This window comes from Paramisgurnus dabryanus, chromosome 18 (genome assembly GCF_030506205.2).
Source record: "Paramisgurnus dabryanus chromosome 18, PD_genome_1.1, whole genome shotgun sequence".
NCBI lineage: Eukaryota > Metazoa > Chordata > Actinopteri > Cypriniformes > Cobitidae > Paramisgurnus > Paramisgurnus dabryanus.
The window spans coordinates 6,191,130-6,335,308 of NC_133354.1; the positions used below are offsets into that span (position 1 = coordinate 6,191,130).

Below are 144,179 nucleotides of genomic sequence, written 5' to 3' on the forward strand. Positions count from 1 at the left end.
TTCATTATTTTTTGGCCTGCAGTTCTCTGTTCTCTGATTGGCTGCAGGTATGTTGCTCGAGCTGCCTGCTTCTGTAGTGAATGAGATGCTACAGGATGAAGCCCTGCTGAATAAAGCAACAGAGAGAGCTCTGAATGCTCTGACGTCATCGGACAACAGGTACACACACTCACACTCACACACATATTTATATATACTTGTACTATTTTTGCACTAAGTATGTACTCTAAATAGGATACTATATAGGTAGTATGCTAGTATACATTTATAAAAACAGCATATGTTTGATCTGTATTTTTTTTCCCAGTGAAGGTGTGTCTCAGACTGATGATGGAGCATCTGTGTCCTCAGATTCTTTGGGAGAACAGCTGTATGACCTCATTGACCTTCTCAACACAGGAAACACACAGAAAATTACAGGTAAATCTGTCTGTCCTACCATCAAAGCATGTAACAAGTGAATTTAAAGTATGCAGTAATATTGTTACTATAACATCTGTGCAGGTATGCTATTAGAGCAGAAAAAGGATGCGGTGCTTCGGCTCCTGTCGAATCAGACGCTCCTCGAGGAACAAGTCAAGATTGCTTTGAAAACTTTAAAAGAGTAGGTGTGATATTAAGCAGCAGGTTTTATAACACTTTTAGACAAGCAGAACTATCATGCATGTTGTTTTCTGGTGTAGGCAGGGTGAAGAGGTGACGGACGTGAGTGACAGCTCTGAACCAGAGGAAGTGGAAAACATCGGTGAGGCGCTTTTCAGTGTAGTGCAGCAGTTAGACCCCGCCCACTGTGCTGACATCACAGGTGAGTTGAGTTACATCATTTGGCTGTAAGTATGCTGCGTTCCAGGCAACCGGTAACCCGTAACTCACGAGTTCAAAACCACGACTCACGACTCTGAACTGGGAGTACATCGATCTAGTACGAGTTCACGGGTGGGAAGTCACGGGTTTGACTGCCGTTCCAGTGCACTTTCACCGGTAGAAGGTTGTAAAAACACGAGTTACAGGCTCCCTGGAACGCATAGGGTCGTGAGTCGTGGTTTTGAAGTCGTAACTCACGGGTTTAAAAGCCTGCCTGGAACGCAGCAGTAGTTTGGCGTATACTGTGAGATACAGTTTGTGTTAGTATGTAAAGCTTTTTGTGTGTAGGGATGCTACTGGAAATGGATTCTGGAACGCTGCAACAGATTCTGGCCAACCGGACCATGCTGGAGGTTGCGGTTAAAAAAGCAAAAAGTGCACTGGTACATTACATCAAACTTTTCTTTATTAAGACTGTTATCTCAATAGTGTGCATCTCATTTTGAAATCCCAACACTGCCAGTACGAAAACATACATGTGTATCAGAGGTTTGTGAATTGGAAATCACCAAGCAGCTATTGACACACATTCAGAGCTGTTGGTGAAAAAGTTGGACTGTTTTAAGCAAAGTTAAAAATATATAGTTGTGTTCTGTGTTCACAGGAGAGTGCTGCAAGCCAAAGACCATTAGAAATGTCAAAATGAGGCTTTGCATCTCTACAAACCATGTGGCCTAGAGGACTGCACATACAGGATAGTCAGAGAAACTTGACTTTGGACTCTTGGGCCCAAACTGCTGTATGATTTATTTGCACAACTAAAGACGCTGTTTACGTGACCGTATATGCATAGAGAATAAACAAAACAATTTGCTTGCAAATTCAACATAGATAGATTGAAACCTGCATCTCTTGCATGAACATTCCCTGGGCTTTTGCACCTTTCAAATGGCAATTAGCTCCATTCTTGTCTGTCTTTATAGATTTTAGTATTTTTTTTTTCTGTTAATAAAGGATCCAGAATTGCAGGATACAATTCAAGACAACATGGGTCTTATTATTATGTCACCTTTGTCATTTTGAATTAGATTATTGTAAATCTGTTTCAGCCATGAAAGATTCACCATGAAATAGTTTAAAGCACTTCATTTTCTTTACCTATACAAGCATATATGCAGCTTTAAAGGGATAGTTCACCATTGTCAGTCCATTGACTTCTATAGTAGGAAAAAATATTTTGGAAGTATTGAAATGATAAGTATTGCACATAGTTGACCGTACCCATTTAATTCCATCTTATTTTTTTATTCCTACTATAGAAGTCAATGGACACTATATGCTGTGTGTTTGCCACCATTTCTCAAAATATCTTCTTTTGTGTTCAGCAGAAAAAAGACATTCATACAGGTTCAGAATAACATGAGGATGAGTAAATGATGACAGAATTTTCATTTTTGGGTAAACTATGCCTTTAATCCTAATCCTATTTGAAGTCAATTATAAGAAGCCAGTTTGGCATGTTTAGAAATAAACAGGGATATGCATGTAAAAACATATTACAGATCTCAAACATATCTTTATTTTAACTTTATCGAGAACTGACTGTGCTTTAATTTCTAAACGCAATGGAAAAGTGCAAGCTTCCTTTAAACAAAGCTGTGACCATGAGAACAAGAATTCTAGTTTGGTCAATAATTCATGAAAATACAGTTCATTCAAACATTGTTTTAGCCCTTATAAACATTTACCATAGTTCCTCAACTGTATGATGGTAAAGCTATTGCCGCACTGTAAAAAAATGGTTAGGGGTGTCAATTCGACCTACTATTTTAAGTTTTTGACTAGTGATGAGTTTACATAATAAAAACAAGTTGTTTAGATTCATTTCTTTTTAAAGTGGACATTCACAAGACTTTATTAAGATGTCAATTGAAATTTGTTGTCCCCGGAGTACGTATGTGAAGTTTAAGCTCAAAATACCCCATAGATAATTTATTATAATGTTAAAATTCCCACTTTGTAGGTGTGAGCAAAAATGTGCAGTTTTTGTTTGTGTCCTTTTACACTGCAAAAAATTATTAAGAAAAAAAATTCTAGTATTTTTGTCTTGTTTTCAGTACAAATATCTAAAACTTCTTAAATTAAGATGCTTTTTCTTGATGAGCAAAACGACCCAAGACAATAAGTCTAGTTTTTAGTCCAAAAATATCTAATTTAAGTGATTTTGTGCATAAAACAAGCAAAAAAAATCTGCCAATGGGGTAAGCAAAAAAATCTTGAACATTTTCCTTAAACACTTAATTAAAAAAAATTAGCTTACCCCATTGGCACATGGATAGTGCAGATTAAAGGGCAGTATTACTATAATACTTTCCCTTTCTGACATCACAAGGGGAGCAAAATTTCAATGACAATTTTTTCACATTTTTGGTAAACCATTCTCTGCAAGCATAAGTAAATAATGCACTGCAAAAAAATGACTTTCTTACTTAGTATTTTTGTCTTGTTTTCAGTACAAATATCTAAAAATTCATAAATCAAGATGTTTTTCTTGATGAGCAAAATGACCCAAGAAAATAAATCTAGTTTTTAGACCAAAAATATGAAATATAAGTAATTTTGTGCATAAAACAAGCAAAAAAATCTGCCAATGGGGTAAGCAAAAAATCTTGAACATTTTTCTTAAACACTAAATTCAATTTTTGCTTGTTTTATGCACAAAATCACTTAAATTTGATATTTTTGGTCTAAAAACTAGACGTATTTTCTTGGGTCGTTTTGCTCATCAAGAAAAAGCATCTTAATTTAATTTTTCTTGAAAATCATTTTTTTGCAGTGTAAGGCCTAAAACAGATTTATAACACAGTTATTGGATGAGTCACATTCAGAGTCATTACTGAATATCCAAAACTAGCAAACCTAACATCCACTAAACTCCAATTATAATTTCAGAGGGTTTATAAACTGCAAAAAATTACTTCTTTAGTATTTTTGTCTTGTTTTACGCTCAAATATCTAAAAATTTTCAAGTCAAGATGCATTTTCTTGATGAGCAAAATGACCTAAGACCTAAGTCAGTTTTAAGACAAAAAAATATCAAATTTAAAGGAATTTGTGGATTAAACAAGCAAACCCCATTTGCAGATTTTTTTGCTCGTTTCATCCACAAATTCACTTAAATTTGATACATTTTGTCTAAAAACTAGACTTATTTTCTCGGGTCATTTTGCTCATCAAAAAAACAAACATCTTTATTTAAGAATTTTTAGATATTTCTACTGAAAACAAGACAAAAATACAAAGGGAGTCATTTTTGCAGTGAACATGTAAAAACCACAACCTGTAAGTGTTAAAGAGCTCAAAAATATCTTTATTATCACTTTATCAAGAATTGTACAGTCAATTTCTAAACACATTGGAAAAGTCCAAGCTTCCTTCAAACAGAGCTGTCCTTTGGAATTACAAAATCCCGCTGTTATCATGGGAACAAGAACCCAAAACCAGCAAGGAAAGATTTTGATGATTACGAGACACGAAACGAAATCAGAGTGAGATGAAGTCGAGAAAGCAATAATAATATTTTAATGAGCAAAATCGGCGACACGCAAACGATCAAATCATATAAATGTATGATTTCTTTTTGCTATTGGCAAAATCAAAGCGACCACAAGTCAGTAAAAGAGATCGGTTTGCACATAATGGCTACGCTTAAACTCATTCTGATATACAGATCTTGTCTGTGACAGTAGGTCTGTTTCGACTTTTCATTTTGATAGGAAACACAATAAATATCTAAAACATTCTGGTATGCTGCGCTGTTCCCATGACAACAGATCAGATCGCCCCTGACATGCACTGGCCGCCATCCATTCACACCATACGCACACACACAAGCACACGTTCATACACACCCTGCTGAAATGAGCACACTACACACTATGAGAATAAAACTACACAGGGTACGATCGCGATATTGCACTTGTGATCACAACGCTCACATTAAGGAAATGTGAACAGTTTTAATATAAGCCTCGTGAGAGGGCACAGGTACGGCAGGAGAAGCGGAAATCCGCTCTTCCGCATGATGTCTGGGAATCAAAGGCTGAGTCTATTTGGATCAAATCCATTCGCTCAAAGTTCAGAACAGATGTAAAAATTATGACAATTACGATGATTACGATGGCAGGACAACGTTTTCAAGAGATGCCGGTGCTTCCAGGGCTTGCAGAATCCAAGCAGGAACCAAACGTTAGTCCGATTTGGTACAGGACCGCAATTAGATCTAGAACTACAAGCAATATATCGTTACTTCACTGTTGGGTATCCTCTCTGTCCCAGCCGACCGGGTCGAGCGTGGCTTGGGGGAAGAGACTGAAAAAGAGAAAAACATAAGATATCAATTAGATGGTGAACAAAACCGAAATCAAAAATACGACGTCGGTGAAGTCATACCTGTGCAAACTGGGAGGGGTTATAGAATGTCACGGCCCCTGTGGGTGGAGCTCCTTGCGCTGGTGGCTGAGCAGGAACCTAAGAGAACACAGCTGTGGTTACTATGGGAACAACAGACGGGCAGCATCACCACCATCTCCATGGATACACAGACAGCCATGCCTAATGAAAGTCACGATTAGCATGCAGCACACTGGTTATCGTGTTCATGCAGCAAGAAGTGGCGAAGCCGCAGTCATCAAGAGCCCTTCCTATTGGCTGAGAAATATGAGGTGTCGTGCTGGAGGTGTGGCTTTAGGCCATCAGTTGTAATGTTAAAATCATGCAAATGTGCGTAGTAAGCGTGCTTGTGTGTCCTGACTGTGGCTATTGGAAATGACTGTGTGTGTGTTTCAGATAATAACCAGCTGAAGGTACCTGATTTAAGTGCTGACTCACTTCTCGAGACAGCGAACTCATTGAGCTAGAACGTGACAGCTAGAACAGCGGGAATAAATACAACAAACAAACAAAAAAAAACACCACAAACCCCAGTTAATCCCATGCAGTGCATCTCAAGTCTCTGTCAATCATTATAATACCATTACATCACATTAGTAGTCTCCATGGCGATCAGAGTGGATTGCATCACACACACCAGAGTCAGAAATTAACCAGGGCTCAGGTTTTTGTTAACCAGCCACCTGACATGACAATGTGACCCAGTCGGTAAATTTTTTGGTGATTTACTATTTTTTTTACATAAAATCATCCAACATAATATCAAAATTATTTTTAACATATGTCCCATTCCAGCATCTCAAAAACAGGTATTATAATATAAAGGGGCAATGATTTTATTTATTAGCGCCAACCTTGGTGCAAGTGTAAATTTACTATTTTGTGCAAAAAACTATGACTTCATCAAAGTCCCTGAATATAACCCCTGGTTTTAATAAAGTTAATAACTGACACTGGCTCACAGTCATGCACTTTATAGCCCAAGATGTGAGATTATAATCACAGCCCATAATAACTGATGACAGTCAAAAATGCAAGATCAAGAGAGATAAAGAGTTTGCTTTAGAAAGAGTAAGGGTGTATGCAAGCATGTGTCATTATAAGTGTATTAGCAGGATATTAAATGATGCGATCTTAAAGGAAACATATGAAATATTTCAAGAAAGATCTGACCTCTCCTGACTGGCTTCCCTCTGGACCAGGAGGCAAAGCATTTGGATTAAACATCTAGATAGAAAAACATGCTCATTAGTGCATTAAAACAATGTACACATGTATTAAGTACTTTTTATCATTACATACAAAAACAAAGTAATTTATTAAGTACTTTTTATATTTGTAAAAAGTACAAATATAAACAACAAAATAAAAATGGATTTCTGCATTTTCGTAGTCTGTATATGCTGGCTGGGTGCATCACAAATATTAAAGGACAATTCACCTAAACAATAGCTTGAAAAAAATAAAATTCTAAATCAAGAGTTTTGGACCACACTGCAAAAATGCCTTTTTTTCTTAGGTCATTTTGCTCAAACACATCTTAAATTTTTAAATATTTGTACTGAAAACTAGTGATGCACCGAAAGGAAAATTCTTGACCAAAGAAAAAAAATTAAAAACTCAACCAAAGGCCGAATACAGAACAACCAATTTTTTTCACTTTCCTAATTATTTTGCCAATTTTCTCACCATTGCACAAGTAACATTTTCAGAATGTCCCTTTTACTATATTTATTTTACATTATTTACCGCCACCGTGTCTTTCTCATATGCTGCATGGTGTCCCTGTCTTGATTTTAAATCATAAATGAAACTTGTTGTGCTTTATGTTTTCGTGTCTTTCTCTTGACAGTTTAAAATGCTTTCACCAACATGTTTGCTGCATTTGCGCGTTTCTCACTCTCCGCTAGTTGTTATTTGATTGCGTCATCAAAGACCTCATTATTCAGTAAAATGTATTCAGCCTTTTCACTTTTTCGGCAAAACACCGAAAACTTGTTTTTTGCTATTTTTGGCGGATAATTTCGGACTAATAATTTCGGTTGCCGAAAATTCGGTGCATCCCTACTGAAAACAAAGCAAAAAAAAGTTGTTTTTAGAAATTTTTATTTTTATTTTATAAAAGTGAATTTGTGTTTATAACAAGCATAAAAATCTGCCAATGGAGTAAGAAAAAAAATCTCGAACCGTTTTCTTAAACACCTAATTTAAGAAATATTCAAGACGAATGTTCTTACCTAATTGGCAGATTATTTTGCTTGTTTAAAACACAAATTCACTTTAATGGTAAATTTTTGTCAAAAATCTAGCCGTACACTGCAAAAAATTATTTTTAAGAAAAAAAATTCTTAGTATTTTTGTCTTGTTTTCAGTAAAAATATTTAAAAATTCTTAAATTAAGATGCTTTTTCTTGATAGGCAAAACAACCCAAGAAAAGAAGTCTATTTTTTAAACAAAAAATATAAAATTTAAGTGATTTTGTGAATAAAACAAGCAAAAACATCTGCCGTGAGGTAAGCAAATTTTTCTTGAATTTAGTGTTTAATAAAAATGCTCAAGATTTTTTTGCTAACCACATTGGCAGATTTTTTTGCTTGTTTTATGCACAAAATCACTTAAATTTGATATCTTGGTCTAAAAACTAGACTTATTTTCTTGGGTCGTTTTGCTCATCAAGAAAAAGCATCTTAATTTAAGAATTTTTAGATCTTTTTACTGAAAACACAACAAAAATACTAAGAATTTTTTTTCTTGAAAATCATTGTTTGCAGTGTAAGGTCAACTTGCTCATCAAGAAAAAACATCTTAATTTAAGAATTTTTAGATATTTGTACTGAAAACACGACAAAAATACTAAGAAAATAAGTCTAGTTTTTAGACAAAAAAAAAATCTGCCAATGGGCTAACAAACAAAATCTTTTTTTGAAACCCTTAGTTCAAGAAATATTCAAGAAAAATTATCTTACCCAATTGGCAGATTTTTTTTGCTTGTTTAAAAACTACTAATGTCTAGACTTGCTCATCAAGAAAATACATCTTGATTTAAAATGTTTTAGATATTTGTACTGAAACAAGACAAAAATACAAAGTAAGAAAGTCATTTTTTGCAGTGCATGTCTGTGTATGTTTGTGTGTTTACCTGTGGTACCGTGGCATTCGTCTGCTCCGTTTGTTCTCCACCGGCATCTGGAACGCTTCCCTCCATCGGCTGCTCATCCGGGCCTGAACAGCGGATAGTTAGACACCATGCAAAACACACTGACGCTCACAAACTCAGTGATGTGCACACACAGACACATACCTGTCGCTGGGGTGAAGAGAGTGGTGGGCATGGTCATGGGCGCGAGTGGGGCGAACAGGTCGGCAGGTGGTGGTACTGCAGCAGCGGGTTTTGAACCTCCACGACCAGGATTCAACACATCTACATAACGACTCTTAGTGCCTGTAACACACATACATGCGAGTTGTACATTTAATATTAATGATGTATTCACAGTCTTGTTGTTGACATCAAATGAGTCAAGGATGCTGCGTGTGTGCAAAAGGGCAACATACCTGCTCTCCTGGAGAACATATTCACAGGTGGCCCCGCCCCTGGACCACCTGCGACTGGTGGCCCTGCCCCTGGACCGCCCATTGGGACTTTGGGAAAACTGGTTGGTGGAGGAGGAGGTGGCTTGTTCTGAAACACACAAACAGGTTATTTGATATAATACAAACATAACGTGGATACAATGTCTACTCATTATTACGCAGTACCTCTTCCTCTGGCTCATCCAGATTAATCCACTTCTTCATCTTTTCATCCCAAACAATCTGGAAAACAAATGTGAGATATTAAATCTCATGAAGAGGAATGAGCAGAATTCAGCTATGGTGATGAAGTACAAATGTCTCACAGATTTGTTCTTGTCATCTGGGAGATGTGCCTCATTCTTGCGCTTTGGATACAGCCAGGTGAGCCATCCGCCACCGCCAGCCTGACAGAGAAGAGAAAGATTAGAAATTCAATTTGCATTAATATTTTGAACTGTGCTCATAAACAAAAAGTATCTTAATTTAAGAATTTTTAGATATTTTTACTGAAAACAAGACAAAAAAATATGTAGACTGCAAAAAAATATTTTCTTAGTATTTTTGTCTTGTTTTCAGTAAAAATATCTAAAAATTCTTAAATTATTAAAATATAAATTTATGCGAATTTGTGCTTAAAACAAGCAAAAAATCTGCCAATGGAATAAGAAAAAAATTCTTGAATTAAGTGTAAAAATGGTAACTTATTTCAAGAAAACTTTTCTTATTCAATTGGAAGATTTTTTTTTTGCTTGTTTTAAGCACTAATTTATTTAAAGTAATTATTTTGTCTAAAAACTAGACTTATTTTCCTAGGTCATTTTGCTCATCAAGAAAATATATCTTAATTTAAGAATTTTTAGATATTTTTACTAAAAACAAGACAAAATACTAAGTAAGAAATTCATTTTTTACAGTGTAATTATTCCCAAATTGTTTTCCCAAAATGGTTGTCTGGCCCGCATCTTGTTTAATTTCAATAACTGTTGTGTATTTTAAGTGTACTGACTTTTTTAGGAGAATCTTTCCTAATCTTCTTGGGTTCTTCCTGGGGCGGAGACTCTGGGATGGGAGGGGGAGGTGGAGAGCACTGACTGACTATGGAGCTGCTGCGCTCTCGTCCTGAATGATTCGACGACTCGGACACGGTGCGAGAACGACGGCCTGGAGCCTGAAACACAAAATTAGATATAAGGTTCAATAGTGTGAGGAGAAAAGCAGAAAAGATAAAGGAACAGCAGATGGACCGTACCATTTGCACTGATGATGATTGTGAAGTGGTTCTAGATCTTCTGCCCGCACCCTTTAAAGAAAACAACAAGAACCACCACTTAAAACTTTGTTGAAACATTTCAGAAAAGCACTCCGAAAAGTTGTTGCCAGTGTTGAGTAACATCTATTACGTTAACAGATTATGTTTTGTAAAGTCGTGTTATTTTTAAATTTACAACATTATACCCAAGTGACTTTTTAAGTAATTATGGACAAAGTCATTATGATAATAGTAAATATAGGTGGTGGCAAAAAAATTGCGTCAAAAAACCTCAAAAAAAAAATTTTATTTACCATGCGAGCCATCTCATCATAGAAGTCCTTTCCCTGAAGAGGAGGTGGGACACTGAATGTTGGAGACGACTGGGGGAACTGCTGAGGAGAAGACTGCCCAGAACCAGATTCTGCCCTATGCCTTGGTGGGGGCATCTGACCAGACATTGGCGGAGGCATCTGACCAGGCATTGGCGGGGGCATCTGACCAGGCATTTGTGTCTGCATCTGACCAGGCATTTGTGTCTGCATCTGACCAGGCATTTGTGTCTGCATCTGACCAGGCATTTGTGTCTGCATCTGACCAGGCATTTGTGTCTGCATCTGACCAGGCATTGGTGGGGGCATCTGACCAGGCATTGGTGGGGGCATCTGACCAGGCATCTGTGTCGGCATCTGACCAGGCATTGTTTGAGACATATAAGGTGGCATCTGTGTGGGCGGTTGTTGGGGTGGAACGGGCATATATTGCTCTTGAGTTTCAGGTTGGTACGGTGCCACGTAGTTTGGCTGTGGTGGCCCTGGGTAGAACGGAACGCTTTCGGTAGGAGGCGGAGCCTGTTGCTGTGGGACTGTTCCATCCTGAAGAATAGTGGGAGGAGCTATAGGACACAAAGTACATGGTAACTCCAAAGAGAAACATTTTTTACGAAATTTAAAGCTTACATTACACATGAAACGCACCTGGTGGCATGAGTTGAACGCCTGCTGGTGGCATGAGGGAGGTCATGAGTGGATTGTGGGGATCAGAGGTTAAAGTTGAGTGATCTGGTGGGCTGTTGTGGTCTTCTATACTGGGAGAACTGCAGGGGTACAGCTGTGGTGTGGAGCGGTCCGGGCGATAAGTTATCACACCATCCTGAACAAGGCAATAATACGCATACAACCAATTTATTTGTATTGATTAGTGTTGATGAATATTTCTTTATAAACCTTCCATCGGGTGGTAGTGAAATAAAACAGACACACACCTTTATCTGTCCATCCAGTTGTCGGAGATGCTGTAACCAGTCAGGCTCTATGAACAGCTCCTGCTCAGGTCTCTCTTTCAATTGAGGATCAAAGAACCTCAATCTCACAGACATCTGGAACAGGAAAAGAACATGAAACATCACAAAATTGTGAATTTAGTCAGAGACTGAAGTATTGTGTTGTGCGTGTGTACCTGAATGAGTTGACTGATGAACACAGGTGAGTAGTACTCAGGTAAACTCAACAGAGTGCGAGAGATGACCTCACAGTAATGGAAAGCTTGCGCACAAAGTCCCGACTCTGCCAGGCGACACGTGTAGATGAACTTGAACACCTGTATGGGTCAAAGGATAAAGATCGTGACCTCTCTAGATCTGCGTTGCTTGACCGCTGAGGTCTGTGTATGCATCTTTCTAACCTGGAAATTTGGAAGTATGAGAGGCTGAGAGCCGAGGGACTGAGCATACTCGTACGATTCGGTCCGCTGGATTGCCTCTGTTGAGCAGAACTTTAAAAACGGCAAACTGAGAAAGCGAGAGAAAAATGAGAAAAATTAGTACATATGTGAAGTTTTCGCTCAAAATACTATATAGATAATTTATTGTAACATTAAAATTTACACTAGGTGTGAGCAAAAATGTGCCGTTTTTCGGTGTGTCCTTTAAAATGCAAATGAGCTGATGATAATGCAAACACTGATCGCCATAATGGTGGAATAATTGTTGAAATTGAAACTCAATTGTTCTGTCAATTATTCTCTCTCTCCTAAATGGCAGTGCTGTGGTTGGATAGTGCAGTTAAAGGGGCGGTATTATCCCCTTCTGACATCACAAGGGGAGCCAAATTTCAATGACCTACTTTTTCACATGCTTGCAGAGAATGGTTTAGCAAAACTAAGTTACTGAGTTAATCTTTTTCACATTTTCTAGTTTGATAGAAGCACTGGGGACCCAATTATAGCACTTAAACATGAAAAGAGTCAGATTTACATGATATGTCCTCCTTAATCACTGCAAAAAATGACTTTCTTAGTTAGTATTTTTGTCTTGTTTTAAGCACAAATATCTAAAAATTCTTAAAAATCAAGATGTTTTTTCTTGATGAGCAAAATAACCTAAGAAAATAAGTCTAGTTTTAAGACAAAAAATATAAAATTTAAGTGAATTTGTGGATTAAAAAAGCAAAAATTCTGCCAATGGGGGTAAGCAAAAAATCTTGAACTTTTTTCTGAACGCTTAATTCAATAAATTGTTTTGCTTGTTTTATCCACAAATTCACTTCAATTTAATACATTTTGTCATTTTGCTCATCAAGAAAAAACATCTTGATTTAACAATTTTTAGATATTTGTTCTGAAAACAAGACAAAAATACTAAGTAAGAAAGTCATTTTTCCAGTGATGTTAGTGCACTGCAAAAAATGATTTTCAAGAAAACAAATTCTTAGTATTTTTGTCTTGTTTTCAGTACAATTATCTAAAAATTTAATTAAAAATGCTTTTTCTTGATGAGCAAAACGATGAAAATTTTCAGACCAAAAATCCCCATTGGCAGATTTTTTGCTCGTTTTATCCACAAATTCCCTTAAATTTGATACATTTTGTCTAAAAACTAGACTTATTTTATTAGGTCATTTTGCTCATCAAGAAAAAACTTCTTGATTTAAGAATTTTTTTTATTTTTGTTCTGAAAACAAGACAAAAATACTAAGTAAGAAAGTCATTTTTTGCAGTGATGTTAGTGCTATATGTGTTCTTGTATTGTGTGTGGTTGTGAGTTGGAGATCAATTTAATAATGTTACAAATGTAACATTCTTCAGTTGTGTGACTGTGTGGCCTTGTTACAAAGTTTCAGTATAGTTTGTTACATTTTTTGTTTTCCTTTATTTCCAAAACAGCAACTTGACAGTTATGCTGCGTATGCACCAAATTAGAGATCGACCGATATATCTGTTTTCCGATATTTTCCCCGATATTTGAGCATTTTCCGATGATCGGATATCGGTTTTGTAATATCGGATTGACCAATAAACAAGAGAATTGAGAATTGCGCGCCGGACGCATCTGAGGAGAGGAGCTCACAGCAGCAGAAGCAGCGTGCACAGCAAATATGACGGCGGAGTGACGCGACTTCATTAAAAAGACTTTGAGTATACTTACTTTGCATACGAGGCATTTATAACACATCTTATTTGTGCATTAATGTGTGTTATGTTAAATAAGTTGATATATTAAAAGCAATGTATGCAGCTTGTCTAAGAATAGAGACGAACTCACAGAGTCACGCTGGCTGATCCATTTAATCCGGTCCCAATAACGACGTAGCTTTGCATGAATAAAACAGCCATGAATTAATGCTTTGTGGAATTAAAAACGCTAAATAAAATTCGTTTTTCTGTTATTTATGCTTATCATTAGCATCGTAAAATCACGTTCATATTGCTGTTCACTTACCGGGGTTGAAGGCTAAAGCACAGCCACATTTTTTAACAAGATTTACCCTAAGTTATATTAACATTTCCCAGATAGACATTATTTTGCTAAAATATCTAAATAAATGTCTGTGGATATTAATTAATTATTTATTACCTTCGCAAGCGGTCACAGTTTGATACAGTTAATGCGTGAGTAAACCCACTGCGCAAAGTGACGTCGGAATTACGTCTTTTTCATGTAATTTTTGGATGTCAGAATCCGGTCCATAAAAGGGGTTGTTTTGTAAAGCCAGGCGACATCTTTTTTTCGACGTGTTCTGCACGTTAATACTGCAAATTAATATTATTCTTCACTCTTTCAGACCCCTCTATTTATGACTTTGTATGCAAAGAGGAAGTGATTGTGATGATGATTATTATTATAAGGGTTTGTTCAGTTCAGTAGTTTTGTAGTAATTATGTCAAAAACAGAAGTATAACAGTAAATAAAAATCGGTCCAGCATATTGGTTATCGGGCACATAAGCATCCAAATAATTGTTATCTGCATCGGTTTAAAAAAAGGAGTATCGGTCGATCTCTACACCAAATGCGAAACATTGCGTTCCTCGGTCTAGATTACTCGCGGGATTTAACTTCGTCTGATGCTAATTTTTCACTTGAGTTGAATATTTTCAACTTATACCATGGTCTGTTTAAATACTCGATTCTGATTGGCTGGAAGGTGTGCATTAAAACGGTTTAACGCACAGATAGTTCCAGTCAGTTTGATTAAAGTTAGAAATTAATCCGCTACTATAAACATTGGTAACCATAGTAACACAGTTACACTTGCAGAGAGAGCGAGAGAGGGGCGAGAGAGCGAGAGCGAGAGAGGGGCGAGAGAGCGAGAGCGAGAGAGGGGCGAGAGAGCGAGAGCGAGAGAGGGGCAAGAGAGCGAGAGCGAGAGAGGGGCGAGAGAGCGAGAGCGAGAGAGGGGCGAGAGAGCGAGAGCGAGAGAGGGGCGAGAGAGAGAGAGCGAGAGAGGGGCGAGAGAGAGAGAGCGAGAGAGGGGCGAGAGAGAGAGAGCGAGAGAGGGGCGAGAGAGAGAGAGCGAGAGAGGGGCGAGAGAGAGAGAGCGAGAGAGGGGCGAGAGAGAGAGAGCGAGAGAGGGGCGAGAGAGAGAGAGCAAGAGAGGGGCGAGAGAGAGAGAGCGAGAGAGCGTCTCTCTTTACAGTGAGTCTCTCTCTCGTCCTTCTCTTTCAGTTCTCTGTCTATCTCTTTTAAAACATCGCTTTGAAATTTCCAACTGTTTGATTTTTGTTTTCATTTAATTTAATCCATTTCAATAAATGTAATGTGTCCTTATGTAGTAATCTTGGTTATAGACGCCGGTTTTTTTTCACACTTTACATAATTCATTTAAATAAATGATTAGTTCAAATAAAGATTGCCTTGTCACTGTCAGTGTTGGCTGTCATTCATAAATTAATTTAATAAATCAATTAAAGAATCATTAAGTTAGCTATATGCTTAAGCAACGAGAGGATAGACTTTAAAGAAGAAACACACACAGCCATAGGTTACTCGCGCACGCATCTCTCTCTCTCTCTCTCTCGTTCTTCTCTTTCAGTTCTCTGTCTCTCTCTTTAAATAATGAATTTAAATAAATGTGATAATTCATTTAAATAAAAGCAATACAATGGCACTACTTTATTTAAAAAGGACGGAGTGCGAGCCTTAACTTAAGAAGATGACCGTCATTTTTACCTGTCTGTTAAAAATTACTGCTACGCGTCGGGTGGTTCTTCGCCTCTACGTCGTGCATTAAAACCCTTTAATGCATGGCTAGCCGTGGATTATCCCTTACTTGCACGAAAGATGTGTTTGAAGCAAATAGCGAGTGTTTGTGGCAATCACGCTGCCTAATTCTGTGTCTATTCGTGTCTTTGCATTGACTGTGTATGTAATTTACTTGCGCAAATAGTTAAATTCGCTTGATGCGAATTAAACCCTCCAAGTAATCTCGAGCTAGGATCTTGAAGCTTCACGTTTGGTGTGTACGCAGCATAAAAGATGTGTAGCTCGTAAATGATCTGATCCTCTGCATGTCTTAATACACACCTGTGGTTGGAGCCGATGAGGACCATTTTGGTGCTTTTCTTGGTGAAAACGCCAAAGCCCACCTGAGCCATCAGATAACAGAAATGTGCTGCGTCCACCAGACCTTTAGAAGCTGTAACACAAAACATAACGTCAAAAAAGCTATAGCATCTACGACACGCATATATTAGCAAAAATTTAAAGTTGCCACATGAAATAAATACTTGCATGTGTATTTATGTACCTAATGTGTCACCCATGGTGGAAATGGTGCGCGTGTCGAGATCCAGAGTGTGCGTGAGGTTGGACAACACCATGGCTAGATGTGGCCGCCAATCGCCCCATTTCTCATCACCACAACACTGCGAAAGAAACGTATATGAGCATAGGTGTATTAACACTATTAACCAACACACACAATCTGCTGTCTTACAGTAGCAGCGGCTGGCATTCGTCCTGACATGAGCTGGTAAACCGTCTGGAGGGGATCATTAATAGGCAGGCTGTTTGCAAACCTGAAGACAAAGCATGATGTTAGCATTATTCATGGCTTTAAAAATCCCCACTTGTGCAGATGGGGGTAAAGATGTACAGCTTACCTGGTCATGACACGAGCATGGGTTCTGTTGTCCATCTTGCTGGCCAGTAGCAAAGCGTGACCCCACAGTCCATTCTTCATAGCCGACTCCAAAGCATCCTAACACACGCATACAAACATTTCTCAGTTTTGATTACTTCATAAATGATTAGGATTTATATATGACCCAATATGAAGGTGTAAGTGTGTTGTCGTACCTTCTTGCGTCCGAACAGTAGTAGTTCTCTGAAGCGTTCCGTTTCCTTGCCGACATTCTCAGGAACGCCCATGTAAGTGTCTGATAGGAGAGATATTGGCCCCGCCTCGTCTTGCTCTGCATGCTCGATTGCCTCATTGTTGAAGTCAATGAGATTCGCCTCATTGGGGGATTTACCCGGCAACCAGACCGAGCGATGCTCCTTCAGCAACAGGTCAGCGATATCTGTACCCACTACCGTCTGAAAACACCAAAAAGATTAAATTCGATGATGGTGAAGGCAGGTTGAGTTTTTTTTTTAAATGGGTATTCATAAAAAAACTTTTAATAACCATTCTGTCTGAACAAACCCTCAAGTAAACTAACCTTTGAAATAACTTTATTGTAAATATACAGTACATGCTCTTTACACCCAAACTCACCCCGTTCTGGCGACATAGCAGCACGATGAACTCCCAGATGAGGTAGGCGGAGTCTTTATCCATGAGGTTATCATTTCTTAAACACTCTTGGGCCTTGTTCTGAGCAAACTTTATAACATCCACCTTATGCGTCTCCTCCCTAAAAACAAACAAGATGATGACTGGATTCATGTGTACAAATTTAACAACGTTTCAGTTCAGAGGTCACGTCATGTGTGCGACAAATGCTAGCAAATCTGTTACTGAAATATTTGGATATTCGCTCACTTAAGATGACAACAACAACCCTCCTTTTGAAAGGACGCAGTACAGCATTAAATGGCAAAAATTGTATACATTTTTCTTTAAAAAAAAAAAAAACCCAACAGATCACTTTTTATAGTATATCCAAAATGCCCTTATTTGGGCAGGAGCAAAAACGTGCCGTTTTCATGGGTGTACCTTTAAAGGCGGGGTGCATGATTTTTAAAAAAAACTTTGGAAAAGGGAGTCGGACCCGAGGGGCAACCTTCCGATCTTTCTGATGAAGCAAATTTGGAAGTGATTTAAACTGCAATTCATCGACTGGCCACTAGAGGCTCAAAAAGGGAGTCAATTCCCATAAACCCCCATGTGAAAATGGCCAACTTTTACAAAGTGTTTTTGGTCTATATAGCTAATTTTGCGCTTCATGACAACTGTGAGGGGGGTGAATTTTTTGTAACCCCTCCGTTTAAATTAGGGATGCACCGATAGGATTTTTTTGGGCCATTACCGATACCGATTTAAACAGGCAACTTCTGGCCGATACCAATGCCGATATTAAACACTTGTGTACAATACTATTCAGTTGGTCTATTAGCTAGTTTATTTCTGCATCAAATTATTTTTACTGAACATGGATTGGATCTAATTAACATTCAACTGACCATATAAATATTGCTACTTCACAAAAAGGTTGGACTTCTTTTCCCCCACTAAAGTGCAGTTTGTTTCTTTTATTGTCCAAGACATTTGAGCCAGCTCAACAAAGGTATTCCGTCAGTGCTTACGTATAGTGCACACCAGAACATTAAATAATTTTAATTGAACAACAGACATGCAACTCATTGCCTTTATGAGGTTAATTAATAAACAATCGGTATCGGCCTTTCTCGTGCTATTGCCGATATGCAGATGGTTTCAAATTCATCAAAAATAGGCCGATAAATATCGGCGGCCGATACATCGGTGCATCATTAGTTTAAATTATATTAAGCCTTAAAGTTCTGCATAATTAAGGGGCGTGGCCACTTGAGTGATGGCTGAACTGCCACTGCTGTCACTAGAGTCAAGCTAGGCGGGCGTGGTTTCAGCAACCAGCCACCTCAGCTTCACCCATGTCCTGCCTCTTTACCCATTTTCGGATATCGGCGAGTGATGCGCGGTGACGCAGGGCCAAGATGGCGATGGCAGGCAACGCCTACTTTAAGCTTCAAAAACGATCTTCAGAAACTAATGGGTGATATCACGGACACTACGTCCATCTTTTTTACAGTCTATGGTCAGACCGAGTACCAAAACACACTTGTAGCAAATCAGCTAGAAGGGGCGTGTCTACTAACTGACATCATTGCCTGGGTTGCATATGTGTGGGGTGGGTCTATCAAAAGTAGGTCCAGATTCTGTTGGGGTAGGGGCGTGTTCGTTTAGGTGATTTTTAAATGTCAACATTGGCTTTCAGAGCTCATGCACCCCACCTTTAAACGCAAATGAGCTACAGCTCCTCCCTCCATTACAAACAATGAGCACTTTTGGTTAAAAACAGATCTGATTCCTGTGAATATTATTTGAGACAACAGTATTTTTAGCTGCATTAGCATGCTAACAAACACATTTTTGGGTAACAAAAAACTTTTGGGTAGAATTTACCAGTCAGTGGCCATGGGCGGGGCTTTATCAGTGTGATGTCACATTAACATGAGAACAAAACAGCATGTCTAATGAGACTGCTTTGGTTTAATGGGGATTAAACCAAATCGATTGTGAATTTTTTATTGTAGGGTTGTTGTGTTCACATTGCCAACACACATTTATGTCCAAACACCTTGTACAAGTGGATTTTGCATAATAGTTGGCCTTTAAGCAGAGAAACTCAACTTACTTGGCAAGTGGGCCAGGGAAGGAACGCAGTTCAGCCTGCTCTGAAGAGTCCTGAAGAATCGTCTGCAATGACATCATAGCCAAAACATCAGACACGATTTATTTGACGGAGTCTGACTATTTATCAATACAGCAGTGTACCAATCTCTTCGTGACAACTAAGAATATTTTTCACCTCTATGCTGTGGATCTCCACAAGTGTGGGCTGACCAGCAGAAGGCAGATTTGGTTGAACAAGGATCAGCTGACCGGCCGGACCAAACCGAGCGCAACGATGAGGAATCGAGTACTTCTCAGGCGTTAACGGCCTTGGGGGAGCTGAGAGAGAGAGAAACACAGAAAGTGAATGTACATTTTTGTACAAATTTGTACTTTATGGAATGAGAAACCTTTTTTTACCCATGTTCTTTTTATATGTAAAAAACATTCGCAATTACATCAAAACAATAGAAAATATATCATTAGCAGTTTTCCCAAGGTGTTGGTCCTAAACTGGGGGGCGCAGAATGGTGCCAGGGTCTCAAAATCAAATTCTGGTATGTGTGCCATACCTATAACATTTGTGTGTTTGTGTGCAATATTTACGTTGCTCTGGTGCCGTCCAGGTGGTGTCGGCTGGGTTATAAGGTATCTGACTGGCGTCTGAAGGATCTGGATACTGACTATAGGTGTAATCGACAGGAAGAGTCGTTCCTGTGGGATCATAGGCCAAGTCTGTCTGGCTCCTGTACACCTGACTCTGCATTATAATCCAAAAACACAATGTCACACAATACCAAGATACACAAACATACACACAAAAAAAAACACACATGAACTGACCTGCTGTGACCGTGAACTAAAACTGCTGCGTCGACTGTGTGTCGAATGCACGCTGTGTGCCGATTGCTCACTGTGCACCGAACGCCGGTCAAAGTCGTCAGCATACGGCTCACGCCGACGGTAATCATCATCAAAGCTGGTGTCATAACCAGGGTAGTACCGCCACGGATCGTCATACCCCTCTTTTCCCCTAGCAGCACTTAGCATGGAAACAGTCAGGCAATTGGTTAGGGAGATGGGATGTGAATGATTTAATGTCTGTTTTTTGTGAGAGTGTATGTACCTGTTATATTGTTGGTTGTAGCTTCTGTAAGCATCGAGGTCATAGTTGTACCAGCCATATAGCTGGTCATAGTAGGCTCTGTAGCGTGGATCATATGCAGCATTTGGATCATACCACCTGCTCCTATCTAAATGCAAACAGAAAGTTAAAACCTTACTGAAAGCATAGAGAGAGCCAACCGTTATGCAGAACAGCTTTTACCTCCATAGGCTTCATATTGTCTCTTGTAGTAGTTTGCATAGTATTCATCATAGGCACTACGGTTGGTTCTAGAGTAGTCTTCTGGATACCCCTGCCTTAAAATGAAAATTAAAGAGTAACATTATAATTTATAGGGACGGTTTCCTGGACAGGGTTTACATTAAAGGTGACATAGAATGATTGAACAGAGCATTTATCCTTGTTCTGTGATGTGAAATGTAGACAAACATTTTTTTTTGGGGTCTATAATGCCTTAGAAGCTTCCTAAAAACCTCTCTCAGATAGCTCTATTAGGGTGGGGGATTTTAAACAAGTGGTTTTGCACCTATTTGGCTCCCCCTACTGGCTTAACTTGCAATCTCATTACTGATTGGCTGACTTTGCTGCCACTCAAAAAATGTAGCCAATTATTTTAAAGTGGAGGGGCAGTTAGATGCCTGTGATGTCATAAGCATCAGTTTTTCAGATTGGGCCGTTTTCTGGCTGACATTTCTAAAAGAGGAATTTCTACGAGACTGAGATATTTAGCATGTCTAGCACTTTTTGTAAATTTGTGAATGTGGGTAGACTACCATTATTCAACAAAGACAAGGTAAAAATGATTTTTCATTCTTTGTCCCCTTTAATCCAGGACAAGGCTTTACTTATATTAGGACATTTAGATCGTTTTTACAAACATATCTTACAAAAATAAATTCAAAACAATGGAACTGATATATGTTAAGATATGTCGGTACAAGGTGTTTTTAAATTAAGGCAGCTCAAACATGCATTTTAGTCTTGGACTAGGATAAAGCCTGTCTAGGGAAACCGCCCCAACACTGTAATCTATGGAACAAACCAGAGTTTAATTTCTAAGAATGGTACTTTAAAGGTGCAGTGTGTAGATTTTAGCGACATCTAGCATTAAGATTGTGAATAGCAACCAACGTCTCAGTCCACTGTTCAACGAAATGCATAGAGAAGCTACGGTAGCCACCACAGGGCAAACATGTTGTCTACGGCAAAAGACATTAGTGACAAAATGCGCTCTGTAGAGCAGTTTGTCTGTTTAGGGCAACTGGAGAAACATGATGGCACAAAATGGCGACTTCCACGTAAGGGGACCCGCAGTGTAGAAAAAACGTCTCATTCTAAGGTAATAAACACAAGACAGTTTGTAAGGTCTTTATACACCACTGATAATATAGTTATGTAGATTATATTGAATTTGTCAAAAGATAATTCTAAAAGTTCCACACTGCACCTTTTAACACTTAATTCAAGAAAAATCTTCTTACCCCATTGGCAGATTTTTTACTCGTTTTCAGCACAAATTATTATTATTATTTTTCTAAAAACTAGACTTGTTTTCCTAGGTCATTTTATTAATCAAGAAAATACATCTTGATTTAAGGATTTTTAGATATTTGTACTGAAAACAAGACAAAAATACAAATGTAAGAATTTTTTTGCAGTGTAGGTACTGTACACAGTAGAACCCCCCCCCAAAAGTGAGCCATATCCAGCTTTATTATGCAGTGGAAAAACGCCATTATAGACAAAGCATATTAACCAAGTGAAAAAACAACATCAATGTGTCAACGTAAATGTGGAACATGAACTTCATTGTTTACTCCCTAACCTGGAGTTGGGTCTGTCAGAGTACTGGCTAGTCCTTGAACTTGGCCTCTCTGGTTGACGCTCAGCTTCTCTATAACTGGAATTTTGAGCATCATACCGGCCATATCGAGGATCTGCTCTACGGTAGAAATCTTCTTGCTAAATTCAAACAAACAAACAAAAAATAATCAAAACAAAAACCAAAGACATCAAGAACAGTCTTTGCTGTTAGAAAGTGCAATTACATCATTCAGAATTTATCTTGATATTTGTGACCCTGTCTGTGAGATCCAGGCTAAAGTCTCAATCGTATTATGAGATTGGGAGAATCAAAGTTTAATTTAAATTGTTAACTTCACATCGATTTCAGTCTTTGACGTGGTCTTAGTCAATATTAAAGATCAAGGTTATAATTTCACAGAATGTACTTTATGTAGGACAGGGTCACATTTGGTTTTTCTTTATGCACCCAGAAGTTTCCTTAAAGGGAAAATACATCCAACATTAGATTACTGCACCTGAGGGTAGCTCTGAGCTCTTGGGTCCACAGGGTACTGGGGTGGATATGGTAGTCTTCCATCCTGGTACTCCGGGTAGGCACCTGGGTAGTAGCCGGGATAGCCGGGACCAGGAGGCACTGCGGGGGTAAGACCGTAACCAGGCAGACTGTTTAAAGCAGAAGGAGGTCGCTGGGGTTCTTGAGGTGGCTGGGGAGCAGAGCTTACAGACTGGGGTGGGTAAGAAGAGGGCGGGACAGATCCAGCTCCGGTCGGGGGGGCTCCAGGGTGAATGGGTGGAACCTGTGGAAGAGGTTGGTACTGAGGTGGGTGGGAGGGGCGAACAGGCTCACTGCTGGGTTGATTGCTTGAGGGCCTTGGAGGGTTCAAGATCTGTTGAAGGGGCTGAGCCTCGCTGTCAGGCTGCCCACTCTGCTGGGCATCTTTGGTGACCTGCAGGTAAAAGCCAGGTGTGTTATTTGCAGGGGCCAGCGGCTGGACTGACTGAGACACGGCCGGGCCTGATACCTGATTTGTGGACTGATGCATAGAAAAATCAAGCAGTTCATAATTTGAAGGTTGATTGTGATTAGTGGCAGCAGATGAAGGCGGAGCTAGAGAAACGGGAGGTGGAAGAGTCTGGCAATCACCTTTAATAGACTCAGCTCGAGAGAGTGCAGGTCGGGCTGCTTGAACAGAGAACGGATCATCTTTTACCTCTCGTGCTAAATTTAAAACGCCTTGAGTAGCAGAAGGATTTAGAATTACTGGTGTATGAGAGAAAAGAGACTGCGGATGATTGGCTGGAGGAGAACTCTGAGGAATTTGATTGGTCGCAGAAGACTGAGATGGCGGGTGAGCAGGCGGGGCTGTCTCTTGAGGACTTATCTGATTGGATGGTTGTAAAGAATTTTGAGATGAAACCAAATTGTAATTAGAGGAAGGTGGGGCAATCAACACAGGTTGGTTTAGGGACTCCACAGGGGGTGTGGCCACTAGCAAGGAGGCGTATCCCAAACCTGCCTGAGAGTTGGAGTCTGGTGGGTTCTCCAAGTTTTCAGAGGAAGGTTGTGGGTTTGGCTTAGCTGGATGTAAATCAAGAGGGCCATCCTCTGGTGGTTGGATGACTTCACCTGGATGAGCCGGGATGAACGATGCAGCCAGTGAGGGTGCTGCAGGAGCTAAAAGGATGTTAGCACTGAGATTGGCAGGGTCGTTTTGAGCCCAAAGCGTAGTAGCAGGGCTCTCACTGGGGCGTTGCGCTACATGAGCTCGAGATGAAGGTCGACGTTCCGCTAAGTAAATAGTTTCCAAGTTGTCTGGGGGTTGTTCCAGGTTGCCAGGATGCATTACATGTCCACTCTTTTCCACAACCATACGTGCACGATCGACCTCAGCAGGTCGAACTCCTACACTATGCGAGCGAACAGGCTCGAAAGAGGAGTTTGCACTTGCTTGGAACACACCAACTGGTTTTGGAGGGCTAGGAGTTGGAAAAGTAGGACTTGCCTCTGCAGCTGGGTTTGAGTCTATCTGTTCAAAGTAGCCACCTGTGGAGGGGTGCGAGGGAGGATGATCTGGTGGCCGAGGACTCTCCTGTTGGATAAACGTTCCCACTACACCTTGTTGTCGCCGAGGGGCATGGCCGCCACTGTGAGGACCATGTCCACTGCTGTGACTGACATTGCTGTAGCTGGAAGACACGCTGGCAGAGCGGGCTGGACGTGGAGCAGTCTCCGGTGTCTCCAAGTTAGGCCCTGCCTCGAAGGCGTGGCCTGGTGGTGCTTCACTAGGCAGCACTTCCTGGTTTGGTACACATTCCAAATTCTCCACCGAATCGCAAGGTCCTGTCCCAGCTCGAATGTTACCACTGTCATTTAAATATGGACCAGACGACTCTACTGATGAATGGGAAGGGTGTGTAACCCCGTTTACACGTCCCTCCCCTGAAAGGGTCTCCTCGTTTTCCACATCATTACCTCCAAAGAACATTGAAAGGGTTCCAGGGTCACTGGGGGCTTCAGGGTAGGGCAGAGGGTAGGCATGCTGAGATGGGTTCTGACTGAACCATGGCTCTGAGGGTCCAACAGACTGACTGAAATAACTCTGAGCTGGGACGAGGGAGTTCTGTTGCTGAGTTGAAGTCGGCCAAGTCGTATTTGGTGGAGCTGGCAGACCTTGATTCGGAGGTTGTGTCAAAGGTGGAGCCGTGTGTGGAGAGGGTGCAGAGGGTGGAGCCTGAGGATGAAAAGGCTGAGATGGCAGATCATTGGTTGGCTGAAAGTAATTCTGAACCGAAGGTGGCCGGCTTCCGTGAACAGGTGGTGTGGGCTGGGACTGGAATGGAGTTGCGGTTTGAACCGGGGGTGTTGGGGCTGTGGAAGGAGGATGTGATGGGTTAAAATTTAAATGAGGGGATGGGTTAGGCAACTGTGCAATGTAGGGCATAGGTTCTTGGGAATTAAAGTATCCTGGTTCTGTAGAGGGAGGGTTGGCCCCCGATGGTGGACCTGGGGGGAAAGGTTGCGGGGTAAAAATTCTTGGTGGGGGCCCCGGTGAGGCTGCCTGTGCTCCTGGTTGTGGCCCTTGTGGTGGAGCAGTTGAGTTGAACCCTGCCATAGGCGGGGCTTGCATAGGAAGTGGGTTGCTGTTTGTGTATGGAGTTTGGCTGCCCCCAGCCATTGAAGACCAGCCGAAGGCAAGAGGATCAGCCAATGGCTGGGTGGGTGGGGTAGCAGCTGCAGCCCCATGCTTGTGGGGTCTATTTCTTCTAAAGGCATTAGCCCCACTGGAGGAAGGTGGAGGTCCAACAGCTCCAGGCGGGGTGGTTCGAGGAGGAGGCTGCATCTTAGGTGACTCTCACAAGCCTTCAAAGCTTCTACACTTATTGGAGATCTCCCTATAAAGATGAACAAGACAAATTTATGCATATTTTTGTTTTTTTGCGTTACCTTTATTAGGTCAACACCACTCACTTTTGTCTGTCGCTTTAGATAAAAACAGGTTTTGGCTAAATGGGATACAGCTACAGCCTAAATCCTGTGAAATGTTTGATTAAGGATTACGTTTGGGGCAGGATTAAAATAAAAACAGCACTCACTCGGCGAGATTTCAAAGATTTTAGCAGTTCCTGTATCCCATCTACCCACAACCATAAAGGCCCCATTCAGACCGCCGGAGATCAGCAATAGTAGAACAACGTTACCTCAATCATTTCAATGGAAGTTTGGCGATTTCTGGTGACACGAGCGAAAGTGACCATTGTAGACCGGACGGGCGTGTCCAGCGATGCGAGTAAGTTTAACTTTTAACTATGCAAATGATGAGCAATTTTCGGGAGTGACTGCCAATTGGAGCGAAGCAGTGGAGTTAACATCATCCTTCTCTTGACAGTTACTGGAGTGGACAATACTCATTTGGTTATAATTACCAGATTTAGAAACGCCTCATTGAAAGAGACGGGCAAAACGAAGTGAGAAAGTCACTGGAGGTCTGAATGAGGGGGAAAGTGGGACAACAATACAGATTTGACAGCTACAGGCCACTAGCATGGGTCTCCAATGTTGTTCCTGGAGGGCACGTGTCCTGCATATTTAAGTTTCAACCCTACTCCAACACACCTGCCTCTGATTTTAGGTAGCCATGAACTACTTGATTAGCAAGTTTAGGTGTGTTTGATTGGGGTTGGAACTAAAATATGTGGCCTCCAGTAACAAGGTCCATGCTATATGGTGCCTGCAATTGCCTGAATGCATAATGCCATTTTTGGGTGTGTCCTTTTAAATGGAAATGAGCTGATGAAAAAAAAAACACTGATTGCCATAATGGTGGTTTGTTGAAATTGAAACTAAATTGTGCTGTCAATTATTTTCTCTCTCTGCACTAAATGTCAGCGCCGTGGTTGGATAGTGCAAATTAAGGGGCGGTATTACTAATAAGATCTTCTTCTGACATCACCAGGAGAGGCAAATTTCAATTACCTATTTTTTCACATGCTTACAGACAATGGTTTACCAAAACTAAGTTACCTGGTTGATCTTTTTCACATTTTCTATGTTGATAGAAGCACTGGGGACCCAATTATAGCACTTAAACATGGAAAAAGTCAGATTATCATGATATGTCCCCTTTAAAATATCACTTTGGCACCTCTATAAAACTACACAAAACAAACACACAAAAGTGTCACCAATACAAACAAATAAGCATAGAGTGGTCTGTTTAGGGATAACAGATCTGAAATCCGGCTATTATTATTACAACAATCACAGGTTCAATAGCACATAGTTTATGCCAGGTTATATGGTGAGTTACCATTAAATCCATCTCCCAGTTTTCAAGCAATTATTCAAGTACCCCTAACAGAGCAATAATGCCGACTGTACATGAAAGTTTAGAGACAGACCGCAAATTAGTAACACACAATCTTAGCATTCATATGGCTTATAAGGAGCAGGCAGCAGTAGGTACTATCTTGACATATAAACAGTCACCCTAATCTGAAACATGATAAGTAGATTGCAGGTCGGGTGTAAGGGAGAAACTTGCTTTAGGTTACATTGAACTTTGAAACCTGTCTGTCATTCATTTTTTTAAAACAGGGGTATTCACTTCTTCAGGTGTCTGTAAGACCCATCTACACTAAAGGTGATGGATACAGTTTCTGTTTGACAAATGTATCCTAGTGAGAAAACCTCTGTATTTAAAGTGTGCACATTGGCTATTAAAACTGTTATTTCGTCATCTTCTTTAAAGTAAATAGTCCCTAATTGAACCATCTTTAATTTGATGATGTACAGCTTTAGACATTTCTGTCTTAGTTATGTTATATTCTTGTGATGCAAATTACTTAAACAAAGCTGTAATCGTGTTGTTGTTTTTTTATGTAGACCACTCTTTTCTTTTGGTAAACCAATATTGCCCCACTGGGATAAAAAGCTTGATGATATCCGGCTCAAAGGCGGACCTCACAGCGCTGGACTGCCACGCGATCTGATGTCACGTCCTGCTCTTTAATTCCCGTTTATTGTCTCCATCAATAAACGTGTACTTTATAAAACACTGACGTTAACAAAACACACAACAGTACTGACAACATAATAATACGATTGGTGCTTAAAATCAAGAGACAAAACTGTCAAAACAAAACACAGGGGATCTTGCAGCAATGCAAACCAAACAGACAAGAGACAAAAATCAACCCTCCAACCAAAATAAAGTCTTTAACCACACATTAACCCTTCTAATACAACTACACAACAGGGCAAGTAATGTCATGAGGATAAATATAAGAAAATAACCTGTATATAGATGTAAATATAAGATGCAGATAACAGCTGACTGGGCCATTAGCTGTTAGCATGCTAACCCTTACAGTTAATCCCCTGAACCAGAGATCTTTCTGACCATAAATATACTAAGCAACGGGATTCTCTTACCCGTAGTCTCCCGATCGAGGTGTGCCGACACTAACAAAACTTGATACAAGCGCGTCTGGGGATGAGTTTTCAGAAAAATGCAGGATACCGCGACTGACACTTGTCCGCCATATTGGCCGATCGCGTCCTGCTTGACGACGTGTACATGTGACGACACCGATCATTCCCGCTTAGCTCCGCCCCCATGATGTAATAAGATTAACATGTAAATATTACATAACCGACATAATTTGCGCAGGGTCGGGTGTAAATTTTATTAAAAAGATAATATTTTCATGATAATATAGTAATTACGACATTGTTAAAGTGTAAAGACAAATGAATTCCTGTCAGATTGGTCTGCAGCTAAATGCGCCCCCTTGTGATACAAGTGTGTAATTAAATTAGTCTAATATCTTAAAGGGACAGTTCACCCAAAAATTAAAATTCTGTCATCATTTTCTTATCCTCCTATTTGAGTTTCTTTATTATGATGAACACAAAATAAGATATTTTAATAAATGATGGTAGGCTGATTGTAACCACTGAATTCCATCTTATTTGTTTTTCCTACTATGGAAGTCAATGGTTATAATCAGCTTACTATCATTTAAAATATCTTCTGCTGTGTTCATCAGTGAAAAGTATGAGTATGCGGAAATTATGACAAAAACTATTTCTTTAAGACAGGGTTTTTCAAACTTTATAATGGCAAGGACCCCCAAATATAATGAACCTTTTGTGAGTGACCCCTTCCAAAAATATCTATATCTGACATAACAATTTACATATTTTATTTATAACAAATATATTTATTTGGACTGCAGCAACTTTCACAAACAAATCTTGTTTCATAGCAGCTTTACAGTCAATTCTGCCGTACGAACTCCAGTAAGATAAAGGAAACTAATAAGAAAAATAGTACAAAGAAAATATAAATTATTCTGGAATGTATTTAGCAAGAAATGAGAGATAAATACCTTATAAATTAAAAAAAAATTCTTTTATTTTATGGGGACCCCAAATAGAAATATCCGTCTTTAGTTACAAAACATAAATTATTATTTATTAAAACACTACTTTCTGAGGGCTTTTGCTAATTCCTTGACATGTAGAATATATATCAATATATTGAACATGATTATTTCTATTTTTCTTCATGCTTTTTTCTAATTTTTCTAACTTACACAAACAAGCCAGATTTTTATTTACATTTTAAAAATGTGTGAAGTTATGTTCCATTTACTATCCCAATTTAAAAACTGAAAGTCACAAAACCTTGTGTAAGTGATGCTTTTTTGAGTACTATGTTTATATTATTTTTAAATATAAATAATTTGCTACTGAGGTCTAACTTAACCCAAGATATACTGAATACATTGCATATACTTTATATATTAACAAAGAGCAATGTTTAAAAAGGTAGGAGGAAGAAATTTTACACCTCATGTAGTACAAAAACAGTAAACATATATGCTTGAAAGACATTTTATTCATTTTTGTATCAACAGTTTCTTGCAAAAAGAAAAGAAACACATTGCATGAAACACCCACAAAAATATTACAGTATAGGTAAAATCAGAATCAAGTTTCGTATATTTGCATTTACATTATTAATGGAAATGTTTATAAAATGTATGAAACTAACAAAGGGTGAAGCAAACTAAAATTGCACAAACAAAACACACAAGTAAACAAACAAATAGTTCTTAAACTATAATAAATAGTGAAACATCAATGGAGGAATCGGTGAAGGGTTTTGCATTTGTTTTTGCATAAAGAAACACTCCTGAATTCTAGAGGATTTTGAAATAACCAGCACACTTACATACAGTCTGAGAATGTCTGTTCATTTGGTCCAGAAATAACCTGTTATTGAATATTGAGCAGATGCAGTATTTACAGTAGTGTGTACCAGATTTTCTGCTTTGTGTGTTTGGTCACTGCACTGCACTTGATTTTAAATGTATGTCTATGTGTGCGTCTACACGCATTTAATCTATATCCAGATCGCTGTCTGAGTCGTTGCCGTGAGTGACGGCTGCATTTCTAATAGACGAGTGCGTGCTTGACTGTGTGCATTTCTCCGGCAGCAGGCCGTATTCCTGCAGGAGCGCTTCGACGTCTGTGGCGTAGAAATCATCTCCGAGCTGATCCGACACACGAACCAGATTCCCAACCAGTTCTCCCCCTCGGTACAACAACAGAGCGGGCAAAGCTGAAGTGCGAAAGAGAGCGCTCGTACCCACGGCCGAACCCTTGACTTTACAGAATTTCACCTGTGGGTCACAGAGAGAGAAAGAGATATCAATAACTCATATTTCATTCATCTTATACTAACATGAAGACACAATCTTTTTAGTTACCATTGGGTACTGCACTGCCAGGCACAGCAGACTGCCCTCCATTGCCTGGCAGGCGGGCACTTCCGGCTCGTAGATGTGGACCACGACCAGAGTGCTCTTGCCCTCTTCGTCAACAGCACGCAGGAACTCCTCCCCTGACGAGATGTCAATCACCTTTTCAAAGCGCCGACCACCACACAGCTGTCGCCTCATTTCCTCCATGCGCTGCAGGCGGTACTGCTGCAGAAAGTCTTCGTCATCATCATCCTCCTCCTCCTCTTCATCAACACGAATTGTCATCTGAAAAAAGACAGAATCATTTATCGACATTATATATACATAAATGTAAGAGACTTTATTAATCACAGTGTCCAGCACATTTATGTTACTCCAAATTTTAACCGTAATTTAAAACATGAATAAATGCTACCAAGAACGCTGAACAAAATAGCATTTGTTATCTGCTGTTGCTTTTTATCTCTATATTTTACCATATAAAGCATAAAATCCTTCAGTTACCTATTTATTTTGCATTTTGTGTGACTCCATAACTTATCTTTGCTTTAAATATTTTATTTTATCAAAAATATTATAATATTTTAGATAAAATAGACATTTTAGTCATGTCTCCAGGTTTTAATATATATATAAATGTGCTTTAAGATTTTGGATTTTGCGTGTTTCTCACTTTTCCTGCGATCTTATCCTGCAGCTCTTTCTGTTTCTGTTCGTCGGCCTCCTCTTCCAAATGTGACTTGCACGTCATGCTAAGTTTCTTGATCAGTCGCTCCATCTCTTTCTGCTGCTCCACGCGCTGCTCGTTCTCCAGCTGCTTATATTTACGCCAGTCATTAATGACACCCTTCGGTCCTGCAGGAGACACAGACCTCAGATCAGGGAAAAGTCTCATACATATGAGGTAGATGCAGAAGATGCAGACACTTGCATATACACAAACACACACAACCGAATAATGTATGTTATCCAATGAGAGGCTTTATGAGGAGGCAGTGTTCCTATGGCAAACGTACCAGTATTGACAGAACTGCCATCTGCACTGTAGTCAATTTCTACCTCCTGCACTTCCTGATCCCGGATGGTTTTTGAAGGGTTCTCCTCATCCTCGTGGTCGCTCTCTTCATCCTCACTGCTGCTGTAGTAATACTGCAGCTTCTCGCCAAGAAGCTTATCGTCCAATGTGGTCATGACTTCCCACTGACACAAAAACAATTGTTGGGGTGTTAGTACAACAGCCACATGTATCACAATCACATTGAGATGTGTAATTTTTTATTTATTTGGAATTTCTCATATAAAGACACTATGACAAACACAGAAAATGTAATGTAATCAGAAATGTAAAATTTACATATTTAAATATCACTGGCTATTTAAAATATAATTACGACCTTTAGGTACACAGACATGTCTGTTTAACTACCAATGACGTCATAGCGGTCTGTCAAAATAAACAGTTTATGTCAGATGGGAATAAAACCTTCTGGCTTTCTAGATCTTTTATTAACAATTTTACCAAAACCACTGGCACTTTTTGCTTGTTGACTCATTTTGCGTTTAATAAAACCAAAACCTGGTTAAAAAAAAGAGAACAATGAACTGAAAAATCCCTCGTGCACCCTGAAGCAGATTTCCAGAATTTATGACTAATGTCTTGTTCAACAAAAAACATTTAAATACATTATAGCTTTAATACACCCTCATAATATGTCACAAACCGTCATTAAAAAACCTTTTAAGCAGCAAAGGGATTAACTGTTAAACATGACCTACATTTATAAATCAGAGAGTATTTGATAATATCTTTATATCTACATAACGAAATAAATAATCAATAACTTACACTTACAAGGCATCAATGAGTAACCGACATAAAATTATAGTAACATTTTGTAATTGTGTGTTTACTACGTTAGCATATACCTTAGCATGCTAGTGTACTTGCTAGGTGATATGCGTGAACATTATCATTAATAAAATATATTATAAACGCTTGTCTATTTATTATAAAAGTTAAGATGAGTTATATGATAACAACAGTATTTACATTCAGGAAGGAGCGAATCTTACCAATATAAGACTCCTTTACAGCAAAAGCTAAACGCTGACACAGCCGCTACCGATGCTAGCCTACTGTATGCGATCTGCCGCAAGCACACGCACTGACCAATCGCCGGGCAGAACACGTGACTGACATCAGAAAGAGCCAATAAGAGCTTGAACATGTTGAAAGAGGGCTAAACAACAAAACGATAAAAAAATTATAAAATTTACTGGTTATTCGGAAGTCACTCCCCCACATGCTCCAAATTCACTCCAAATAGTCTCAATCGTTTATGCTCCGTTTGTGCCATAAAATGAGTTTGTGCTTTGGATTTTAAATATTAAAATAATATTTATTGGTATGCATTTATTATTATTATTATTATATATTTATTCCAGGGGTGGGCATTCCTGGTCCTGGAGGGCCACTGTCCTGCAAAGTTCAGCTCCAAGCCTAATCAAACACATCCAAAAAAATCTAATCAAAGGTTGCAGGATGACCAGGAAATGATTTTTTACGCTATTAATAAGAGTACAATATTGAATATTAATATTTTACATAGAATTTCAGGACATGTGTTACAAACACTATTTAGGTTGCACATTTCAATTTAGGAGAACAAAAATGACTTCCGTCACTTAGCAGAAGTCAACTTTTAGTCATCTATATTTACAAAAAATATATAGTTATAATTTTGCAATAAGAGTAGTGCAAACACTTCCCCTGTTGCAGGATTACAATCACATGATACTTCTGTCGTATAGAGAAGTAATCTTTTATCACTTTCAAGATTGTACAGAATATTTTTTTTCTGAGATGGATGTAACACATTTATCACTGTCATTTATTTAAGTTTATTTGCATTTTCTTATTAAAGCCCTTTATTGTCTGCAGCATGGCAAGATTCAGAGGTCAGTAAAGCTTAAATTTCTCAACATCATTTTCTTTTTTTTGAGAAGGTGAATGTCCTTCAGTGTCATTGCAGTCTTTGTTTTGGACTGGATACAAAATAGTAGTCTATTAGAGTGACAAAAAATATTTTTTCATCTTTGCAGGACACGAGGATGTACCTGACATGAGTAAGTTAAAATCTTAAAAGTTAATGTTGTTGTGCCTCCCTGAATCCTACATTATTTATTTTATGTATTTCGTTAAACATAAAAACAAAACAAACAAAAAACAGCATAAAATAAATGAATGTAGGCACAAAACATTTCTAACCTTAGCTGATTTTCAGTAAATCTGATTCTGACTAGTTACTGTTATGAAATAAATGATTAACTATTACATTTACATATGCTTCTGTATCTGTCTTGTCTTACAGAACCGCTTCTACTGAATCGTAAGTGACACTACAACCACATTTACAGATTTACTGAGCTACCAGGTCAAATGAGACACTAATGTTGTTAATTGCGTTAACAAGGATTACAGCTTTATTATTTACTGTATAGTTAGACAATGAAAGATAATTGGAAGTTTAAAAATGTGGAATGCTCTATAATCTATTTCAGAGTTAGCAAAGACATCATGGTGAGTTTTTTAATCACATGCTCACATGATAGATCATCTCAATCTGCTTTCATTTCCTGTATTTAATTTGATGGTTCTTCACAAACTGTTGCAATAAAGTTGAGAGCAGATAAACCTTTATGAATGTTATGTACACTCAAAAAAATGCTGGGGTATTTTTTGGTCAGAAAGGGGTGAGCCCAGCCATTGAGTTAAAACAACTTAAATTTTTGGGTTGAAACAACCCAACATAGGTTAAATTACAACTCAAGGGGCTGGGCTTTTTTGACCCAATACTGGATTGAAAATAATCCAGCATTTTTTAGAGCAATAGAATTAAGATTTATGCTCATATAATTTGAATAGCCAAACCCGTTTATTACATGTCCACAGAAAGGTTAGTTTTTAAACACATGGCTTAAAAAACTTTTCATTTTAAGTATAAATGGTTTTGATAATGATAAAAATATTTTTATGTAATCATGATTGTCTACAATGTTATGACACAAATACATAAAATTCTGGGTCTGGAAATTTAAAACAACATAGTAAATTAAGTAACACCATTTAACTCTCTAAAATAAGGTAAAGTCTATAGGAATTTTCTATTTCACTGAATACTGTCACCAATAATATATTACATCATATGTCAGGCATAATTGTGACTTGTTTGTAAATATTTGTAATTACAGGTGAAGATGAGAACACAGATTGCCGTAAGTAATAGGATAATTGTTTCCTTGTTCCTCCTCTTTGCTTTATAAATGGAACTTTTGGAAATCACACACAATAGCTTCATCCAAATGGCAGACATTAATAATTTAAAATCAAGAGCATTCTATTGTCAATCATTATTAAAACTAAGTTATTTTGTTCTTCTTTTGGTCCATGTATTATCTGACCTGATTTATGCTTCTTTTTAACAGATGAAACAGTCTCACATAAAGCAACACAATCCAGAGACAACATTAAATCATTTAGATTTATGGTGCTTGGATGTGATGATGATCTTATGAATGAAGCTTGTGCTGACATCCTTAGGTTACCACAAGAAGAGAATGACAGAAATATTTCAGCATGTGTGGTTAAGGAGGGTGAGGTTGGTGGACGACAGATCTCTGTGGTAAAAACTCCATCCTATTGGCTGGAACACTTGAGGTCAAAAGTGTTTTTCAGAAATGGAGTCAAATCTATTAGAAATGACATGGAGTTTTGTGAATCTCTGCACTTTCCTGGACCTCATGCTTTTCTTCTGGTGCTTGGTGACGTCAAAAACTCTGGTAAAGAGCATCTGCTTTTACAAGCTCTGAGTAATGTCTATGGAGAGGATGCTTTAGACTACACTATGGTGATATTTATGCGTAATAATGAGAGATGTGACATTCTAAAGAGCCGCTGTGTCAAGAGGTGCAGGGGGAGATATCACATTTTAGAGGACAATGAAAACAGTGTTTTAAATCTATTGGCAGAGATTGAGGTAATGACACAATGGAAACAAAATAGCTATTTCACAAAACATTTAGAGTTACTGCAAAAAGCAAAAAAATACTTTCAGAAAGAATGTGAACCGTGTGAACAATGGAAAGGAGAATTAGAGCGCATCAATTTAACAGTGAAAGAGAAAAGCAATGAAATTACAGAATTACAGAAAAAACACAGTGATGATCTACATAAAGTAATACGTGAATTCAAAGTCAGTGAGAATCAGCTTAGAAAAGATTTGAATCAGCTTGTAAAAGATTTGAAAGATTCACAAGTTAGAGAGAATCAGTTAAGAAAAGATTTGGATGATTCAAACTTCAGAGAGAATCAGCTTAGAAAAGATTTGGATGATTCAAATGCCAGAGAGAATCAGGTAAGAAAGGATTTGGATGATTCAAAAGTCAGAGAAAATCAGCTTGGAAAAGATTTGGATGATTTAAAAGTCAGAGAGAATCAGTTAAGAAACTATTTGGATTATTCAAACTTCAGAGAGAATCAGTTAAGAAAAGATTTGGATGATTCAAAAGTCAGACAGAATCAGCTAAAGGCTGACAATAAGAAACTTAAAAGAGAAATAGAGTTACTCAAAGAAAAAGAAATGTGTGAGAGACAAAGAGATGTGGATAAAAGAAAGACTGAACTGGAGATGAGAGAGAAAGAATCTGCCCCGTCCAGTGAATCAGAACCTGAGCGGTACAGCAGCACAGCAGTTCCTCCTCCTGCTGGTAAATATTTTCACCACTTATCTTTACTTTTTACAATTAAATCTATATATGATGTCTGTCTGGAAAGTATGCCGCCAATTGTTAATAATGAGAATGGTTTGCGTGACATTTATATAACTTGGCAGTTAGTAAGAGTGGACTGGAAGGTGCCTACTTTGAAGGGGATTGAGGCATTCATTGGCTATGTCCAAAATATCCCCCTATACCATATTTCTTACATTAGTTCACTAATATAGTCCACTTATGAGTGAATTCGCACACTATCTGCCAGAAGCGTTGCCGGGGGCTATCTTGTGTGGAGAGGAATTCATTTGGCACGCTCCTCACCGTGAAGGGGTAACAGCTAGCCGTTGAGTGTACGTCGGTGCATTGTGAGATTGAATAAGTGCACTAAAGAATGTCCACTATAATTTAGGACACCACTACAAAATGCCAGCCCCTTCAAATAATGCACTATTTATGGGTATAGGGAGCTATTTTGGACAGCCATTTTCCTTATGTTTCTATTTTTTAACATGGCTGGATAATTTCCAGTCAGCCCTCATATATTTGTTTAGGCCTACCAGTGTTGCCAGGTTTTCGGTTTTCCCGCACAATTGGGCTATTTTGAAAATACAGTTGCGGGAAAAATTTCGGAGACGCGGGTTGCGGTTTTTTGGGCTAGTTTTATAATGTGCGGCGGCCACAAAAATATTTATCTGTAGACTTATAAAACGAATGTTCTTTATTTTCCTAATGTGCATTAATCCCATAAGAAATACCTGTCAACCCAAGGACAGCTGCAGCGTCTGGAAGTCAGTGGAAAAGTGAGTGGAGGGGCACGTTTTGCTCTTAATATCACATTAGAAACAAGAAATTACCTTACGTAAGAAGTTACGTCTATACTGAGAGGATATTTACACACTATGTGAACCCATCTTTGTATGATATTTTCAAGTTAAATAGAACATTTTAAATACATAGATAGTATGTTAAAAGCGCAGAGTTCATACTGTCTCAAAATGGCCCGATTGGGTACATTTAACATTAAGATAATCTTAAGAAGTACTAAAGTAGAATTTTTTTGTTTAGAACAGAATAGTGTGTGAAAATAGAGCACTTTATGTGCATTAAGAAAATGTTCATCTGCATGGAAAGTACATTGAAAGCAATAGTAAGAGTTTATTTTAGAGCCTTTGTTGTAATCCCAGAGTTTTCAACTGTGATTGGACAAATGTAAAAATTGGGCTAGTTTTCATTCCTTTTGGGCGGGTTTTAAGTTGTCATTGGGCTGGAAATTTTTCTTGGACCTGGCAACCCTGAGGCCTACCTACAGAGGATTTTACATTTAAATGCCCAGTGTTCTTGCTATAAGAAACACTATAGATTACATTTTGATATGTTTTATGATGTCTAGACAAGACCAGACCTGCAGATGAAGGAGACAGCGCAGAAGGCAGAGATGAAGCTTCACAAGCCTCAGGATCAGATGTGACCAAAGGATTAAAACCTGTGAAACGAAACAGCATGCCATATGAGCAACCAAATAGTAAGAAATCTATTATAGATTACTGAAAGAAATATAGTATTTAAGTATAATATAGTATAAAAGTATATAGTATAAAATATAGTAAATAAGTATTTTAAATTAAACCACGGGTCTGTTGAATGCTTTATTCTGAGAAATGTTTCATGGGTATTGATTATTTTTCAATAACCGCACACCTATCTTTAAAATGTCTTAAAAATAGGCACCAGAGCAATGTTTGTATATAAGAGGAATAACTGACTCCGGTCCTTTGAATTATTTGAAAATAATGCGCACCCCGCTTCGCGTCGTGCCGCATAACCACCTTGGGTGTGCATTATTTTTGTATAATTCAATGGCCCCTTGTCAATTATTCATTTCCTGTATTATTCCTCCTGCTTTCCTTGAAAGATAAATATTTGTTTGATTTTTCAACAGTGTCTGAAAGTGAACATGGACCTCTACATAATTTGTAAACAAGCTGAGCACTGAGGTGAGTTTAGGATTGCAAGGGTATTGTAATAATTCTGCTCTAAACTTAAATAAAAAACATCATGCTTATTTTTTATAATGTTTTTTGTTAAATATTTTAACAAAGTTGCTTGTGCACACTTACGCAGGACAAATTCAGTTTATACCTGGAGGCTTTATAAAAGATGAACATGTGACAGACAGAAGTGTGACTGACAGAAACCGGGTGGTGTTGCATACTTTGTTCATGTTAAGTATTTTACAGATTAATAATGGTTGATATGTAAAGATCAAATGGTGCAGGACCTCTCTGACTACCGGGAGTCAAACAGTATTCTTCAGTCTCATCTGACTGCTGGCAAACAGAGGGTTAATATAAATTTTGTTCTAATGAAGAACAGCAGACTTAAAAATGTCTGTAATGTAACTACAACAACAAGTGTTATTAGCTCTATACAATGTGAATATTTCTGTGAAATAGAAGAAGTGTTTTACTGATCACATGTTGATCACAACAGTGTGCTTCACATTGAAGTTTTACACCCCCATGGAATCAGTTTGTGGTTCAAAGAAGATTTATCATTGAGCATGAGATGCACTGACACACAACTGTTCATTTTGTATAGACACACTGCAAAAAATGATTTTCAAGATGAGCAAAACCACCCAAGAAAATAAGTCTAGTTTTTAGACCAAAAATATCAAATTTAAGTGATTTTGTGCATAAAACAAGCAAAAAATCTGCCAATGGGGTAAGCAAAAAAAAATCTTAAACATTTTTCTTAAACACTAAATTAAAGAAAAATTTGCTTACCCCATTGGCAGATTTTTTTGCTTGTTTTATGCACAAAATCACTTAAATTTGATATTTTTGGTCTAAAGACTTATTTCTTTTGGTCATTTTGCTCATCAACAAAAGCACCTTAATTTAAGAATTTTTAGATATTTTTACTGAAAACAACACAAAAATACTAAGAATATTTTTTCTTGAAAATCATTTTTTGCAGACAGTACAGAAACTCATTATTCAAATTCCGTTCATCAAATGTTTTTGCAAATTGTTCAGTACTGTATATCTTAGTATTTTAATACATTGTTAATACAAATATGTACATAAGCTGTAAAATAAAGCAAATAAATGTAAGAGGGCATTTCTTTTGTAGTTTACTTTAAAAACTGAACTCAACTGATTAACACTGCAATAAGATCAACATTATTTTTACAGTTGAACTACACCAGAAATTAAAGATTTAATCACTATGCCAAAAATGTTTTTATACACAATGTACAAAGCTGTCACTGGGGCAGTTCCCTTTAAAAGGTCCCATTATGTACCATTTGGGTATACTTATGTACATTACATTTGTTGTACCCTTTTCAGTTACATTTGTTGAGCCTAATCAGTTAATGAATGGATGCAACAGGAGAAAGATGCTTTTACCCCAATAATGGTGTAGTTACATCATCTACCAGTTGAGGCCACTGCAGCCATAATCTGCCAAACCATGAGCCCTTAAAATACAGCTCTCTAGCTAGTGGCAAAAAATTAGGTACAGACACCCGAGAAGATGTGAAGATGTTGTCTTTTAAAAGATTTTCACATGCAAAAACAGTCTTGATGACTGAATGAGTCCAACAATATATCACCAAAACACAAAGACAGATGATAAAGTTGTTTAGTTGTAATGGTAAATCACACTCAACAGAATCAAATGACAGAGTCACGCTTAACACACAACTAACCAAACATTTACTGCAATCATTCAGGTTATAAATCATCCTGTCATGTAGAAACTATTTGTCACATTTCTATCTACTTACAATTTTTTGATAATACAAACATATATATATATATATATATATATATATATATATATATATATATATATATATATATATATATATATATATATATATATATATACATATATACATACATATATCAATCGTTTTATGTCACCATGCACTTAAGTTAATTTACAGATGGTCTAGATGAATCCAGTTACGTGTTTGTCTCCTGTTGTATCATGGGTAAATATGAGTGAGCAAGTGTACATCGAATGTACCCTCAAAGTCAGAGTGCATTGTGGGAAAATAGTAGTGAATGAAGGTAAGGAATTAAATTGTTCACTTATTTAGGTTTCGGAAATCACTACAAAATGGCCAAATATAGTCCACTATGGGAGCGGTTTCGGACACAGCCAAGATTTTTTAATATTTGGGGGGCACTTCAAATGTGGTCACCCTAGAGCAGGGATGGGCAACTTCGGTCCTGGAGGGCCGGTGTCCTGCAGAGTTTAGCTCCAACTTGCCTCAGCACACCTGCCTAAAAGTTTCTAGTATGCCTAGTTAGACCTTAATTGGCTGCTTCAGGTGTGTTTAATTATGGTTGGAGCTAAACTCTGCAGGACACTGGCCCTCCAGGACCGAAGTTGGCCATCCCTGCCCTAGAGCCTGGCCTTAAGTTCATGACAAAGTCTGCCTGAACATTGAAACACAAACTTATTTAATAAACACTGTTCATTTTTTATTCTGTCATCATTTCTTTTTGTCTCCTGAATGCGGGTTTTCCTTTCATCTTTGTATCTGCCTCATGCAAGTGTTCACTCACAACAAAAATTACTATCTTCGACAATGTTTTATTTTATTTTCAAAAAACTAAACCTTGGATGATGAAATTATATCAGCAAAATACTAACAGGCAGCGTAAACAGATCAACAGTACAGAAGATAACTGAAATAGACAACTTAACACTGAAATACAGTTAATATCATCATTTGAATATTTTTGGTCTTTCTATTAAAACTTTTAGTCAACCTATATTTACAAAAAGTATATAATTATAATTTTGCACTAGTGGATAGTGAAGAAACTTTCCCATCTTATGTGGGATTACAATCACATGATACTCCTGTTATAGAGAAGTAATTCTCTTTCACTTCTGGGATTTTACAAATTGTTTTTTAGGGGTTGTTATGTAACACATTTCTCACTGTAATTTATTTAAGTTTATTTGCATTTTCTTATTATTTCTCTTTATTGTCTGAAGCATGGCAGAATTTAAAGGTCAGTAGCTTAAATTTCTTAATATCATTTTCTTTTTTTATAAGATCGTGAATGTCCTTCAGTGTCATTGTAGTTACTGTTACATTCGCATTGGTTTTGTTGTTATTGACTGGATACAAAATAATAGTTTATTATAAAGAGTGACAAAAATATTTTTGCATCGAAAGTAAAATAACTAAGTTAACATCTTTAAAGTTATTTAAGTCATTGCTTCACAAGACAAATCAATAAACATTTTGTTGTGCCTCCCTGAACCCTATATTATTTATTTTATTAAACTAAAACTTAATAAAATAAATTCATTGAGGCACAAAACATTTCTAACATTATCTGATTTTCAGTAAATGTGATTGTAAAAAGTTATGATATGAAACAGAGAGCCACTGTCACAGAACAGTAAGTGACACAAACAGTGAGCTAGATCAAATACAGTGAGACATTAATGTTGTTAATTGTGTCACGAGCAGTTTAATGATCACGGTTTTACTGTATTTATTTGGACAATGACTGATAATTGGAAGTACAAAAATGTGGAATGCTCTATAATCTATTTCAGAGTTAGCAAAGACATCATATTCTAATCACGTGCTCACATGATAGATCATCTCAATCTGCTTTCATTTCCTGTATTTAATTTGATGGTTCTTCACAAACTGTTGCAACAAAGTTGAGAGTTGATAAATCTTTATAATGTTACTGTATAGCATTAAGATTTATGCTCATATAGATGATTTGAATAGCCAAACCGGTTTATTAAAATTGTGTGTTCACATAAGTCTCCTTCTTTTTACTATTCCTTATGTGACACATCAAAAAGAAAGATCAGTTTTTAAACAGATGGAAAAAAGTTTTTCATTTTAAGTATACATGTTTCTTGTTAATGATAAAAATATTTTGATTCAATGATTGTCAGTGAGGCTACAATGCAACATAACATAACATAGCATAGCATAGCATAACATAACATAACATAAGATAACATAATAAATTAAGTATCACCTTACACTCATTTTATGTGACTTGATTGTAATTATTTGTAATTACAGGTGAAGATGAGAACACATATGACCGTAAGTGATAAGATAATAGTTTCCTTGTTCTTCTTCTTTGCTTTATAAATGGGAGTTGTCTGCTTGCATAGAAACCGAAAATCACACAAAACAATTGTCAATCATTGAAAGTTAAGTATTTTGTTCTTGTTTTGGTCAATTTATTATCTGACCTGATTTATGCTCATTTTAACAGATGAAACAGTTTCACATGAAGAAAGACAAACCAGAGACAACAATAAAACGTTTAGATTTATGGTCCTTGGATGTGATGATGCTCTTATGAATAAAGCTTGTGCTGCCATCCTTGGATTGCCACAAGATGAGAATGACAGAAATATTTCAGCATGTGTGGTTAAGGAGGGTGAGATTAGTGGACGACAGATCTCTGTGTTAAAAACTCCATCATATTGGCTGGAAAACTTGAAGTCAAACATGTTTTTCAGCAATGGAGTCAAATCTATTAGAAATGAGATGGAGTTTTGTGAATCTACACTTTTTCCTGGACCTCATGCTTTTCTGCTGGTGCTTGGTGACGTCCAAAACTCTGATAAAGAGCATCTGCTTTTACAAGCTCTGAGTAATGTCTATGGAGAGGATGCTTTAGACTACGCTATGGTGTTATTTATGCGTAATAACGAGAGACGTGACATTCTAAAGAACCGCTGTGTCAAGAGGTGCAGGGAGAGATATTACGTTTTAGAGGACAATGAAGACAGTGTTTTAAATCTGTTGGAAGACATCGAGGCAATGACACAATGGAAACAAAATAGCTATTTCACAAAACATTTTGAGTTACTGGAAAGAGCTAAAAAATACTTTCAGAAAGAATGTGAATCATGTGAACAATGGAAAGGAGAATTAGAGCGAATGAAATTGACAGTGAAGGAGAAAAGCAATGAAATTACAGAATTACAGAAAAAACACAGTGATGATCTACATAAAGTAATACGTGAATTCAAAGTCAGTGAGAATCAGCTTAGAAAAGATTTGAATCAGCTTGGAAAAGATTTGGATGATTCAAACTTCAGAGAGAATCAGTTAAGAAAAGATTTGGATGATTCAAAAGTCAGAGAGAATCAGCTTGGAAAAGATTTGGATTATTCAAATTTCAGAGAGAATCAGCTTAGAAAAGATTTGGATGATTTAAAAGTAAGAGACAATTATCTTAGAAAGGATTTGGAAGATTTAAAAGTCAGAGAGAATCAGTTTAGAAACTATTTGGATTATTCAAACTTTAGAGAGAATCAGCTTAGAAAAGATTTGGATGATTCAAAAGTCAGAGAGAATCAGTTAAGACAAGATTTGGATGATTCAAAAGTCAGAGAGAATCAGCTAAGAAAAGATTTGGATGATTCAAAAGTCAGAGAGAATCAGCTAAGAAAAGATTTGGATGATTCAAAAGTCAGAGAGAATCAGCTAAAGGCTGACAATAAGAAACTTAAAAGAGAAATAGAGTTACTCAAAGAAAAAGAAATGTGTGAAAGACACAGAGATGTGGATAAAAGAAAGACTGAACTGGAGACGAGAGAGAAAGAATCTGCCCCGTCCAGTGAATCAGAACCTGAACAGTACATCAGCACAGCAGTTCCTCCTCCTGCTGGTAAATATTTTCACCCCTTATCTTTACTTTTTACAATTAAATTTATAATGTCTGTCTGGAAAGTATGCAGCCAATTGTTAATATAATGAGAATTATTTGAAATTACCATTTTTGTATGTTAGATGAACCTTATCCACAACGATATCCATTACAATGACTTGAAAAATATTGGGGCCTAGCATGTCCCTCCACTTCTTATTCAGCAGCCACGATTTCGGGCTTCCGAAAAGAAGCTATGACCGCTAATTATATCCATATCGTCGTGCATGCAGAGTTGCATCGCCGTGATACATTTCAGTTGCTTCTTTAACTTGGTCCTCCATAAGTGCGACCAAAGGAGAAACAACAATGACAATAGGGTTTCCATGTCCCGTCTTCATAGCGACCATCTGAGCTAGCTGATGAATGAAACTTTTGCCGAATCCAGTAGGAAGGACGGCAAAACCATCTTTCTGGTCAACAAATGCCTTGTTCGCTTTTCTCTGTTCCTCTTTAAAAATCAATGCTCCGTTGATATCTTTAAGAACAGACTCAATGTCAGAATCCACACATCTGAACTCTACAGCGGCAGCCATTTCGTTGTAAACAGATTCAACACACGCGCTCTTTGGTGACATGGTTCATTACGTTTCTGTTGATCATCTGTCCATCATCGTATAAAGCCCGCCCTGACAATTTGATTGGTTCGACCAGCTTTGGGTCTAGCCAGAGCCATAGAAGGAGAGAGTTACGTCAAGTCCGTTGACTCCAATGGAACGGTTTTTTTACAGCAATGGCGGACCACGGAGTCTCTCCAGAGTTCCCGGAAGTCACAGTCAGCTCCATAAGAGTTGCATTAGAAAGATTGAATGTGTTGAACTTAATACAAGATTTAAGACTTAATACGCTTTACAAATAAGATTGTATGTTAGCAATACATATGAATCGAATGACTTTATGCGTCAGTGTGTTTGTAGTGCATTATTTCTCATTTAATAAGTACATTTAGGGGGTGTTAGTAGAAAACGGGTCAGGCTAGGACAAGCTGTGGATAACTTTAGCAACACACAACAAACCACGAACAGCCTTTTATTGGTAAATTTTGTTTTCTTAATGCAGATTCATCCATTATTGTAAATATTGTGTAATTAGAGAGGCTATTAAATAAAGTGATGGTGGTATAAAGTGCATATTTATGCATCAAACGTGGGTGGAGTGTTTTTGACACTGTGGTTTTGCTGGTTAATAAATAAAATAAAATAAATTAATTTATTAATAACTTGTCAAATGTATACTTACATAGTTAAGAGATTAGTAATCATTTAAAGTAATGATGATGTTATTTCCCATCAGATGTTTATATTAACAACAAAAAGAAAACTACACTAAGCCAGAAATATTATTATAATTTATAATAAATTAAACAAAGTGCTTTGTAAGTCTTTTTTATGTTGTGCTTTGTATATTAATAAATTAAACCAGTATTAGTTACATACACAGCACATTCACTTTGTATATTATTAACAGGCATAAACTCATTAGTACACAGTGTGATGCATTTTAAAGCTTTAAAGTTACTAAAGGCAGCGTAAAACATGTTAACAAGGGACATACCAGCAGATGACCATACAAATCTTCCTATATTGGTGAATTTAATTTGTCAAAAAACATTGTTTATATAACTACATAACAATACTACCTTTACATTTTGATGTGATATATAAATATTGTAAAAAAATACGTTTCTTGACTATAAATTAAGAAAAATCACAGCTCTTTGCCTCTAACTCAATGTATTTCAATGGCTCACTATGGGCTTCTAGGAACTAACTGAAATCTCCGTGAATCACGTGACGGGCGAGCTTCTGGACTTCCGGTGGCACAACTCTGTTTTTCTATGGCTCTGGGTCTAGCATAGTAGCTCCTCAACGGAGAAACCCCAGACCGATCTTCCCGTTCTCAAAATCTTGTGGGCGGGGCTAAGATCGGCTGGCACCCAGGCTAAGAGTGGACTGGAAGGTGCCTACACAGCAAAATCACCAGTGTTAAATTTTCAGGGATGGTGTTAAATACACAGTGTTGATGTTGTTTTAACACTATCGGGTAATAAAATAACACTGCCATTGCGAGGCCAGTGTTATATCCACACCAGTGTCAGTGTTAAACAAGGGTGTTATCAGATTTCACTCTGAGCGGTGTAAATCAAGCCACGCCTCCACTAAACATATCCTCTCAGGGATTTTACCGCCATTTTCTTTCACAGGAGGACTGAAGAGATCAGGTAAATCAGTCTCATAATATTCACATGGTTTAGCTAAATTAAACTGTTATTTCTCTGTCTGACTCTACGCAGCCATATGCCAAAAAACCCAAATAAGGTATTTTTCCCATTTTATTTCCCCTTTATTCGTTATTTGGTTCAGTTTAATCAGAGCTAACGTTACCTTGTGTTATGTTGTTCCCTTGTTAGTTTAGTAAGTTAAACTGCTAGCTAAAAGTTTTAACCAAGAAGGATAATATTAACAGGAGATATGAACGTATTGAACCATGATAAAACGCGACATGCACTACAAATTGAAGGTATGAAATTAAGTTAAATGAAAGCTCGTTTATTCACTATATGATGCTCGTTATGAGGTAATCATATAGGCTAGATACCGTGAGTTAACGAGGTCGTTTACATGCACGTGAGTGCACGGATATCGGTTAATTATTCAAATTACTGAAAAACACGGAGAAAACCGCAACCGCATTGTCATATGTTTTTCTAAGATGTATGCAAACAGGGGAAATATCGCCAAACCAACAATTAATTTTACCAAAACCTCACTAGATATCATCATTTGTATGCACAGATTGGATGCATTGTGTGTTGTAAGCTTTTCGTGGTGCTAGATGTCAGACAGATGCAAATGGTAAATACATACGAAAGTGTAAAACGTGCATGGCGAACATTTGTTTTTCTGTCATTATAGATGCTAGTTTGGTGAAAGTACACACTGAGTGCTTCAAATCATTCAGAAGAGATGCTGTTTTTAGGGCAGTTTATTAAAGAAGACCTGACATGGATGACTTCCAATGAGAAACGACTGCTAATACTTATATAAATTCATTACAGAAGGTAAGTTTATATATTTATACATATAAATCATTTTATTTGACATAACTGAACAGTTAACCAATCTTTTTAGTATATGTAGTTTTGTACATATTATTATTATTATTATTATTATTATTATTAATCTGGAAAGAAACTCACATGACCTGCTGCCAACTTTAATAAAAATATTATCTTCTCATACATCGTTTTGCTATTGATATCATATTAAATAGCAATCAAATTGATTACTATTTTGAAAATGTATGAAGATTCATATTTTGTCTTGAGTGCGTTTTTTAATATAAAAAGAATGTTGAGTTTTCAGAATCTTTATTGTAATTTTTTTGTGATAGGACCCTACCAGACTATATTTATATACGGCATACCCATGAATTCTGGAACTGTTATTCCTTAACCCAGTTTGGAGGATAAGAGCATACCAACTAGTTATGTGAGTACACACAGTACATTAGTACTGTACACTGTCTCTAACATGATTTATTATACTGAGATTATTTTGATTCAAATAACGTTTCAAACTGCACCCTTTTTAGTATTTTCTTGACTTTTTTTTGTCTTTGAAAATCTGCAGAAATATGCTGAGGCGATGTATTGCAAAATGGTCAACATACAACAATTAAAGGATAATTGCAGACTACATCCTGATGAAGATACGGGTGACCCTCTGTCTGGTCAACAGGAGTTTAAATATGGTAAGTGTACACGGGTTTGCTACTTTTACGGTTTTAAAGTTTAACTGTATACTCATGGTGTTTAAATTCTGTTTTGCTAGGACGGGACAGTGATGTGGCAGCTCTTCCCTGGCTCATTCACCTCTTGCCTTCATTTGTGAAAGGAAGAAAGACTGGAGCGGGTCGATGTGCAACTGAAGCTACTGATTGTGCTGTGTAAGTTTTTTGGTATTTTGTTCTAGTTATTTATTCAGCAGTTAGTTTGCTTGCATTGTTCACCCCATGTAAATGCATACAATTTCATAAATACACATCAAATACATTCATCAAATACACTATTTTAAAACACTAAGGTGATGAGAATCAATCCATGCTTTGAGGTGGATGGATCAGCACAGCCCTGCCTGCTCTGTGTTGGGAACAGAAGTTGCATCCAGAATTTTTGCATCATTCTGGACCAAAAAGCCATTCCCTCCATGATGAAGACCACTGATGCAGCCTTCCACTACATCATGAGTAAAACAACTACAGAACTAAATACCAGGTTGGAACGTATTTAAGAAAAATGAAAGGTCTTTTGAATTGAAATGTCTGTTTTGTTATGGATAAATCTTTAGTATTGTGAAGGATAAGCATTTCTGCCTGCCAGTAAGGTAATTGCAGTGTATTTTAATGTTCAAGTTTTGAGTAGGGTGGCTAATTTTTTTTTACTCATTTAATATATTAAAGACCTTATAATAAGTGGTTTTCATGTCACTGCGCTGTGGTATAAGATAACTTTCATTATTCCATACTGTATTCTGTTTCTAATTGTAGCTGAGGTATTTAAATAAGCAGTGTTAAATGCAAAGTGCTGTGTGTATCAATGTAAATATTAAATGTGATGTACTTTAATAAAAAGAGGTTTTGCAATATTTCTTGTCATTTGTCTTATATATAAACAATCCATTAGCAACAAAAGTGTGGCTATTAATCAGTATTTTAACACTTAACATTGTTGAATTGACATTACACTGGTGTTGACCTTAAATTAGGAGTGTTAATTTTTAACACTGTATTTCTGTGCCAACACCAGTGTAGTGTGGAAACAACAATGAATAGTGTTGAACAAAGTGTAAAATTTAACAATATTGAGTGTTAAATTAACATATAATGGGTGTTGTTAAATTAACACTACACTTTTGACTAAATTAACACAGTGTAGTGTGGACACATATACACACTTTGCCAGTGTTAAATTTGACACTGTGGGTGTTATTTTAACACCAGTGATTTTGCTGTGTACTTTGAAGGGGATTGAGGCATTCATTGGCTATGTCAAAAATAGCCCACTATACCCTAATTCACCATTCCCTACATTAGATCACTAATATAGTCCACTTGTGAGTGAGTGAAAATGAATGAGTGAATTCGCACACCTTCTGCTAGAAGCGTTGCCGGGGGCTACCTATCTTGTGTTGAGAGGAATTCATTTGGCACGCTTCTCACCGTGAAGGGGTAGCAGCTAGCCGTTGAGTGTATGTCGTGTATTGTGAGATTGAATAAGTGCACTCAAGAATGTCCACTATAATTTTGGACAACACTACAAAATGCCAGCCCCTTCAAATAATGCACTATTTATGGGAGCTATTTTGGACAGCCATTTTCCTTATGTTTCTATTTTTTTACATGGCTAGATACTTTCCAGTCAGCCCTCATATATTTGTGTAGGCCAACCTACAGAGGATTTTACATTTAAAATGCCCAGTGTTCTTGCTATAAGAAAGCAATATAGATTACATTTTGATTTGTTTTATGATGTCTAAAGACAAGACCAGACCTACAGATGAAGGAGACAGAGCAGAAGGCAGAGATGAAGCATCACAAGCCTCAGGATCAGATGTGACCGTAGGATTGAAACGTGTGAGACGACACAGTCTGCCATATGGCCCACCAAATAGTAAGAAATCTATTATAGATTACTGAAAGAAATATATAAAGTATTTTAAATTATACCACGGGTCTGTTGAATGCTTTATTCTGAGAAATGTTTCATGGATGTTGATTATTTTCCAATAACCGCACACCTATCATTTAAAATGTCTTAAAAATAGGCACCAGAGCAATAGTAACTGTGATATAAGAGCAATAATTGACTCCGGTCCTTTGAATTATTTAAAAACAATGCGCTTCGCGTCGTGCCACATAACCACCTTGGGTGTGCATTATTTTCGTATAATTCAATGGCCCGTCGTCAATGATTCCTTGCCTATATATAGCAAAGCTTTCCTTAAAAGATAAATAGTAAATGTATGTTTGTTTGTTTCTTCAACAGTGTCTGAAAGTGAACATGGACCTCTACATAATTTGAAAAAAAAGCAGAGCACTGAGGTGAGTTTAGGATTACAAGGGTATTGTAATAATTCTGCTCTTAACTTAAATAAAAAACATCATGCTTATTTTTTATAATGTTTTTTTAAATATTCTAACAAAGTTGCTTGTGCACACTTACGCAGGACAAATTCAGTTTATATCTGGAGGCTTTATAAAGATGAACATGTGACCCTGACAGACAGAAGTGTGACTGACAGAAACCAGGTGGTGTTGCATACTTTGTTCATGTTAAGTATTTTACAGATGAATACTGGTTAATATGTAAAGATCAAATGGTGCAGGACCTCTCTGACTACTGGGAGTCAAACAGTATTCTTCAGTCTCATCTGACTGCTGGCAAACAGAGGGTTAATATAAATTTTGTTCTAATGAAGAACAGCAGCCATAAAAGTTCTTGGTCATTTAAACCAGACTTAAAAATGTCTGTTATGTAACTACAACATATCAAAACAAGTGTTATTAGCTCTATACAATGTGAATATTTCTGTGAAATAGAAGAAGTGTTTTACTGATCACATGTTGATCACAACAGTGTGCTTCACATTGAAGTTTTACACCCTCATGGAATCAATTTGTGGTTCAAAGAAGATTTATCATTGATTCAGTCTGTTAGTATATGAAAGTGATGTAATGTAATGTCCAATGTATTCTTACCCATACTTGGAATGTGACATCTGTATTTAACCCATCCAAGAGTAGGCCTAGTGAACACACACACACACACACACACACACACACACACACACACACACACACACACACACACACACACACACACACACACACACACACACACACACACACACACACACACACACACACACACACACACACACACCTGACTATCACTGCAGGGCCCAGGGAGCAATGGGACACAGGTGGTTTGCTCAAGAGCACCTCAGTTGCAATCTGGCAATCTGGTGTTAAAAGCCTGACTACAATACCAAAAAAGATCTACTGACTCTGTAAAACACTAAAGGAAAAGATAGCTCAGGTTCTTGCTCATCTGTGTGAATATACCATAGGTCTGCTGCAGGTAGATAAGAGAACAGCAGATGTGGCAAAAGAAATCAACTGCAATGTCCATCTACTGTGAGACGTCTAATACAGCTGATTGTCTCCTAAGACATGATTGAGAACTTACAAATGCCTTAGTGGATGAGTTGACTAACATGACACAGCAAGAACTGACAAAACTGGTGCAGTCCATGAGCATGAGATGCACTGACACACAACTGTTCATTTTGCATAGACAGGAACTCATTATTAAATTTCTGTTCATCAATTGTTTTTGCAAATTGTTCAGTACTTTATATGTCTTAGTTATTAAACCTTTTTTGTTAATACAAATATGTACATAAGCTATTTGCTGTAAAATAAAGCAGATGAATGTGAGAGGGCGTTCTTTTATAGCCATCTTCAAAAAAACTGAACGAGATTAACACTGCAATAAGATCACCATTATTTTTTACAGTTGAACTACACCAGAAATTAAAGGTTCAATCACTATGCCAAAAATGTTTTTGTACACAATGTACAAAAGCTGTCACTGGGGCAGTTCCCTTTAAAAAGGTCCCATTATGTATCATTCGGGTATAGCTTCGAAGTACCATATGTATATTTGAGGTACTAATATGCACTCTTTAGGTATAAATGTCTATATCAATATAGGTACAGCGCCAGTGATAGCATTGTTGTACCCTTTTCCTTAGATTTTACGGTATAAAAGGGTAAAACAAGCTGTGTTTAGTTGGTGTAGAAAGTTAAGGTTCATTGATAAGTTCTTCCACTTTGTCTCACTGGTTGTATTTCCTCAGAAAATTACTTCTCTGTTACTCAAAGACATCTTACAATTTATTAACTGATATTTAAAAAAATATTTCCATAACCCCAGATAAAAATCTGTCTGCAGCGTTTTAAACAATTTGAAGCCTTATTCCAGACAGCATACAGAGAATTACAGCAATGAGATACAACAAAAAAATTTAATAAGTTTAATTGCAATATAAAAATTATTGTCAATATGATATTATCTTAATTATGAAAGTCAATTATTATTATTTTTTTTAAAGTTTTGACTTTAACTTGATAAAGTTGACATAACTTAGGAAAAGAAGTTGAAATTGTTTAACTTAATTTCTTAAGTAAAAGTAACATAATATATGTTCATATGACATCTTTTATACAGTGTAGATACATGTGGATGGGCCTAATCAGTTTATGAATGGATGCCACAGGAGAAAGATGCTTTTACGACAATAATTGTGTAGTAACATCATCTACCAGCAGAGGCCACTGCAGCCATGATCATCTGCCAAACCATGAGCCCTTAAAATACAGCTCTCTAGCTAGTGGCAAAAATTAGGTACAGTCACTCTTATGAAGATGTTGCCTTTTAAAAGATTTCAGATGCAAAAACAATCCTGATGACTGAATGAGTCCAACAATATATCAACAAAACACAAAGACAGATGATAAAGTTGTTTAGTTGTTATGGTAAATGACACTCAACAGAATCAAATGACAGAGTCACGCTTAACACACAACTAACCAAACATTTACTGCAATCATTCAGGTTATAAATCATCCTGTCATGTAGAAACTATTTGTCACATGTCTATTTACTTACGAATTTTTTATGATAATACAAACATATATACACATATAGAAATCTGCTGGGAATTTTAAGCAGTTGAATGTGAAAGGTTGGCTGATTTATTTTTTGCTGAGTTGCCTGCATTATTTTTTACTATCATCTAATAAAAATGTTCCTAGAAAACCTTTACAATAAAATACAGTCAGCGTATTCAAAATACATTCTTGATTCTTACAAGTAAATCTTATTCAGAGAGTATAAATATACAGCATGTATAAAACTTCCCATCAAAGTGCTGAGCTCATCTCTGAGAACCGGACACTGACTCGCTCATGTGAAAGTAACGATTACAAAATACTTGAATTGAAATGACTTTACAACATAGAGTCAGATCAGAAGTATGCAGGGGGCTAGTTGTCACACAAGGAAGTCACGTGGGCTAAAAATAACATTTTTATTTAAACATAAAATCTAAATAAAATGCTTGTTTTCTCTATAGCAGTGGTTTCATGTGTTGTTTTTTCAAACAGTATAAAAACCCCAAGACATGAGAATATTTACCATAAAGTCTTCCTGGAGGACAAACATAAACAAAATACATCACAACACACAAAAACATAAATTATAACACTATTCAAATGAATGTGGAAATTCCTGCACACCTAAACGAGTCTCTCCCAGATAAAGATGGGAAACCCAGAGATCTGTTAATGGAAATCCATTCATCATATCCAAAATATTCCACCTACATAACATCCAGAATGACACATGTGCCTTACACCAAATTGAAATGAGGTGATGTGTTATGTTTTCACCACAAGCAAATAAACAAAATTCCCTGATGTTATTTACTGTCACGAGACTCTCAATCAAAACTATAAATATTAATATTGCAATAAGTTAAAACTACAATATAACAAAGATATACAGATTCATTTTTACTCACTAGTGCTAATTGTTGTACTTATTGAATTTCTAGTCCAAAAATGAAAACTCTATAGGCCTATTTAATGTTTTCATATTAATAATTCTTTCCTTCTTTACTGTGAAATGCATTAAGAGATGTTTCAGATGGTGATCATGCATCAAAAAATAAATCTTGTTTGGTTCCTCATACACCTGTCATATTTACAGTATGTCTTTAAACCCTACTGAAAATCCAGCTAAGACCAGGATAAGCTGGTAGCTGGTTTTAGCTGGTTTAAGCTGGTCCTCCCATCCTGGCAAAGCTGGTGGGTCAGCTGATCTTCCAACCTGACCAGCTAAGTCCAGCTACCAACTTAAAAAGTGAAAAAAACACAGCTAGACAGGGAGACCAACTAAACCAGTTTATGCTGGTTTTAGCTGTTTTTTTCAGTAGGGAATAATTTTGACACTAAAGATAAGGATGAAATTGCTTCCTTCATAGTAAATATGACAATTTTATATTTGGGTGAATTATCAACTTTAGACTACAGTATGGACTTCACATCTGAATCAGGCTCATTTTTTTGTGTCACTGTACTGAATGGAGCAAGGAAAAGTGATACTATTTTCCTGTTAAATATCTTTTGGTCAAAATGAAACTATTTGATTTTGTAAAGCACCCAAAGCAAACAAACGAGGAAGAAAAACTAAAGTCATGATCCAAAACTGAGGACTCTCTTAGGACAAAGCATTCAAAACTACAAATATAAAACATATTTTGTGTAAGATCCACTATCATATCAAAAATACAGTATTAATAAGAAGTAACCCTGCTGGCAAACGTCAACAAACTTATTTCAACGTTTCATGAATAAATTCCCCGTTTTCATCCCATTTAGTTTGAAATAATGACAGACGACACGAGATAAAATCTCAAAGATGTCATTGTGTTTTCCTGACAAGATTTACTGGAGTCTGATGATTTCAAGTCCAGTAAGGAAACTCTCGGTGTGATCTGAACACGCGCGTGTGAATGAAACAAATCACGTCCACTTTTTCCGCAAGGCAACATTTCAAACGCGCCGCCTAGCACGTGCATTACGTCACACCAATGAGCACGAGAAGCAGCGCAAACTAATAGCGCATTTATGAGAAGAAACACTGCAGTGTAGATCAAACACAGGGATCTCTTTATCTCAAGAGTCACATAAACAAGACGCAACGCTTACAGACATTCAATTTAGTAAGTAAACAACTTCATCATCTTAATCTTTAATCATATTGAAATATGAATCAGATCTATTATGCTTATTTGTGTTAGTTTTTATTCTTGTGTAACACACTGGAGTTGTTTGTAAGGCTTTCTACTGTGTGGTTTACTTGAATGTGGTTTTTCCTGCCAGCTACATTTCTACACCATTTTCTTTTGAAATCAAACTGTTGACATTTACAATATTGCGTAATGATGCACAGAAACAATGTTTATATTCAGTAAGTTTGTGAATTATTGCATGGAATCAGATTGATTTTATTTGATCTGTAAGCAAGGTTTATATTCATCGCATTGTTATATTTTGTAAGCACTGATTTTATTTTTAAATGTTTGTGGTAGATGCAACTTATAAAGCATACCCTGGATGCTGGTATTACCATAATTTATACCATAACTGTGGACATGGTTTCTTGATATTTTTAGGCATGTGTCATTATATAATATTCTTTAAAATGCATAAGAGGACATACTCAGAAAAAAATGGCACAAAAGTTGTCACTGGGACGATGCTCTTTAAAAAGTCCTCATTTGCAGGGTGTGATTTGTGGAAAAAATCAGGGTGGGGGGTGTTTTCAAACATTTATGAAAATAAATGATACCATGTGTTTATATTGATTATTCAGGATATTAAGCTGTTTTTTGTGACAGTTGAAATAAAATATGTATTAAAATTACTTACCAGTCCTACTCACACCTGCCCTGAGCAAGATTTGAACCGTTCCGGTCCGTCATCAGAGTTGGACGCTCTAATAAGGATAAAAAATAATTAATCAAAGGTAGTGATATAAAGACCAGAGGGGGTATAATCCCCCAAGCAAAACACACCCTGCTCAAATGTATCATTTAGGTACAGATATATATCAGTGAGGTACTATTATGCACTCTTTAGGTACACATATACTTTTTCAAAGGGTACCACCCAATGACTTTGTAACTTTATTTCTGAGAGATTATTTTTTTGAGAGATTATATTTATTGTGTAAAAGTGCAATGTTTATACAGTCTGATACCATCACTGTACACTCACAGTTGCCTGGAATAATTACACATTTAAAATTTTAGAAATTTCTTAAACAAACTTTACATGTTAGTCTGACAGAAGAACTCTTAAAGGTGCAGTGTGTAAATTTGAGCAGCATCTAGTGGTGAGGTTGCGAATTGCAACCAACGGCTCTATCCATTGCTCACCCTTTGCTTTTGAAATGCATAGAGAAGCTACAGTAGCCGCCACTGGAAAAACATGTCATCGACGGAGACAACTTCGTAAAAAAGTCCATTAAGGGCTTCTGTAGAAACATGGTGGCACAAAATGGCGACTTCCATGTAAGGGGACCCTCGGTGTATGTAGATAAAAACGTCTCATTCTAAGGTAATTAAAACATAACGGTTCATTATAAAAAGGTCTTTATACACCACTGATAATATAGTTTTGTATATTATTTTGCATTTCTGTCAAGAGATCCTACACACTGCACCTTTAAAGGCAAAGTTCACCCAAAAAATGAAAATTCTTGTTAAAATGTAGTTACAAACCTGTATAAATTTCTTTGTTCTGATCAACAGATATTTTAAGGAATGTTCGTAATCAAATCGTTCATGAGCCCCATTCACTTCCAAAGTATTCTTAGGACGGTTTCACATTTGGTGCGATTGCCTGGTCCGAACCCGAGTTCGATTGCTCCCCCCTCCCCATGCCCCCCATGGACTGTGTTCACATATTATTTTTGCATTCGAACCGCGGTACGCTTGCATCATCAAGCTGCAGCCGGCGCGTTCTCATGTTGCTTGGTAACCGCTGTAAACGAGAAGACGACAAGAGATGGGCTGCGTCCCAAACCGCATACTTCCATACTATATAGTAGGCGAAAAGCACTACTTCTCGTACTCTTTGACTACTATATAGTATGGAAGTAGGCGATTTGGGACACAGCGATGATTTCTGAATGCCTCCGTAAAAATTGACATCGGCAGACAGCCCGTTGTCATCGAAACGACTTTAGTATGTTTGGGGCAGACAGACGCAAGTGCGTTTCTGTATTATTTCTTTGAAAACAAAACCAAAGGTTTAAAAAAATGAGAACAAAAGTCAAGCAAGCATTCTATGCTTCTGTTTTGGTGGGAAATTCCATATAATACGTAATTAACAGTGGTTCGCTTCCGCGATTTGGTACGATTGCGCTCACATTAGCAGCGAACCGATCTGGAGTTCACATGAACCGGACCCCAGACCACCCTTTTTAAGCGGACTCAAGTACGTTTCGCGGGGGCGCACCCGAATTCGGAAGACAGCGTTCACATCATCCAAATGTACCGAACTCTGATGTCAATCGAACCCGGGTGCGCACCAAAAGTGCTAATGTGAAAACGCCCTTAATTCCTACTATGGAAGTCAGTGGGGCTCACAAACGGTTTGGTTTGTGTGCGTTAAAGATGACATAATTTTCAATTTTGGGTGAACTATCCCTCTAAATGTGTGTGTGTGTTTGTGTGTAGTGTTAGTGGTCTAGGACTTTATGCATCTATATAAAAACAGCCTTTCAAAAATAAATGTGAGAAATTTTCACGCGAGGAAAATATTTGACAACCAGACTCTTCCCTTTTTGAGTATTTCAATTGGGTACGCTTAACTGTATAGTTGAGTGGTGGTTTGGTAAATCGATGGGTCATGTCAGTTTATCACAAACCCCCAGAAAAGATGAGATTGATATAATCGCATTTAACTTTCCCCATACTGTCCTGAAGTGAGTCATGCACGCATTACCCCCCGAGTTACTCAAGAGTTACTGGAAGTCATATTGAAACGTAAGCATTATTATCATCATGAGATACTTGAAGTTGGATCTTTGTGACTGGGTTATAATGCACACCTGTAACTAAAAACCAAGATGATTGTGTGAGTGTATGCGCGCATGTGTGTTCCTGCGTGCGTGGGTGCGTGTGTGGTGGTGTTATTTTTGAAGAAAAAAAAAGAGTGTGTTTATGTAGTAAGGATGTGGTTGTTACTTAAGGGTTTTTTAACTTGCGCAAAACATTATTTATTTCCTTCAACATAACCTAAAGCAACCTGAGGGGGAATCTTCAAAGTAAGTAGTTTCCGGCATCATGACTCTTTGTGATGTCATTAGATCAGTATGAGTCTTGTGAAGATGCAATTCTCTCTATCATGGGAAAGAAATTGTGTCACATACTATTCTTCTTAGTAATAGACTACAGATAGCGTGTGTGTTTTAATAGCTGTCTGATCATAGGGAGAAAATTAAGAAAATCATACAAATTAAAGGGGCCATGGCATGAAAATCTGACTTTTTCCATGTTTAAGTGCTATGATTGGGTCCCCAGTGCTTCTATCAAACCAGAAAATGTAAAAAAAAATCAACTCAGTAACTTAGTTTTTGGCTCTCCTTGTGTGTGATAAGAAGCTCTTATTATAATAATACCGCCCCTTAATCTGCACTATCCAACCACAGCACTGCCATTTAGTGCAGAGAAAAGCACAATTGAGTTTTAATTGCAACAAACCACCATCATTGTGATCAGTGTTTGAATTTCATAAGCTCATTTGCATTTTAAAAGACACCAAAACGGCACATTTTTGCACACACCTATAAAGTGGCAACTTTAACATGCTATAATAAATTATTTATATGGTATTTTGAGCTAAAACTTTACATATGTGCTCTGGGGACACCAAAGATATATTTGACATCTTAAAAAAAGTCTTGTGCCATGGCCCCTTTAATGCATGCAGAAACAGTCAAAGGTTTGGATAGCGACACATTTTCTCATTCTTTAATTCCTTTAATAGTCCATTTAGGATTTCAGATTATAGTCAGATTTGTGTTGCCTGTCTCTCTGCCTGCTTGGTCATCTTTAAACACACTTCAGGGATGCTTTTAAACAGTGTCAAGGAGTTTTATGTGTATACTTTTTCCTTTATTGTCCTTTAATTTTTTAAATAAAGTTTGGTAAAGAAACAATCTGAAAAAGCCTTTAGATCAAACCTTAAAGATTATAAGACATTTCATTTAAACAAAGTTCTCATTTGGTACTATTGTGTTTATGTATTTCTGTCATCATTATTATTAATGTAAATGTCAGGGGTTCAGATACAATGTAAGCCTGTTCCTCTGTAGCTCAGTGGTACTGCATTGCATTGATAGTTCAAGATCTCATGGGTTTAAACCCAGGGTATACACATCTACTTATACAAATAGTTTAAGTTGTTAAGTTTTATTTTCCCTAAGCTGTCTGATGATTTTCACAAGAATGAATCGGTTGATTTGATGAATCATCGTGTATAACACCAAAACCAATTCATAAGTCGTGCACGTAACTTTACCAGCAACAGAACTTGCTTTGTCACTCTTATTGATGATGGTGTTTTCTGGCATTTGTAAATAAGGAAGTGAGAGGTTTTTTATTAACTGCTGACTCACAATCAGTCTGCCCACAGATTCACTAACACAAGACACTTGTTTATTGCCTGTCAGATCTTCTGTGATGTCTGAATGGTGATGTTTATTCAGCAGGAGGTGATGAAGGGACCGCTGGTGCTGATGTGTCAGGCTCTCCTCTGTTTGGCTGTCTCAGGTTCGTCTGTTTTCTCTTCTTCATTTCTGACATCCTAACATAAGCTGCAGTATGCACATTCATTTTAATGCTTTCTTTTTGTAATGCAATTATTTGCATAAAAGAAACATTTAAGGCGGAGTAAAAATAATGTAAATTACATATAAACAAGACTAAAAATCTGTATTTTTCACCAAGATACCTAAGGTTACTTATGATAGGTTTTTATGGGAGTAACTCATATTCAATGTCGGGTGTAACTAGTTACTAAGTTATTAGTTATTGTAATTTAATTACTTTTTCCTTGAAAAGTAAAAGAAGGGATTATTAAAGTCTAAGGTTAAAATCAGGGCTGTCAATCGATTAAAATGTTGAATCTAGATTAATTGCATGATTGTCATGAGTTAACTTATGATTAATCGCAACTTAATCAGACATCTGTTCTATATTTACCTTAGTTTAACACTTTTTTAAAGTTTTTAAGACTTTAATCAACATAAGCATGAGCAAATATGGATGCTTTATGCAAATGTATGTTTAATTATTAGTGAAAGAGTCAGCAAAAATAATTTTGGATTAAAGAACTGGTACAGTAAAACTAATTTTAATTAACTAGTTTTAATTATTAAAAACAATATTAATATATGTTCAACTTTTTTCTTAATAACACTTTTTACATTAATCAGGTCCTGAATTTTATCTCTCTTAACAACCATTTTAAAATCAAGCAAGTCTTGCACTTTATTTATAAAACCCAAACCAAAATTTCAGACACACAAGTGGATTGACACGCATCCTTTATGTTTTAGTTAAGCATTTAGGATGGTACACCTCTAAAACTTACAAATAAAGATCATTTTAGACGTTTGATGACGTTTACTCAATTTAAAATTGAGAAATTGTGCATTGCATTAATCGCACGTTAATAAAATGAGTGTCGTTTAAATGAATTTACGTTAATGTGCTATTATGCGTTAATGTTTTTTATGTATCCTTCTCACTTTAAATACTTTGAGTTAATAAGAATAATGGTAACACTCTTGTGTAGTTTGCAATTCCTTAATCCTACCCAATTCCTACCAATACTTAAACTTAACATCTACTTTACTAAATATTAACGAGCAATAATTAGGAGTATATTGAGGCAAAATTACTTAATAGTGAAAATTGGACCTTATCTTATGAGCCGTTTCATATGGAAGCATATGGGTAGCATAATTCAATTTAGAATGTAATATGCAATATGACAATGCAATATGTAAAATGGCAATGCATTTCTGTATTTAAGTTTACATTTTCCATGCTTGTATGTGCAATGCTTGGTGCAAAATAAAAATGAAAATGTAATACTTTAATTTACATTTTCCATTTTCTACAGCCCTGTTTTAAATACATATTTTAATGCATTAGAAGTTGCAAAATTAAAATGGAAATGTATTACCCGAACTGATATAATGTGTTTCACATGGTCAAGCAAAAACTGTAGCAAAATTATAATTTAAATGTAATTCTCCCTAAATGCATTTACATTTACAGGTGGGAAACTTGGGATTGCATTTTCATTTACATAGAGCGCAACGGATGTAGCAAAATTAAATTGGAAATGTATTAGCTGGATTGATTAGATGTGCTTTACATGGTCAAGCAAAAACTGTAGCAAAATGATCATTTAAATGTAATTTTCCCTGAATGCATTTACATTTACGGGTGGGAAACTTGGGATTGCATTTTCATTTACATAGAGAGCAACAGATGTAGCAAAATTCAATTGAAAATGCATTCTGAGTTGACCACGCCCCCGCCCCGTGAAACACTGCGTCAAGGCGGGCCAACAACTCCCATTGCCTGGCCTCTCACGTGGGAAACATGGCGGCAGCAGGGCTGATTGAGAGTGTTATATTCGCTGACCGATTAAGTGAAGCATAAACAGAGAAATATTAGTGTTTATGGAGATTATTACGTGTCTGTAGGTGACAGAACAGCGTTGTTTGGTCCTCTCACCGAATTGTGGCCATTATCAGACGCTGACAACTGTTTGGTCACTAGTTTGGTCACAACATACGGGGATCAGTGAGCGACCCCTCACCAAATGGCATATCCTGTTGGCCTTTGATGTAAAAGCACCTGTTTATTGCAGTATGTATGCGGTTAGATTTGTCAAGCAGCCGTGTTGTGCTTTCACACTCTGTTTGCAGTTCGCTGCAGCTGCTGACCGCTGCTTTTGCCTATAAAATGATCGTGTGATTGACACTTCCTGCGGAAAAGCGCAAAAACAATATAACAGATCATCCTTTTTTTTCACAAATCAAAATACTTTAGATATTATTTGATAGACTAGTAAGTGTGGATTAATGATGTTTAAAATCTTTAGCCTGGTGGTCAGGACATGAATGGACCAAATCAGCAGATTAGCAAAGGTTTATTTATCTCCACATATATCATAAATAAAAATTAGCAGTGTAACGTTGCGATATACTTCTTTATATTTCCTACTATGTATATATGATTTCCATATTATAGACGAGAGTATTCAACGGCAATAAACATCTCATATGGCAATAAATATAATAAACATAATAAATATTTTTGGCAGATTGATTACGGTTTGTATTACCCTAGGTTTTTTTTTTATTTGAACTGTGATGGTCAAAGAAAAAAAACCTAGGGTAAAATAAACCGTAATCAATCTGCCAAAAATATTTATTATGTTTATTATATTTATTGCCATATGAGATGTTTATTGCCGTTGAATACTCTCGTCTATAATATGGAAATCATATATACATAGTAGGAAATATAAAGAAGTATATCGCAACGTTACACTGCTAATTTTTATTTATGATATATGTGGAGATAAATAAACCTTTGCTAATCTGCTGATTTGGTCCATTCATGTCCTGACCACCAGGCTAAAGATTTTAAACATCATTAATCCACACTTACTAGTCTATCAAATAATATCTAAAGTATTTTGATTTGTGAAAAAAAAGGATGATCTGTTATATTGTTTTTGCGCTTTTCCGCAGGAAGTGTCAATCACACGATCATTTTATAGGCAAAAGCAGCGGTCAGCAGCTGCAGCGAACTGCAAACAGAGTGTGAAAGCACAACACGGCTGCTTGACAAATCTAACCGCATACATACTGCAATAAACAGGTGCTTTTACATCAAAGGCCAACAGGATATGCCATTTGGTGAGGGGTCGCTCACTGATCCCCGTATGTTGTGACCAAACTAGTGACCAAACAGTTGTCAGCGTCTGATAATGGCCACAATTCGGTGAGAGGACCAAACAACGCTGTTCTGTCACCTACAGACACGTAATAATCTCCATAAACACTAATATTTCTCTGTTTATGCTTCACTTAATCGGTCAGCGAATATAACACTCTCAATCAGCCCTGCTGCCGCCATGTTTCCCACGTGAGAGGCCAGGCAATGGGAGTTGTTGGCCCGCCTTGACGCAGTGATTCACGGGGCGGGGGCGTGGTCAACTCGGAATGCATTTTCAATTGAATTTTGCTACATCCGTTGCTCTCTATGTAAATGAAAATGCAATCCCAAGTTTCCCACCCGTAAATGTAAATGCATTCAGGGAAAATTACATTTAAATGATCATTTTGCTACAGTTTTTGCTTGACCATGTAAAGCACATCTAATCAATCCAGCTAATACATTTCCAATTTAATTTTGCTACATCCGTTGCGCTCTATGTAAATGAAAATGCAATCCCAAGTTTCCCACCTGTAAATGTAAATGCATTTAGGGAGAATTACATTTAAATTATAATTTTGCTACAGTTTTTGCTTGACCATGTGAAACACATTATACCAGTTCGGGTAATACATTTCCATTTTAATTTTGCAACTTCTAAAGCATTAAAATATGTATTTAAAACAGGGCTGTAGAAAATGGAAAATGTAAATTAAAGTATTACATTTTCATTTTTATTTTGCACCAAGCATTGCACATACAAGCATGGAAAATGTGAACTTAAATACAGAAATGCATTGCCATTTTACATATTGCATTGTCATATTGCATATTACATTCTAAATTGAATTATGCTACCCATATGCTTCCATAGTTTCAAGCCTACCGTTGTATCAATTACTAAGCAGGATTTAGAAAGTAATAAAATACTTTATGGGGAGTAATTTAAGCAGTAATCTAATTACATGATTGAAGATGTTATTGGTAACTAGTAATGAATTACTTTTTTGAGTAACTTGCCCAACACTGGTCTTATGTCTCTATAAGTTTAACCATTGGGTGAAATCTCTCTCTTCAGGTCTGTTCACAGTGGATGTAGAGCAGAAATCGTACGAGTCGGAGCTACACGGTGAAGTCAAACTTGTCTGCTTGTTCTCACAAGTCAAAAGTCTGTCTGACCTCTTGGTTATATGGGACAAAGTTGAACCTCTGCCTGAAATAAATGTCTATCGATATGAGAGAGGCAAAGAAAAGCAGAACTACACCAATGTTGTGTTCAGAGATCGAGCTCAGCTGATCCACGAGCAGCTGAGTCAAAGTCGAGCTGTATTACACTTGAAAAAGCTCAGGATTAAAGATTCGGGCACATATCAGTGTGTGGTGAAATATCAGCAAGATGATGTCGACTACAAACACATCACGCTCAGCGTTACAGGTGAGATTAAACACTTGCTCAAAAGATTAAAAGTGAACTTGATTTGTCCAACATGCAGCATTTTTAAGAACAGATTTACTTCAAACTTTGTCTTTTTTGTATAAATTGTATAAATGCAAATAATGAGTGATATGTAGTTAACTGCTGCAATGCATTATGGGATACTGCTTTTGCTTTGATTTCATGCATGCATGCATTTGGCAGACACTTTTATCCAAAGTCCTGGGATCAAACCCATGAGGATTTAGAAATGTGTGTTTTTCTAAAGCAATATCATCTGGTTCTCCGTTTGTAGCGCTTAATACTCCAATAAAGAAAAGTTTGAGAAAAACAGAAGTTGAAGATGAGGTGGAATTGTCCTGCGAGTTTGCGGGATACCCGCTGGCAGAGGTTCTCTGGAGCGATGGACAAACCGTAAACCTCACAGAGAAATCCAGTAAAAGCACACACGTCACAGATGAAGATCTCATCAACATCACCAGCAGACTGACAGTGAGACGAGACCTGGTGAGAAACTACACCTGCTCGTTTCTCACCGAGGGGAAAGTCAGACAGACGACCACCTTCATTATCCCACGTGAGTTGGATCTTTTATATAAAACTTTCCATAAATCGAATCGAAGTAATACTAAAAATGAGATGTGTAGGAGTAGCGAGTTACAGGAAATCTAGCAGCGAGTATCTGCCTACTTATATGAAAGTCGCCTTTGTTTTCCGATGCTTATATGTTTTGTGCAGGCCAGATTTTCCTTGACAACACATTGATGGATTTCCCCCGGGTGAGAGGGCGTAAAATACGACATACCAAGATAAATCAGATGCTCAGATTCATATTACTTTGTTTTTCTAGCAGGTTTCAGATCAGACAATGTGAATGTTTTTCAAGTTGTTTAATGCATGATGTAGGGATGGGACGGTTAGAAAATTTCATATCATGATTATAGTGACCAAAGTTATCACGGTTATCAATATTATCATGGTTTTCTTAAATTGAGATGGAAATGTTCAAAAAGAACTGATACACACACTGAAAACATTTTTTATGTTTTCAAGTTTTATTTTTGAAAATCAGCAAACAACAAATACAATTAGCAGCTAAATGCACTTTTTAAAGCATAAACATTTATTCAGGGGTATCCAGCCTTTTTTTGTGTGGCAATCTACTTTTAAAATGATAAAGCAGACAAGACCTACCTGCTAAAAAACATTTTTTAACAAAACACTGTTACATTTTTTAATAACACTTTAAATTTGTGTTAGGAGGACTATCTCTACGTTGAATTAAGGGCTGTCATCATTACTCCATTCTTTTTGAGGAGTTAAAAAAAATCCTTGAGTACATGCGGAGTCCGTATAGCGGAATAGCGGAGATGCGGTTTTGATGAAATAAACTGACAACATTATCAGAAGCATCTCTCTCTCTTTCTCTTTCTCTCTCTCTCTCTCGTTCGGTTGGTCGATCAATCGCCGGCACATACACCGTACGTGTGGATCAACTCCAGCATGTATGCGCATCCAAATTTTGGAAGTTAGACGACTCCGCTGCAGCGTGCAGGCATAAGATTTATAAAAACACACTTGAGAAGAAATGCGCAACAACTCAAAAAGACTTCTAAAACCATAATGCCAATTTGGCGCTTTGCTTTCCGAAGCTCGTGGAGGCCTGGAGCAGCATACACAGTTATTAACTTATTGAGAATGAGGAGTTGTCGTCATGATACAAAGCTCCTCCCCCTTTCCGCCATGTTGGCAGGATTCCGGCGGCAAAACATGATTGTTTACGTGTGTTTTTAGCTCGGTAGTAGATGAGGTTTTTCGCAATTCTACACTGTTTTACCATGCCTGGCAGTAACTGCACTCTCAATAGGCGATCTACCGGCATTGCATTTGCGATCGACTGGTTGTATTGGACACCCCTGCATTAAATGAACATTAACATGGAGCCCTGAGATGTATGAACCTGTTTTAATGAACAGTAGCTTAAATAAGAACATCAAATGCACATATAAGCAACGCATTAAAACACAGTGCACCTGTTACTGCATCCGCCACGCCTTCTCGTGCAAAACCCAATGTTGCATGCGTGCGCCAGCGTCAAGCTGATTCTGGCTGGACAGGATTTACCGCAAGTTTTCAAAATCACGGTAATCAAACACGGTTGTAATGATAATTACATTTTAAACGATATACTAACCGTCAGGACATTTTATCATGGTTAATCGTGAAACCGGTAATCTTCCCATCCCTAGCATGATGTTTTACTTTAAATCAAGGGTTTATCTGCTAAACTTGTGCTGATAAAACATGTAGGGGTCGGTTTCCAAGACAGGGCTTATCCTAGTCCCCGACTAAAATGCATGTTTGATCTGCCTTAATTTAACAACACTTGCCCTTACATATCTTAACATATATCAGTGCCATTGTTTTGTGTCAAGATGCACACCAGTATTGTTTTTTTGTAAGGTTTGCTTGTAAAACTTACAGTTCCCAAAATAACTAAGGCCTAGTCCTGGGCCATAGGGTCAGTCCCGGGACAGAGCTTAGATTGATCCAGGAATAAGCCATAGATATATTTGGATATTTAAGTAGTTTTACAAGCAAACCTTACAAAAACAATACTAGTAGTATGCATCTTGAGACAAAACAACAGCATGCAAAAGATGCAAGATGCAAAAAGTGATTTTAAATTAAGGCACCTCAAACATGCATTTTAGTCTGGGACTATGATAAGCCCTGTCTGGGAAACCACCCCCATAATCTTTTCATTTTGATATTGTAGTTTTAGCATGAGCTTTAAATATTTTACAGCACCAATACAATGTCAAGAAAAATGGTCCCTTCACTGTCATGAACTCAAATCACGAGGGTTAAGAAACACGAAACAAGACTTTAATTTTAATACAACCATAAAGCAAAAACCATTTCCATGATGGGGAAAACAGTACTAGAAATAAAACAGACTAGACAGGACTGACTATAAAAAACTTGGCATCACAAACAGAAATGAAACACGGAATGGACACAAGCCGGTCTATGCGATCCGGGGAGACCTGACAGATGACATGAAGCACATGATCCTGGGACATATACAATAATTCATACATATAACGCATGAGCACCAGACGCTAGACAACAGGGCATTATATATGGAAACAAATTAAGGAACAGTGGAAACTAATCAAACAATAATGGGATGATCTAACAAAGAGAAGAGGGGGGCAGGGGCATAAACAAGACATGGAAGCACATGGCCCAAATAAAAAAGGCCATGTGCTACCACACAAAACTTGGGTACCATCATAACCACATGACAATGAACAACTATAAATTACAACATGATTCCATGGAAAGTTGTGTTATAGTCATGGAAAATTTGATCAATTTATTCCTGTCGATGGCATGAAATTCAACTTTTTTATGTGCCTTGAGCACAAAAGTCTTTTTCGTGACACTCGCACAAATTTCTATAGTTTCTCGTGTCCATGGCACAACTTTCTTTTTCATTTCATTTTATTCATTGTTTTCTTATTTTTTCATATTTTAATTCATTGTCGCTTAGAGTTGGGGTTAGGATATACTTTTATATATTGGTTTCTACATGTTTTTCTTTCACTTCAAAACTATTCTCGCCTGGAGTTGGGGTTAGGATGTCTAAAAATGTAACAGAAAGTGATTCTAACCCCAACCCCAAGCGAACATGGTAAAAAAAATATGAAAAAAAAAACAATGAGAAAACAATACATAAAATGAAACGAAAAGAAAAGAAATTTGTGCAACGCACACAAAAATCTATTAATAGAAATTTGTGCGAGTGTCATGAAAAAGAAATTTGTGCTCAATGCTGGAAAAAAGCTAAATTTCTTGCCATGGACACAAATAAATTGATCAAATTTTGCCTGACTATAACACGACTGTCTGTGAGATTAGTCTGATAAATTACTTAGACAGGAAGGCAAGATCATGACAGTCACTGCTGCAGTACCCTTTTAAAAATGACACCTTTACATCTATTAGAGTTTATATTAAAACCTCAGATAGAGGAACATATGGGTACCAAATTACTGCCCCAATGAAAGCTTTTTTGACCATTTTCCTGACAGTAATCCTAAATATTCAAGAATCATATATATCGGATCATTCCAGTAACTAACAATAACACAATCACACACTTCAAATTTCCTTTCATCCAGCGTTTTAATTTTTGGTATACTGTAGTTCCGCAGAATAAAATCACACAATTGTTCCCACAGACGCATAACTACATTTCATGTCATGTTTAATATACAGTCGGATCAGACATCTCAGTTTAACAGCAGATCTTGTGTGTTTTCAGATGAAATTCCTGCTGGTTCTTCTCATCATTATGTTTGGATCGGATCTGTGATAGTGGTCTTACTGGTCATTGTCTTCATCTTCATCATTTACCGCAAAAGAAAAAACGGTACTTGAATTATATTCCCAATTATACCATCACCTGTTTACTGAGCTCATTTCACTACTGAAAAAGTGCTTTGTATTACATTACATTAACATGACAGTGATACTTGAATCATCATGAGAAATCAGTATCTGCATGTAATGTCAGGTGACAGTGAGTCACTTTCACGTAATTTCATCTCACGTGCCAACTCTTAACATTTTTAAAGCGGGACATTTCATTAGATGGTTTCAGTTACCTTCATAAAACACTTTGCACATCCAGAGAATGAAGATGTAGGAACAGGAAGAAACCTTTTATTGACCCATAATCGTCATACCATAACAACTGCTCCCATACGTTATAGGCTTATAACCGAGAGCAACAATCTTTTATTAACACTATATGAGATGTAAACATTTATTAATCCAGTATCTACAGTAAACAGAAAGCAGGTTATATAAGCTGACACATGTGAATAATATCATTCATGCATTACATCGCACACATGAGCTTGCTCATGCATTCATGAAAAAAACCACAGACAGATACAAGAAAGAACAGAGAAATCACAAGACATGTTTGTACACAAAATGTACACAAAATTTTCAGTTCAGTTAATGTTTACAGAGTTTAACTGTGTTGCCCTTTCATTCAATGATACAGAAACAAACATTATATTTTTGGCTTTAATAATATTTGTGTCTATATTTGGCACTTTTTAATTCAGTGCTTGACTTTGCTACACTAATGTGATTATAATTGTATGGTTTTAATGCGTTATGCTGTTTTTAATTTAACAACAAATCATCTCTAAATACTTGTTGACAGCTCGAGTAGTTTTTTAAAAATGTTTTTCTGACCCGTTGATTTTGTGGCCAAATATTTTCTACAGTGTAATGTGCAGAAACAGGAACGTCACTGAGTCACTGACCGTAATAAATAAAATAACCTTGTGTTGCCTTTCCTCAAGAGATATACTGATAATAAGATTATAAAGTGATTACCATGCAAAAAACTCTTTCACTTCCTCTTTTCAATAAGTGATCATGCATGAATTCCCAAACATCTGTATGTGTTCATCTGTACACAGGCCAGAAAGACAAAAGAAGTAAATCATTGAAATGTCCACCTCCGTTCCCACAAACCACTGCAAACAATGACTGTGAGTTTCTTTACTTCTCACACTGCTGATATTTGCTGATTCAATGTTTGTTATGATCATTATTATAAAGCAGGACATCATTGACAATGAATTCCCTCCCTGTGAATCAAACTCATGACCTCTGCGCTGCTAATGCAACGCTTTACCCATTGAGCGACAGAAACACATAACTAATAGTGTATATTAAGGAACAGTTCAAAACAAAAATACTAATTTAGTCATTATTTACGCATGCATCACAAAAGACCTATTAAAGGATGTTTGGCGCTTCTTTTCCAGGTTTACTGACAATATATGAGAATACACCGCATCCATGTGACATCACACGGGAAGGTAAAGCATGTTCCTTATTATGAATGCATATTTGTGTTTTTATTGGCGACTGTATCTGTGATGTTTTATGCACTGGAAGTGATCTAATGGTAAAGCTTGTTATAGAAGTCAAAACAGGAAATATTCTAAGAATAAAATGAATTCCCGCTCTTATGTGTCATTGAGACGTTTTGCTCCAGGCCGGGTGGAGATATGTACTCATGTTATATTATGGTACTCCTGCCAAAATTCTGGTATTACCACAGTATTCTCTGAAGGGAAGTATTGTGAATAAAACAGTACTGTTTGTAGCCAAAATCTGATTTTAATCAAATTTTATACAGTTGTGGCAAAACATATTAGCCCTGTTGGTAAATATGAGCAAAGAAAGCTGGGAAAATAAATCCACATTGTTTCTCATTTTGAGCTTAAATTTAAAAAAAATTGAGGTTTCATTAAATTAAAACAACTGAAAGTGTGGGGGGGATTACACTATGAAATACATTTATTTTGCTAATACACACTGGACACAATTATTGGCCCACCTAGATATTTTTATGAGTAAAAAATCTCTGAAGTATATTCCCATTGATATTAAAAAGCAACTATGGTCCGATTCAGAATTTTACATTTCCTTTGGTGTGTAAGTGTGTATTTGTACATGTTAAATGTATGCAAAAGGTACAAACCCCAAAGTAAACGATGATGCGAGTTAACGACTCCAATGTAAATCTCTTTTCTTGGACTACAACAAACACATGGATTGTAGGCAACAGTTTACTTCCTAGGATTGGTGATGTAGAAAAGTCCGACATTATCATAATTCCTCCCGCTTGGACTCAGCCTGTAAGTTAACTCCTGTTGGCATTGCATTGTGACCGAATCTTTCAAACATGGTAATGAGCGTCACATTTCCACCTGACGTCAGATATATTCAGGCCCATTACAACGTATATATTAACTGGTCATTCAGGAACACAGAGCTTTTCAAATCGATGAGCTTTGTACAAAATCTGTGCGTTTCAGGAAGACAGGGATTTCTGGAGCTACAAAAATGTACGATGGCTTTGGTGCACACAGGGATTAAAGACTTCTCCATGTCTACAGTTAAATGAACGGCACTACTATGGTTCAGGTCTTATCTCTCAGGAAGGTCATTTAGAGCAGTGTTTCCTCGGGCCCCCCCCCTCCCAGAATGTTTTAGATGTCTCCTTTTATGAAACGCCTGATTTCAGTCATCAGCCTCTTTAATTAACACACTAACAAGCTGATGAATTGAATTAGGTGTTTTGATGTATTGAGACATCTAAAATGTTCTACGAGGGGGAGGGCTGAGGACTGGAATTGAGAACCACTGATTTAGAGTATCTTGGAGAGGTGACGTCTCTGAAACCCAGCGTCTCAGTACCGGGGTACCTCAAGGCTCAGTGTTTGGACCACTTCTCTTTTCTGACATCCCTGGGTTCTGTTATTCAGAAACATGGCTTTTCCTACCACTGCTACCTAATTTGTAAGTCACTTTGGACAAAAGTGTCTGCTAAATGTAAGTATACTGCCAGACCTTCATTGTTTTGAACCTAATTTTATACCAGAGGTCCTGGGCATCTTATTCAGATACATGGCGTCATGGATTATATCAAATACCAACAGAAAAAGAATTCAAAACCTGATTTGTTCTGCTAGAAATCTTATAAAAGGTCTTGGTTAAATCTTTCATCATGACATTGATTTTGATGTTAGGGTTAGGGTTAAACCAACAAAAAATGGGTCACTGAGCCCAAATCAAGGTCCTTTCATAACATCCCAGTTCTCTGACCTGAACCATAAAAAATTACTGAAGAGAGCAGCAACATAAGAAGGGTCTGGTGAAATAATCTAAGATCACTTGACATGAATTCTTTAATCTCATCAGATATTATAATACAAGACTCTAAGCTGTTATCCTTCCAAATGGCCAATAATTGTGGCCAACGTGTATTTAAGGAATTTTTTTTAATGTGATCCCCCATACACACTTTCAAATCAACGAATTTCCGTGGCATAGTCACGGAATTTTGTGCTCATTTTTCCGTGGCATTCTCATGGATCTCCGCTTTTTTCCGTGGCCCTGCTACGGACTGTCTTTTTCCGTGGCATTCTCACGGGTTGGTTTTGTCCAATTTTCTTACCATTTTTGCTTCGGTTTAGGGTTAGATTTACATGAAATGACATCCTTACCCAAACCCAACTCTAACCCCAACGCCAGGCGACAATTGTTTAAAGTTTGGAAAATATAAAAGAATAAATCAGAAAAAAATAGTATAAACCAATAGTTAAAGTAACATACTGACGCAAACACCAAATCTAACCTTAAACCAAAGCGAAAATGGTTTGAAAATAGGAAAAAGCAGTTGAGTAACCAATCCGTGAAAATTCCACGGAAAAGACAGTCCGTAGCAGGGCCACGGAAAAATGCAGAGATCCGTGAGAATGCCACGGAAAAATGAGCACAAAATTCTATGACTATCCCACGGAACTTTGTGAGATCATGTTGCTCAAATATTTTTCATTAATGAAACATTGCATTTTTGTAATAAAAATAAAAAATAAAAAAATGGAGAAACACTGCAGATATATTTTTACAGCTTTCTTTGCTCATATTTACCAAGGGGGCCAATATTTTTGTCCACAACTGTATAATCAATTTTTACCAGTTTCCTTATTTAAATCCATTCAAATGTCACTTACAGTAAAATCTAAATATGTACTTCTAAAAATAAAGGTGCTAGAACTCACAGCGATGCTACAGAAGAACCATTTTCGGTTCTCCCTAGCAAGTAATTGCTGTCATTTCACCATCTATTTGTAGGGACAGCCAACAATACATTATATGGGTCAAAATTATTGCCACAGAATATTAAGTGAAGATCATGTTCATTGGAGATATTTTGTAAATTTCCTACTGAAAAAAAAATGTATTTATCATTAGTAATATGTGTTGCTAAGAGCTTAATTTGAAAAAAAATTAAAGCGATTTTCTCAATATTTAGATCTTTTTTGCACCATCAGATTCCAGATTTTTTGATCATGTAAGCAAGGTTTTTATGATTACAAGGTTTTATTTATTAATTTATTTTAGTTTTGGGCTATTATATTTTCACTGATAGCGAAAATTTTAGACACTGGGCTGTGTTTGGACGTCTATTAGACAACATTTATTTTTAAGAGTGCAGTCTGATGCATTAATCCATAGGATCTCCGTCATCAAAAACATTTGGGCCCATTTCACAGTGACCCTGCTGATACTTGGTTTTGTAAAAGTTTTGCAACTGTTATACAGTAAGATCACTTTCAAAACTGCAAAGCATACAATTTTCTGGGTTAAAGTATGCTGTGATGAGTCCATGTAAATTGCCAGAGAATGCTTTTAGGCACATCTGGAAGTCTCATATGATTGTGAATCACTGAGCAGATGGTTGATAGCTGGATGCTTGTCATAAGACACATGTTCTCTTTTAAGCTGCTTTTTGACATTTGACACTTTGTTTTTCCTGGATTTGTGCAGAGCATGCGGAAAAACTTCAGACTCTTAGAGACGCCCTGACACAGCGATATTCACAACCCATCACCGATACAGAGATGAAGACCAGACTGCTTTCATATTGCAGTAACGTGCTGCCACATGTGCTTCAACTCAGGTAGTCTGAATGTGAATGAGTGTGAATCACCAACACATAAAACATCATAAAAACATCAATGGTGTTACTCATGTGTTTCTGTGGAAACAACTTCCTTCAATATCAGTCAGTATTCTTAAGAAGTTGACAAACATGTTTATCTTCTTCTTCAAGACTACCACAGAACCACAATATAACGGATCTCTTTAATATCTCAGCGGTGTCTCATAGAGGACATTGAGATTAAGTGATGTGTTTCTCAGATATTTTAGACCTAAAGTTAGTCCAGTAATCTCATGCATGTCTCTTCTGCATTTTCCAGAGAAATCTCAAAATGTATTCACGTTGAAAAGCTAAAGTCAGATGTATCATGTATCAGATGTATATGAACTTTAACATTTCTCATTCAATTTTCCCAAGATCAAATGATCTGACACTTGTTTACATTCATTTATAGCTCAGTCCTCTTCACAGTTTATCAGTTCCCCAATTTGTTTTCATTTCACAAATGTAATTTTTAGGAAGAAATCTGAGGCTGTGTCCGAAATAGACCCCATTATTAATGTTGTTCGAAATCATAGTGGAGATTATTAGCGAGCTCAAGTGTCACTCCTTTTTATTCATTTCTCCAAGTATATTAGTGTAGACTAATAGGAAATAGTGAATGAGGTTAGGAGGCTATTTCGGACACAGCTTCAGTCCTCAGTCCCCTGGAGCACGAATGTCTTTTTCATGGCACACAGCACAAATTTCTAGAAAGTTTTTCGTGCCTGTGGCACGACTTTATGCATCATGTCATTTAATATATTTTTTTTCATTGTTTTTCCTATTTTTAAATCATTATCGCTTGGGGTTAAAGTTAGATTCGGGGTTTGCGTTAGGATGTAATTTTATGGATTGGTTTCTACATGTTTTTTTGTCCGCTTTTAAAACTCTTCTCGCCTGTAGTTGGGGTTTGGGTTAGGATGTCGCTGAAAGTGATTCTAACCCTAACCCCAAGCAAAACTGGTAAAAAATATAGGACAAAACAATGAGAAAACAAAATATAAAATGACACGATACAGAAAGTCGTGCCACAGGTTTCTAGAAATTCGTGTAACCATTATTACATAAATTACTGCACTGAATTCATATTAAATTCAATGCTATATATCAAATTAAAACAGTAATGAATGATGAACCCTAGACTACAAACCAGTCATAAAAGGCCCACTTTTTGAAATTGAACCTATATGAATAAATAAGCTTTCCATTAATATATAGATTGTTAAGACAGTACAATATTTGGCCGAGATACAACACTGTAAAAAATAGAAAATTCAACTTTTAAGGCAACTTGCTGCACAGCTTTTTTGAGTTTACACAACAATTGTATGATGTAGTTCACCTAACCTAATTCACTGAGTAATGTCAACTTAAACCAACAAGTTCAACCAAACTGATTAGGCAATAAGCTAATTTCTATGTTTACTCAACTAGTAAGTCTTCTCAACCAGTGTTTGGGGAAAGTTACTTTTTAAAGTAATGCATTACAATATTAAGTTACTGACCAAAAAAGTAACTTAATGCGTTACTTTGTTACTTTGCACGAATTTCTATAAACAGTTTTTCATGCCTGCCGCACGACTTTCTGTATTGTGTCATTTTATATTTTTTCCTCATTGTTTTTCCTATTTTTAAATCATTGTCACTTGGGGTTAGATTTGGGGTTTGCGTTAGGATGTAATTTTATGGATTGGTTTCTACATGTTTTTCGTCCGCTTTTAAAACTATTCTTGCCTGGAGTTGGGGTTTGGGTTAGGATGTCGCAGAAAGTGATTCTAACCCTAATCCCAAGTGAAAATGTAAAAAAAAAAAAAAAGGGACAAAACACTGAGAAAACAAAATATAAAATGACACAATACAGAAAGTCGTGCCACAGGTTTCTAGAATTTCGTGCTGTGTTCCATGAAAAAGACATTTGTGCTCCAGTGGCACGAAAAACAGCAGAAATTTGTGTCAACAGCATGCATACATTAATCAAAAATGTTGTGTCTATAACACGAATTTCCGTGAGATAAACATAGTTTACCGAAAACTTTAAATTTTTTCATCATTTAATTACTGAAGTTGTATAAATGTCTTTGTTCTGCTAAATTCAAATGAAATATTTTGAAGAATGTTAACCATGCAGATCTGGGGCACCACCAACTTCCATAGTAGGAAAAGCTACTATGGAAGTCATTTGTTTGTTTATAAACATTTTTCAAAATATCTTCATTTGTGTTCAGCAGACCAAAAAAAAACTTTATGCATGTTTTGAACAAATTTCAGTTTTTAGTAAACTATTGCTTTAAGCTGGTATTTAAACATGAGTACAGTATAAACACCTTACACATTAAAAAAGACACAATTGAGAGGAGATACACACTGTAAAAAATTTGCTATGCAGTTATTTGCCAGTAATTTACTGTAGATTGAGAGGCAAAACATTCTGTGAACTAGAAATCAACTTTTTTATGTTTTTTCCTTCAGATTTTGGTTCCCAGAATGCTTTGCACGAGGCTGTTATTTTAGTTTTATTCTGTAAAGATAAAGACTTGTTAATGTTTAATGTTCATTTATTTTTTAACAAACTGTTGCCAGTAAATAACATACATTTTATTTTACAGTAAGTAACAGCTGTCAGTAATTCTACAGAAAGTTTTCACAGTGCAGCTGCATTAACAATATGCACACATTAAACTCAATTACCATTTCTTCATTTCAGGGAAGGCCAGGCTGTAAACATCAGCTCTATTTTTCCTGATAAAAGACAAACAGTTCTCCTGCTGGGAAAACCAGGAAGCGGAAAAACCACCACAGCCCAAATTCTGTCATCGTGCTGGGCTCAGAGTCTCTCTATAGACCCCTGGAACATCAAAGAGCTCCAGCTGGTTGTTTCGGTAGACTGCCGAGGAGCTAATAGCGAATTTTTCAAGTTGGTCAGATGCAACATTCCCAAAGAAACACCATTAGACGTTTCTGACATCAAAGAGATGCTTCTGGGATCAGCAGACTGTTTAGTGATCCTTGATGGATACAAAGAGGGAAACAGGGACTTGGACGAAACCCTCGGGATGTTTCTAAAGGAGCGTCAGACGTGCAGGATTTTAGTTATGTCACATCCGGGAGAATGTCCGGGTCTGGAGAACAAAGTTGGGACGGTATTGAATCTTATCCACAAATCAGACGACAAGTCTGAAACATGAACTTCAGTTGATGGAGAAATGGAAGAAGAAACATTTTATGATAGGAAGGACATCATCCAGGAGGATTCAGATTCCTGTACTTTATCTTAGGGACAGATCTTAAACTCTTACAGCTCTCCTTTCTTTGAAATTGTGGTATGAACTGAGACACACTGTATATACACCTAGCTGCCAGTCAAAGTCATTTCACAATGTTGTTTGTTTTGTATTCCCAGTAGAGAGAATAATAATGTGATAAGAATTCATAATTGCGATACAAAGTACTTCTGATGGGAGTAACACATAGTTTTGGTTTTACTGTTACAGGAAATGTAGTAGCTACTCGTAAATGATTTTATTGGCATCAGCCTGCTGTTATGTAAACCGTCTATTACAACAGATCAGTTTTGTAGTTTTTGTTTTGTTTAAAAACTGAACATACTTGTTTTATTAAAATGTTATTTTTGATAATCTTTCTTTTGTGTTTCTCTCTCTCTCTCTCTCCCCCTCAAGTTACTTTCACTTTAATTCACTCGCTGTTATCATTTAACTTTCATTTCTGTGAAATGACACCCAGCTTTAACTGGCAGTGAAAGAGGAAGTGTGTGTTTCCCGCAAAGAGAGGATAACCCTTCGTCTTCTGGATGTGTTTGGTGCAGGAAGTGGGTGATTTTGAACTATTATCATGAAGAGAAAGAAGACAAAGCCTTTCATAATAACAAAGACTGGCAAACAGATGAAATTAAATTCAGTTTTTGTTGTCATTATTTAGATACAACAAAGACAGAGAAAAGTCATAGCATTATGAATCAGTGGGTCAAAGTCAAAGATGAAAGATAAACAGGGTTTATATTGTTGACTACACCAGAAATACTCAGTTTCTGTTAGATCCTTTAAACATTAGTTATGGTTGGTTGAATGTAACATCATAGCCTAAATGTTGTATACTACTGTTGGATATAATCCAGGTTTACTCAAATAACTATTGGTTACAAAGGGATTCCCCATGATTTCTAAAGACTGACATTTCCTACTTCATTAATAACAAAGCAACCGGCCAAACAAGAAAAAAAGAAGAAATGTTTTGTTTGTTCTCCTGCTTTAACTTCAGTGTTTTGGAAGTGAAAATGGCATTCAGTGATTCCCCAAAATTAACCCTCATTACCACAATCCTGACAGATAAGCAAAACCATTCTTACATAAATTACTGCATTGAATTCCTATTCAAATTAATGCTATATATCAAATTAAAACACAGTAATGAACGATGAACCCTGGACTACAAACCAGTCATAAAGGCCCAATACATAAGCTTTTCATTAATGTATAGATTTTTAGGACAGTACAATATTTGGCCGAGATATAACACTGTAAAAAATAAAGTTGACTTAACTTAAATTTTCAAGGCTTGCTGCACAGCTTATTTGAGTTTACTCAACTCTTTGATGATGTAGTTAGCCTAACCCATTTTACTGAGAAAAACCAACAAGTTGAGCCAAACTGATTAGGCAATAAGAAAATTTCTGTGTTTAGTCAACTAGTGATTTAAGCAGGGCTCAACATAAAGGACTTCCTGGTGGCCCGGGGCAAGTGTGAGAGATGTTCGGGCCAGTAAAAAGTATTGTCACTTGCCCGATCGGGCCAGTGCATCACCCTCAGTCACTAAAATATATTTTCATCAATATATATATAATTTAACATCTTGAAGCAGATGTTCAGATATTTTGCAAAGTTGGCTGTCAGTTTACAAGTAAAGCAGGAAAGTTGGGAGCCTTTTTTTGTTGGAACATGTCTGTTGTATATGTATACAATTATATTTGACTTTTGAATTATTATTTTTTTAAATATGTGACACTGACATTTTTTATTAGGGGGGGGGGGGGGGCAGGGAAACTTTTGGCAGGGCAAGTGAAAACCTGAACCACTGGCCCAACCGGGCCAGTATAAAAAATGTTTGCGTTGAGCCCTGTTAAGTCTTCTCAACTATACTAGTCAACATTTGAAGTGGATCAAAAAGGTTTATCAAACTTGTCCTAAGACAAGAATGGGTATTAGGGATTGGTTTTATATAAACTTTTTTTAAAGGTTTTGATCCACTTCGGATGTTGACTAGTGTATATTGCGGCTTTATAAACACCACTCCAGCCATAAAGTTAACAACATAACAACATAAATAAATCCCGCAAACATTAACACAGTCATCTTTTTTAGTAAATATTAACCAAAGAAGTGAACATGTCGCAATGCATGCTGGGAACCATTCAGACAAATTTTTTTTGCTTGTTCAGATTACTCAGTTTGGCAAATTGGGTGAACGAATTGTACAAAAACTTATATATTTAAGTCCAGTCAACAAAATAATATTTGTTAGCTGGATGATTATGCTTTTTTTCATTCAGTGAACACAAAATAATGAATTGACCCCCTTTGAATTGATCTTTGTTTAAGTTACTTAATTATCTTTGTTGGAAGAACATTTTGAAGTTGGAGTTTTGACAGTGAACTATTTGAAAATCTGAGGTTGCAAAAAATCTAAATATTGAGAAAATTGTCCAAAAGAAGTCCTTAGCATCACATATTACTAATGATAAATACATTTTTGATATATTTTACAGTAGAAAGATTTACAAAATATCTTTGTGTAACATAATCTTTACTTCTTCTTCTTCCTTTATTTCTTAACGCCATTCCAGCATCTACGGCTATATTCATGGTGAGAACAAGTTAATCCATACACAAGTTTTATTCAGACACAAGTTTTATTTAATCCATACACAGGTTGGGGAGGGACAATTTGGCATCTCCAATCTGCCTAATTTGCATGTTTTTGGCCTGTGGGACGAAACTGGAGTACCTGGAGTAAACCCACGCTGACACAGGGAGAAATGATCTTTACTTAATATCCTAATGATTATGGGCATAAAAGAGAAATGGATCATCTTAACCCATACAATGTATTGTTGGCTATTGCTGCAGATATACCTGCATGTGCTACTTACTGTATGACTGGTTTTGTGTTTTACGGTCACATGTGAATATAAACTGTATACAGTCACACCAAAACTCACCATGACTGAGTCAAAATCATATTTACATTCTAGTGTTTTGTGGCTATGAGAGTCGTTTCAAACAGTTTTACTGAGAGATAATGTAAATTGTGGTTTCTTCAGCAGTGGCGCTCGATGCGAAGTTTGCACAACATGTATGTAGCCCGTCGTGTGTGTGTGTGTGGTTCCTTTTTTTAAAATATGTGTTCTGCCCGTCGAGAGATCCTGTGTGCATTACGTGTCTTGTCAAATTAAGTGCCTGCTGCAGATGCGTCTAAAGGGTTTTTGATAAAAGAGACGCTCGCGTTTGCCAGATACTCGCATAATCAGAGTTTAGTGTTAAGGGAGTGTCTTGTGTGTATTTTTTGAACGTGAGCGTCTCTTTTATCATAAACAGTTTTGACACGTGTGCAGCAGGCACTTATTTTGACAAAACACGTGATGCACATGGTTCACATGATGCAACAAACACATATTTTGAATTAGCGCTCCTCGGATGAGCAGTCACTGCTCTTCAGTGTTTATGTGTTCATGTTAAGTTTTCCAAACTTCTCTAAAGGTCCTGATGCACAATTTATTTATTTCTATTATGAAATATAAAACATCTTAGTTATTTAGTAATTCAGTGTTGTTCAGAAATTCATGCGAAACATTTCAGATTCTTGTGTGACCCAGAAGGCTGTGTTGAAATAACTTTGTGTGATAAGAGTGGACCACACACACACAACCTCAAGCCACTTAACAGTGAAATGGGACTCAAAGGTGCTTTCCAAACTATCTGACCTTACTTAACCCTCACTGGTGGACAAAAAACTATTATTTAAAGTTTTATACTATTAGTAAAGTTATACTAGTAAAGCTTTTAGCAAAGTAGCAATTGTATCTCATATTAACATATTTGCTTTTTGCAGAAACATTTTTTAGGGGGAATTAAACCCATGACCTTTGAGTTTCTCAATCAGGTCGCACAGTTACTCAATGGGTTGCATTGTTGCTTCACAGTAAGAAGGTCATCGGTTCGAGCTTTGTCTGGGTCAGGAGGTCTTTCTGTCTTGAGTTTGCATGTTCTTCTTGCGTCAGCATGGGTTTATTTTGGGAACTCCAGTTTCCTCCTACACGAAGACATACAGGTTAGGGGAACTGGAGATGCCAAATTGCATTGTGTATGGATTAACCAGTTCTTGCCATGAATATAGCCGTAGATGCTGGAATGGTGCTAATAAATAAAAAATTCTCTATGAATTAAGCTACAGCTATGAGCAATGTGTAATGTAAGAGTGTCATGGTCCTGTCTTTATGTTTTCTAGTTCATAGTCACAGGACCATGTTTTGTTTGGGAACATGTGGCTTTGTTTATCTGGCCATGTGCTTTCCCTGTCTCGTCATTGGCCCCGCCCCCTCATTAATCTCCTTGCTATTGTTTGATGTGTGTCAACTGTTCCGCTTTGATTTCATGACTTGTTTATGTTTGATGTCCCACACCAGTTTGTTTTGTAATCAGTGTGAGTTTTTGCCAGTTTGCCTCGTATGCATCCCAGTTTGTCCACGTCACAGCCTTTAAAGCGATAGTTCACCCAAAAATAAAAACATTCTGTCATCATTTACTCACCCTAATGTTGTTACAAACCTGTAGAAATGTTTCGGTTCTAATGAACACAAAGAAAGATTTTGAGAAATGTTTGTAACCAAACCGTTCGTGGACCCCATTCACTTCTATAGTAGAAAAAAATTATACCGTGGAAGTAAACGGTTTGATTACAAACTATTCTTAAAATATCTTCCTTTGTGTTCTTCAAACCCAAAACATTTCTACAGGTTTGTAACTACATGAGGGTGAGTAAATTATGACAGAATTTTTATTTTTGGGTGAACTACCCCCTTAAAGGGGTCATATTATAAAAAAATGTAAGATGTCAAATAAGTCTTTGGTGTCCCTAAAGTGCTTATGTGAAGTTTAACCTCAAAATATCACACACAGATAATTAATTATAGCTTATGTTAAAATTCCCATTTTTTAGGTCCGGACAAAAATGTGCCATTTTTGGGTGTGTCCTTTAAACTGCAAATGAGCTGATGATAATGCACACACTGATCACCATAATGGTTGTTTGTTGAAATTAAAACTCAATTGTGCTGTCAATTATTTTCTCTCTGTACTAAATGGCAGTGATGTGGTTGGATAGTGCAGATTAAGGGTCAGTTTAATTGCCTTGCTACGTACCTCGCAAAATCTGAACGACCTAAATTTTTACTTTCATGCAAAAAATGGCTTACCAAAACAAAGTTACTGGGTTGATCTTTTTCACATTTTCTAGGTTGGTAGAAGCACTGGGGACCCAATTATAGCACTTAAACATGGAAAATGTCAGATTTTCACGCTATGACCCCTTTAAACGAGTTGAGGGAACTGTTAAAAGACCAGTTTCCGAAAAACAAAGATCACGTTTTGGAGTATATTATGGAATTAAAATCTGTCAAATATTGAGGTGCTGCCAACCCATGTAATGCCTTTTAAAGGAACAGTATGTAGGATTGTGGCCTGGTACTGCAATAACACAACTGGTGGCCAATAAACAACATGACAACATAAACATCAGTGGAGGGCTGCAACTCACTCCACTTTTTAAATGGCAAAGGGGTGGTTTCCCGGACAGGGATTAGCCTGAAACCACCCCAGTAAGTATTTAAAATGAAATGATTTCTTAAAGACACACTATACAATTATTTTACCTTAATATAACAGCTTCAAAGTTATTTCGGTGGTAAACAAGTCATAGTAGGGCGAATCATCCTCCTGTTGAAGCTCGGGGAGGACGCCGCTAAAAAACCCAGCAATGCAAGCTTGAGAGAACCGCCCATGACAAATCTGGAGATAATCACAACTTGCTTTATGGCAACGACGTCACACACGTTAGGTTTGTTTTACTTCCTCCGTCTCGGATCATTCTCATGGGACATCGACGTCATCCGGCTGTCGGTTCTTGCAGCGCCAGAAGTCAAGCCTTTAAACAACAACTGCACGTGCGAATTTGAGACGTGACACTCAACGATGGAAAGGTTAAGAAACTGCGTTCAGAAGAAGGTAGAAAAAGGAAAAGAGAATCGGACTGCGTTAGGAACTGGAGAGTCCCACTCGGTCAGGCTTTTAGTCATTAGCGTGCGCTAAAAGACCGCACTGTATGGAACAGGGATGCTGATCTGGCGATCTTGTTGATGGACTAGTAATTCAATCTCTTATGTGTAAACTTGTTTGCGGTCTATGTTGTTGCGCTTGCTTGTAGTATGTCATGTGATTATCATGACAACAGTTGTCAATATCTCACATAATTATCAGGACATAAATAAGCCTAGAGGTTGTAAATAATGTAAACATGCACAATTTGCAAACTATAATGAAAAATCATGTATAATGACATTATAACGGCCAATGTTATTTAATGCAACGTACACAGTTAACTTTGCCATGGCATTTTGTAATGTTTACATTACAATAAAAACACAAATGAAATTATACAGTAGACATAGACTATAGACTGTTTACTAGTGATTTAGCTGCAATCGTGTAAAAACGTTATAAGCCAGCAAACGCAGTAGGCTACTTTATTATTATAGGCCTACTCTACACTTGGAATAAACTTCTTATTATCCTATTACCATCATCTGTAGTTTAGTAGACTATGCAGTAGTCTAATATTTGTAAAAACATTACCTGGTCATTATTTTCGGAGCTGTACAGAGTGGGGGTGGGAAATTACGACAGTTGCAAGTATTCCCCAGCGACTCTAGGGATCGCTGTTTGACAAAAACGGAAGAATGCATAGAGTAACTTTAATGACATATCAGGGCAATTTTATGATTAATTTATATACATTTCTTACATACTGTTCCTTTAAGTAAGTGAAGTCCACCCTAAACCTAATGAGAAGCTCCAAAACGAGAGCAATATGGTTTTGTATATTAGTTCTAGTAAGGATTCTGGCAGCTAAATTTTGAATTCGGTTTAATGTAGCTTTTGACGCATTTTGAAGCTTACAACGCATTACAGTAATCGATACGGGAAAACACAAAAAGGTTCATCAATCTCTCAGCAATAGTTAAAGGAACAGTATGTAAGAAATTTATATCAATTAATCATAAAATTGCCCTGATATGTCACTAGACATCAAGAAATCATTTTCATTTAAAATACTTATATCACTGACAACAGTGGTCTGGCCGAGATATTGTCATTTAAACAGTGGAGTTGCAGCCCTCAACTGATGTTTATGTTGTCATTTTGTGTATTGGCCACCAGTTGTGTGATTGCAGTACCAGTTTTGGCCACAATCCTACATACTGTTCCTTTAACGACAGCATTGGATGGAATTGGCAAAAGTTCTAAGATGGGAGAATGAAATTTTAAAAGTATTCAGAACATAATTCTCAAACGTTAGATTGGCATAAAAAATTACTCCCAGATTTCTCAATTTTGTTTGATACTCCACATTTGAACCATCAAGCATTCTGCTTTGAGTAGTTGGTTGGGTTAACCAACAAGCATAATCTCAGTCTGTCCACTGTTAAGACAAAGAAAATTATCTGTCATCCATTCCTTCATCTTAAAAACTCAGAAAGAAAATTAAAAATTTCATTAGGTCTAAAATGAAGTTAGATCTGGGTATCATCTGCAGAAGTGTCAGTTTACACTTAAGTGATCTCAAAATTGGCCAAGAGGATAAACAGAAAAATTAAAAAGGAGGCCCAAAATTGACCCATGGGTATAAATCAAATATACTCTTGAAAATACAGCAACCTTTGTATAAGCAAGCAACAAGGAAGTACTTTCACACAAACACATCGAGATATAATGAATTGGGGTTTTTCCTGTTTTCCCCTGTTAAAATATTAGCTATACATTAACCAATATAATGTAACCAAAAACATACAGATGAAGACTGATGTCGTAAATAGAAACAGAAAGGTGATGTGGTTCATTTGTTTTTATCTGTATAATTATCAACAGCGTTCACTAACAGAGTCAGAGGAGGAAATCGAGTCGTCTTATTCCTGCACAAACCTGCATGACGCTTCTGGAGACATCTTTCATCTTCACTTTTAGATTCAAGAAGCATGGGATGATTTCAAAGAAACTTTCCAAGCGTTTATTGACTGGTCTCGTGTAATATTAGGGTAATCTGGAGGTTGAGTGGAAAATAAATAAAGAAATAAAAAAGTACATTGTGGTTTTGGTTGGCTTAACTTGACAACAAAATAAGTGGACCTCGGGGAAAATACAAAATGAAACAAATAATTATATAACTCCTTTAAAAAAAACATATTAAACAGATTATTTTCCCCAAACTAATTTAAAATGAAAATAAGAAAGAAGAAAAGAAGCAAAGCACTGCAGGACCAAATTTCATGAAGAACTTGAGAAGCACAACACTAAAAACAAAACTAAAAGTGCAGAAGTGTATTATTTTAGTTTGTGTGTTATCTTAGATAAAAAACCGCGTCTGTATTTGCAGCCATGTGGAAAGTTTGTATCAGTTTTAAAGTGTCTTAAGACTTTATAATCATCTGATCCTAAATCAAAACCAATGGCTTGACTGGTTCCTCTGCTGGTAGATGATGTATAGCGTCACAATCCCAGATCATCTTTCTCTACAGACATTCATTCACCAACTGCTGTGTATTTCCACTGCCTTTTACATTACAACATAGGCTACTAAAGCTTCAGATAAAATTCTAAAATTAAACTCAAATTATTTTGAGTTTCCCTGTCTGCTGCTTTATCACGCAGCTAAAATCAGTCGTAATGTAGATAACAACAAATTATTTAAAAGGAATTTACATGGAAGTCACCCTGTTTTAAAAGAGTCGACATGAAATATTAAATCACGTGAATGCTCAGTTACTTTGACACAGTGTATCCTGTGGAGGTCGCATATGCAGACTGCGTACGTCATCAAGCCTGGTTTATTTTTGTTAATTGTCTACTACAAAAAACTGCTAAAACTGCATGGTGAGCTGGTTTTTGCTGGTCTCACAGATTTCTTTTAGCTGGTGTAGCAAACTAGTTTAGTTGTGTTTGGTCCCTTTTTAAGCTGGTCAAGCTGTTTTTTTTACAGCAAAAAAAAAAAAAAAATATCTGGCCAAAAATATATTTTAAATATATGCTAAATATATTTTTGCATTTGATGTTGATATGGAGATTCAATCTAAATATATTTCAAAAGCAAGCAAATACATTTCGAATTTTACAACCTATAAGACAAGAAATGTATTCTTGGCCAAAATATATTTTAAATATATAACCTAACTTTAAAAAGTATATTTTTGAAGTTCAATATATATTTAATTTTAACCTTTTCAAACCTGTTATGTTTACAGGTTAGTAATATAAACAAAGTTTTTCTTCCAATGCGACATGAATATATTTCCTTGCTTTAAAATGTTTATTTTTTTAAATAGATTTTAAAATGTACAAAAAATAACCAAAAATATATTGTTGAAAGTATATATTTTTTAAACATTCCAAAATATAGTTCAGCAAATATGTATTTTTTAACTTTTTTTGTATATTTTGAAATATATTTAAAAAACTTTTTTCCATTTGGGCTGAGCTGGTCAGGCTGGAAGACCAGCTGACCCACCAGCTTGATTAGTTTTGAAGGCTGGGAGGACCACCTTAAACCAGCTCAGTTTATGTTGGGGCGAGCATTACATTTTCAAGTCATAAGCACATTAAACAATTTAAGATTAACTAAGAATAATAGTCAACTTTATAATTGTTAATACACTTAAATAAGATCTTTGTGACGTATGCAGCCTAAAAATGCGACCTCTGGAGGATGCTGCCTTCCGAGGGCCAGTGTGAACGCGCACCTGCGTGAGTGCACCCGCTTATGCTGTTGCTGCCATCTAGCGGTGTAAATTTACATCTACTTAAATAAAGTGATTGGAAAAGATTGGACACAAAGCTCACGTTTCTTCTGCAAACGTTTTATAACAATCACTATTATGCAAGTTTAATTATTTATTTGAATGAATGTCTGTTATCTGTCATGCACTAAAACTGTTTTCATCTGTGAGTGTGCGCGCGAGCTCGTGCTGTCAATTCTGTCCGCTGCTGCCATCTAGCGGTTAAAACTGACGTCTACTTCAATAAAATGATTGGACCAGATTGGTCACAAAGCTCACGTTTCTTCTGCAAACGTTTTATAACAATCACTATTATGCATGTTTAATTATTTATATGAATGTATGTCTGTTATCTGTCATGCACTGAAACTGTTTTCATCCGTGAGCGTGCGCGCGAGGTCGTGCTGTCAATTCTGTCCGCTGCTGCCATCTAGCGGTTAAAACTGATATCCATTTCAATAAAATGATTGAACAAGATTGCTTACAAAGCTCACCTTTCACCTGCAAACGTTTCATACCAATCAGTAGTATGCAAGTTTGATGCTTTATATTAATGATATAAATTCTGTCCGATGCTGCCATCTAGCGGTGTAAACTGACATCTACTTCGGTGTCGATCATGATGAAGCAACATTATAAACTTCACAAGTTGGACTTTAGATGGACCAATAAAAGCTCATATATAACGTTCAAAGGTTTTAAATTAATTACTGGTAGGCAAATATTATACTTTATAATAATAAATGTGTATTGATATGGAACGACACAGAGTCCATCATTGCAATTAACAGAGAATAATAACACGTTTACATAATAATGTTGCATTTGTTAACATTTAGGAAATATTAATAAGTATGTATTTATCCACAGTTATAAACAAAACACCACAGACACTAATAAATTGTGACACATAAAATTGTCAGAAACTTAGCTAACTTTAAGAAAATAAATGAATAAGAAAGATTTCACTTACTATGCACCCCTCAGATCAATCAGCACCTGCAATGACCTTTACACACAGGAAGTAGTCCAAATAGATTTCCCACTTTTCTTAAAGGTGCAACATCCATTGTTGTAATACCACAGACATTAATTTTTATAAAATTTTACATGTTAAATAAAAATCTATATTCACAATATAATCACTTCATTTGTGTTTAAAAGGTTATGTTGTTGCAATTACAATCCCTGATACCTCTCTGAGATATGGTAATGAAATGCATATTTTGAGACAAATGCAATCTCTCAAACTCCATTAAATATGTATTTTAAAAAATGCATTTAGGCCTATTAATAGTGCATGAGTTGTGTTTATCATACAGAGTACAAACATGGAAAAATTTGATAACTTATTAGTAGCTTTTTTTGTGTGATTTATTGTTTTATTGTTCTTAAAAAAGCCTAACCAGGGACTGGGGCTGCAAATTAGCCTTTGGCTAGAAGCCTATATGTAGAGCATCGGCTGCTTGAAAGTGTAGCAATGTTTACTGCATTGTCCCTGTTAAATAAACCAATAAATAAATAATAAATTTAAAGGTTATTTGTAAAGTAGAGGGACACCACTAGCCACCACAAATAAATAATGACCCAATGAGAAATGTAGTTTATCCCATGTAAACAGCAGTGTTTCCCTCTTTACCATCTGATAGTGCGTCATTAGGGATAAAAACACTTAATGAATAATTGATCGAATGAATGAATATATACATATAGAAATACAGATATATCGAAATATATGTAGAAATGAATGTAGAAATACAGAAATAGTTTAATTTTAAATTTATGGATATGTTTGCATAAATGTGGATTAATGAAGTAACTTTATATATCTATTTATTTATGCATTCTTTTTTTGGATTAAGTCATTTTCGTTTTCATATTTTTAATGTCATTCACACTTCAGTCCAGTAGGGGGCGACATAAAACATCTCAAGAAGAAGTTCTGGCTAGAAGGGATACAGCTACGGCCATAATCTCGTAAAATTTTGTTTTTCACCCGTCCTAACATCTCGCGATATTTGGCCGTAGCTGAACAAACAATGTAAGAGCAGAGATAAAAGTAAAATGACATGTTTACTGTATTATGGTCAAAATTGCGAAAGGTTGCAAATGCTTTCAGACTTCAAATACCGCATAGAGTTCATATTGATAAAAACACACAATAGGCTACTAATGTTTTAAATGCATTTAAGTAACGTTAGAGTTGGTAAAGTTTATTTGTTGTAATAATCTTGATATTTTTTATTTTTTTAAACCACTGATTTCATGTGTTTTGAAAGACTCTTTACAAAAAAGTTGGATGACTTTGTCACTCGTTAGGTTTACTTTAGTTGAAGTACAACAGAAAAAAAGATAGAGAATATTGCTAATATGTCTATATATGCTTGACTCTATGTATCATCATGAAATTATGACAAATAAAAAACAACATAAAAAATTATTTACTGAGTGACATGAACAGTGAACACAGAGAAGAAATGCACTTTACATCAGTTAGAGTAAAGTTATAAAATACATATTTTAGTCTGACTAGTATTTCAGTGTTTTCTTTCATTACCATTATATTTAATGTAGAATAAAATCTTTGTCTTTATTTATTTTTATGTTATGTTCCTGTGTATTTTTTGAGGTTTGAGTTTCTTACAGTCTTCATCTGTGTTTATATGTCATGCTGTAATATGGTTACTCAATAGTTAAAAAAAGAAAGAAACATTTTTATTTTTAATTTCTTGAGTGTTACACAGAATTACACAACATTTGAATTCTCAAACATTATCTTCCCATGTAAATATGTACAAAAATAAAACGTATTGTTTATTAGCCTAATATAAATAGAGCTGGATATTAAAATGATTGTCTTTCATTGTACTGCTGTTGTTAGTGTCATTTGAGTATTTGTTCTTGTGTCATTGCTTTGTTTCTTGATTTGATTTATTCCAGCTTCACACATTGTTTTGTCCTTATATCTGATAATAGTGATTATCTTCTGATCTGTTCACATCAGGAGCAACTGAAAATGAAAAGAAATATATGATGAATAAATGTCTGTACGAATTAAGACCTCAACACTGATGATGATGAACACTCACTGTTTGGTTTGTGCTCCATGCTTTCCCAGTGAATATACTTCAGAGATATTTTCTTGTTGGTTTGTTGTGGGTCTATTATCTGATGTTTGATGTTCTGTATGGTTTGATTGGTTATGTCAGGCATTATTGTATCTGTTAACAAAGAGTGTCTGTTTACTTTCACTTCTAGAAAAAAAATGACATTTGAAGAGCAAATCATTTTTGTTTTATGTTCAGTCTTCTACAGTCAGTTTTACAGTAAGTGCAGGTGACTCAATATATACAGACATCACGTGTGATGATTATGTGTGCAGGGTTTATTTGTTCACTGTAGATTGTGTTTTATACTTTAGTAAAGTGTTGGATAAAGATTAACACGTAAATGATTTCAAGAAGGCCACACTCATTAGCTTTAACACTGATGTGTTGTTGGGGATGTTTTCATCCACTTTGGGGTTTCTTTGAGTCTTAATTTGGCCACAACTTTCTCTGTGTTTCAGCAAATTAAATGATTTTAGTGACAAATTGTATATTGACACATATTTTGGGAAAATGCTTTGAAATTTTTCAAAATCTCAACAATACAATACACATGTTATTCATGGATGAAACATCCACTAAATTAAACTGCTGTAAAAATGTATCAGATTAATTATTTTTTCAAAAATAACAAATTTTTACATTTTTGTTAATCAACCTCAGTCCTGATCAAAACTACCAAGGGGTGGTTTCCTGGTCAGGGATTAGTTTAAGCCAGGACTAGACCTTTTATTATATTAACTAGGATATATAACTTTATATAACTAGGATATATAAGGCGTGTTTTGACAAACTTACTAAAAAAATTACTTGTGTGCATTTGAAGGCCAAACAAAGGGCACTGATGTATTTTTAGATATGTCAGTGCAACTTGTTTTCTAGTCTAGTACTAATCTAATCTCTGTCTGGGAACCCCCCCCCCCCATAAATGTATAAAAAAAATAAATGATTTTAACTCTTTAATTGCCAAGTTCATAAGTGATGCCACTGATTTGGCGTAAAAAAAACACCCAAAATGACAGATTTTCAATAGAAAAAGTGATTGGAGATTTATTTCACAGTCTGGGGTATGTCAAAGATTAGTAAAAACATTGGCTTTGGTGCATTTTAAGTTTTTGTGCAGCATCAGATTTTATTTTTTTTGGTGTCACTGTCAAGGCTTTGCAATCAAAAAATGTTGTTATAATGGAAGTCAATGGGGAAAAAACAGCCACGAACAGAAAATGATAAAAAAATTAAATCATCATCTGATACATTTTAACAGCCATTTAATTTAATGGATATTTTTATTCACAAACAACATGAAAGTAAACATAGAAAATAAATCAAGTCTGTATTAATGTAATATATAAGCAGAGATCATTTATGATTTACTTTAGAAGTGAAAAGTCACCATAACCCCTTTATACAAACATCCCTTGATTGTTATGTGAAGACGTTTTACATTTTATTACAGCGCGTTACGGCCTAGATAGATTGAATAAATATGTATGACCCTGGCTGTGAAAACCTAAAAAAAGTATTTTTATGTAGATTTACTATCTTCTACATAAAATCATAAAGTAAAGATAATTCCATCAAAATATAAAGAGTAAGATCATGTCAAAGATTAAATTAATGTAAAATCAAACTTTGATGATCCATTGGATTATAAGATTTCACCTTTTACAGACAGGGTCAAAATTCACCTTCATTTAGATAAACAGGGACTTTATATAATATTTAAAGATTTCAATGTTTCATTACCTTATAGTGACCGTGAAAGCAGAATCGATGAAGTTTAGAAATATCCGCATTAGCTGTCTGTGATGTCTTTGTGTTGAGAATCCTGAGATATCTCCACAATGATTTAATAAAAGCACAATAATCGGATCACACAGAAACTCCTAGAGAGACGTGAGCTGAAGAATTTTAACCTTTAGACTGTGATGAAGAAAAATTAAATACTTTAATCTGCCAATTATATGACAGTCATGGGTTTTTCTTTTAATAATTAACTCGACATGAAGGATTTTATAATCTTGCTGCAGCCTGCAGTGCAGTGGATCTCAGCGGGCTCATTCAACAAATTAAAGCAGCATATAACGTCATGTTTATGCTATATCTAAAATATAAAGGGGTGGTGGTTCGGTCATATTCAAACAAGCCACAAAACCTGAATCCCTTTAGAAATTAGTATGTAGGTCCTTAATTAGATTCTCTGCAGCTTTAGAGCAATTTGCGCATCTATGCATTTTCATATATATATATATATAAATATAACCTTTCTGATTAAAGATGTACATGTGTTAAAAGATGGACTGTGTCTTCATCTCACTGAGGTGTTGGGTGTTGAGATAACATAATTAATTGCTCAATCTAAATCTGTGTAATGCTGGTTTGTGCCACTAGGTGTCAGCACAACTCAAGAAACGTCTCGGTTACGTATGTAACCCTCGTTCCCTGAAGGAAGGGAACGGAGACGTCACGTCGTGACCGACGAATTGGGAACTCGCTTAGAGAGACCAATCTGCTTCGTACTCTACTAAAACGCCAATGAACTTGGCATTGAGATATTTGCATAATGCTGGCGCCGCCCCGCCAGGTGCGTATATAAGCCACAGGTGCAAATATGGAAATTAGCTTCATTTCGCTGAGAAAGCCGGAAAGTGTGACCGGCCGATAAACAGCAGGGAGCAGCCCTGTGGCGACGTGACGTGACGTCTCCGTTCCCTTCCTTCAGGGAACGAGGGTTACATACGTAACCGAGACGTTCCCTTTCAGTCGGTCACTACGACGTCACGTCGTGACCGACGAATTGGGAATCCCTACCAAAACACCACTGAGGGCTGACCTCTTCCAGTGTCTGCGTAAAGCCCTCCGGTTCCACTTAAGGATAAGGAGAATTAGGTTTTAAGGCAGAAGGCCGGGCACTAGATGTTCCTTTAACCCCACAGTAGTGCTAGCGACTGGGAAGCGCCCTATCTGAGCGGTATAGGGACGCTGCGGAAGCCACCGCCCCGTTAAGGGCTATTGGTGGGCGAAAGTCAACCGTAGTTGAGGTATAAATGACAGCCGTGGCTGTGTAAGCAAAGCAGTGCTCTGCTGAGGGAAACGTGGGCTAGTAGGATTAACCCCACGGAAAATACTCACAAAGGAACCCGGTGGGACGCAATGTGGATGCCCGAGCCAAACACAGGTTCGCGAGGATGCAGCTAGTGAGAGGCTGGCAGCGGATGCTCCGCAACATCAGGCTGCCAAGGCAGCGGAGGAAGGCAAAACAAATTATTACGCGTTTTTGCCTTGATGGCCTTCCATACTGAGCTCAGTTTGGAGCAGCAGTCGGAGGCTGCAAGCCGACCTGCGAGCCTGTTCTCTGTGCTTCCCCTAACGAGGAAAGAACACAAGAGGAGACAGGCTCGACACAAACACTGTAAAATCTAATGAACGTATTAGGTGTCGCCCAACCAGCAGCTCTGCAGATGTCTGTTAGCGAGGAACCACGAGCGAATGCCCAAAATGAGGCAACACTTCTAGTAGAGTGAGCTCTCAAATTAAATGGACAAGGAATGCCCTGCAGATTATAAGCAAGGGCGATAGTAACAACTATCCAATGAGACATCCTCTGCTTAGTGACAGCTTTCCCTCTCTGCTGACCACCATAACAAACAAAGAGCTGATCTGAGGTCCTAAGGCTTTGTGTGCGATCCACGTAGATGCGTAACGCTCGTACGGGGCATAATAAAGCCATGGTTGGGTCTGCCCTCCTCCGGGGGGCAGCGCTTGCAAGCTCACCACCTTATCTCTGAAGGGAGTGGTGGGAACTTTGGGCACGTAGCCTGGTCTGGGTCTCAGTGAGACAGCAGGACCAAACTGAAGGCACGAATCGTCAACAGAGAATGCATGTAAATTCCTTACTCTCTTCACGGAGACCAATGCTAGCAGGGTCAGAGTTTTCATTGACAAAAACTTCAGACTCGCAGACTGCAAAGGCTCGAACGCGGAACCTGTAGTAGGGCTTCAGCACCATGGACAGGTCTCAGGAGGAATAGTGGGAGGGCGCGAGGGGTTTAGCCTGCGAGCGCCTCTTAAAATCTAATAACCAAATCATGCTGCCAACTGATCTGCCGTTAATAAGCGAGTGATGAGCAGAAATAGCGGCGATATCAACTTTAATGGTGGAGGGTGACAGCCTACCATCTAACCTATGTTGAGGATATATAAAGCACAATGTTAAGCATTCTCTGGGGTCCTCGCGTTGCGAAGAGCACCAGGTGACGAAAAGGGTTTCATTTAAGCGCGTAAGCCCGTCTTGTGGACGGTGCTCGTACCGCGTCGATGGTGTTAGATACCGCTTGCCAGGGCATGAAATTAACACCCGACCACGCGCCAAATGCGGGTGGATTTTGCAATTGGCGGGTAACACTGTCAATCTACCAGCCACATTGGCGGGTAGCCAATGTGAATCAGTGATGCGCGGGTCATTGCATAAACAACCCACTCCCGACCGACATTTTCAACTAACGCGCCCCAATTGTTCAAAATAGTTTTTAAACTCGACCGACTGACCGCGGCCCGAATATCATTAAAATATTTTTGGATGACTCGTAACCGGCACCCGCTCATTTTTTTTCAACCTGCGCATATCATCGATGCAAATTGAGTGATTCATTAAGAGGATGCGACTGCTGTTTTGCAACGTTCATGCAATTGGAAAGAAGATGAGGCACTTCTCTGACTACGTTTGGATTTGCGAGTAAGTATTAAACTGTTGGTGAAATGGGATGAGAATGTAACACTGACATAGGCTACAGTACAATTACAGTTGCACAGATGTGTAGTGCTGCTGTGACGGATCAGAACTCTTGATGTGTAAACTTTAGAGAGAGTTGCGCTACTGTGCCTTATACTGTAGTACATTAACATACATTTTGCGAATAGAGTAATGAAAAACAACGTATGTGCGGCGTTTATGTGCGCAGTTTGTGCCCCCTCCGTCTCTGTATGCATGCGCGGGTTTTAGGGCACTCAATAGGGCACATGGGAGAGACGCGTTCCTAAAAGCAAGCGTACATAAAATCTTTCTGCTCTTGACAGGGCACATATAAACAAAATGATTTCAACAGTATTCTTTTTCTAATAAAACATTTCTTTATGTCTTAAGTATATGTATTAGGGAGTCTGTGCTGGTCTTAAAGAGACAGTAACATCAATTAACCTACTTAAGTCTGTGTCATTAATGTTAATCAAACAACCTAAGACAAAGAGAAATTCACTTTTGTAGCTCTAAAAAAAATTATATTTAATTCATACAATAAAGACAGTGTTATCATTCACTATTCAGGCAAAAAAAAAAAAAACTGGCTGGTAAAAAGTCTCTGTGGCAGGTGGATTTCTAAATCCACCTGCCACAGTGGCTGGTGGTCAAAAAAGTTAACTTCAGGCCCTGCCGCTTGCGATAAATCACCTAAACCTTGCGCGCACTCAACGACCATACATGGAGATCCCACAGGTCGGGGCGCGGGTGCCATAATGTGCCCCTTCCTAAAGAAAGAAAGTCCTTCCTAGGGGAATTCGCCAGGGAGGGGCTGTCGCGAGGAGCGTTAACTCTGAAAACCAATGCCTGGTCGTCCAGTATGGGGCGACTAACGAAAGGCTCTCCTCGTCCTGCCTGACTTTGCACAGTGTCTGTGCAATTAAGCTCACTGGAGTGAATGCGTATTTTCGCGTCCCCCGCGGCCAGCTGTGTGCCAACGCATCCACGCCGAGGCTGCCCTCGGTTAGTGAATAAAAACCGGCGACAGTGGGTATCGTCCGGCGACGCAAACAGATATATCTGCGCACGACCAAACTTCTTCCAAATTAGCTGGACCGTCTGGGGGTGGAGTCGCCATTCACCGGGGCGCGCAGCTCGGGAAAGCGCGTCAGCCGCTGTATTGAGCGAACCCGGGATGTAAATGGCACGAAGGGACCTCAGATGCTTCTGACTCCAAAGGAGGAGATGACGAGCGAGATGCGACAGGTGACGAGAGCGCAAAAACCGCCTTAACGGTAAATAACGCAACAGTCGCAAAGTTGTCGGTGTCGGCTAATACATCCTTCCCTCGCATCTCCATAGCGGAGCGTACAAGTCCCAGATATACAGCGCACCGCTCGCGGCAGTTGGGGTGCTATGCACACCCCTGAGACTGCAAGCCCGTCATACGTGGCTGCTCATCCTGTGCTGGGGGCATTGTATGTGCAACAGAATGCCAGGAGACCCGACTCAGGGGCATATCTTGCTATCAGAAATGCTGGGTCTGCCACGGGGTAAAATTGAAATGACACAGGTGTAATGGTTACACAGTGTATGCCGTTGCGCCACGCTCTCCTCGAGACTCGATCGTAAAACCAATGCTGAAGCGGTCTCATATGAAGCAGCTCGAGCAGTGTCACAGCCGCAGCATGCTGTCATATGTCCAAGAGCTTCTGAAATTGTTTCAGAGGGACCGCGTACTTCCCTCGAATTAAACCGAGGCAAGTCAGAACTGACTGGTTGCGCGCTCTTGTAAAACACGCCAATAAATCGATCGAGTCTATTTCCAAACTGAGAAAAGGATCCTCTGCACGGGGCAAAGTTGCTCTTTTCCCAGCTGACCTGATGACTTAAACGAGCGAGATGCTGAAGCATTAAATCTCTGTGTTCGCGCACGTTTGCCAAGAACGAGCCATTATAGTTGACGTAAATATAAGCAGAATGCGAACAACGCTCTCTCTCTCGGAGATTTAAATGCCATGACTAGCACTTTCATGGAGACACGGGGAGAGAGAGACAGCTCGAATGGTGTACTTATTAATATGCCCACCCCACGAACGCAGAGCGAAAAACGGTCTAGGCGAGGGGAGATGGACACAAAGTACACGTCTACAGGTCTAAGGCTGCAAACCGATTTGAATATTGAAATACGAGCCTCGGCGTATCATCCTTAAGGATCACACTTGTAGAGCCGGAGCGTAAATAAATCGGTCGTAACCCACCGCGTATTTTGGGTAATATGAGATAAAGGCTGGAAAAACCTTATCATCATTCTCGGTAAGAGGGACCGGCTCGAATGTCCTTCGCCAGCAGGACATCGACTTTTGCACGCAGTACATGTGCATCGGACGCTTTCGCTATAGTGAAACGAATGCCCGAGAATTTGGGGGAGTGCCGGTAATTGTATTACGTAACCGAGGCGGATAGTGCGTAAAACCCAATGAGACGGGCTGGGAACTGAAGCGAAGCATCCCGGGACCGTACGAGGAGAATTAACGACACTACCGAAGTACCCGCGGTGGGGCAGCGAAGCGAGACAGGTGAGACTGCCGGTGCGTCTGCCGTGACAGCATAAACATCTACAGTATGTGTGTGTGTGTGACACTGACCTGAGCCCGCTGAGGGTGACGGTCGTCTGGTCTCCTCTGCGGAGAGCGCAGACTCCGATGAGGGTGCTGGTGGTCCGGTCTCCTCAGTGGAGAGCTCGGACTCCTCAGGACACCCGCTGGCGATAGAGGAGAGGTAGAGTGAGCAGGTGTACGCCCACGGCTCTCTCGATCCTCCGGAGACCTGGAGAGGAAAGAGGAATGCACTCTTATGTGTGGTTAAGTGGGTACCGGCTGGACAGCCGGTGGAACATATGCAAACGAAGGATTTTCCACCCGACCCTCTACCGGGGGAAGGAGCGAATCACGGTCTCCTGAAGAGTGATCCTCTGCCACTCCGGGTCGCCCGTCTCTGGCCACTTAAACTCCCGATTTTCACGGGAAGCGGCTAAGCGGGCGGGGCGAGCTGCTGACGACCGGTTCCCCTGCGCTGCCGAGATGGGGTCCGAGGAGGAGAACAGAGGTGGCCGCCGCAGGACGCCGACGGCGAGAGGCAGACTGAGGAGCCGGCGTTGGTGGACCAACGGCAGCTCTCATCCGCCGGGGCACGACCTAGGAGATCGCCTCAGTCTGCGCAGCGGAGCTGTACGACTCCCCGGGCTCGCCGAAGAGGCCGGTCTGTGAGACAGGAGCATTCATGAAGTTGTTCCGTCATATAAGCCAGACATAGCCAAAGGTGGCGATCTTGAACACTGTGGTGGACATCGCACGACTGAAGGTCGCGGCTTCCCTCGTATATCTCTAAAGCCTTCGCTTGGTGAACCTGCAGTACGTTAATGCGTGCAGGGCTGAAGCCGCGTCTCCGCATGCCTGATGGGCAGCGCCCGTAACCGGACGACTGTCTATACAAACACGGGAGGGAAGGGTTGGGTGGTCCCTCCAGGAACGCAGCTGCATCGCAACCCCCCGCTCCACTGAAGGGATCCCCCTTAGCGGCTCCGTTAGTGAGGGAGATGAGGGGTGAAAGCTAAACGGCCGAGACGGCCGCAAATCACGTCAGCTCTTCGTGCCGTCGGGAAAGGCAGGCACAGGAGGTGAGGACCGTAGAGGCCCGGGCAGCTCCGAAGTACCAATCATGTGGGCGGGACGGTTCGGGCGGAGAGGGATTAACCCCTCCAACTCTACCGTTTCCGCCGCTCGAGCGGGCACGGCCGCCATCTCCGGGACGACTCCGCCTCGGAGGAAAAAAAAAAATGGGCACCCCTCTGATGCTGCAGAAGTGACGGGACCAGAAGGAGGTCCAATGGATTCGGCAGAAATCGCAGAACACGACTCTGCAGTCTCCACCGGAGCCTCAACCGGCTGAGGATGAGAAGGCCGGTAGGTGAAGGACGCATCCTCCGTCCTACTCAGCGTAGTGATGCGAAGAGCGTCCTGCGAGCGCTTGACAGCCGCACCATGACGGCGTTCAGCACTGCAAAGGCGCGGACGTCGTTCCCGTAGAAACGACAGTCGTCTCCGCAGAAACGACAGTCGTCTCCGCAATCCAAGAGGGTTATGCTCTCACAGAGAAAACAAAAGCTCTCCACGAACGCAGCCTCGGAGTGCTCGATGCCCAAGCACGAAGACAGCGCTCGTGACCGTCACTGGAATCCCTGTACTTCTCGCATCCAAGATCGCACAGAGGAAAAGCTATCCTGAAAAGGACGCTGATCTCCGAATATACGAGAGAGTGGCTGTCTTTAAAAAGACACAGAGCTCTCACGTATCACTCTTTAGGGAAATCACTCTTTAGGTGCTCAGCTGATGATGCGCACAGGGAGAGGCAACGCACACACTAAACTCAAAACAAAAAATATGCAGAGCAGTGGAATACTGCGAGCGTCCGCTGTGTCAGTACTGCTTGTCAATCAACTTCAGCAACCGTTCCCAGAAGAGCAGAGAGTAGCTTCTCAGTAGCAGATAATGCCGGCTTTCGAAGCGAAAAAAGCTAATTTCCATATTTGCACCTGTGGCTTATATACGCACCTGGCGGGCGGCGCCAGCATTATGCAAATATCTCAATGCCAAGTTCATTGGCGTTTTAGTAGAGTACGAAGCAGATTGGTCTCTCTAAGCGAGTTCCCAATTCGTCGGTCACGACGTGACGTCGTAGTGACCGACTGAAAGGGAACGTGTGAGTGCATCTTTACTGTGTTTTTCCATCGTTATTGTTATGAGTTGAGTTTTGCTCAGGGTGGTGATATTTAATTACACTTTATAGACCATTTTACTGTTTGTACACATTGATGACGGAGCAACGTATGCGCGCGCATTTTGGCAATGGAAGTATGGCGAGAATCAGCAGCGTGTCAAGCTATACGAGCAGATTAAGCAACACAGACACAGAAAGATATTTTAAAAAGTTGACTTTATCAAATGGTATCAGAAGATGTTAGCAGATGGCCAAATACACTGCAAAAAATTATTTTCAAGAAAAAAATTCTTAGTATTTTTGTCTTGTTTTCAGTAAAAATATCTAAAAACTCTTAAATTAAGATGCTTTTTCTTGATGAGCAAAACGACCCAAGAAAATAAGTCTAGTTTATAGACCAAAAATATCAAATTTTGTGCATAAAACAAGCAAAAAAAATCTGCCGATGGGGTAAGCAATTTTTTCTTGAATTTTTCTTGAATTTAGTGTTTAGGAAAAATTTTCAATATTTTTTTGCTTACCCCATTGGCAGATTTGTTTGCTTGTCTTATGCACACAATCACTTAAATTTGATATTTTTGGTCTAAAAACTAGACTTATTTTCTTTGGTCGTTTTGCTTATCAAGAAAAAGCATCTTAATTTAAGAATTGTAAAATATTTTTACTGAAAACAAGACAAAAATACTAAGAATTTTTTTCTTGAAAATCATTTTTTTGCAGTGTATATCATATAAATATAAAATATATAATAAAATATACAAATATTAATGCAACCGTAAACGTAACAATTCTCAGTAAACTTTTTGAGTTGCTACACTGCAAAAAATGACTTTCTTAGTTAGTATTTTTGTCTTGTTTTAAGCACAAATATCTAAAAATTCTCAAGTCAAGATGCATTTTCTTGATGAGCAAAATAACCTAAGATAATAAGTCTAGTTTTAAGACAAAAAAATATCAAATTTAAGTGAATTTGTAGATAAAACAAGCAAACAAATCTGCAAACTTTTTTCTTAAACACTACAGTAAATTCAAGAAAAATTTGCTTACCTCATTGGCAGTTTTTTTTTGCTTGTTTTATGCACAAATTCACTTAAATTTGATATTTTTTGTCTAAAAACTAGACTTATTTTCTTAGGTCATTTTGCTCATCAAGAAAAAACATCTTAATGTAAGAATTTTTACTGAAAACAAGACAAAAATACTAAGTAAAAAGTCATTTTTTGCAGTGTAACATGGTAGAACCACTGGGAAACAACACCACTCCTGTTGCCAAAGTGGGCACGCAACTGTTTGATCACGTGGTCTGTAAAAAGGGTCTATAGAAAAAAAGCTCTTATTTTGTAACTCAAATGAAACAAACTGAAGACATTTACATTTATGCATTTGGCAGACACTTTATTCCAGAGTGACTTACAGTGTATTTACAGTAAACTATATTTTTACCCATTATGTGTGGTCTCTGAAACAAACCCACAACCTTTCCAATTGCATTGCAATGCTCAACTGAGCAACAGGACAGACATAAAGTCAGTAATGCATGACACAGATTTTATTATTTTACGACTATAAAACTAGTCATAAACAATTACAAAAATAAAGTGCTAGAATAAAAAGGTATTTTTAGTATTTGTACAGTCGTAGTCTCTTCTCACAGAAATTGAAAATAAGTTTTACACAATTTCACTGATAACATTGTTACCTCCATTATGTTAAATTGCTTGTGTAAATTTTAACGGAAATAGCAAAAACTCACACACACAAACACACATGTAGTGTTCATTGTTTTTGTTTCAGTAAAAATGTGTTTCATTCTTCTGCAAGCCTGAACGATTACACAGCGATTTTCATATAAAACTGTAAAAGGTTTTTAGCTCCTCTCAAGTCTCATTTTGAAGAGATTTTCATTCGAGGAGAACAGCATTCCTTCAACACACCAACACACACATTCAACATTCATGACAGTGTTTTTCTTAAATTCATGCAGGGGTCAACAACATCAGCTTATGATCATACAGTAGTTTAGCAGCACCATCCAGCAGAAAGATGAGTCTGTCTATGAGGAGATCACAATGTACTGACTCATGAAGATCAGGAGGAGAACAACAGATGCTCGATCTGTCTGAACACATCTGAAAAACAGAGAATAAGTATAAGAAACTTTTATGGTATACAGGATATATTTAGATTTTTCTCATATCATCATAACATTCAACATAAGTTTTGATTCATCATCCTTCATTTTTGTTGTTTACTTATATATTAAAGACTCACCTCAGCTCCTTCACATTCATCATGAAACTCTAAACATCTGTCTGCATTCAGTGGGACTGAAGTTAAAAAGATAAATGTCAGAAGTTTACTTTAAAGATATGATATATCCAGGACCTTGAAGCCCATTATGATAAAACACTCACGGTCTGGTTTGTGTGTCATGCTTTCTCTTCGTACTTGACTTCTCAGACACATTTCATCTAGTTCTGAGTCTTCATCCTGGTCGTCCATCTGTTTTTCTTATATAAAGGTCCAATGACAGAACACCAATGGCGTGGGTGAAGGGATCTCGTGTTCTTTCCTTCCTTAACGCTTCTATAAAAATAATTCAATTTATTTGTTTCAATTTATTTCTTTGACCTCTGTGTTTAAATTATAATCTGACTCCAATTTAAAAATTATTCATATTATTCTGATGCTGATTTATAATTATTTATAGACTGTTTCAGCAGTAACAACATAAACAAGCGGCTGTCATGGTCCGCACGTAACTTCCGGTAAAACTCTACGCTAAGAATAAATAACAACAAAGTTCTTTAAATGTAGTTTATTTATATAACAAGCAAAAAAACAACACATAGATTACCTAGGAAACCAAAACATTTGTTATTTTCGACGAGGCATTTGTTCAAGAGATCCGTTTAGCAACTAGTCGGACCAGGGACGTGCACAGACATTTTGAGGGGCAGGGGCTCAAGTGAAATAAAGGGCACTTCTCATAATTATGTATATTTTTTATTTTTTTTAACAAAAAGTATATATATTAACGCAGTTCTGACTTCCTTTTTAAAAAAAATATAAAAAAGTTAATTAATTTTATTTTCCTCAAACTCACGCAATTGTTTAATTTTCAAAAGATGTCTACAAAATAATCAGTTGTTCACACAGACACCATGGTCTCCTTAGTAGTCTAGGTTTATAGAGCACCAAAGGAAACCATTACACAATGTGCATGTTTTGAAAACATTAAATTACACATTAATTACAAATTTGTTAAAATGCTAAAACAAAGTTGTGACTGCTGAGTTAGCGCTACATGCCAATAAATGCTATATCATATGCTAGCGTTTAGCTGATTAGTTGTTAGTTGTTACTCAAAATGTATTTTTGTCTGATAAGGGCTCAAAATATAAGGTCTGTTTACTAATGTGAGCTTCTGGCATGAGCCTCAGAGCAGAGCTCAACATTATTATTCATGACCCTTTCAAATAGGGCAAAAATAGACCATTTAATTAAAATGACAAATTCTAGGGTTGTAAATAGACATGTAAAAACGTTTCTGGATAATTTTTGCACTTAATAAAGCAACATACCTTCTATGTAATTGTCAAAGAACAATTTAACATATTATGGCAACACATCTATGGCACCTTTAATCTTAGGTTTCATATTTATTAGGGTTACACATGTCAGAAACAACAAATATAGATTAGGCCTATTTTATTTGTATTTTATATTTTACTTTTTTGTGATGTCAGTGAAAATTCAGACTGGGCAAGTAAAATACTGAACCATCAGATTTCTTCCCATAATCTACTCCAGCACTCCACTATAACACATTATATTTATTTAACAGCCATTACAAAAAACGCAAACAAAAAAGCTTACTACTGTAGTTAGCAATTATTTTATTGTTTGTGCTTTCTTATTTTATGAGCAGTCTGTTTAAACTACATACACTACACTGTTACAAGTTTGCAACTCTTCAGGTTAATATGGGATTGCCATGGAAAACAATGTCCCTGAATCGTTATGTGTAACAACTTGTCCCATATTTTGTGCATAAAACTGTTAATATAAGAATGCTTTCTTCCTCACACACTTACCGGTAGCCTGCCTGCATAATCATGCACATGATCGCGTCTCGTTCAGGCTGAGCTTTGGCGCTTGAAGCGCGAATGATGCAGCACGAGTGTAGACAAACCAATCATAAAGCGAAGTAGGTTAGAGAGGCGGGACTAAGGAAAGGTAAAGCCAATCATATTAGCGATTTGAATTTTGGAGGCGGGACTCATCTGTTAACCGTTTGTGTGCCACAAATAGCGCTATTTTTCTTTATATAAGAGTTTAAATCTCATTTAAATGATTCCTGAATAAATTCATGTTAAATTAAATAAGCAACAAGTAAAAAACACAAGAAACAGACAGACATCAGTTGTTATATGAATAAAGATCATATATATATATATTTTTTAAAAGCACCCCAGAAAAAAAGGGCACTTTCTCTCCAGGAATAAAAAGGGCAGGTGCTCAAGCCCCCTTTGATGTCTATGTGTGCACGTGCCTGAGTCGGACCATTAAAAAACGAAACCGGAAGTAAAGTTTGGATTCAGACGTGTATCGTGTCAGCGCACGTGCGTCCGATGAAACCGTCTATAATTATTATTGTTATATTTTTATTCTCTTAATTATTTAAAATTAGCTACATTCACATGGAGAATAAAATATAGAGGTGCTTAACCCTTGTGGGTTGTTCCCATTCACTACCCTTTCGGGTACAAAAAAGGCCACTGAATTAAACGGCTGTAAAAAAAATTCAGATTCATTTTTTTTCTAATTTTTTTTCATAAATCTGTTAGTCAACATCAGTACTGCTCAAACCTACCAAATGTTTACAAAATTTCCATGATTTTAACTCTTTAATTGCCAAGTTCATAAGTGGTGTCACTGATTTGGCAGAGAAAACACACATTTACTGATTTTCAATTTAAAAAGTGATTGTGGGCTGTATCTTTTTAAACCTTTTTCACAGTCTTGGGCATGCCAAAGATTGGTAAAAACATTGGCTTTGATGCATTTTTAGTTTTTGTGCAGCATCAGTTTTTATTCTTTTCCTCCTTCATTTACTGCTTTCGCCCCATTGACTTCCATTATAACAACATTTTTTGATTGCAAAGCCACGACACCATATAATCATGCATTCTTAATTGTTGGCAGTTTTTCCTTTTGCTAAGAGGTAAAATTTTCCATTTTTACTGTTGATCACCATGTGGCACCATTAACCCTTTAGTAGACCTGTGCAAAAAACAGCTTTATTTCTAGCTTGCACATTGCCAAGTTTATTTTGAATTTGCGCCCTCAGATGAGCAGTCACGAGCCGCCACTATAATACAAAAACTTGTGTAGGAGTTGTGTGGGAAGATAATGTTTGAATACACACCCAAAGTGCGAGAGCTTCTTGCTTAGAATGCATCCCAGACTCTTTGGCCAAGTCACCTTTTATATACAGATGAGACAAAGAATCATAAAAGTCTCTTAGTTAACCGTTTGTAAACTAGATCACCTTAAGAGGACACACTTTTAGAAGGAGTGCAGATTATGCTCTAAGTTCTAAACTTTGATACACTTTCTCTTAGAATAATAAAAATTAGACCTTTTTACCCATCACACCATGACCTTTAAATGATACCACACATCAGAGGTGTAAAGTACTTGAGTAAATGTACTTCGTTACTGTACTTAAGTATTTTTTGGGCTACTTTGTACTTGTACTGAGTATAAAAAATATAGGCAACTTTTACTCTCTACTCAATTACATTTTTGATTGGGTATTTGTACTCTTTACTCCACTACATTTTAAATGACACTTAACGTTACTCGCTACATTGTTTATTCGTCAAATAAAAACGAGACGAAAGTGTCAGAGGGTGATGATGGATAAAATCTGTGGTCGCAAGGTTACACGCACACACACAACTGAGGGACTTCATTTGGCGCTGCGCAGAGCAATCGTATGAAATCAAAGTACTGCGACAGTGAATCAAATGCATATGGAGAAGTCTGGTCTCGCGGTACTTTGATGTCAAACGCTGAATGGCTTGCGTTGAGCCACCGTAGCGGGACATCTGCGTGCTGCGTATGTCATAAACTGTAGAGAAAAGTTTGCGTCTGGTCTGAGAGAAGAGATAAAGAGTAAACATATGGATGCATATCACATTTGCTTCAGTCAAGGGACCCTTTGTTAAACTTGTGATGCTACAATCAAAACAAAAGTGAAGCGCGATTGGGTCATCCCGCAACTCAAAGGCAAGCACAAATGTTTATATACTCTGATGCTACTTTATCAGCTAACCTGAGCTGGTACATAACTTGATATAACTTACTATATAAGCCAAAATAAACCAGCGAGGTCCTGTACTGATTGCCCAGGTAACTTAAGTACATTATAAGATTGATAATAAGTTAATTTCACTGTCCTCACATTTAATCAAGTATGCTGTAATGTATTTACTGTAAAGAGGGATGCATGACGGAAGAAATGTAGTGCACTTAATGTGAGATAGTGGTGTTACGTACTACATGTGTTTACAATTAATCTTTCAAATGAACAACTTCACGTTTTTAATATGCATTATCATATTTCTGTTAGTGTAATTTTAGTTTACTGGAATTTTTTAAATATTAAAATTATATCTTTTTTAGGATAGGCCTATATAAGAATATTTGGTAACCCATAAGGTTCATTAGTTAACAGTAGGGATGCACCGATAGGATTTTTTTTGGCTGATACCGATTTAAACAGAAAATATTGGTGGCCGATACCGATATTAAACACTTGTATAAAATACAACTTTTTTTTTTTACATATAATGGATTTCTTTAATAAACATAGTATTTAAACAGAGTAGCTTTAAACGGAGTATAAATATTGCTACTTCAAGAAAAGTTGGACTTCTTTTCCCCCACTAAAGTGCAGTCTGTTTCTTTTATTCTCCAAGACATTTGAGCCAGCTCAACAAAGGTTTTCTGTCGGTCCATAAGTATAGTGCACACCAGAACATTAAATCATTTTAATTGAACAACAGACATGCAACTCATTGCCTTTATGCAGTTAATTAATAAATAATCGGTATCGGCCTTTCTTGTGCTATTGCCGATATGCCGATGGTTTCAAATTCATCAAAAATCGGCCGATAAATATCGGCGGCCGATACATCGGTGCATCACTAGTTAACAGTAGTTAATGTATTAACCAACTTGAGCAAACCATGAGCAATACATTTGTTACATTATTTATTCATCTTTGTTAATGTTAGTTAATAAAAATGTAAGCTTTAATTGTTTGTTCATGTTAGTTCAGAGTGCATTAACTAATGTTAACAAGATTTTAATAAAGTATTAGTAATTGTTGAAATTAACATTAACAAAGATGAATAAATGCTGTATAAGTGCAGTTCATTATTAGTTCATGTTAACTAATGTAGCTAACTAATGTTAACTAATGAACCTTATTGGAAAGTGTTACCATATATTTATATCACAAAGTTAGGCTATATATTTTTCAGCATGGCACATTCAAGTACACAATGACACTAGACTAAAATTAAATGGGTTCAAATTAAATTTAATGTAGATTTCTAGACTAAAATCTCATGGCATTTAGTTGAATAAAATTAGACTAAAACTAAATCAATTCAGATGACAAAAATATGACTAAAACTAAATTAAATTTTAGTCAAAAGACTATCACTATGTTTAATCTGTGTTTGTTCTGCCAGGTCAAAATTTTGAGGTCTTTGATTTCTTTTCTATATTAGGTAGGGATGTAACGGTATTATAAATTTCGTAGTATTGCGGTATAAAAAAAATTGGTACAGCCGTGGTCACGTGATTCGGTAAAATATTAGGTCTTCCGGGCAACACATGTAGTTTTTTTCCGGCCAAGTGCAGCGAGTGGAGGGACGCGGGAACTACAATTCCCATAATCCCACGCGTGCCACTCTGATGCCTCTCTACAAGTGGAGCGACAATGGCGGAAGCAAAAGAAACGCGGATTTTAAATCTGATGTGTGGAAAAAGTTCGTGTTCGCTGTGACAAGAAACGAGAAAGGACAAAATGTGATGGACATACAAAAAACGAGTGTGATTAAAAAATCCGTGAATGAGGAGAGTATGTGCCGTTTCGTTTCTCAATTAGAAAGCAGCCTCCTTAGATCGCATATGCAGGCTGCATCCGTCATTACATGCCTGGTGTATTTAAGTTAACTGAGTATTACATTCGCAAGTCATGTTTGTGTGTTACAACAATATACGATTAAATAAGAATAATTGTCAACTTGAAAAATATTAATATTCTGAAATAAGACGGTCTTCATGACGTATGCAGCCTGCAAATGCGACCAATGGAGGCTGCAGACTTCCGATTGGGAAACGCGCCCCTGCATTGAGTGAGCTGACCTCAGCTCTAGGTCCAGCTACAATAAGTAAGCTGCTATTTTCATTTTTACTGGGTTGTTTTTGTTTTCAGGAATTGACCTGCTTAAAACCCATCATCTTTTCTTGATTCTACAATCACAACTGTTGCTTTCATAGGAGTATCAAGCATTAGCATGAATAATAATAATAAAAACTAGGTCAATTGAGGGAGTGACTCAATTCTTAAAACCTGACTGATTGGGAGTTGTTTAAAGTTGACAAACTAAACTGAAACTTAATTTTTTATTTTATTACATGGTCTAATTATTTTTGTCCATTTTATGAAAATTGTAAACACTACGCTATGCTACACTTTGTACATTGTTATGTTCAGTCTTGTTTAATGTACACTTATGGCAGTTTTTCCAAGTCTTCATATGTTTTTCCTTCTTGTAAATGTTTCAATAATTACCGTACCGTGGGCATCCTACCGAAATACTACCGTACCGTGAATTTTTGATACCGTTACATCCCTAATATTAGGAAATAAAACCTCATAAATAAACTTTCTTAGTTTTCACTGCCCAGACCTACAATGTCTCTTTGTGTTGAGAACTAGTGCATCTTTGAGCCAACATTCAGTACGAGTAAATATACTTGAGTACTTTTAAATTGGGTTACTTTAATACTTTTACTCAAGTCGTATTTAAATTGGTGACTTGTAACTTGTAGTGGAGTAATTTTTACAGTAAGGAATTTGTACTTTTACTCAAGTATGGCTTTCAGCTACTCTTTACACCTCTGCCACACATGAATATAATATTGCAATCTTAGAACCACATATATACATAAAATAATATACAGTATATTCAGCAGATACCCAATGATGTGAGCATGAAGGCTAAGATGAAGGTTTAGTGTGATGTTGAAGAGATCAAAGGAGTTGAATGCATGTCAGTAGCCCCACCAGAGGGTCAAATGCAGATTAATGGCACCGACCGAGGTTTTATTGTTTTACAATGTCTGTCCATAATCAAAATCAAAGTGGATTGTTTAACAATTGTCCTACATCTTGAACGTCTGGTGCTCACTGCAACAGATATTGTATGTCTTACACTGTTTTCTTTACATTCTCCATGAACCTGAATGCTTTAAAAACACCATAAAGTACAAACAATTTTCCTTATTAAAGAACAAATACAGGTTGCTAGTTGAATGGAGAATTAATATTTAAAGTTAACACAAACAAGATAAAAGATTTATACATTTATTACTTCTCAGATTACATTAGGTCTATATTAACAATTTGGTTTTATATTTCTATGTTAAATGTGCTATATTGATAAAGCATTTTAAGAGAAAGTATTTAATCACCTTATAATCTCTGTGCTGTGCGATGAACCAATGAGGTTTAGAAATATCCACAAAAGCTGTTTGTTGAGATTGCTACACCTTAATAAAAGAGCAAGAATGTGAGCACAGACACTTATATAGTGAGAGAGAGAGAGAGACTACACCCATGTCACCGTTATTTGGAGGGGTGTTGCCAATGTGAATGAATTATAAGAATGTTTTGTTGTCATAGTTTCTTCAGGCTAAACAGAATAAACAAAGGAAAAAAAATTTGTGACGCAAGAGAATAAATACCAATATCAATACCGCTAAATATAGTTTGCCTTTTAACATTTTTAAAGTGAACTACATCATCTACAGTATATAATCAACTTCACCTTTTAATAAAATCAAAGCTTTGATTATTTATGCTGGTCAAAACATAAAAACGCTTAGGGCATTTTAAAAAGCCATTTTGTTTGGTAATTTTATGTTTTGTTATTAATATTAGTTTTCTTCAGTCACTCTTCAGATGTTCAGTTTTTGCTTGTTTTGATCAATAAATTCAGTTCATCTTCACAATAAAAATAGATGCAAAATGCTGTGTTATGGATAAAAGTTTTGCAAACTAAAAATGTATATACAGCCTTATTTTCAACCCAGCATTTACAACCCAACGGTTTGAGTTTGTCCCTTTTAACTCAACACTGGGTTAAAAATAGTCCAGTTTTTTATTTATAGAGTGTAGTTCCTGGTTGACTTGCATTCCTAAAGTTTACTAAACTGTCAAAAGACTTCTCAAAGTCAAATTGTAGCATGCAGTCTAAAAACAGCTGGGTTATTTTTAACTCAGAGCTGGGTCAAAAAGGGACGAACCCAGCTGTTGATTAAAATAAACCGAGAAAATGTTTAGATTTGAGCCATGGGTTAAAATAATCCAACATAGTTTAAAATTCAACCCAACGTGTTGTGTTCTTCTTTTATGGTGAAAATAACCCAGCATTTTTTATAAAGAATACCCAGCATAGTTTATATATAGGTGCAAGCACCTTATTACACCATAAAGTGACGTATTAAGGCATTAGTGTCCTCTAGCGACAGTAGCTTATAAAAACAACCTGTTGTTACGTTTTAAGGTTTTTGCCTTATACATCAGATTAGACACATTATGGGCCCTATTTTAACGATCTGAAACGCAAGTGCGAAGCGCAATGCGCAAGTGAGTTTGTGGGCGGATCTTGGGAGCTGTTGCTATTTTCCCGGCGGGAGAAATAACTCTTGCGCCAGGCGCAAATCAATAAGGGGTTGGTCTGAAGTAGGTTCATTATTCATAGGTGTGGTTTGGGCGTAACGTCAAATAAACCAATCAGAACGCTATCCAACATTCCCTTTAAACGCAAGGGCGCAAGTTCCATGGCGGGTTGCTATTATTATGACGGATTTACCAGGCGCACGCCAGGAGCGGTTTACAGCCGAGGAGACCGACGTTCTTGTAAGAGCAGTCAAAGACAGAGAAGTTGTTTTGAATGGGGATAGGAGAAACCCGCCCAAATCAGCGTAGGTTAAACAGGCGTGAGAAGAAATAGCCACAATTGTCTCATCAGCTGGCATCCATCGTTGCGCCAAGCGCTACAATGATGTCAGGAGACGGGGGAATCCCAAGCTTGACAGCATAAATCGGGCACGCCGTGTAACAGGAGGTGGATCTGCCTCCACACAGAACCTGACGCCAACAGAGGACATCGCTGCGTCCACCCTCACCGCTGAAAGCCAAGACACGCAAGCAGTCCAACCCCAAAGTAAACTTACAAATCAAGTTCATATACATTAAGGTTTCTTATGAAAATATTTTAATCATTATTTGCATAAAATAAACGTAATACAGCCACACAACAAACTTATGAAAATATTTTAATCGTTATTTGCATGAGAATTTTTTAACGCAGCCACACAAAATAAATAAAAACTATCACCACAATGCTCACCACTATGATTTCCCTTATCTCATGTGTTAATATTTTTTATTGTAACAATTTATGATTTGCAAAAATAACTGTTGCATCTGTGTAGATTAGAAAAGCAAAGTGTGTGCGCGTTGTGCACGCTATACATTATGGTCAAGCATGCGCCCTTAAAATAGCCTACTGAACAACGCGCATCGCGCCACTGACTTTAGACTAGTTTTTTTTGGTCAGTGGCGCAATTGTTTTTTGAAAGTGCAAAATAGCATCAGGTATGGTTTCTCCGCAACACGCCTCCTTTTTTGCGCTGAACCGCCCAGGGAGCGCAAGTTCATTCCCTAGTTTAATGACGTGCGTCTGTGGAGTGAAAAACCCGCTGTGCGCCGGTGCAAAATACGAATGATACATGCGTCACTGACAAAGTCAATTGCGCTGGGTGCAAGATAGGGCCCTTTATATTAAACCCAATAATGAGTTAAAACAACCCAGCATAGTTTAAATTACAACCCAACGATCTGAGTTTGTCCCTTTTTAACTCAACACTGGGTTAAAAATAGTCCAGTTTTTTATTTATAGAGTGTAGTTCCTGGTTGACTTGCATTCCTAACGTTTACTAAACTGTCAAAAGACTTCTCAAAGTCAAATTGTAGCATGCAGTCTAAAAACAGCTGGGTTATTTTTAACACAGAGCTGGGTCAAAAAGGGACGAACCCAGCTGTTGATTAAAATAAACTGAGAAAATATTTAGATTTGAGCCATGGGTTAAAACAACCCAGCATAGTTTAAATTTCAACCCAACGTGTTCTGTTCTTTTTTGGTGAAAATAACCCAGCAGTTTTTTATAATGAAGAATATACAGTGGGTGAAACAATTATTGAACACATCATCATTTTTCTCAGTAAGAGACTGTCCTCCAAAAAATAACGACCTCATAGGTCGTTTGTGCAAGCACCTTATTACGACGTAAAGTGACGAATAAAGGCATTAGTGTCCTCTAGCGTCAGTAGCTTATAAATACAACCAGCTGTTACGTTTTAAAGTTTTTGCCTTTTACATCAGATTAGACACATACAGGGCCCTATCTTGCACCCAAGCGCAATTGACTTTGTCAGTGACGCATGTATCATTCGTATTTTGCACCGGCGTACAGCGGGTTTTTCCCTCCACAGACGCACGTCGGCAAACTATGGAATGAACTTGCGCTCCCTGGGCGGTAAAAAAAAGCAGGCGTGTTCTGGCGCAAACCATCCCTGATGCTATTTTGCAGTTTTAAAAAACAATTGCGCCACTGACCAGAAAAAAAAGTCAGTGGCGCGTTGCGCGTTGTTCAGTAGGCTATTTTAAGGGCGCATGCTTGACCATAATGTATAGCGTGCACACAACGTGCACACTTTTTGTTTATCTAATCTACACAGATATTTTTGCAAATCATAAATTGTTACAATAAAAATATTAACACATGAGATAAGGGAAATCATTGTGGTGAGCATTGTGGTGAGTTTTTATTTATTTTGTGTGGCTGCGTTAAAAAATTATCATGCAAATAACGATTAAAATATTTTCATAAGTTTGTTGTGTGGCTGTATTACGTTTATTTTATGTAAATAATAATTAAAATGTTTTCATAAGAAACCTTAATGTATGTGAACTTGATTTGTAAGAGTACTTTGGGGTTGGACTGCTTGCGTTTCTTGGCTTTCACCGGTGAGGGTGGACGCAGCGATGTCCTCTGCTGGCGTCAGGTCCTGTGTAGAGGGATCCACGTCCCGTTACTCTGTGTGCCCGATTTGTGCTGGCAAGCTTGGGATTCCCCCGTCTCCTGACATCATTGTAGCGCTTGCGGCGCAACGTCCTGGGGATGCCAGCTGATGAGACAATTGTGGCTATTTCCTCCCACGCCTGTTTAACCGACGCTGATTTGGGCGGGTTTCTCCTATCCCCATACAAAACAACTTTTCTGTCTTTGACTGCTCTTACAAGACCGTTGGTCGTATGGTATACAGGATATGTTGCTCAGTAAATATATTTCCAAAAGGTGCTACTAACATGAAGTTTCAGCAGTTGTTGACACCTCAAGTAACCCATACATACAAAGAAACCAAAACAAATAAGTTCAGAAAATAAGTTATGTGTAATCATGTGAAATGATACAGAGAAAAAGTATTGAACACACGAAGAAAAGAAGATGCAAAAAGGCATAGGTAATTGTCTTTCCATTTCCATTTTACAGTGCTCACTGGAACATTCAGGAGCTTAGAAATGTGTCTGTAACCAATGGCATCATCATGTTTTGCACCAGGTTGCGTAGGTCTTGAGTCATCTTTTTGCTTTTACTCATCATGAGATGTGTCTCGTGACACCTTTTGTAGTTTTGTAGGCCAATAGTTGGGACAATACCAAACCAGCTGATATTCATTTGCACTGACAGGGGGCTGGATTGCTTTTTCATTACTGGGAATCATGCTCATGATGAAAGTTTTGTGGTTAGTTTAGTTCTTACAGCACCATTAAATTCTGAATAAAGTAATCTATGAACGTGATCAGGTCTGATCAATTTAAAGGTGAGTACATGCAGGGAATTTCCCCTTAGCTGTGTATCAATGCGGTTAAACCAGAAATACCTCATGAGAGACCTGAACAAGCATAAGATCTTCTACTGACTCTATTTTGTTAAAAACTTGTACAGTAGGTAATAATGCATTTACGTGGGCCTACATATTAAATTTAAACAGGTATTATTGGAAATGGTAAAATTTGACACCTGCTTCTTTCTAGTGAATAATACAGTAGATTGTTTTTTAATGACATCACTTCCTGTATTTCGTAAACCTTACCAAACCCAACCACTCTCTCACCTTCACTTAACAGTTACACTTCACAAAAAACAACACCCACATTAATGTCTACTGTGTTGATTCATTCCTTTATTTGTCATTTTCATGTTGTACATAAAAACGAAATTGTGTTTCACACATCCACCACTCAGTAATTCGGTGAAATAATAACTTATCAACATAAACATGTTTTTCGCCCATTTGCTTTACACGGAAGGGACGAACACTTTTATTTGCACTGAAAAACTAGATTTTCTCTCAGTGTCATCTCTTTAATGTGTCTCGTCATCTTCATGTCTTAACTTCTTAATCTCTCAGTGAACAGCATTACACCAGAACTGTAAAACACATGAATAATAAGAGAAATCAATTACTGTATATAATCACAAACATCTTCTCTAAATATTAAACTGTTTTATATTAATGCACTCTTATGAACCGCATTTCCATTTTCATAAAAACTCACCTTAAAGTTGACGGAGATGTTAATATTTCTGCTTTGTTTCTGCTCCTAAAACTTCTTAAGTGCAAACAACAGCGACTGAAATCTCAAACCTGATTCCCTGTAATCCCAGAAGAGATTGTTTGCGTCATCCGGATAAAAGGAAAAATCAAACTTCTGTGACTATGAAGTAATTGGAGAAAGAGATTCAACTGGTTTAGCTAATTTTCATTATTTCAAACATTAACTTCCCTTCACTAATTTTTACATCAATCTTCCTGATGCAGTTTACATTTCAGGTTTAGTACTCGCACTCCACCGCTGCTAAAATTAAAGCACATGTTTATATAGCACCACATTACACTGAGTCCAAAGCTTTAATGATTAATCCACATCTCAATCAAAGACCGCCCGAATGACCATTTCAAGTCTAAGGTTTGTCATTTACACTGATTTACTGGAATTTATCTTGAACTTTATGACAAACCACAAAACTGTTCTGAGAACACATCAAAATCAATTCAGCATGTGTGAAATTATTATACAAAGTTTATTAAAAATTCCTTAATTTTAATATTATTGGATTCTAAACATACCTATGAACAAGTAAAAAATTAACAGAGAAAGCTCATCAGAAATAACTACAGTAGCTATACAGCTAAGATACAGATAAATAATGTGAAATAATAACACAATATATAAACTACATATAAGCTCAGAAACACAAACACTATATTAATACTGAAAAGTAAAAGATAAGAGCATGAATACTGAACACAAGAGGAATGAAGTTTACTGACAAAGTGAAAGATTAAAATCAGTAACTGGAGTGATTGTACTTCATAAGTGTGACAGTGACGACCTCGTGTGGTGAACCTGAGAACTGACAAACCTGTATGTGACCCACGTGACTGAACTGGTATCAGTTTCTTTCAGAGGTAAACTTAAATTTTCACTTTAAATGCTTTACACTCCTGTTTGAAATGAACTTATAGTTGATGTGATTAATTTTCACAAAGTCTGTCAAGAATATTAAAAGAAAATTAATATAAGCATTATATTTTGTAAAAAAAAGTTTACTTTGGGTGGGGTGGGGAAAAGATGTCTTTAATTTTAAGATTTAACCCCTTTATTAATATCTTATTAATTGTGGAGTGAAAAGTTGATCTGCATCTGCAAATGAATTTATCTCTGACTTTTTTATTTGGTCTAGAAGCCCAATCTTGGTCTTGTTTTAAATAAGATATTTTAAGTTTATCACTGAACTGTCTGGAGGTTAAGTTCTTATAGTTTAAATTAATTTTAATAAATAAAAATAATGAAATAACATGTAATTATTTTCATAAATGTAATGTATGTGTTTCACTTCAGAAATGCTATAAACCTGAAAACATGATTTGATCAAATTTACATCCAAAATATTAAAGTCGTACACGAAACTCGTAACTAAACATGATCGATTCATTTGAATACACAAAGTGCAATAATTTTACACATTTTAAACATAGTCAAACTGGCCAAATTTTACATATGACTTTGATAAATATGCAGACTGTGATCTTCGTCTCAGAATAAATAAACATTCAGTATATAAAGTGTTTGTTTAAGTTGACTTCAGTTGAAAACATTAAAGTCAGCAGTGAAATATCAGACGAGAGCAAATGTGTGTGATTTATGTGTTGACTTTATAAACATAATAACATCCACAGAGCTCTTCTGAAGTAAATATCTGTGCTTGAATATTAATATCTGTCTGTCATTTGTTCATCTGATGACAGAAACACTGCAGATGTAACAGTCAGATGATTTTCTACTTCAAATATGACACAGACATGAAAACATTGAGATATCTCACATCATGTTTATTTGTATAATGATAATACAGTGTTTTTATATCAGTCTGTGTAACTCCATGTGTTTCTTTAAACACGACTGCATTCAATATCAGCGGCGTCTTCTTTTAACAAAACAACAACAAACTCATCTGCACTGCTCATACTGCTAGAAGAGAAATACATTTGATTTCTTTCTTTTCTCCATCAGTTTTTCTCTCTGTGCTTCTATGAGGTTTGTTATTCAGTTCTCTATGGTGAAAGTCAGAGATCTGATGATCAGTTGTGTTGTGTGAAGACTCAAATTCATCCTCAATCAATTACAACTCAACACAATCAATACAGTCAACAAAAACAACAACTTCATGCACTTCATCTTAAATTAAACATCAATAAAAAACATCAAACTGTTTTATAAACAAATTCAATCTGAAATGAAATCCCTGATTCAGAGTTTTTCAGATGATTTTACCGGTAAGATCACCAGAGGGGAAATATCACACAGGCAACATAGAACCATGGATAAACTCTTTCAGTAAATGTGTGTGTGAAAGTGTGTATGTGTGTGTTAGTGAGAGGATCAGAGAATGACAGTTTTCCTCTCCTCATAATCCAACTCAACTCTGATTCTCTCGAATTTCACTTTCACTGAGAGACGAAGAGCTGTTTCTGGTGTAATGACTGCAAAGTATTCACCAGAGTAATTCACCACATACCAGAATCCACTGCTGGTTGATATTTTCTTCTTTCTCCTCTGCAGATTCTGTCATCACACCCCAAACCCAGAATGTGTTGTCTCCAACCTGAACATCCCAGCAGTGAATCCCTGAGTTAAAGCTCTCTGAACCCAAAAACACATACAGACGAATTAAATCTCTCTGGATTATCAGAAAGCAGCGCTGCATCTTTACTGAATCTCACACTGGTCAGATCATCAGACAGAAGGAGTTTACAGTCAGCAGTGTTTGGGTCCCAAAGTCACTGGAACTAATAGAGAGAGAGAGAGAGAGAGAGAGAGAGGAGAGAGAGGAGAGAGAGAGAGAGAGAGAGAGAGGAGAGAGAGAGAGCGAGAGAGAGAGAGAGAGAGAGAGAGAGAGAGAGAGAGAGAGAGAGAGAGAGAGAGAGAGAGAGAGAGAGAGAGATAGAGAGAGCGAGAGAGAGAGAGAGAGAGAGAGAGAGAGAGAGAGAGAGAGAGAGAGAGAGAGAGAGAGAGAGAGAGAGAGAGACTCTTAATGTTGATGATGAGAATAAATCTTAAGTCAGTGTTGTATTTTGTACTCACTGTATTCAACTTTCTCCTTCATCTTGTGTATGACAGTAAACTTCAGGTTGCTGAGATGTTTTGCTACATTGATCATCATTCCTGAGATGTCCTCTGGATCTGACGTTCTACACTGAACTCTGGAAGAACATTCAGGAGTCTGAGATTCTGCTGTGAGTTTAGATTCACAATCACTGAGAGAAACAGCAAACACAATACAAACCTCTCCATTGTGCTCTTAAAGTCCTGTTAAAAACACACACATGCAGATTATTCATTACATTTCACTTGAATGTTTGAAAATGACAATCATAGATTTGTAGAATGAAGATTGAAGTTCTTTCTTCTCACCTGTAGGAATGAAACATCTTCAGCTGTCATCTGCTTCTCTATGACTCTGATTGTGTGTGAAAGAGATGAAATTTCACTGCTCATCTTCTCAATCTTCTGCTTCATCATCTGACTCTTCTGCTCCTCTTCCTCTCTCAGTGCTGTTATTCTGACTGATTCTTCATCATGTAGAAGTTGGTGAAGTTTCTCAAACTCTTCATGAATCTGCTTCTCGGTGCGTTCAGCCTGAATCTGATACAAAACACATTTCACACAGAAACTTATAATGACTGAATCAGATCTGGATCAATAAATACATTTACAAAATACTTGTGTTGTACAACCTTGATTCACATTATGTTTCATTCAAACCTTTATATGTTCTGCAGTTTTATCCAACTTCTGTTTATTCTTCTCAAATATTCTCAGTTTCTCCTGTAAGGGTTTTAATGCAGTTTTGAGTTTCTCCTGAAAGAAATCAACATTATTGTTATTTATTTGTCATTGTGAAGATGTCTATCAGTTCTTGATGTTATTAATGTGATGAAATGTTTTGAATATTATTGATCAGACCTTATTATCAATGACAGCTTCATCAACAGGACAGAATTTGTGGTTGTTGTGAGTTCTGGAGTCTCGACACACCAAACACACCGGCTGTTGATCATCCAGACAGAAGAGTTTGAGTTCCTCATTGTGAAGATGACAAACTGATGAAGATCTCTGACTTCTCTCCTTTAAGAAAGTCTCACACAGGTTCTTCAAAGCTAAATTTATTGGAGGATTATCCTTTGAAGATCTTCTTCTGCAAACTGGACAATCTTTAGATCCTTTACTTTCCCAGAATCTCTGAATACAGTCTTTACAGATACTGTGACTACAAGACAACAAAACAGGATTTGTAAAAATATCACAGCACACAGGACAACAGAAATCCTCTTCAGAAAAACTTTTAGACGCCATTTTCTTAGCTTCACGTTAAAATCCTTCTTCAAAGTTTCACTTTCAGTTTAGTAAAATAATAATCCAGTTTAAACTCTCAGCGTTCTGTTTAAAATAAAATGATCTTCAAATCCACAGCAGGGACTCCAAAAACTCTTCATCAGAAATATAAATCATCATCATCTTCTATAAATCATTCAGTTTTCTTAGTTAACCGAGTAAGCAGGTAAACCTGAATCTCAGTTTCCTGGATCTCTGTGAAAGTGGGAGGAGTTTATTCACAACCACACCTGAACACAAACAACTCAGATTTAAATTGTGTTAAACTAAAGCAGCTTTGCTTTGACTACATGAATTTATTTAATATATGATCAATAATAATAAATAATAAACTAGATTACTAACTGAACCCTTGCTAGACAATTTTATAAAACAATTATTCATCGAGTCATTGATGCTTTTAAAGATTAAATTGTATTCATGGCTGCAAAATATAAAGTAGCATAAAAACGCAGAAATGTGATTTAAAGTTATTACATACAAGAGAAAATCATTCAGAGATTCATCATCATCTGCATGTTAGAAACTGACAGACGGGCTTCAAATAAAATCATCAAACTAAATAATTACTGAATAAAAGAGTTGAGAAGAAAATCAACAGAAAGTTCAGAGGACAAACAACAAAAGTTAAAGGTCATGAAGTCCTTCAGTAAACTCTTGTGTTGTGTTTGTTAGTGATCATCAGAGATTTCTGATTTATTCTCATCCAAATCAAACTCATCCATGTGATTCATGTTGTAAACTCAAAAATAATCTTTCATCATTAATATTCTTCATATTTTTCCTGTGTTTGTATTTCTTCTAAACTTACATCAATCATTTGTTTGAGATTTGTTTATACTGTATGGGATAGTACGAGTGAATCTCATAAAGTGACCGGCTCATATTTTACACCAAAGTCTGAAACATAACCTGAATATATCTTAGTGAGATTCACTCATGGTCATTTGTGATGCTCCAGACAAACACTAGGATTGTGTGTGAGTGTCTATAAACATCACAAAACTGTCAATCAACTGTGATGTCATCAGTGTCTGTATGAAACATGAATCAGGGAGTCGGGTAATTTAAGTTTGATTTGTACATTTGATTGCATTCTTTTTTATTTCTGAACTTTTACTTCAAGTCTTTGATAACAGATTGATAAAACTATTGGAAAAACTGGAAAAGCTATTATATTGCTGGTCACTAAAATAGTATTTACTATTATGTGGCAATTTCTTATCTTTTGTTATTGCTGTATTAGTTGGTTGGTGATTTAAGCTTTTTTTTGTTAAGTTATGGCTCAATGACACTGTTTTGATGTAATATTTCTATAAATACTTAGCCTACATGCTCATTTCTTATACAGTATATGATATGGGTTGAGGGTGGTGGTGGGGGGGGGGGGGCACATATATATTTTTTCAGGAGGCCCAGAATTCTCTAGCTATGGCCCTGGGGCCGTATTCACAAAGCATTTTATCTTACCACTAAGAGTACTCCTAAATCGCACTAAAAGATTTTAGCTAGGAGTTTTCTCTTAAAAGTTATTCACAACGCCTTTCAGACCTACTTTTAGTAAGGAAAAATGATAACTCCTAAACTAAGAGTGAGTCTTCGTTGCTACGGATGACGTCAGTTCTCATGCACGAGCTGCCTCGCAATGACCACGGTGATTGGTTGTTAGATGACAGCTGTCATGCGTAACATAACACAGACGCACAAAATCATAGAATTACAACATTGAAATATGTCTGTGTCCTACACAAAATAATAATAGTAATGCCATCAAAATGCATATATTAAAGAAAAGTCGTGAATGAAATTAAATTAAATCAAGCCTAATACCCAAATGAAAACCGCCAATTGCCTAATAATAAAAAACGACATTGCATTAACACTTGCTTGATTAATGTACATCCTATTAGCCTAAATAGACTACTTAAAGCAAGGAAATGTTGCCCATATTGAAGAATCCTAATGTAATAAATAAATGACGGTGGATTATGAACTCGCCAAAACGGAAAAGAAAGCCCAACTGGATGCAGGATCAGTTACTGCTGCTGTTCCAGTTGGTGCTGGAAAAAAGAAACGTAATAAAAGGGAAAAATTCGGCACTGATATATCAAGCAAAACTAAGCGTGAGACATGCGAGACAGTGATGCGCGGGTCAATGTGCAAAACAACCGGCACCCGACCAACGTTTTCAACTAACCCGCCCGCAAGTCGGACCGCAAAAAATCCACGGGTGACCTCAGGCATCCGCTCATTTCGGATCAACCCGCGCATTACTGATGGGAGAGGATTTGTTGCAGATCAATGCAGCATTCCCGCTTGTGTCGCGGACCCCGGACGACTGCGAGAGGCGGTGGTATGCATTACAATCGCAGTAGAGGGTTGAGATTGCAGCCTTTAAACAGACTAGCATGGCAACAGGTATGCCTATAATATTAAATATTTAATATCATTATTGTTTCATGTAATTCTAAAAAACTTCCTGCTTGTCATGAATGTAATGAATTATGAAACAAATGTCATAAACAATATGCTTACATTAAAGTGTGCTTTTAAGTAATGCTTTTGAGTTGGTGAAACTGTCCATGTTAAGGAGGATCAGCACCTAAGGCATTTTAAGATCCTTTGTGAATAGGTCTTAGTGAGTTAGGAGTCCTCTCGACTTCTTTTAAGCTGTCCCAGACTTAGGTGCTACTTTTAGGGCTAAAATGCTTTGTGAATTACTCTTAGTGAAAAAAATTAGGAGTCCTAAATTTAGGAGTGACACGCCCATTATTTTTAGGAGTTGCTCCTAAATTTGCCAGTTAGGAGCTACTTTTAGCCTTAAAATTCTTTGTGAATACGGCCCCTGGTCACCCTAAATCTGTGTAATGCTGATCTGTGGCACTAGGTGTCAGCACAAACTTAAGGAAGGATCTTTACTGTGTTTCTTCATTGTTGCTCATTGATATGAGTGAAGTTTCTGAGTTTTGCTCAAGGTGGCGACATTTAGTTTCATTTAATAATCAGAAAGAAAAAAGCTCTTATTTTGTAACTCAAATGAAACAAACTGAAGACTTTACATTTATGCATTTGGCAGACACTTTATTCCAGAGTGACTTACAGTGTATTTACAGTAAACTATATTTTTACCCATTATGTGTGATCTCTAAAACAAACTGAGCAACAGTAACAAACATAAGACAGACATAAGGTAAGTAATGCATGACACAGATTTTCTCTTTTACAAAAATAAAACAAGTTTACATTTGCTGCAAACACAAAGCCCTACCACTGAGCTGTACAGAAACACATATCTTATAAATGTACAAAAATAAAGTGCTTGGAAAAAGTATAATTAGTTTTCAGCATGTATACAGTATTAGTCTCTTTACTCACAGCAATTAAAAATAAGTTTAACATCATTTCACTGATTACATTCTTACCTCCATTATGTTAAATTTGTGTAAATTGTAACAGAAATAGCAAACACACACATGTAGTGTTCATTGTTTTTGTTTCAGCAAAAACGTGTTTCATTCTTCATCATTCTTAATGCAAAAACGGTGAAGACGATTACATTGTGATGGTGGTTTTCATAGTTTTAAAACTGTTACAGGTTTTAATCTCCTCTCATGTCTCATTTCGAAGAGCTTTAAATTAGAGAGGAATACTGAACATCAGTTATTCATTCAAAACACCATTCATTCAAAACACCAACACACCGCCAGTGTTTTCTCTTTATGCTTTAAATTCTTCTGAGCTTCAACAACATCAGTCAATGTTAATCCTCCATCATACTCCAGCATGCATCAGCAGAAAGATGAGTCTGTCTATGAGGAGATCATCATGTACTGACTGATGAAGATCATCTAAAAACATCTATAGAGAAAACAGAGAATAGTAATGAGAAACAAAACCCAACAGTTATATTTAGGATATATTTTGATTTGCTCATATCATCTTTTAAAGTCAAAGTAAGTTCTGCTTCCTAATGTTTGAAGACTCACCTCAGCTCCCTCACAATCATCAGACTGAAACTCTAAACATCTGTCTGCATTCAGTGGGACTGAAGCTAAAAAGATAAATATCAGAAGAAAAAAATAATATATATTTTTAAAGATATAACATATATTCAGATTAAATGGGACCTTAAAGCCCATGATGATAAAACACTCACGGTAATTAATTGGTGTCTGTATGCTTTTTCTCCGTACTTGACTTTTCAGACATGAATAATCTTTATCCTTGTCGTCCATCTGTTTTTCTTTCATGATCTTTGAATTGGACCTCTGATGTTTACTGCAAGAGATATTGTATGTCTTACACTGTTTTATTTAAGTTCTCCATGATCCTTAATGCTTTATTCTTAAAACACTATAAAGTACAAACAATGCTCCTTGTGTTTGTGGTTAAGGATCAAATAGGTTCAGGTTGCTACTTGCATTTTAAATGTTGAAATAAAAATTAACACAAACAGGATAAAGTGATAAAGATTTACACATTTACATTACTTCTCAGATTTACATTAGGCCTAAATCAAAAACTTAACAATTTGGATCTATGTTTCTGTTAAATGTGCTATTTTGATAAAACATTTTAAGTTTAGTCACCTTATAATCACTGTGCTGTGCGATGGATCGATGAGGTTTAGAAATATCCACATTAGCTGTCTGTGATCTCTGTGTTACGAATGCTGTGATATCACCACAATGATTGAGATATGAACAGAGAGAGAGAGAGAGAGAGAGAGAGAGAGAGAGAGAGAGAGAGAGAGAGAGAGAGAGACTACACCCACTACTACGTCAATATATTTGAATGCATTTCTTTAAATATGTTCTTCAGGCTAAACAGAATAAACAAACCGATATTTCCTTATTGTGACGCAAGATAAACTATTAGAATAAATGTCAATATCAGTACTGATTAAAATAAAACTTGCTTATTAATCTTTTAACATTTAAGTGCACAACATCATCTCTATATATCATCAACTTTACCTTGTATTTTTAGTGCTTTTTGTTGTCAATAATAGTTTTCTTTAAAGTCACTCTTCATATGAACCCTTAAACATGAACCCTGATCATCCAATTCTGATTATTTCCACAATAAAAAAGATGCAAAAATGCAGTGTTGTGTATAAAAGTTCACTCAGTTACTCTAATTTTATATAAACTAAAAATGTATTTACTCTTTGACTTAGACAAGCCTGTAAACAGTTTAGCAAACGTTTAGAGTCCAATTCAACCAGGAACTAGAGAGTTAATTAAATTCATTTCTATTCATTCACAACATTTGAATTGACGTCATATCTCACATTCATGCCCTGCTTCACATAACTGAACCTAATGTTGTGTTTATTTCTGTTCAATGAAAACAGTTCACAAAAAGAATCACACACATGATAAAAGTTATGTGGTTATTTTAGTACTCACGGCACCATTAATAAACTTTAAAAAAGTCATCTAAGAACCTTATAAGGTCTGAAGAAGACTTAAATGTTAAAGACGAGTCAATGCAGGGAATTTTCCCTTAACTGTGTACAAGTGTAGTTAAACCAGAATCACCACATGACGCAACTAAACCAGCGTGTGATCTAAATCCTACAGGCTGTAAGAAAGTATTTTTATAGTGACTCAGCAGGATTTAGACTGCACCCTCGTTTAGATGCATGAAAATTTTTTAAGTTGTAAAGAAGTTATTATTTTTGCATGACTAAAAATTTGGTGCTAAATAATACTAAAAGCTTGTTATAATAGGGAAACCATTTTTAGCACCTATATAACCAGTGGTGTAGTCTACGTGATACGCAGGTATACGCCGTATACCCACTAGGAATTGTCAAGGGTTTCCGTATACCGTGACATTTTAAACTTTTAGTCATAATTTAGATGTGAAGCACTGACCATTAGCATGCTACACTTGCTACTTTAGCGGGTTGAAATGCATATACATATTAGGCTAACGTTATATATTTGGTTTGTTTGACTTCCTATCGAAATGCGGGATCCGATCAGCGTATGAAATCAAACTATAGCAGCGCGAAAGTGACTGGGTAACAGACTGGTGTGGCGCCACAAGAACCCACAGGAAAGTGACAGCAAAGTACAGCGAGAGCGATTCCAGTTATCACATGGAGAAATCTGCTTTGAATCGCTCTCGCGGTACTTTGACATCACCAAGAGGTCTGCTTAGCGCCAAATGAAGTCGAATCTGCAGTGTAGCTGCTCACGCGACACTGTAAACAAACAGTCCATGTGGAGAAGTGAACGAGTGGAGCAGTGCTGCAACATAAAATCCAGAGAGTTAACAACGCACATGTGAGTAAACAACATTTAAACCATCAGTCCAGTTTATTACTTTATCTGGATGTAAGGCTCCAATTGCAATAAAATAAGCCCGTGTTTATGTCCTGATGGTTGTTAGCTGCCTTCCTCTTTCAAGATGTTTGCTTGTGTTTCACAGTGTTAAACTTCCTTTCTATGTGTTCATTTATATATCTACGATCAAGATGTGATCTTAAACTTTTGTGAGAAAATTCATGTCTGTGTTGATATTCAGTTCAGACTTGCAAATTAAAGATCATTTTCTTCACTTCGGTTTGGGTGTCTAATATTAGGCTACATGATGGTCTTGTAGTAATTAAGTAAAAGCCTATTTTCATTTTTAGACAATGCTTGTATATGTAAAAAATAAGCTTTTTATATCAATGACTATGCAAATTAGAGTTAATTCATGGTCATCTTAAATGTGTATTAATTAAAACATATACACCATTAAATTACACATGGTAATGTTATCAATAGTTGTCAGATAATAGCTATTGAAAGAGTGGAATTTTTTCTCCTTCAATGCATGTGTTAGCCACGGATTGAAGATTGTAAACAGTTTATTTTATTTTAATTAACAGTTGAGTAACTTTTGGCCATGAGTTAGATGTTGATCAACACTAAACCAGTCTAAAAATCAGTCCAGTTTCCCCAGCTGTAAACCCATTGCCTGTTAAAGTCTTTTTTTTTCTTATAATAAACTGAAATGTTGATAACACATTCAGTTTATGTGTTTATGAGTAGAGTACACTTTCAGAATGCTCTCAGTTACATGAAGATCCATACTGTATGCATCTGTGAGTGTTGTGGTGCTTATGGGGTGTCCCGCTGGGACGAGTCAGCATAAGGGTGAGAGGGAAAAATCACAGTATACTCACTACAAAAATCTAGACTACACCACTGTATATTACATCTATATAACAGTTCTGTAGAACCATGAGTTGTGCTAAAACATGACTATAGCACCACTTATGGTTCAAAAGCACAATATGGTTCAGGTGATGTTTAGCACTAAAAATGGTTCCCCTATCATTATGATTCAGTGAAGCTTTTTAACATTATTAGAGTGAATTAAATCTAAACACGCATTGACTCCTCCTATCTTTCTAGTGAATAATTTTTTCTAGTGAATAGTAGTTTTTTTAATGACATCACTTCCGGTATTTCTTAATCCTTCACCAAACCCAAGCACTCTGTCACAGGTCGGAGCGGACCACAGATGTCGTGAGTTTCGCCCCTCCCTAGTTTCCACCTCGAGGAGGTCCCAAGAGCACCCCAAGGACCAGGCACACAAGAGCGAAAATTAACTTAAAACAAACTTTATTAATTTAATTAAAAACAGGTAAGTGGGGAAGGGAAATCTAAAATCAATCTCTCGAGCCAGAGAGTATTGGGCCTGTAGTGCTTGACTTTGCCATGGGGATTCTTCAGGTAAGTAATCCCAGAAAAGTTCCTCTTTCCCTCACGTGGCTTTGACTGATGATTCCAACTGACACTGAATCTTCTATTTCAGATTTGACTGACCATGGCGCCCTTCCTCCTTCCTGAAGGCAGAGAGAGAAACACGGTGAGCAAAAGGTAGAACTGAGGTGAGTACCTTGAGTCCAGGTGTCCACTTCCGAGGGCCCAGCTCGCGAAGTGCCTGGACGATGCGCAGGTGGAGGTTCCCCAAAACCTTGAAACTTCAATTGACACACAAGGAGAGCTAGGGTTTGGCCTTTGGCGTCTTGTTGCTCACACAGGAGGGTAAAGGATCTTCGTCATGCACATACACGCAAGTATTCCAGAGCAGGCAGCTATTGACTTAAGCGTACAGGTAAGTATTCAGAGGTAGGTAACTTTTAGCTTGGGCTTACAGGTATGTGTACAGAAAGGGCAGCTGGATCCTTACGTTGGGCGTACAGGAGCGTGTTCGAAGGTTAGTAGCTTTAGCTTGGGCTTACAGGTACGTATACAGGAGGACAACTGGATCTTCACTTTAGGCGTACAGGGCGTGTTCAAGGTAAGTCGCTTTTAGCTTGGATTTACAGTTACGTGTGCAGAACGGCAACTGGACCTTTACGTTGGGCGTACAGGGACGTATTCAAAGTAGGTAGCTTTAGCTTGGGCTTACAGGTGCGTGTACAGAAAAGACAACTGGATCTTCACGATGGGCATACAGGGACGTATTTAAGGTAAGTAGCTTTAGCTTGCGCTTACGTGTACAGAAAGGGCAACTGGATCTTCATGTTGGGCGTACATGGCGTGTTCAAGGTAAATAGCTTTAGCTTGGGCGTACAGGGGCTTACTCAGAGGTACGTAGCTTTTAGCTTGGGCTTACAGTGAATATACACAGGCGCAAGGTAAGTTTAACTCACAGACCCTCAAGGCGATGGACACCAGGCTTTGGCCTTCCTAGAGCAGGGGAGACTGGAGAGGATGTATTTAACGCGACGCTTGTACTCCACCACACAGGCTTTTCGAACCTCCGTTCAACCCGGTCGCTTCTGACCGCAGGCAATATTTCCACAACGGCACAGAGCCTTAGGCTCAGACCTATAGAACTAGTAGCAGACAGACACAGAGCACTCCTTCACAATGTTAACTGACTTCAGTGAATATGTGGGGGAAACCATACACCACCTCTTGGCTTTGTACAAGGGCAGATGGGGACACAGATCCAAGGCTGCAGCTCGTTGGGCCTAGCACGGCCGCTGTTTCCACAATGGGTGGATTCAGGTAGGTTGTCTACGCCAGGTATGCGTCGTAGCCACCACCAAAAAACGTCCGCCCACTTCACTTTATTCCGGCTCACCCACCACTCCTTTCCACGGTGGGGCCGCTTTACACACTATTGCACACTCAGGAGGATACTAACAGTCCATAGTTAAGGATGGCACATAAGCATGAAGGTAATTCAGCGTACTCACAGTTTCGTTGATGCTTTCTTCTCTCTCTCTTCTCTTCCAGGTACTCACATGTACCAGACTGGAAGAATGATGTCCTTTTTCCTGCCACATATTTTCCACTGTCCTTCAGTGTATGTAATCTCTTCACAAACGACAACACAGGTAAGTATGACTCTTCCTCAACAAGACTCTTTCTTGCCAACCTGTACGTAGAATCGTGCCAAATCCTCCGGTTCGCTTAGCGAGTCCTCGATGTGCATACACATCCACTTCTCCTTGTCTCCAATCGCCCAAACGCTCCGTCTCACCAGCAGTATCTGCCGGAATACAACTCTCCTTCCCCCAGATAGCATGCAAACCATTGAAACAATGTTAAAAACAGTTGATTTGTCAATGTTAACTGCATTGAATCAATATCAGGTTTGCACCCTCCATTAATATTGAAAAAATATTGAAATTTCAACAAATCACCATTATTGTGATCAGTGTTTGCTTTAGTTGGGTCATTGACTCTTGACATTAACTAAGTTAATTTTTTCTTTTCTTGTTTTAGTGTTTGTATGTGTTTATGTAGAAACACATGTGCATTGGTAAAGAAAGATGTGTTTCAAAGTTAAGTTGAAACTGATTGCTTTTTGTGAAGATTATATAAAATTAAGCTGCTTTACATGATTATGTTGATCCATTTTTGACAATTATAATTGTTTTGGTTTGTAAATACCACTTTGACGAGACAAACAGAAAATTGCTGACACATTCAGACATCATTACTCATCCTACAAATCTCAATAATGGTGACCATCATCAAACAAATTCATATAAAACGATCAACTGCAATGCATGCTGGGAGTTATAAATTAGTTTAGTACTACGATGATACCCAACATGCATTGCAGCATGAAGCTTTCTTTTGTTGATCGTCACCATTGATGAGATTCGTAGACCGATTCATGATGTCAGAGATAGATGTATTTTCAACGTCCTCTTTATTCTCCTCTCCTAGTCCGAATCGCCCAATTAGCGATTGCTACGCTCGGTGGCGCACCTGTTGCCAATAGCACTCGAAATTCGGTTGCCCAGGGTTTCCAGAAGTGACGGGTGTTTGAACATCATAGCCTGGGGGGAACTTCTCTCCACCACTTTCCACCACTTTCGGTTCCGCCCTTACAAAGTCACTTCGTGACAACTCTCTCTTAAATCTCATGGATTTAAAATATGTCATTCATTCAATCTTCTTAGGGGATGGCTTCCGCAGTGTTCTAGCTCCGCTCAGTTTAGACGCTTCCCCAGTTCGCTGTTTCACTATCGTGGGTTAAGGAACAGGTAGTGACCGGCCCTTTGCATTTCGCCTTAGGTTCCGCCCCTTATGTGGAGGGCGGAGGGCTTTTGCAGGCACTTGAAGGGTTCAGCTGCAGTGGCATTTTGGTAGGGATTCCCAATTCGTCGGTCACGACGTGACGTCGTAGTGACCGACTGAAAGGGAACGTCTCGGTTACGTATGTAACCCTCGTTCCCTGAAAGAAGGGAACGGAGACGTCACGTCCCGTCGCCACAGTTTGCTGTTCCATTGCTGTTTTCAGGCCGGGCACTGTTGCTCGGCTTCTCAGCAATAATATAGCTAATTTGGTATTGTGCACCTGCGGCTTATATACGCACCTGGTGGGGCGGCGCCGGCATTATGCAAATACCTGCATGCCAAGTTCATTGCCGTTTTCATAGTTTCTCGAAGTAGATAGGTCACCCGCGGAGCGGTTCCCAATTCGTCGGTCACGACGTGACGTCGTAGTGACCGACTGAAAGGGAACAGAAGTTGTACTCTTGTGATGTGATTAAAGCTAAAAGATAACGAGAAAATTAAGTAGTGAACACAAGCAAGCAAAATTATATAGAACACGACCTCTCTCGGCTTCAAACTTCGAAATTACTAATTGAGCAGCTCAACAACTGAGGTAATGTAATGAATCTACCTGTTAATACAACAAACTGTCGTCTTCGCCCTTCAAAGAGTGGACACAGAATGTGAGAGATGCTGCGGAGCGGGCGGGAAATCGCAAAGTGGATTACCAGAAACTAGAGTTGGGGTACTCGAACTTGGACTCGGACTCGAGTCCGGACTCGAGTCCAATTTTGAATGAACTCGGACTTGTCACGCACTCGGGTGAATTTGTACTCGGACTTGACACGGACTTGGACATTTTGGACTCGGAAAATATCCCGAGTACAGTCGAGTCCGCGTCATGTGTAACAATAAAACCAGCATAAACTTGAGATGAGAAATTAATTAATGTCTCACTGTCTCATACACACTGCAAACTTTCGGGGGTGACAACCGCATTTAAATGCGGGAGTGAATCCCCTAAATGTTCGTTTCATGTGTGTACGGAACAAGACTCACTCCCGAAAATGTGATGATTGACACAGAAATAACCATAGCAACGTCCTACCGTCTCACGTGCTTATCACTCACAGCTTTGACCAAAATAATCTAACAGCATTGTGTTTTGCAATAAACCTGCGTCTTGGCGTTGTGTATTACGCTTCTTTTGTGAGGCTGCTTCACAGCACACGGTCTTGCAGTGTTGCCAGGTCCTCGGCTTTTTTGTACGTAAGTATCGTTTTGGCGCTTAACCGTTTATGGCTTTTGGCTCATGAAGCGATCAAGTTTTTGGTGTTAATAAAGTGTAAAGGTGCCAGTCCCAATATTTTGATCTTTGAAGTAAAGCATTTAGATTTATTTTGGTTTATTATTGGATTTTTCTTGTTCGCTGTTTTTTTTAGTGCGAGATCAGGCAACACTAGTCAGCAAACCTCGTGCCTGTCATTTTCTGAACCGCACATACAGAAGACTTTTTCCTCTTCTAGGAATTTATTTTTTCAGAAGAGAGATCTGTTTATGATGTACGTTTAAACACTTGATTAACTACTAGATAGTCCTGTTATTTTACTGCAACACACTGGCAGGCAGCAGCCAGTCGCATCATGCGTGCAGACAAACACACAAATCACACACAATGCGTGGCTACCACGATGTCCTCAAAGTCAGCAATAATTTGTTTTACTTACGAAAATCATAGAGAATTTATTTGCAAGACATCTGGTAAAAAGAAGATACCTCTATATCCCTTTCTTTTCTTTGAAATAATTTTTGATAGGAAACTGTGAAAAAATGTTCAATGGCAATGACAAGATGCAATTAAGGTATTTTTATTACATTTTTATATTGCCATTGGTTTAATGGGTTGAAAGGTTAAAGTATTAAGAGAAAGTAACAATTTACAATACAAATTTTGTTTCTTTTTTCAATTTAATTACTCTCTGAGTCTGGACTCGGGCGGACTCGACTTGGACTCGGCCTTTAAGAACTCGGACTTAAGTCCAACTCGGACCATTTTGGACTCGGACTTGGACTCGCACTTGATGTTTAATGACTTGGTCTTGACTCGTACTCAACAAAGGTGGACTCGGACCCAACTCTACCAGAAACAGTGGATCTTTAGACGAGCGGTAACAGAACACTTTGACTGGGGTTGGTGAGAGGGGCACCTCAGCCGATTAGGGCAGAAGGGCAGTTGCTCTAGCCACCGGGCCACCCCCCTGTGCACGGCCCTGTTAATATCTGTCTGTCATTTGTTCCTCTGATGACAGAAACACTGCAGATATAACAGTCAGATGATTTTCTACTTCAAATATGATATAGACATGAAAACATTGAGATATCTCACATCATGTTTATTTGTATAATGATAATACAGTGTTTTTATATCAGTCTGTGTAACTCCATGTGTTTCTTTAAACACGACTGCATTCAATATCAGCGGCGTCTTCTTTTAACAAAACAACAACAAACTCATCTGCACTGCTCATACTGCTAGAAGAGAAATACATTTGATTTCTTTCATTTCTCCATCAGTTTTTCTCTCTGTGCTTCTATGAGGTTTGTTATTCAGTTCTCTATGGTGAAAGTCAGAGGTCTGGGGCCGGTTGCACCAGCTGTGCGTAAGTTACAACGTAGCTTAGTTACGACGTAAATAGGCACTAAGTTACAACTTACGCACTACTAAATGTTTTTGCGTTGCACCATTAAACTTAGTTTAAACGTAACAATACGTTGTAACTAAATATTTACGGAAGCCCCTGTCCATGAATAACGTTTGGAATAAGATGTCATCCAGATTATATAACATCGATGAGCTCGTATTAATTATGAAGAGCCGCAAATTCGTCAACGACTTTTCAAGAACTGTTTAATTTTCTGTGTATCCATCAATTAAAATAAGATTTAAAATTTCTTCCTGTTTATTTTCTCTTCCATGTGTGGGATATATATTTTCAATTAAAAGTGTAATGTTTTGAGTTCGATAACATATGCTTTAACGTCTTTTTTTAACTTTCAGTTTAGGCGAGACAAGAATGAGTTTGAAATTACGTACTGTTCAGACTATTTCCTGCTTGCCCATTATAAGGCTTGTGATTGGGTTAAGGAAAATAAACGTCATTCTATGCGACAACGCATTACTTTATGGAGAGCTTACGACCTACTAGCTACGTTCTGCCTTAAGAACAAGTGGTGCAACCGAATTAAGTAAAGAGTTAGTTATAAACTAGCTAGTAGTTACTAAGCCTCTAGTTTGGACTTTACGTCCCAGTTTAAGTAAGAACTTACGAACGACTGGTGCAACCCTACCCTGATGATCAGTTGTGTTGTGTGAAGACTCAAATTCATCCTCAATCAATTAGATCTCAACACAATCAATACAGTCAACAAAAACAACAACTTCATGAACTTCATCTTAAAAGAAACATCAACAAAAAACATCAAGCTGTTTTATAAACAAAATCAATCTCAAATTAAATCCCTGATTCAGAGTTTTTCAGAGGATTTTACTGGTAAGATCACCAGAGGAGAAATATTACACCCAACAGCAAACCATGGATAAACTCTTTCAGTAAATGTGTGTGTGAAAGTGTGTATGTGTGTGTTAGTGAGAGGATCAGAGAATGACAGTTTTCCTCTCTCATAATCCAACTCAACTCTGATTCTCTCGAGTTTCAATTTCACTGTGGGACAAAGATCTGTTTCTGGTGTAATGACTGCAGCGTATTCACCAGAGAGATATTTCACATACCAGACTCCACTTGTGACGGAGTGAGAAAACCCCTCCCTCTTTCCGGTTGAACTTGAGACGGAAGCGTTTAAAACGTGAGTCATAGCGTGAAGTGGGGGGGGAAAAAATGGCTAGACAAGCTACACACACTGAAAAACTGTGAGGGGCTAAGAGTGTACTGCGTGTTAGTGTGAGTTACAAAGAGCACTGTGAGTGAAGAGATCAGTTTATTGTGAGTCGGGAGCGATATCGACCACATGCTGTGACGGATGTTGTTGGTGTGAACTCAACGCAAGTATCAATAACTTTCACGGAAGCAGTGAGTTAAACGAAATGTATGTGAAACAACGGTGAAGTGGAAACGTGTCTTTTGAGTGCGCAAACGTGGAATTCTGTGCAAAGATTGAGGAAGAGTGTGCGCGTTTTATGAGACTGTTCTTACAAACGTGTTTGTGAAACTCGACACCTGTGTGACCCGGAGTGAATGAGAAATGGAGTAACGCGTTACCATATAACATCCGGGTGGCCGAAAGACTGCATCTGCTCAAGCTAAAACCATGGCATAAGGGAGTTGTCTGATGTTGCGGGGGCGGGAAGAACTCCTAAACAAACCCGAAGATTGTCTCTCCCTGGTCAGCGGTATCGTACACGCACGCACTTACAAACACACGCACCCATTCACAAAAGCACCTCACGTGTCGCTCTTACGAGAGTCACGTTTAAAGTCCCACTAAAATAGTTTTTTTTGTAAGTGTTTATTATGTGATGTGGTTAGCGAGAGTTTTGAAACTCTCTCTCTCTCTTTTTGCATGAACATTTGAATGTTTTTGAGGTTCGAATCCGTAGCTGTGTTTTACTGTCAGATTCTATCAAGACTGTGGTGTTTCTTATTTTCCTAAAGTGGAATGTACCCATGAGGGAAATTTTGGTTGCCTTGTGCATTTACTTTATTGAGAGTCCATTAACCATGGTGACACTTTTTTTTTTCCTTTTCTTGGAGTGTTTATGAAATGTGATGTATTTCCCTGTGAATTTGATTGAGGGTATGAAGTGAAAAAGTGTCTGTATGAACTAATGTGAGATTCCTATGTGTAAAATGTGGTCTTTATGAAAATTGTGAGATTATTATGATTTGTTTGTGAATATTGGAAAACTCATATATATATATATAAAATGAATAAGTGAAGTGGAAATTGTGCTTTTCTTTTTTTTTGAGTATTATTGTGACATTCGTAACTGGTGGTTTTTAAGAACACCGTACTGAGTATCCGTGGTACTACTTTTGTTGTATTTTTCTTGTGACAGGCTAATACCTGTCTGGCGCCCGAACCTAGATTTAAAAAAAATATATATATAATAGTTAAATAGGGCGCGCCGCCGTTACAGAGGTGGCGCCCGAACAGGGACCTTTATGGGATAGGGCCCTCATGAACTAACGTGTCTAAAGACTTTGAAGCACTAAAATGGGACCTTGAACACTACACACTAACACACTAAACCACTTGAACACTAAAACAGGGACTTACTTGAAACACTGAAATGTGAATGTGTGTGTAAATGATTAATATTTGTTGTGATGAATAGACCTTTGAGTACATTGAATGTGAACTAAGCGGGGGTTTGAAAGTGTTAGGCTTCATGTACCACATTGCTACATTGGATTGAAAAGGTCTCTCATTTGTTATTTTTCCTCTATTGACTTTTTTTGAAAGGTGTGTGTGTATAGGGTGACTTTGAAGTGTTGAACATATTGTCACAAAGATCTGAACTCCCCATATTGTTACAAAAAACCTTTATGCTTGTTTCATTTAATGTGAACCGCACATCTATATTTATATATTCTGAATATGCCACCCTATGTGTTTTTCAAAAGTGTGGGAAATTGAAAATTGTTATATTGTTGTATACAATTTAAATACTTTCTCCAGTTTTTGTGGACTGAGAATTTTTTTTGTTTGAAGGGTCAAATGTGTGTTTTGAATGGGACAATTGGCAATTATATTGTTCTCACTCTCATCTACATTGAGTATGTTGAACTGTTAGAGGTATACCATATAACTGTTTAAAGTGTACCTTTTTGTATTGATTTACAAGTTTGTTATTTTGCATGACCCCCTTTATTTTTTTTTTCCTCAAAACCACACAGTTAAATCCATATAAATTGCTTTATTGATTGTATACACGCATTATCATTCTCTTACTTTCAAATATTACGAGCATGGCCACTCCCACAACACCCCAATCTACTTGTGTTGATATTGAACCGCCACCTGATGTTCCCACTCCACATTGGTCACCACCAAGAGTTTTCCACCCACATAATATAAACACTTTCCAATCAACTCCTACTCAATTTAGGAGTAATGTGCCTCTCACTCATGTGCAATTTGCTTCACCAGCTCCAGTGGTCAGTCATCTAGTGCAAGTTCCCACTTATGAACAAGGACCTGACCATATGCAGCTATGTGACTCTCTTTCAGCTTCACCCATTTCACCAGTTTCACAGCATGACTTGCCTGGTTTCCTTCCCACACCTGGAAAGGAGATGCATCATCTTACTGCTCAAATGCAAGGCAACTGGGAAAATATGTGTGATATCATGAAACGACAGGAAAGAGCTATCAGCAAACTTACCCATGAGCAAAAATCTGCAACTTCTCTCCATGAAAAGCAACTTGTGAACCTACATAAAAAGGTGGAAGACAATCATCAGCAAATATTTACCATGTTAGCTACCTCCGAACCACAAGAACAAAGGGAATCCGATCACCTAATCAAGGCATTTAAAGTTATGATGTCAGAGGAATTACAAAAAGTTACCTCTACTCTGCTGTCTGAAGTCGGCTTCATGGTGGAACAGCTCCAGGTAGAACTCCAAGGAGACATCAGGTCTACTCATAAAAATCTTCAGGAAGGTCAAGAACAAATGTCTACAACATGTAATCACTGCAACTCACAAGTCGATAATCTGACAAAACAGGTCATGGAGTTGCAGACAAAAATTGAGGAAACTTCAGCACACAACTTGAAACCTGCTGCACGGAAAGATACTGGAGTTCAACACACAAACACTACCACATCCACCACTCATCCATCATCTCGTGACATTACAAATGATGTCTTATTACCCCTTATGCCTGTTGGAAAAAGTGACCATTTAAAGTTAACTTTCCCTACCTATGGAAGACCATGTGATGATACAGACCCATTGTTGTACCTAGCCAGATGCCAGGACTTTTTAGCTTTACATCCCCTTACTGAAGGTGATCTATTAGCCACTTTTAGAAATGTACTGTATGGCACAGCACGTGATTGGTGGGAGGTTGCTCGTACTGAGATTAAAACCTGGAATGAGTTTCAGACTGTTTTTCTTTCAGCCTTTCTCTCTGAGGACTACGAAGATGAACTAGCTGAAAGAGTTCGTACTAGATCTCAAGGAGAACGAGAAAATGTCAGAGATTTCGCTTTCACATACCGAGCTCTCTGCAAGAGATGGAAACCGTCTCTTTCGGAACATGAAATTGTCAAAATGATTTTGAAAGGTTTAAAGCCTTACCTCGCTAGCCAACTACGGGGACGTGTGTCTACGGTGGATGAACTCATAAAGTTGGGTCAACAACTAGAAAGAGATCACGAACATCAGATACAGTATGAGAAAGGTATGGGACGAAAATATTCATCAGATGCAACCCAGAAATTAAGTACCAACCAAACCCCAGAAAAGCATCCAGTACAATGTTGGAGATGTAAAGGACAGCATTCTCCAGGACAGTGTCCACAATATGCTCTTTCATCATCGCACCAAACAGGAAAACCACCACATCAAGTTAACCAACCAAGGTCATACCCCTCTCGTAAGCCAGCAGGAGGTCAAGCAACCAATAATTCTGTTTCAGCTGCAAAGATAATCAAGGGTGAGCGAAAAGGCAAGAAACCTCAACAACCATCATCTAAAACAGTGTTTTTTCCCAATGCTGTTATTCCCCAACAGTTGGTTATCCCTATTAATATTGCAAGTTGGTCTGGAAAAGCAATTCTTGATACGGGAGCAACATATACGATGATACATGAAAGTCTGTGGAAAAAATTAGCAATGCCAGATGAACTTAAGCCTTGGACTCTTGGACCGTTGTACTTAGCAAATGGACAGGGAGAAATACCACTAGGATGGATACCACTACAACTTATGCTTCATGGGAAAACTTGTACTTTACCTGTTGTAGTTTTGTCTCCTCAAGCACTTGCTTATACTGTGGTAGCAGGACTTGATTTCATATTTTTCACTGGTCTGCAAATAAATGTCACAGACAGAAAGTATTCATTTAAATCCACACCAATGGAAGAATACCCATTTCAGCCAGGTTGGGCAAGTGTACCTGATGATTTTCACAGAGTGCGTGCATTATCCTGCAAACCACCTGAACAATCTGAAATTACTCCCAACCAAAGCTTCACATTACTCAGTTCTGTTCCTCCACCAATGCCTACAGTGATGCCATCACCCGACACCAAGGATGTTCAAACTTTCATTGATACAGCTGTGAGTGAAAGTCAATTGATTCCTGAAGACCAAACCAGATTAAGGTCAATTCTAGAAAACTACTCACGAGTGTGTACTCTGCAACCTGGTCACACAGATGTCTTGAAACACATTATTTACTCACAGCACCAAGTTCCCATCAAGCAACGGCCTTATCGCATGTCACCTGTAAAACAGTCTATAGTGAAGGAGCAGCTTGAGGAAATGTTATCTGCTGGGATTGTAGAACCATCACACTCTGGATGGGCATCCCCTGTGGTTTTGGTCCCTAAGAAGGACGGGAACCTCAGATTCTGCGTGGATTATAGGAAACTAAATGCAGTTACCGAAAATGATGCTTATCCACTCCCCAACATTACAGAGATACTTGAATCACTTTCTGGTGCAGCAATCTTCACTACAATTGATCTCAAAAGTGGTTACTGGCAAGTAGCTATGGACCCCCAGAGCAAACCAATGACTGCTTTCATCACCCCCTCAGGGCTATATCATTTTAATATGATGCCTTTCGGATTAAAAAACGCTCCAGCCACATTCCAAAGGTTGATGGAAACTGTACTAGGGGAGTTAAGAGGTAGAACATGCTTCGTTTATATTGATGACATCATCATATACTCACCCACAGTTACTCAGCACTTTGAAGACCTCCAATCTGTTTTTCAGAAACTGCAGGATTCTGGACTGACCATCAATCTGAAAAAATGTAAATTTTGTCTGAAAGAAATTTCATTTTTAGGACATGTTGTGAGCACTAATGGAGTTACAGCAGATCCGAGCAAAGTTGAAGCCATTAAAACTTACCCAGTACCAAAGAATGTCAAAGAAGTTCAGCGCTTTCTCGGACTAGCCGGGTGGTACCATCGGTTCGTACCCAATTTTTCCCAGATTGCTGAACCCATCAATGCCCTAAAAAAGAAAGGCCATTCTTTTCACTGGACACCACAATGTCAAGAAGCCTTTGAGACATTAAAGATGCACCTTACCTCACCACCTATTCTAGGACACCCAGACTTTCAACTTCCTTTTACGGTGTACACTGATGCCAGTGACACCGGTCTCGGAGCGGTTCTGACCCAAAGAAGAGACAAAGGAATGGAAATTGTTATTGCCTATGCGAGTAGAGCTTTGATTAAAGCTGAAATAAACTACAGTGCAACTGAAAAGGAGTGTCTCGCGGTTGTCTGGTCACTTGAAAAATGGCAGCATTACCTCGAACACCGCATGTTCACTGTGGTTACAGACCACATGGCCCTACAATGGGTTATGAGCTCCCCAAAAACGTCAAGCCGTCTCCTTAGATGGGCCTTACGTTTGCAGAAGTTTGATTTTATCATTGAGTACCGGAAGGGTAAACTCAACATTGCACCTGACGCTCTCTCAAGAGTACCCAGCACCCATGGATGTAATCTGTATTCCAGGGAAAAGGAAACGGATGAACTCCCAATCACACTTGAAAGTCTATGGGAAGAGCAACATAAAGATCAGGAGATTACCACACTCTTCAAAGCCATAGCAGAGGAAAACAGCACCTGGAAAGACAAATATGAGGTAATCGAGGATAAACTCTATCACAAAACTCACAGGTCCAATGACAAAGTCCACTATAGAGTGTACCTTCCTAACAGTCTTATCCCAACTGTTTTGAAATTTTACCACTCTAATCCCTTAAGTGGTCATGGAGGTATTTTTAAAACCTTCAAACGACTACAAGATGTTGTTTTTTGGCCAAAGATGTGGATTGACGTAAAAAATTATGTCAAAGCATGTGAAAAATGCCAAAAGTTCAAATATGAAAATCAAAAACCAGCAGGGAAACTCCAACCAGTAACAATCGTGCAACCTAATAAAATGATGGGCGTAGACATCATGGGACCCTTGCCCTGCAGTACTCACCGTCATGAATATCTCTTAGTCTTCATAGACTACTTCTCCAGATGGGTTGAACTGTTCCCAATGCGCAATGCAAATGCTCAAGCCATAGCAACCATCTTCAGAACTGAAATTCTCACCCGATGGGGCGTACCTGATTTCATCCTTTCAGATCGTGGTACCCAGTTTGTATCCTCCATTTTCAAAGAGCTATGTGAAAAATGGAACATAACACAAAAGTTAACAACTGCATATCACCCTCAAACAAACCGAACAGAGAGAGTAAATCGCACTTTGAAGTGTATGATTGCATCCTATGTGGATGAAAACCACAAAAAATGGGACACATACTTACCTGAGTTTCGTTTTGCACTCAATTCTGGTGTACAGGAAAGCATTGGCATGTCTCCAGCGGAACTTCAACTTGGAAGAAAACTACAAGGCCCAATAGACAAATTACTTCAATGTAAAAATCTGTTACCATCCGATTCAGCCTATGATGTAGTTAACCACCTTGCCCAGTTGAGATCCAAAGCTGAAGAATGTTGCAAAAAAGCTCAAAAACGACAGTTAAGGAGTTACAACAAAAACAGACGTGACGCTACCTTCAAAGAGAAGGACAGAGTATGGTTAAGGAATTTTCCACAATCAAGTGCACAACGGCATTTTAGTGCAAAACTAGCCCCAAAGTGGAAAGGTCCGTACAGAGTGTTGAAACAGTTGGGTCCACTGAATTATCAGATTACACTGGAAACAACTGGAGAAGATGTCCGAACTGTGCATGTTTGTAATTTGAAGCCATGCTATCCAAATGCTGAAGAACTCGAAAACCTGGAAAAAGAAAAACTCAGAGAGTTATTCGAGGAAACTTCCAATGAAGAAGAATTCTTGGGTTTTTAACCTTGCATAAAATTGTTTCTTATCGTCCACCATGGGTCGTTTTTCCCAGCGGGGGGGAGTGTGACGGAGTGAGAAAACCCCTCCCTCTTTCCGGTTGAACTTGAGACGGAAGCGTTTAAAACGTGAGTCATAGCGTGAAGTGGGGGGGGAAAAAATGGCTAGACAAGCTACACACACTGAAAAACTGTGAGGGGCTAAGAGTGTACTGCGTGTTAGTGTGAGTTACAAAGAGCACTGTGAGTGAAGAGATCAGTTTATTGTGAGTCGGGAGCGATATCGACCACATGCTGTGACGGATGTTGTTGGTGTGAACTCAACGCAAGTATCAATAACTTTCACGGAAGCAGTGAGTTAAACGAAATGTATGTGAAACAACGGTGAAGTGGAAACGTGTCTTTTGAGTGCGCAAACGTGGAATTCTGTGCAAAGATTGAGGAAGAGTGTGCGCGTTTTATGAGACTGTTCTTACAAACGTGTTTGTGAAACTCGACACCTGTGTGACCCGGAGTGAATGAGAAATGGAGTAACGCGTTACCATATAACATCCGGGTGGCCGAAAGACTGCATCTGCTCAAGCTAAAACCATGGCATAAGGGAGTTGTCTGATGTTGCGGGGGCGGGAAGAACTCCTAAACAAACCCGAAGATTGTCTCTCCCTGGTCAGCGGTATCGTACACGCACGCACTTACAAACACACGCACCCATTCACAAAAGCACCTCACGTGTCGCTCTTACGAGAGTCACGTTTAAAGTCCCACTAAAATAGTTTTTTTTGTAAGTGTTTATTATGTGATGTGGTTAGCGAGAGTTTTGAAACTCTCTCTCTCTCTTTTTGCATGAACATTTGAATGTTTTTGAGGTTCGAATCCGTAGCTGTGTTTTACTGTCAGATTCTATCAAGACTGTGGTGTTTCTTATTTTCCTAAAGTGGAATGTACCCATGAGGGAAATTTTGGTTGCCTTGTGCATTTACTTTATTGAGAGTCCATTAACCATGGTGACACTTTTTTTTTTCCTTTTCTTGGAGTGTTTATGAAATGTGATGTATTTCCCTGTGAATTTGATTGAGGGTATGAAGTGAAAAAGTGTCTGTATGAACTAATGTGAGATTCCTATGTGTAAAATGTGGTCTTTATGAAAATTGTGAGATTATTATGATTTGTTTGTGAATATTGGAAAACTCATATATATATATATAAAATGAATAAGTGAAGTGGAAATTGTGCTTTTCTTTTTTTTTTGAGTATTATTGTGACATTCGTAACTGGTGGTTTTTAAGAACACCGTACTGAGTATCCGTGGTACTACTTTTGTTGTATTTTTCTTGTGACAGGCTAATACCTGTCTGGCGCCCGAACCTAGATTTAAAAAAAATATATATATAATAGTTAAATAGGGCGCGCCGCCGTTACACACTCCTGGATAATATGTCATTCTTTCTCTCTGTAGATTCTGTCATCACACCCAAACCCCAGCATGTGTTGTCTTCAACATGAACATCCCAGCAGTGAATCCCTGAGTTAAAGCTCTCTGAACCCAAAACACATGGAAACAGATCAAATCTCTCTGGATTATCAGGACACAGGGCTGCATCTTTACTGCGTCTCACACTGGACAGATCATCAGAGAGAAAGAGACGACAGTGAGCAGTGTTTGGGTCCAAAGTCACTGGAACTGAAAGAGAGAGAGAGAGAGAGAGAGAGAGAGAGAGAGAGAGAGAGAGAGAGAGACTCTTCAGATAAATGTTGATGTTAAGAGTAAATCTGAAGTCAGTGTTGTATTTTGTACTCACTGTATTCAACTTTCTCTTTCATCTTGTGTATGATATTAAACTTCAGGTTGCTGAGATGTTTTGCTACATTGATCATCATTCCTGAGATGTCCTCTGGATCTGACGTTCTACACTGAACTCTGAAAGAACATTCAGGAGTCTGAGATTCTGCTGTGAGTTTAGATTCACAATCACTGAGAGAAACAGCAAACACAATACAAACCTCTCCATTGTGCTCTTAAAGTCCTGTTAAAAACACACACATGCAGATTATTCATTACATTTCACTTGAATGTTTGAAAATGACAATCATAGATTTGAAGAATGAAGATTGAAGTTCTTTCTTCTCACCTGTAGGAATGAAACATCTTCAGCTGTCATCTGCTTCTCTATGACTCTGATTGTGTGTGAAAGAGATGAAATCTCACTGCTCATCTTCTCAATCTTCTCCTTCATCATCTGACTCTTCTGCTCCTCTTCCTCTCTCAGTGCTGTTATTCTGACTGATTCTTCATCATGTAGAAGTTGGCAGTGGCGTGTTTACCATTTTGGGGGCCCTAAGCAAAGTCCAAGGACCTGGGGCCCCCCATGCCCCAACATTAAGAAAAAAATTCTTGGTTTAAAAATACAAATATTGCCCATTGTCTTATTCAAAAGAATAAAGAATCATTATCTGTCAAAAACATAAAGGTCTTGGTATTACCGCAGTGGTTTCCAAACTTTTTCCAAAAGGCCTCCCTTTTGTACAGAAAAATATTTTTAAGCCTATCTCAGATATATCCTTTGCTGGCAAATTCCTTATAAGATGTATTTAAAATGATGTAATTAATACAGTACTGCAACTTCAGTGTGTTATCTTAAAAAAAAATAAGAAAAAAGCGGAATGCTTACCACGCAGACTTTTTATAACTCTGCAATCATTAAATAAAAAAATCATTAAATAAGTTAACCGCTTGTGGACAGTAGGGGGCCCCCCAAGCCCGTGGGGCCCCAAGCAATTGCGTGGTTTGCGTGGTGGGTAAACACGCCACTGGAAGTTGGTGAAGTTTCTCAAACTCTTCATGAATCTGCTTCTCTGTGCGTTCAACCTGAATCTGATACAAAACACATTTCACACAGAAACATATAATGACTGAATCAGATCTGGATCAATAAATACATTTACAAAATACTTGTGTTGTACAACCTTGATTTACATTATGTTTCATTCAAACCTTTATATGTTCTGCAGTTTCATCCAAATTCTGTGTAAACTCCTCAAATATTTCCAGTTTCTCCTGTAAGGGTTTTAATGCAGTTTTGAGTTTCTCCTGAAAGAAATCAACATTATTGTTATTTATTTGTCATTGTGAAGATGTCTATCAGTTCTTGATGTTATTAATGTGATGAAATGTTTTGAATATTATTAATCAGACCTTATTATCAATGACAGCTTCATCAACAGGACAGAATTTGTGGTTGTTGTGAGTTCTGGAGTCTCGACACACCAAACACACCGGCTGTTGATCATCCAGACAGAAGAGTTTGAGTTTCTCATCGTGAAGATGACAAACTGATGAAGATCTCTGACTTATCTCCTGTAAGAAAGTCTCACACAGTTCCTTCAAAGCTAAATTTATTGGAGGTTCATCCCTTGAAGATCTTCTTCTGCAAACTGGACAATCTTTAGATCCTTTACTTTCCCAGAATCTCTCAATACAGTCTTTACAGATACTGTGACTACAAGACAACAAAACAGGATTCATAAAAATATCACGGCACACAGGACAAGAAAAATCCTCCTCAGAAAAAGATTTAGATGCCATTTTCTAAGCTTCACGTTAAAATCCTTCTTCAAATTTTTACTTTCAGTTTAGTAAAATAATTAGTTTAAACTCTCAGCGTTCTGTTTAAAATAAAACTCTTCACATCCACAGCAGGGACTCTTCTTCAGAAATATAAAATCATCATCTTCACTAAATCATTCAGTTTTCTTAGTTAACCAAGTAGGCAGGTAAACCTGAATCTCAGTTTCCTGGATCTCTCTGAGGAGTTTATTCACAACCACACCTGAACACAAACAAATAAGATTTAAATTGTGTTAGACTGAAA

At 37.5% G+C, this 144,179-nt stretch overlaps 7 protein-coding genes, 2 long non-coding RNA genes and 1 pseudogene across 19 annotated transcripts in view; 5 read left to right on the forward strand and 5 right to left on the reverse strand.

Moving 5' to 3' along the window:
- The window catches only part of LOC135721458 (uncharacterized), a 2,808-nt gene extending 356 nt beyond the window's left edge, over positions 1-2,452 (forward strand). Inside the window, exons 2-7 of one of the 4 annotated variants that reach the window (XM_073812594.1) lie at positions 23-153; positions 305-420; positions 505-604; positions 684-805; positions 1,153-1,247; positions 1,469-2,452. In XM_073812594.1, coding sequence (XP_073668695.1) covers positions 50-153; positions 305-420; positions 505-604; positions 684-805; positions 1,153-1,247; positions 1,469-1,510 — 579 coding nt within the window. In that variant the 5' untranslated portion in view covers positions 23-49 and the 3' untranslated portion in view covers positions 1,511-2,452. Of the gene's footprint in view, positions 1-22; positions 160-304; positions 421-504; positions 605-683; positions 806-1,152; positions 1,248-1,468 lie in introns of all 4 variants that reach the window. The other 3 variants (XM_065243713.2, XM_073812593.1, XM_065243712.2) reach the window with 3 other exon arrangements.
- Positions 2,453-4,153: 1,701 nt separating this feature from the next.
- Positions 4,154-28,172, reverse strand: sec16a (SEC16 homolog A, endoplasmic reticulum export factor). Of its 4 annotated transcripts, none has more exons than XM_065243708.1 (31): positions 28,043-28,172; positions 22,626-25,503; positions 22,130-22,266; positions 20,506-20,600; positions 20,305-20,431; positions 20,022-20,220; positions 19,785-19,938; positions 19,375-19,517; positions 19,201-19,262; positions 17,079-17,217; positions 16,658-16,897; positions 16,462-16,559; positions 16,296-16,377; positions 16,107-16,224; positions 15,884-15,995; positions 11,766-11,871; positions 11,541-11,681; positions 11,347-11,460; positions 11,060-11,234; positions 10,397-10,977; positions 10,083-10,133; positions 9,840-10,001; positions 9,157-9,237; positions 9,017-9,073; positions 8,813-8,939; positions 8,559-8,699; positions 8,406-8,479; positions 6,430-6,483; positions 5,674-5,733; positions 5,257-5,334; positions 4,154-5,175 (listed from the first exon to the last, which is right to left on the reverse strand). In XM_065243708.1, the coding sequence occupies exons 2-31, from the start codon at positions 25,449-25,451 to the stop codon at positions 5,110-5,112; spliced, it is 6,600 nt and encodes a 2,199-aa protein (XP_065099780.1). In that variant the 5' UTR covers positions 25,452-25,503; positions 28,043-28,172; the 3' UTR covers positions 4,154-5,109. The 4 variants fall into 4 exon arrangements, with proteins under 4 accessions (XP_065099780.1, XP_065099779.1, XP_065099782.1 ...); XM_065243707.1 differs by having other exon boundaries at positions 8,397-8,479; XM_065243710.1 differs by lacking the exon at positions 5,674-5,733.
- Positions 28,173-29,495: 1,323 nt separating this feature from the next.
- On the reverse strand, positions 29,496-32,575 carry pdcl (phosducin-like). Its single transcript, XM_065243706.1, has 5 exons — positions 32,455-32,575; positions 31,398-31,581; positions 31,055-31,236; positions 30,388-30,666; positions 29,496-30,300 (listed from the first exon to the last, which is right to left on the reverse strand). Exons 2-5 carry the CDS (start codon positions 31,570-31,572, stop codon positions 30,016-30,018), a joined length of 921 nt encoding a protein of 306 aa, XP_065099778.1. The 5' UTR covers positions 31,573-31,581; positions 32,455-32,575; the 3' UTR covers positions 29,496-30,015.
- Positions 32,576-33,180: 605 nt separating this feature from the next.
- On the forward strand, positions 33,181-38,817 carry LOC135721453 (uncharacterized). 2 transcript variants are annotated; one of them, XM_073812585.1, is made up of 8 exons: positions 33,181-33,339; positions 33,484-33,507; positions 33,753-33,770; positions 34,633-34,656; positions 34,867-36,147; positions 37,544-37,675; positions 38,093-38,147; positions 38,275-38,817. In XM_073812585.1, exons 1-7 carry the CDS (start codon positions 33,324-33,326, stop codon positions 38,128-38,130), a joined length of 1,533 nt encoding a protein of 510 aa, XP_073668686.1. In that variant the 5' UTR covers positions 33,181-33,323; the 3' UTR covers positions 38,131-38,147; positions 38,275-38,817. The 2 variants fall into 2 exon arrangements, with proteins under 2 accessions (XP_073668686.1, XP_073668687.1); XM_073812586.1 differs by having other exon boundaries at positions 37,562-37,675.
- Positions 38,818-40,577: 1,760 nt separating this feature from the next.
- Positions 40,578-51,919, forward strand: LOC135721451 (uncharacterized). 2 transcript variants are annotated; one of them, XM_065243695.2, is made up of 6 exons: positions 40,578-41,192; positions 42,239-42,262; positions 42,438-43,844; positions 49,423-49,554; positions 49,930-49,985; positions 50,111-51,918. In XM_065243695.2, exons 1-6 carry the CDS (start codon positions 41,177-41,179, stop codon positions 50,141-50,143), a joined length of 1,668 nt encoding a protein of 555 aa, XP_065099767.1. In that variant the 5' UTR covers positions 40,578-41,176; the 3' UTR covers positions 50,144-51,918. The 2 variants fall into 2 exon arrangements, with proteins under 2 accessions (XP_065099767.1, XP_065099768.1); XM_065243696.2 differs by lacking the exon at positions 42,239-42,262 and having other exon boundaries at positions 50,111-51,919.
- On the forward strand, positions 47,525-48,460 carry LOC135721782 (uncharacterized). The gene is made up of 3 exons (XR_010521566.2): positions 47,525-47,636; positions 47,717-47,831; positions 47,969-48,460. It is a non-coding gene; the product is annotated as an uncharacterized lncRNA (long non-coding RNA).
- Positions 51,920-54,534: 2,615 nt separating the features above from the next.
- On the forward strand, positions 54,535-77,210 carry LOC135721454 (uncharacterized). Of its 3 annotated transcripts, none has more exons than XM_065243705.2 (9): positions 54,535-54,733; positions 59,293-59,353; positions 63,624-63,980; positions 64,276-64,557; positions 68,314-68,421; positions 69,491-69,562; positions 69,842-69,895; positions 73,419-73,551; positions 76,280-77,210. In XM_065243705.2, exons 2-9 carry the CDS (start codon positions 59,299-59,301, stop codon positions 76,758-76,760), a joined length of 1,542 nt encoding a protein of 513 aa, XP_065099777.1. In that variant the 5' UTR covers positions 54,535-54,733; positions 59,293-59,298; the 3' UTR covers positions 76,761-77,210. The 3 variants fall into 3 exon arrangements, with proteins under 3 accessions (XP_065099777.1, XP_065099774.1, XP_065099776.1); XM_065243702.2 differs by having other exon boundaries at positions 54,536-54,733; positions 59,254-59,353; XM_065243704.2 differs by having other exon boundaries at positions 54,536-54,733; positions 59,290-59,353.
- Positions 77,211-89,382: 12,172 nt separating this feature from the next.
- Positions 89,383-91,687, reverse strand: LOC135721450 (uncharacterized). The gene is made up of 3 exons (XR_010521493.2): positions 91,543-91,687; positions 89,779-89,910; positions 89,383-89,699 (listed from the first exon to the last, which is right to left on the reverse strand). It is a non-coding gene; the product is annotated as an uncharacterized lncRNA (long non-coding RNA).
- A 24,445-nt stretch (positions 91,688-116,132) lies between these two features.
- LOC135721442 (E3 ubiquitin-protein ligase TRIM35-like) lies at positions 116,133-118,893 on the reverse strand (annotated as a pseudogene).
- Positions 118,894-132,594: 13,701 nt separating this feature from the next.
- Positions 132,595-143,911, reverse strand: LOC135721447 (E3 ubiquitin-protein ligase TRIM35-like). The gene is made up of 15 exons (XM_073812620.1): positions 143,504-143,911; positions 143,303-143,398; positions 143,039-143,182; positions 142,440-142,622; positions 142,312-142,334; positions 142,110-142,228; positions 141,734-141,991; positions 139,936-139,952; positions 139,773-139,852; positions 139,558-139,627; positions 138,168-138,241; positions 135,829-135,938; positions 135,643-135,691; positions 135,525-135,542; positions 132,595-133,080 (listed from the first exon to the last, which is right to left on the reverse strand). Exons 1-15 carry the CDS (start codon positions 143,891-143,893, stop codon positions 132,765-132,767), a joined length of 1,947 nt encoding a protein of 648 aa, XP_073668721.1. The 5' UTR covers positions 143,894-143,911; the 3' UTR covers positions 132,595-132,764.
- Between the last annotated feature and the right edge of the window lie 268 nt (positions 143,912-144,179).

Coding starts and splice junctions, on each gene's coding strand:
- LOC135721453 (XM_073812585.1), top strand. Junction 34,657..34,866: donor AGATGAGAACACAGATTGCC/GTAAGTAATAGG, acceptor TCTTTTTAACAG/ATGAAACAGTCTCACATAAA. Junction 37,676..38,092: donor GCCATATGAGCAACCAAATA/GTAAGAAATCTA, acceptor ATTTTTCAACAG/TGTCTGAAAGTGAACATGGA.
- LOC135721454 (XM_065243702.2), top strand. CDS start 59,272: ATGGTGATGTTTATTCAGCAGGAGGTGATGAAGGGACCGCTGGTGCTG. Junction 64,558..68,313: donor GACCACCTTCATTATCCCAC/GTGAGTTGGATC, acceptor GTGTGTTTTCAG/ATGAAATTCCTGCTGGTTCT. Junction 73,552..76,279: donor CCACATGTGCTTCAACTCAG/GTAGTCTGAATG, acceptor TCTTCATTTCAG/GGAAGGCCAGGCTGTAAACA.
- pdcl (XM_065243706.1), bottom strand. CDS start 31,572: ATGACCACATTGGACGATAAGCTTCTTGGCGAGAAGCTGCAGTATTAC. Junction 31,237..31,397: donor TGGCAGTTCTGTCAATACTG/GTACGTTTGCCA, acceptor TGTCTCCTGCAG/GACCGAAGGGTGTCATTAAT. Junction 30,667..31,054: donor AGGATAAGATCGCAGGAAAA/GTGAGAAACACG, acceptor GTCTTTTTTCAG/ATGACAATTCGTGTTGATGA.
- sec16a (XM_065243707.1), bottom strand. CDS start 25,451: ATGCAGCCTCCTCCTCGAACCACCCCGCCTGGAGCTGTTGGACCTCCA. Junction 20,601..22,129: donor TCTGACAGACCCAACTCCAG/GTTAGGGAGTAA, acceptor TTTCATTTTAAG/GCAGGGGTATCCAGAAGACT. Junction 5,734..6,429: donor AGGGAAGCCAGTCAGGAGAG/GTCAGATCTTTC, acceptor CCGCTGTTCTAG/CTGTCACGTTCTAGCTCAAT.
- LOC135721447 (XM_073812620.1), bottom strand. CDS start 143,893: ATGGCATCTAAATCTTTTTCTGAGGAGGATTTTTCTTGTCCTGTGTGC. Junction 138,242..139,557: donor AATCAGGTACGCCCCATCGG/GTGAGAATTTCA, acceptor ACATTTTTTCAG/ATTGATGGTCAGTCCAGAAT. Junction 135,939..138,167: donor AAAGTGCTGAGTAACTGTGG/GTGAGTATATGA, acceptor TACATGTTGTAG/ACATTTGTTCTTGACCTTCC.
- LOC135721451 (XM_065243695.2), top strand. Junction 49,555..49,929: donor GCCATATGGCCCACCAAATA/GTAAGAAATCTA, acceptor TTTCTTCAACAG/TGTCTGAAAGTGAACATGGA. Junction 49,986..50,110: donor AAAAAAAGCAGAGCACTGAG/GTGAGTTTAGGA, acceptor ACACTTACGCAG/GACAAATTCAGTTTATATCT.